The 144,179-nt window shown below is 40.6% G+C and overlaps 2 protein-coding genes across 2 annotated transcripts; both read left to right on the top strand.

Moving 5' to 3' along the window:
- The first annotated feature begins 58,204 nt into the window (after positions 1-58,204).
- Positions 58,205-75,253, top strand: API5 (apoptosis inhibitor 5). The gene is made up of 14 exons (XM_058026765.1): positions 58,205-58,312; positions 61,817-61,978; positions 62,757-62,850; positions 63,790-63,855; positions 64,211-64,362; positions 65,705-65,911; positions 66,442-66,546; positions 67,238-67,327; positions 67,906-68,087; positions 69,232-69,325; positions 69,847-69,903; positions 70,949-71,025; positions 71,363-71,499; positions 73,103-75,253. Exons 1-14 carry the CDS (start codon positions 58,244-58,246, stop codon positions 73,180-73,182), a joined length of 1,572 nt encoding a protein of 523 aa, XP_057882748.1. The 5' UTR covers positions 58,205-58,243; the 3' UTR covers positions 73,183-75,253.
- Positions 75,254-76,955: 1,702 nt separating this feature from the next.
- On the top strand, positions 76,956-131,699 carry TTC17 (tetratricopeptide repeat domain 17). The gene is made up of 25 exons (XM_058026288.1): positions 76,956-77,171; positions 89,530-89,619; positions 90,970-91,139; positions 92,130-92,241; positions 93,353-93,484; positions 94,178-94,287; positions 94,580-94,724; positions 95,106-95,245; positions 95,471-95,631; positions 95,941-96,053; positions 96,964-97,104; positions 97,545-97,660; positions 98,729-98,903; positions 99,402-99,479; positions 101,629-101,853; positions 104,027-104,213; positions 120,462-120,632; positions 120,986-121,236; positions 121,786-121,951; positions 124,247-124,367; positions 124,689-124,848; positions 125,343-125,426; positions 126,842-126,961; positions 129,157-129,300; positions 130,628-131,699. Exons 1-25 carry the CDS (start codon positions 76,956-76,958, stop codon positions 130,757-130,759), a joined length of 3,660 nt encoding a protein of 1,219 aa, XP_057882271.1. The 3' UTR covers positions 130,760-131,699.
- Positions 131,700-144,179: the final 12,480 nt, after the last annotated feature.

The following is a 144,179-nucleotide window of genomic DNA, read 5'->3' as shown; positions in this document are numbered from 1 at the left end:
AGGAGTGCGGTGCACACTAGGGACAAGATCAAGCCATGCCATAGAGAGCATCACAGTGTAGGTAACATCTTCCTGTACCATCAAAGCACATCTCAGCTCCCTGTATTCCTCAGTCCCCCCTGGTGCATGTGCCCTTACAGAGCATCTCTTCATGATTTTTCTGTCTCTTTTCTGTCACAGTCCTCTCACTGCATGCTCAGTCCTGCAAATGCAAAACATAAGTGAGCTCTGAGGACAAGTGAGTCGCTCTGATCATCTTTTCAGCTTCACTTCTGTGAAGAATTGAACAGCTGTATTTTGTTTGCTTTGTTAGAAGATCATATTTTTACAAATATAGGAAATTTTTCATGAATGAAAACTTGTGAAAAGCTGCGGATGCATAAAAATTTGTTGTTCTTGACAATACATAGACAATAGAAACCACATCGAGTAACTCAGCTGACCAGTCAGGCAAAGGAGATTGTTAGCTCTCTGTGGTGATTACTCTAAGGAATGGTTGTTATGAGCAACCTAAGCAGTTCACCAAGTTATGTCCATCAAGACAATGCCTTCTCCAAAAAAACAGCTGAAATAAAAGCCCCAAAAGCCAATCAGTGACGAAAAAATATCTGGCTCTCTGCAATTAAAAAAAACAAAACCAAAAAATCTCACATGTACATTTCATTCTTAGGCAGGCCGATCTTCCCTGACTGGAACATTCTGCCAGCCAAGCATGTTCGAAACAGAGCAAATGGTCTTCATTCCTTGAGCCTTGACTTGCTCATTTGAGCTGCAGCTAAGAAGGCATTTCTAAAAATAATGCAAATAAACAAGCATTAGTATTTTATAATTATTGCTACTATTGTTGTTGGTGTTGCTGTTATAATCACAATCATTATCATTATTTTCACTGTATAACAGAAATATCATTGCTATTAAACAAACTGCTATTTCTTTCTATCTCCATAGTTTTTAAGAGTTACAGGCATGGATTAGCACTACACTGTACCAGATTTAGCCAGTCAAGCAAAGTGCACAGGGATAACCTCCTAGTTTATGGTCCCATTTACACCTGTGCCCAACTCTGCAGGAGAGGGATGTAGGGGGGATGTCTGACTTTCACACTTGATTCCCTGAAGAAACAATAATTTTGTATTTGACCTAAAAATCAAAGAGACGGTAAATACTAGTGAATGGATCAAGAATGATTTTCACATGAAAATCTCGCTGTAAATACCTCCCAGTGATGAAGAGACCAGTATTTCAAAATGTCTGCTCTGACAACACTTAATAAATTACAAAATGGCTGAACTACCCAAAGCTGCCAGTACCAACCTGTGTGCTTACAGCAGAAAATGTTTTATTGCCAGACAAATGCTTATGTTGTTGTATTTATGCAAGAGACCGCAGCACCTTGTGAGAAGTAAATCACCCATGTCTATACCAGTCCTTTCTCCATCTTCCCTGAAAAGAAATCAGGGCACCAGGTGCTGTGTCAGCCTCTGCTAAACTAAGTGTTTGGGGTTACCCAGCACCAAAGTTAAGCTGAATGAGTCATATGATATGAGAAAACTGTGATGATGAAGCCTTTTCCAAGAGGTCCTTCATTTTATGCCATCAGCTGTAGTCTAGGCCCAAGCACAAGTCTTTCCCTGTGGTCTGAGGTTTCACCGTGAAACAAGGGCTGTCACTCAGGTACTTCCTGGCAGATTATATTTTCACTGCAGGTGATTGCCTGTCAAACTGCTGAATTTACAAAGCTCCCAGTGAAACCTCCTTCAATTTCCTTGTGATTGCAGTGATGTTTCCTGTTGCAAATGCCACACTCTTAAAATGTGAGCTTTGTTGTCCCTATTTCCTGAATTTACCTTAGCCATTCTGCCCAATTTTACACTTAAGGACGTGAGCAAATGAAGCAATTGGCCACATGACACGTTGTGATGCAGACCTATGGTTAGTAGTACACTAAACTTCAAAGTCTCTCACACTTACTTCAGACTTAGGCATACATTTGGATAGTTTCTGAAGAATAGCTTACTAACTCCTGTAAATTGTGAATCTGTCTTAGAAATATAGACTGATATAGTAGTTCAGGTTCAAAGGGATCTCTGGAGCTCTCCAGTCCAACCAACTGCTCAGAGCAGGGTTGTGCTCAATCAGCTCTTGAAAAGCTCAAGAATTTTTCTCACATTACATATTCATATGCAATTCTGCTGCTACTATGAGGCTGAATATTGAGAGCATGTGGCAAAGATCTATAGCCAAAGAAATTGAGAGTATCAATCAATAAAGATAGAACATTATTCTTCTCATCCTGAATCCTGTCACAACATGGGATAGTTAATGAGCATAGCCAGAAACACACAGCATATTCTTGTTATCAAGATCAGGAAAATAATTAGGAATTGGGAAAATGATGACTGTCATGAAAAGAGTGGTTTAGGTCACTTAGAGAATCATCATCAAAGATATTTACAAAAGCAGGTTTAATACAAATTTAAGAAAGTGTGACAAAGTCTGATGGCAAGATTCACTCTATTGCTACAATGTGGATGAAATATACAAAGTAAAAAATATTACAGTCAATTCTGAATGGTTTACACAGAGACTATAGATGCTAAAGGGTAAGGACACAAAGAGGTAAGGGAGACCCTCCTATTGAGGCACAAGGGTCAGAGTTGGCCCCCTTACTTTCCAAACTCCTGTTCAAGATTAGGTGTGGCTAGGCCCAATCCTGGTCTCAGACTTGGACAATGGCATATATTGAAAGGATTTAGCAGCACTTTATCATTTACTTTGATGTTTATAAAATTTTTCAATAGAATTTACTACAGTTTCAACAGGGACTTAACTATAGTTTAAGACAGCAACATACAGTATATGTTGTACAGGGGGCCTAAATTAATTCACACACAAACACCCAAAGACACAAAGATGTTCATATGTAAACGTACTAAGGCATACAAGTTAAAAGTTCCCCTCAGGTTCAGAGAAGTACTCATGTTGAATGCCTTTGAATTTCTCAATATTCAAGGGTTGAGCCTCATGGAGTGGGGTATCAGCCCAGACCCCACCATCACCTTTTGGGTAGTTCTGAGTATTGCAAAATTGAGAGTTTACAAGCTCTTAGAGGCATCCCACTCAGACAGAGATGCTGGCACAGCCTGCTATGGTCCAGGAGAGCTCAATGGACCACTGTTTACAGGATCACAAGATTATTGACTTTAATCACCCATCAACCTCCATCCTGGCCATAATTCAAGATGGTAACTACTGTAGATTTTTTTTAAGTCCAGTAACAGTGATATTATTCCTCTTGTTCTACAATTCAGTCAAATAATGTTCTAAGGCTCTCTGCGGGTGACTCAATATCTCTTGTCCCCCTCCTTAGCTGGGCAATCAAAGTTCCTGGTATGGACAGTGCTGCTCCTACCTTGGTCATACAAGATTTTCTGATAAGCTTAAGGAAAACTTCAGGAACCATCACTTCATGGCCCCAAGATGTCCCTGAGTCTCACTTGCCTCTAATACATCATCATCCTGACACTTTACTACTTCGTGTTTTATGCCACAATAAATGCTTATTGTGTTCATAGCCTTAAAGTACTATGGAAATGCATTACTACTGATAAACTCTGGGGCAAAGACAGATTTCATCATAAAATAAAAACAGAGCCATAACATCAAGAAAAATCTGAAAGAAAGCATAGAGGGAAACAAATATCTTCTACCTTAGTATCCTCACCTGTCTTTATTTTCAAGTCACAGAAGTTAGGAGGTGTGTACTTGACTCCACCTTATAGAATATGCACTAGCAACAAAATAATTTCCTTATTAAATTATGAGAATTTATGCTTCTTTACAGAATGCTTCAATAATGTACACCACCAGCTCAGAGACTGTGACCAGGATACATAACACACTCCTCTTTCATCTTTACAATAACTTTAAGGCTCTTCCCTGAAGCTCTTATAATAAAGTAGAACAGGCTCATATGGCTAATTTCTTTAGCATTTGTCAGTGGATGTTTATTTATGGGAGGCAGCTGTCACACTCAAAACATACTAGGCATTTCCTCCACAAGAAAGAAACAGCCAGTGTGTACAGAAAAACCTGCCTTTCTCTTTCATCTGTGTTCAGACCCTTAAGCAAGTAGTCAGCCTGATATGCATCTTACATAACAACTGGGCAGCAGTTCGTGTTTAGCTAGCAACTAGTGATAAGGTACAGAGTAAAATCACCTACTTTACTCAAGAACGTCTGCCTATAAAAAGACATTTAATTTCATTCTTTACAGTGGTCCCGCTGGACATTTTCATGTTCAACTTTAGTTTTTATGATGTCTGTCTTACCAAAAGATCTCCAAAGACACACCCAGCTGCATAAGTAGCTTCATCTTGGTATGCAGCTCTTAAATGACATGTACAAGTTACATGACTGCTCAAGCCAGTGAGTGTTATCTTGTAATAATTACTACTAGAATTTGATCAAGCAGTTATATTTTTCTTCAAAAGTTCAGATATTCTCTTTCTGGTGTCCTCAAAAGGAGCTTTTACCTGTTGCCTGATTAGCAGAGTAACCCATCAAACTCCTTCTGACTTTAACAGGTTTGGTATAGATCCTAGAAGGACAGCAAACATGGATGTGAGTCTTCTTACTAATGTATATTTCTTTAACCCAGTAAAAGAGTTGATGGGACAAAATTGAATTGTGTTCAGTTTTTCTGAAGCCATACAGGCTTACCTTGTAGGAGAGTCCAGGTTCTGTGTAGATCTCAATTCAAGGAGCCCAGTAACTCTCCAGCCCAGTGGATCAGACAGCACAGAGTGCCCAAGGGATAGCTGCTAGGTACCTGTTTGCTACATTAACTGGGTCTCCGATCCTATTATTTGTCTGGTTGATTCCTGTGTGTTCAAATTTATATTACTGCTTGTGATGTAGCATCTTGTCCTCGTAACACAGTACCCAAGCATTTTACCCATGTAATATCTTCTGATTGCAAGTACCTATGTATTTTATGTGTTGTCTAAAACCATATAGATAAGATTGAGCTGTTTCTAAAAATCACAGCTAGTCCTGTACAGATTTATTTGAGTAAACACTGGATACCAGCACAGTGAGATATCAAAAATAGAAAGGATTTGAGTGTTGCTAAAACTTATTCCATGTTGCATTTTTTAGACTTGAATTTTTATACTGATGGCATTTTCCAACATTATTTAAATGCCATGATGAATATTCATTGTACACAAATCAAGTTGCCCATCATTTCCATTTGGTTTCTAACGTCAATATGTAGCATTTTGCTGATTCTGCAGACTGAAATCATTTATTTCTCTTTATTTTTGATAATCATGCAGGACTTAGATGTTTGTGAGGAAGCTAGCACATAGATCATTAATAATACTGCTTTACTCAAAAAGTTGAGTTTTTCTGGTTAGTAGCATGCAGGCAGCCTTGAAGATTTAGGACTTAGTTTTAAACCAAAACATTTCTTGTATTTGTCAGATGAGCAGATTTAATTTAGAAATACAGAAAGGCAATACATCTAGACCTCTAGGACATTTTATCACATTTTTTCAGAAATGTATGGTGAAAGATAATATTTTACAAGCATCTGATGTGTCATAATATTTCTCATTTTACTGACATAAACAAATGGCAAATATTTTACTGTTTTGAAAAGTATTAGACCTGAGAATCCCTAGAAACTTTTTCTTCATTCAATTTAAGCAGATTTCCTACACTCAGAATATCATTCACAGGTTCTGAGTTGCAATTCCCAAAACAGTAAGAAATACAGTGCCAGAAATACCAAATGTTTCACTGTGAACCCACAGGTCACTGGTTTGCACTCAAGAGACTCAAAAGTCTAATTTTTTCTATTCTGTTAGGGAGTATGAGGAAAAGCAGTCAGTCTGCAACAGGAGCCACAAGACTTTGCAATATGGTCCCCAAAACATGGATGATTGTGTTAGGAACATAATTATTTTCTTAAAGGTTATAGTAATTACATCTCTAATTTTGTTTGAACACAGATTAATTCACTCTGCTAAGATATATGAGAAGAGAGACCTCCCCAGAGTCCATTAAGAACTGTTGGAAGAATTTTAATTGCAAAAAAGGTTATGCAGAAACATTTCTTCCTACAGAATGAATAAAATAATGATAAGTTACTAGAAATTTCCATGCTCATGTAGAAGGATAACAATTGTGTGCCCCATGAGAGTCGCTTTGGTGAGCGTAAGTGCAAAAAAGATACAAGTTTTTCTAAGCAGGTTTTACTAGATTCATGGAAAGCCAAAAATAGCAGTCTCAAACAGCCTAATAAAAAAGATGGACATACTAAAAAAGATTAAAGAGTATTTTCATGAGCAGCACAACCCAAAAGCACACACTTGAGAAATTCAAATGATAATTCATATTAGGCAGTCCCATCTTTAAACTGACTATAATCCATAATTACCAGTTTTCTCCATATTTCAGTAAATCAGGTTAAATATTTCACCACAGATACAACTGTCTCTCTACACATTCATATAGGAATGAAGTCTCTAACATTTGCCCATGAAAAGTAAGAAGAATTTTTTTTTTAAACCGGTATTCTTTCAAGTGACACAGTTAACCCTTAACCCTTACTTAGAAAGTACACAGCAGTGTACTTTTTAAGCCTTTTCACAGGGACAGAAAATACTGTAAGGAGAAAAAACTAGTCAGCAAGCCTTTCATTTCTTAAATTGAATTAATGTTTTACTTTCTTAAATGAACCTAAGAAATCCCCTGAAAGAGAAACCAGACACTTTAACAGTATATTTTTTAAGACCTGAGCTATTTCATTTGAGGACCACTGTGTACACATTGAAGAGCAAAAGGATTTCCAAAAACTTGTACAGAACATTAGCTTGTCATGGGTGACATGAGAGAAATTTCATCTGTTGATTTGTTTAGTTATTTGCTTTCTCCTTGTGCTTTTTCTCTAGGTGTCCTGATAGAACAATGACCACACAAAGCTATTCTTCTTCTGGACAGGGGAAGAATGACAGGTAGATCTTTTCTATTATATGAAGAAATAAGGTTTCCCTCTGCAGGGACAAATACCTTCCTTCCCCCTTTTAAAAAAGAGTTGACTGGGATAGAATCCCTCCCTGCACAAGGTTGTATAAAAAGAAATCGTTATTTCTAAAGTATTTCTACTGTGTTTCAAGTAGTTCTGCAGGTGTCCAAGAAACAAAAAAGATGCTCAGTCTTTTAATATCCATATTCTAATTGGATACCTAATTTGCAACACTGGATTTGCATAAAACATGTATAAACAAAACAGCAATTAACCTTTAGTTCTCGGCATTTTTTCTTCTATCCAACATGGGTCAGTTACCATAGAGATTATACCTACAAGATCTGCAGATGTGACTCAAAACCAGCTAGAGTATTCATCTCAGCCACATCTCAGTATGGCACCAGGATAATTAAAAATCTTCTAAAAGAGAAATGAAAGTGCATCCGAAACACTAAGGGGAAAAAAAAAAATTAAAAGGAAAACTGCATGGGGGAGAAAAGGACTTTGAAACACTGGCCAGAAAAAGTGTCCTTTCATCAAGATAAGATGTCCTGGCCAGACCACAGAGTCTCTTCTTGAAGTCAATGCACTGTGAACTATTAGTGCCTCAAGTGATTCAGAGCTCAGCACAGAGCAGGGCCTGGACTATCCACCAGCTCAACTCAAAATGTTTGGTTCCTTAAAGCTGAACCACACACCAAGGCCAAAAACTTATTCCATGCAGCAATTATTTTCAACTGCCCATGTGCAGAGCTCTCTGTAATGGTACAGGGTACAGGTACAGGTACACTGAAACCCTAAATTAATTGTTCTAGTCAATGCCTTATGAAGAAAACATTAAAATTGGCAGGAATCAGCATCTTGTTCTGATGGGACTTTCTCAAGGGCATTCCTGCAGTTTCCATAAAAGCCGGAAAAAGAGCAAAACCATTGTTTAAGGAATGAAAGAGAAAAAACACCTCAGGTTTTGATTAGCCTCCTAGCTTTATGTAGGATTGCATTTTGGTTACCCTTCCAAAATTACCTATAGAAGCATTCATATGATACACTTGCCAGAGAATTTGTATAACACCTTCAAATAGAATAGCTTTTTACACAGTTTCCTCTAGGCATCATCTGAGAGGCTTTGTTAAATTCCTTTCTGCAATGTATTCAAAAGGAAATTTGTCTGCACAGTGTTCACCATTATGGCATGGATATTTCACCGAGATAAGAAACATGGGCCTCAGAAAGAGAGAAAAGTGCACAAAGTGCTTGGAAAACACACATGGTCTTTTCCTCTGCATCAGAAAGGAAATTAAAAGTAGTGTCTGTGTCCCACAGGCTGGATCATGTAGTGCATTTCCACAATTTTATTAGAATCATCATCATGAAGTTCATGCAGCATCATTCAGGTTAATGCATCACAAAAGGCTTTACAGACTGAAGAACATCTAGAGAATCAAACAAATCCTGCTAACAGAAGAAAATCAAATATAGAGAGAGCCATATAGGGGAACTGTATGAGTGCCTACAGCAGCACTCTGTATGTACACAGTGTCTTTTAGCTGACAATTGCAACTTTCAGTGATCTAGGACTCTGAATTAGGGACACCTTATTTCTTTCTTTCATCTCAAAATAACTCAGTCAGAAATACAATCCACATTACCTGTTACAGCCAGTGCTTCAAACCAATGTACTGCATTACCTTGAAGTTAAAGCAGAAGAGATGAGAAAAAAAGACCTGGAGAGATAAAAGCATAGAGAAAGCAGGGGATTTTTACCTGAAATATGAGCAAAGTTATTGATTAGGTAGAAGTGCAAAGCAGAATCTTGGAGAAAAAGCCTGATGTATTTTGCTTTCTTGGGGAGAAGATGAGACAAGAGTGCACCACAATCCCAGAACTCCAGAAATGTTAATTGGTATCTAGAGAAGTAGGAGTCAGTGGGGTACCCCAGCAACAACATGGAACTCAGATGATTTGCTTTAAACAAGTAGTTGCAGCCACCCAGAAAGCAGAATGGAAAGACTGGTTACTGGAGCCTAATGCATCCTTCCTGGCTCTTATTTCTGAGATTATGGCTATACAAATTATTATGCATTACTGTTTGTACAATACTCTGGACATGTAAATCTCTGTTTCTTTGTAAGTCATATGTATTATTAATGGCATAATTCTCATGAAACCAAACATCTTTATTCTACTGGGCAAAGCATGTAGAAGTTAACAACCAAAACAGTGGAGCATTTCTGTAACAGAACAATGCCATTCTTCTCTTTGAAATGAGGCCAGGTAGTAATCCCAGATGAAGCTGAAGTACATGACATGGGAGGTTGAATATCACTCACGCTACCATGTCTGTGTGCAAGAGAGACAGAAAGTGCCATTACGTCCACTTGTGCATGAAATCCTATTCAGAATGTTTCAGTGATATGGATGGGAAGGGTAAACCTGCCACCTGGGATTGCTTAATGAACATTGTAATTAGCAGCACCAATTAACTAATTGTTAACCTGACAGAAGACAGTGCAGAAACAGCCAGTCTGCCCGCCTATGTTGTCCTGAATGCTGTTTTAAATCCAGGAGTCTTGCAGCATTTCAGGACTTTTATTTGTGGTTGGAACATGGTGGCTAGATGCATTTTTCCTAATGCATCTATCTTAAGTGGAGTACCACCACTGCCTTAACAAAACAACAGAGCAATCAAAAATTAGTAGTTTGCCAGCAACTTGTGGCAAAAATTAGTTTGACAACACTTCTGATCAAAGGTAGATTTTTTTTTTCTCCCTATCTCCTACTTCCTCCAGGGGAAAAATTTTTTAAAAAATTAAAAATTCTAAAAAACCCCAAGGCATATAAATAAATAGAAAAATAAAACACAACAACCTAAAGAATATTGAGATCCTATGGTTCAAAGCTTTAGATGAAGAGGAAATTTTAGAAAGACCAGACCAAGCAGAGATCCAGTATCCTAAAAGTGACTATGGCTTTTAAGAGCACCAGAATGGAAGATAGTTCTGGACCATAAAAATAGTGGTATGAAATTATATTCCTCCACTAGGTGCACAGAAGGAAGTGTTGATCCACAGGTCACCATGGAAAAGCCTGACCCTGCACTAATTGCATAATGGCACTGAGCCCCTCCCACTGCCCCATCATCGAGCCCAGCCTGCTGCTGGGACCTGCTGTAGGATTTCCAAGGCCCTCTGATCTTTGATGCTTCTTAAACCAAGGTCCAGATTTTACAAATCCATTGTAAATGTAGATGCTTGTCAGCATACTTGAAACAAATGGTTTTACTTTAACTACAGCTAACCACAAGCAAATTTCACAGTAGCTACTGCCATAGTATGTAGTAATCAGGACCTCTGCCATGAAGGAATTAAAGGATCCAGCACTTTATGAGAAAGTCATTTGGGCTTCCACCTAACTTGCTCCAGATTTTTAGCAAAACACAGATATATTTCTGAATTAAGAAATTATAAAATGCTGGCTGAAATAAGTAGACACAGCAACGTTAGCCGTTAGATGTTAGCAAGAAATAAATAGTTTTTCATTTTTCTGCAGTTCCTAAGTCTTTCTTCCTTAAATTTTACTCAGACACACACTAGTCAATCGATTAGCAGGTCTGTGCTCCTCCACAACTTGGCTTTTTAGTCCACAGCCACCCCCCGCTGTTCTACTCATCTCTTCACAGCTGCTTCCCATGCTCCAGGCACCCCATCCCTCTCAGAGTGCTGCCAGCTTTAGCAGTCAGGATGTCTGGGTCCAAAAGTGTTGTGCTTCTTTATAAGCCAATAGACCTTCAGTGCTTCTGTGAGGTATTCCAGTGGGTTTGGAGTCCCTGTATGAATGGCACACACAGAAAAAAAATGCAACTTCTCTCTGAAAACACTTACAAGCAGAGCAGGAAGATGTACAACATTGAGAAGGAAAGAAAATTTAAAATTCAGTCTACATAATGTTAATTACAGTCTCTTACCCAGTTTATTTAGATTATTTCTGACTTTGTTAACACTATGTAATGGAATGGTCTAACATTAAATTTGGCAGACATTCAGTGGTACAAAGGACTAAAATCACCATCCCAGAATGTTCAATGCATTCTGATATTCCAAATCTAGTTCTAATTATATGGCAGGTATATTTGCACTCTGCTGAATTCAATGTAGCATACAAAACCTTAGCTGTCTGAAAAAAAAACTACATTGGTTACCAAAAATATTTTAGCTATAGCAACAGAGGTGTCAATTTCAGTTAATTTGCACTTTACCCAGGCAGTCTTTGCTGCACAAGGATCACTCTTTCTGAAGCATCACTTACAGAGAAAATGTCGTCCCAGGAAATTGGTCCAAGGAGAGCTAGAACAAAACACACATGGAAGAGTCCTGACTAGGCAAGATTTTGCATCTAAACTGATAGACCCACAGACTATTGATGGGGAATCATTCACTCTTATCCTCTACAGCAGCCACCACCTACAGCCCAGCTCCTACTCTCTGGGCCTCTCTGCCTTTGCAAAGTCAGGCAATAATGGGATGTGGCCTATGCCATGGCCCCTCTTGTTCTGATTCCTGATCCACCTTCTGCATCTATCTAAAACCCTTCCCAGTTCTTCATGTTACACCACAATCTGACCATCATGTAGTCTTCTCTGAGGTTCAACTTCTGGTTCATTCAGCAGCAGACATTCCTGTTCTTACTGTTAACAAGCCTCAGTCTGAACACATATATTTTCACTGAATCATGACAGCAAGCTGACACTAGACAATTCCTCTGGTGGCTCTTACATTGGAGACTTCTGAAGGAGGAAGGTGGTGCAAATAGCCCATATCCTTCAGGAGGCACCTTAGCAGGCTACTTCCTCTGACTGCTTCAAGCTCCACTGTACCTGAAGTGACAAACTGAGAGTTTGAATCTTCAAGGATATCAAGAAAAGCTAGCACCTTCAACCGGCATCAAATTTTCTCAAAGTGCTATAAATAGATGCCTTTTGTTTGACTTGTTCTTAGGGGTAAGATGACATCAATGAGTTTTACAGAGGTTAGAATTCTCTTATCTACCCTTCAGTATCACTATATGTCCTATATTAGAAATTTCTATTAGGGAATGCACATCATCATGTTATCTGATTTTACCCACAGTAACAATAAAACAAAAGTCCGGACCACCTAACTATGTGCCAAGAGCACATCACTACTTATCTTTTCTATTTTACCGTGTAAGCCTGAGATTCTTTCATTGCCTAAAGTACTTTTTACAGCTTATCTAGCTTCAAATGTGCTTTGAAATACAAACCTATGGCTTTGCAATAATGACACTTTCACATCTTCTGATCACTTTTGGGAAATCAAAACTGAAAAGCACATTTGAATGGCAACTTTGGGTCATGTGCCTATGCAGTGGAATTCTTAGCTGAGGCTTCAGGATGTTGAAAGGCACAACAAAGACAGAGGAGGTGTTCCATTTTGTAAGATGTACTTGGAGGACAAGAAAGTTGGAAATGGCATAACACAGTTATTCGAGGATAAACTTTTACATAAGAAAGAGGTTTAGCAAGGAGAAGCAGCAAAATTTAATGCAAAAGTCTAAGAAGGGATAGAAACTTTTGAAGTTTTTCTCTGCATTCTGAGCATCTCAGGTCAACAGATCACAAGGTATTGTGGACAATGGAGATTTTCATTCTTCATTCCTACTCAGAAAAGGCAAGGAGACACATTTAATTTGTCCAGATTTACACAGCTATTGACAAAGGGAGAAGAAGACTCTAACAAAGAATCCACAGCATGATGAGAGAGCTACAGGCAGATTTTCTTGACTCCAGATATGGTGGTGTACTTCACTAGGTATCCCTCAATTTTTTTCCAAAATTTCCATTTCCTGAAAACATCAACTGCTTGCTGCGAAGCAGCAAAAATTAAACTTGAAATGATTGAGATATGTTTCAGAGAACTTTTTTAAGGATCCGTACAATTAAAGTCTTCTGAAAGTATTTCAAGATGAACTTCCACTCATGTCTTGAATGCAAAGCAATAAGAGTTTGCATTTTTAAGTGGAAAAATGAATGGCATCTTTTGTAACTAACCTCCTCATTAAGTGTTTCTCCTTCTTCCTTTGGCCTTCCAATTCACTAGTTTACACTAAGTTAGGCTTACAGTACAGCACAGTTGAACAATCTGTATTTTCATCATCTTCCATTGGAACTCTCAAGGTCAATCTACTAATCAGTTCATTTTTCTCAGAGATCTACAAGGGTTGATTACCCCAAGGGCATCACTAATTAATATTCAGGTTTGAAATAGAAGACAGTTAAGTTTGATGCTAATTAAAGCTGGAGAGTTTCATCCCCAGAAGCCCACAATGAAATCAGTTTTAGTGTTAGAATGTGTTTTGCACCACCTATTTTTTTCACTTTTACTATTTCAGAAATTCTTTCTGGAATCAAATTGCCAGACCTCTCTTCTGTCCAGTTTAATGGCCTGAGACATATTTGTTTAGTTTTAAAAATCTCTGCTGTTATTTCAGAGGTCATCAGACACCTTACACATCTTCATGCAATCTAGAGGGACATTTGTGAACATCCAGCAATTTCTGCACTTTAGATCACTTGCAGAACATAGAGTCTGCTTCATCATGCAGCCTTGCCCTTCACAGGAGATCTTAGTGAGCATGAAGGTGTTTGGAGGATGATAGAACTTTTCTTTGACCTCACTCAAGCAAAATTTGTTATGATGTCCCTGATACACATCCAAAGTTCACTGAAGACCTCTTCTAAATCCTGTCAAATCGGTGGGAAGACTACCACCTATTTAAAGTGACTTCTGCTCACATTTTACAAAGACACGAGAAAATGAAGCTTTATATATTGCTAATGCATATTCATATTTTTAGATATCTTTACCTTATGGAGTTCCTGCCATTTCTCATTTACCCCCAGATACACAGAATAATTAGTCTCGATACACTTCAGGAACTATCAATAGCCTATTAACTTGTCATTTTCAGATTCATACACAGGACACTGCATCACCCTCACTGTCACTGACATTTGATGTCCTGCTATTTTCTTTTCTTGATAGGGCCAGGGTCTCTGAGGGACAAAGGATTGGAAGTAATGTGCTGCACCCATTAAAGTTAATTGCATGCAAACATTAGAAGCCAGACACCCATTTCAATCATGAAATATGGATTAGAATTTGCTGAAAGCCATTTATATTAAATTACATTTATGATAATATTTAACTTTTTGGTATTAAATATTTAGTGCCCTTCTGCTTCCCCAATATGATGCACCTTAAAACTCTCATATTTTTGACAGAATGGCAGAAAATTGAACATGCTGATTATTACCTTCAATGCTCAACTTTGAACCAGAGATGGACAAATAAGTCAGAGCTATGAGCACCTGCATGATGCAGCACTGGACTAGGTGCCAACAACTTGTGGCCAAATGCAGAACATAAAATTTCAGAGACAGATCCAGACTCGTTTTCATGTTACAGCCAAGAAACCAAGATAAAGCTTGGTACCACAACAGTAGCACCATTTATCTCGACTGGGAGCTCTTACCATGGTAGAGTCAGGATTGCCCCCTGCCCTGCCTCTTACAGAAAAAAACCCTTTCCTTCATTGGTTTTTTCCTTTGTATTCCACAGTAATTCATAGGGAAAAAACCCAACAAAATATCAAAGGCAATTGTGCATTTTGGCTCCTATTCTCTTTCCGATTTAGGTAAACTTGATATTGACTTCAGCTTCCTGGGTAGATAATGTGGGTGCTCTCTGTGTACCAGCTGCTTCTGCTCCTAATGATCAAAACCAATAGTTCAGATTATGTTTCAAAAAGCAGCAAAAGAGATGCTTCAGCTGCTTATAAGGGATAGACTAGAGTGGGATCAGCAGTTATGGCCTTGAAATACTGGCCTCTGAACAGCCTGGAGTGACAATATGATACACAGGGAAGCACCCAGCTGCTGGTTGTGATCAAAATCTCAAGTGAAACACCATGGAAATAAAACCCATCTTATCACTGTCAGTACCAAAGAAGGCACATTCACTACTCTACACAGAGGTGCTTAGCTCTTGGGATGAAGAGAAATTAACCACAGAAATATTAACTGTCCAGGGACATGGATGGTACTTGCCCTCTTGCTAAAGAAGTGTATTTGACTAGATGGCTGAAAAGTTGGCCAGAGCAGCTTAAACATGCCTGTGGCAAATATTCCATGTAATTCATAAACATCTATGCATAATGCACATTTAATTTCACTTAAATGCAAAAATACTGTATATGATTGAGATTAGTTCCTCCCCCATTCACTCACACTAAAATGGGCTGTCAGGTTTCTTCTTCTCTCCAAAGACAAAGAAAAGCTGGATATAGCTCTAAAGAGCAGTGCAGTACATTTTTGGAAGTATCCATCAGGCTTCTTCATTTGCTCAAGGAGAGTTTAGACTACACACTCAGTCATTGTCAGGGATAATCAGAGGAGCAGCTCTGTTTCTTTTCTCGGCATTCAGCCAAAGCTCATGGATGAAAAACAGGTGCTTGAAGTAGAATTCAAGGAAGTTAGGCCAACTGGCAGAGTGCACAGCCCATAGAGCTGGCAGTTCTGGTGCAGGCACCCAAGGCTGCTGATATAAAAGCCCATTTGGTCAATGCTGTGCATGAGTTGGGTTCCTCAGTTTTCAATGGCAAGCTCTCACAGTGCTTCGTAGGAAAACCCAGCTAGTGAAGAAAGCTACAGCACATTAGTTCAGCTACAGGGGTTATGGCAAATGCACCTACCAGTCTTCAGCTCTGTACATGAGCTTCCCAGAGGATGTGAAATTAAGTTCTTAGTCTTGGTCTCTATCCTCAACATGTTCAATGGCTTGAGGCGAAAATAAGCTAGAAGCTAGGCACCCAGAAAATGAGAAACACACACATGCTGTGTTTTAAAAAAAGCTTTAAATGACTTGCCAACTTCCTAATAGAAATCTCCTACAAAGATTTTTTTTCACAATAGATAAAGAAATGGAGAAGCAAGCATAACATACAGTCTGTAGTATGTCAGGCAGCTGCCAAGTGACAAGAATTTGCTTTTCTTCCTGACAGTCCTTGTCTTATTGGCTGCAATTGCTAAACATCTCCAACACGCAACAAAGGCATCTCACATGAAATGATTTCACGTCCTGTGTAAGCCAGACTCAGTGCACAAGCATGGCCCATGCTGTGCTGTGAATGAGGCTCCATACAGAAAGGTACTGCTGCTGCATCATGAAAGCACACACTGTGAGACATAAAAGGACAGCTAAGATTTCAAGGGCAAGTTTGGTCACATCTACATTTCTTGTGCAGGTTAAGACCCCGTTATCCAAGCTGTCCTACTTATATTGCCCAGATAGTGCAATGACCTAGAGTGAAAAGGTGAGCAAACACAACACAGTGTGCAAATCCACTAGTTTGGGCCTGAGTGCTACCTCGGCCCCTGAGCTAGTATAAAAACATAACCTTTATTAATACAACATTTACTGGTTTTTGGTTAGGAGAATTCACAGTCTTAATGTTATTCCTGTTTTGTGTGAAGTTTTCTCAAAAGATGCTACCCAAGAGTGTGAGCTGAAAAGCAAGTTCTCACTGATTTCTGTGGAGGCAAGGAAAGGATAGATCTCCTGTGAGAATGACAATCCCTCAAGCATGTCAATCTGCTCCGTAGGACCTAGACCCAATCCATGAAATCATTACTCTCTTGTCCTGCTTGAAGAGGTGCCTCTTCAAGCACAGGATAATGTTGATAAAACCTTGTTTGACTGAAATTTAGCTTGGAGGCTACACACTCTGAATGTTACTGCTGGGTAGGATTGGAACTTCCTGGAACAGCATGTGTCTCTGAGATTTTCCTTTGTACCATCTCTGTAGTGTATCATTGTGTTCATAGAGCAGCAGGCAGAAAATGGCCTGGCATCTTAGGAGTCTACAAATTCTTACCACAGAAATAGCAGGTAATAATTATGCCTCTGCATGTCCTGGGGCAACTGAGTCCTTTTTCATAGAGGAAAAAAGGTAGTACATTGTCTGGCCGTGTAAAGAGTTTTGTGTTGTACTGACAGCATGTTAAAAATAATAAGAGGTTGTCTGTTCAAAATTGGAATTTATTATAAGCATCTTCTTTCCATCCAGTAGTGTGGGCCTAGATGTTGAGCTGCCTTTCAGCCTGCTGCAGGTCAGAGATAGAAATCCTCATGCCCTTGGCCTCATCCTTAGAACCATCGTGTTATGTCCAACTCTTCTGACCAGGCTCTGCCAGATTCTAGCAGCCTTGTAACTCTGCTACTGCATATTATTTTCTCACTGGGTGAGTGCAAGAGTGCTGTAATTCCCCAGTCCTAGGCTGCTAGTGTCCAAGATCAGGCTGAGAGCAAATGATCAGCTGTAGGCTCAGCATTTGCAAAAGCACAACCTGAGCTTGTCAGGTAGCAAGCTATTTTGGCTGAGAGTGGCTCATCCTGGCAGAAGGAATGCCAGTCATTGGAGGCTGGTGACATTTTGCCTGCCGCTATCTACAGATGCTCACTTGTTACGAGTACATGTTGCACTTGTCTCACGCTTTGTAGCAATCAGCCATTTTCTTGGATTTAGGTGAAATGGTGTGAAAAGGGACAAAGGTTCATGGTGTGGGAGCAGCAGCTTAAGAAGCAGTTTTGATGCCTGCCCAAACAGCCATTAAAGACAATAGAAGTGCCAATTCAGAGCTGGCAGAGTATTTCAAGCACTTTGAGTGCACTAAACTATGATGGAAGTGACAATCAGATGATGCCCCAATCATCTTTTCTCATTGGAAAAAGCTTAAATGCACAGTCATTTTCAAGAAGATAAAACTGGCTTAAGGAAAAAAAGTTTTTGTTTGAGGGCTTAAATGGTGTACTGAAAAAGTCAAAACATATTTTAAAGCAATTGTTCATAGCCAGTGCTTGTATTAGAAATTTCCAGGGGAAAATGAAGCATATCAGGAAGGCGGAAAGCATTAAAAGCATAGACATGACCTTAAACCTCTGTCAAGAAGCTAAAGCAAACTTTTAAGTGTCATACTTGACATAATGCCATCCTTTCATGAAAACTAACCCCTAAATAATTTTGGTTTCCCCAGTCTCCAAAACTGGATGAGAAAGAAAAAAGGAAATTTTTTAATTCTCAAAATAAAATTATGCTTTCTAATCAGCCTACAAAGGTTTCAGACCCAAATGTTTTTATACTATCACTTTAGTGTTTCTAAAACACCTCATAATTTGACTTGATTATCCTGAAAGCCTATTTCTTCAGACAGCCTCATCAAGCAGGGCCTTCTGAAACTATTCCTATTCTTCTGTTGACTCTGGCAAGGTATTCCTGAAACTGCTGCCATCTCCACTGAGCTTGTCCAGTTGTCACTGTGGGGCCCTGGCCAGTGAATGGTGAAGGAATAGATGCCCCCACACATCCTTTGTCTACGTTGCTACAGGCACAGCTGTGGATGAAGCACACAGCAGGGATAGGCAAGCTCTCACTTGATTTAATACAGCATTTTTATGGGCAGAAAAATATTCTCATGTAAAAATGCCTTTGGCAGCACCTCACCCTGCAATGCCAGTCCTCTTTTCCATCCCCTCACATCTCAAACAGCTGTGGTGCTTGCTCTAGTGTTACCCGAATGCCAAAAATGTTTGCTCATATCAGAGAGATTTTAGGGATAAAAGCAAGTGTGCATGTGTTCATATAATTATTTTGAAATATCTTCCCACTATCTGTGGAAAGGGACCCAGAAGAAAAGATTCAGAATGTCTGCAACAACTGGTTGTATTACTCAACTTTCAGGAAAAACTAAGTGCCAGAAATTCTCTTCTTCAACACTCCACAGATCTCTCCTTCCCATCCTGTGTCACCAAAATATGCTTAAAGGATCACACTGAAATTTTGCAGGATAGTAGGTGCTCATTTTACAGATTTAATAAATTAAAAGTCAGGTCCAATGGACTGTGGGTCCGCTAATGTCAGATGTGAATTGCTGCAAATACACATGATAGATCTGGCTGTTCTGTGATCATTGTTTTCCCAGAACACAGGCCAAGAACTGAAGTTAAATGGCCAACCATGGCAGTAGTGAAATAAGAGTTTCACTTCATAAGTAGAGATTGAGCTGAGCTCAATAAAATACATTTTATGGCTTCAAGCAATAGCCCAGGTTAGAAAAAAAAAAAAAAAAGGTCTGCATTTATTCAACAAAGGACTTGTATTGCTAGTGGATATGGAGAAAATAAGCAGTACAGAACTGCAGAACTGCCTGAGTCTCTGGTTCTCCACTGTTGAACTGGATTCTTAGTCATTTAACTCAAGGTGAAGTATTAATGACCTTGATCCAAGGAAGCACTCAATCACATTCCTAACTTTTGGTTTTATAACTAGTCATATTGGAATCTATTGTACAGATCCCATACTTAAAGGTACACATAAGTCTAAGTATTTTCCTGCCTAAATCTTTCAAATGAGGAGCTAATATTTATAAACAGGAGACAAGATGAATAAAAGCATAAAGTGATTCAGACCAGGCAAAAATGGAGATCAATAAGTGCAATTGCAAAAATTTTTTAATTATGAGAGGAAGCACAGAGGCACTAAAGTAACTCAACTCAAAATTCTTGATACAAACTTAGATATTGTACATGAACTGTGATACTGACTAACAATGTAGCCAAAGGACAGCATTCCCCAAAAGCTTGGACACAGTATTGCCACAGAGGAAATTAATTTAATTAGATTATAAGAGTATGAAAGTCCCCTTGCAAATATGACTATTCAAATATACACAAATGCAATTATTTTTTGTTTAACTGACAGGGGAAATTTGTGTGTGAAACTAGCAAGGAGAAGAACTATTGCAAAACAAACAACATGGGAAAGAGCTAACTGCACAGTCAATGCAGCAAAGATCCTGTGTTCTATCTGTGACTCAAGGAATGAAATAGAAAAGTTAAGAGCTCACACCGTGAGCTCTCAGCAGTGTGACTGTTTATGTGCAACAAAAGGACTAAATAAATACAAGGAAATGGGGAGAAAAAGGTTCCATCAGCAATTTCTAACCATACGTTTTTTAAAGAAATAACCTCTCATGGAGCTTTAGCTCCACTTACTGGCTGTAAATTAAAAAGTCCTTATATATACTCAAAGGCCAGCTCCCCAAAGGCCAGCTCCCAAAAAAATAATTTTTACTGCCTTCAGTCTGATCTTTTTCTTCCATCTGAGCTCCCCTGACTGACCTTGGTGCAGCTTAAATCTGAGACACAGCAGTCAGAAGCAGTCGGTGAACTCTGCATTCATCACATTCCTGGTGCTCTGAACTCCCCTAGGCTGCCCAGCTTCTACCGAGTGGGTCTGCTCCTGGCAAGGCTAAAAGGAATACCAGGATCTGGAACACAGCAGAGGCATGGCAGAGTGAATGTAATTGTGATTCTTGGAGGAGAGAGATCATGTACAAGCCTTTGTAGAGTTGCAAGATATGAGTATTTATCTGCATGAAGCTGTGGCCCTACCTCACTGCCACTGTCTTTTCAAACCTACTACAAAGGGTGTCTGCTTTATATCACAGAGCCATGGAGACTGCTATGCTTATCTGGCTCGGCTATTCCTCGGCATCACAACTGGATTTGCAGATTGAGTTACTTTAATCCTCCTCAGTCTTATCACTGAGTGCCTGTGGAGCATGTGAGCACATACACTTAGGCAGAACAAGAAATGCCAAACATAAGATGAGCTGCAGTGTCCAAATGTGGGAATGGAAATAGCTGGAATTCACTGAGTTACCCATGTGCACTAAGGCAAATGGCAAATGGCAGACTCTGTAGGAACAAGTACAACAGTACCTATAGATAGCTAATCAGAGAAGAGCAGGGCAGCCTGAACTTATACCAGCAATATTCAGGGGATCTCAGCAGTTTCCCATTCAGGCATGGGGAAGCACACATAATCCATAGAGTTACAGAGGACCTCAGTAACAGAAGGAAGAAAAATTCCTTCAGACTCGGGAGAACAAGACATGCTGTGAGTGGTCCATTTAAGGGCATTGCATCACCCTAATTAAATCCAAACAGCAAATGTCAAAAATTTCTTACAGAGACAGAAGGCAATCAAAGGTGGACTCAGAAAGGCATCAGGCAACTGTCTGCCAAAAATATATTAATTCTACCCATAATATCAGATCATCATCAAGAAGGGAAATAATGCTCTCAGCCAGTCCCCTGTTCTTCAGTACTGTAGATTTTGGACATATTAATAGCTTCACAGCTGCCAATGTTCACAAACTTTTTGAGCATCAGCAGGGTGAAACAGACTGGGGGTTTCCCTACATATTTCCTAGCCATGCCCCAATTCTTCTGGGAAGAATCTCAGGAGTGTGAATTAACCACCTGCTGTTGTTCTTGCTCACAGCCATGTACTTCACCCAAGTGCCTGATGCCTGTTGCAATGGACAGATTGCAGTGGTATGCCAGGCAGTGGGTAAGGCAGAAGCACAGGTGGTAGAAAACTGTTTCTGTCCTCTGAGTCTGCAGGGAGTCAAGGCTACCCCTTGACCTGCTCATTTGAGACATAAAACGTTGTAGCACAACTATACTAGCAAAGCAGTCATCTTTAGGTCAGAGTTAACTGAACCCAACATGACCTTACTTCAGCTTATTTTTCTAGTGTAGAAAAGCCCAAAGGCATAATGCATAACATACATTAACTTAGAAAGGTTACCTCTTCATTTAATCATACATTTCATTTATTGCTCAATTAACATACCTCATGCATTTTCATCCTTCTATTACAGCTGCAGTATCTCAGACCCAGACCTGTACAGCTCAGCTCTCTGTGAGGCAGTTACTGTTATCTACTCAGGTAAATCATTTTCTTTACTACAGGCTGTCAGCATCTATCCTTTCAAAGGAGATGATAATTTATGTGGTATTTTATGTATGCCAGGTATGTACCACAGCAAAAGCACCCTTTTTTATCCCTTAGCTCCCTACCTGCACTAGGGTTGAAGATCTGCCAGGCTGTGTGCAGGTTCAGAACCCAAGATGACAGCACAGATCCCCATCTCAAGTCTCCTGCTCATCATGGTCTTTGGTCTCTATGCACCAGATAGCACCTAACTTATCATATCCATGAGTAAGAACTACAACATAGCAGTTTAGAAATTCAGAAGGAATGATCAGGAACACCACAAGCGGACTGTGTCTCTAATAGATCAAATTTTCTCTGAGCACAGGGTGAAAGATTTTGTTCATTCCTACAACAGCTTTCCATCATGACTGTATTACACAATAAATCAGAGACACTCATGCAAAGAGCTCCCCAGGCACTTCAGTCCAGTCCAGATACAGAGAAATTACCTACATCTTATACAGTGCTTCTGGCTAAGATGATCACACTGCTTTCAGGACAAAAATCAGTATCTCCAGGTAGAGTTACTGCCCTTCCTATGTGTAAAAAACTACTTAGTGGGCATGCAGAGACCTTAGTCGGGTGCTCCAGTGTCATGTAGGTGAGATTTCTGTTGCTAAGGTTCTCCATGAAAAGTATTTGTAAGGCAAGTGAGTCACAGCTTTTGTGCAAAGTGAACTCTGTAAACATAGACTGGCTTTAGTGCAGCTCTCTTTTGCCTTGCCAGATGATGCCCATCCAACACTTCACATTCTTTACTAGTTCATACACAGCACAACTGGTGCCTTCACTGTTTGTCACTGTAAGTATCTGAATCTTAAAAGCAGTGCTGCAGAAAAGATAAATTCGTTTCGAAACACAAACACTGTGTGTCCATCCTTTTGGAACACGACTTTCCATGTCTATGAATATTCCACATCTGTCTTCTGTTGTAACTAGGCATCCCCATAGGGGCAATAATTAGCATTGACTTTATGCTTTTCAGAAAGCTGATCAATCACTTTTTTGGACTATATTTATCAAGAAACTTATCACTCTTACAGATAGTCACAATACAGGTGGACTTAATTTGTCCTTGAATGTAAACACTATCACCATTGGCTAATTAAGAAACTACCCCTTGGTAAACAAATCTCTATAACACATTCCACATGCTCACAATAACAGGTGTAGCAAGTGAAGATAAGAATTGTTTATCATTCTTTTTTCTGATCTTCTCACAGCCTTCCCCAGGACAATGCCTGGGAAAGTTGTGTGTTGCTCTCTGTGGCCAGAGAGCTGCTGCCACAGTCTTCCATATCTAAGAAACCACATATTAGGCAATGAATGCACACTGGTGCAAAGCTACTTTGCATAAGCAACTGCAATGTTCAGTTGACTCTGTTGAAAAAGTTGAGATGTTTCTGGTTTTGTGAATGGGACAGCAAGTTTAAGATCCCCTGCCTCCATACATGGAGCCCAAGGTCTTATGTCCTTTTTCCTTTTCCAGTATGGGGCAGAGAGAATTTGTGCTGCTACCGCCCAGGAAAAATCATTCACAACAAAAGCCAGGAGGAAAAAAAAAAAAAAAACGGAGTCATTAGAAATATTTTAATTGAAATACATTGCTATAAAGAACAAGGAGAAAAAACATTGGAACTGGAGATGAGTTTGCTTGCCCAGAAATGTTTATCCATTTAATATAAATCCTGAAGAAGGAAATACAATAATCTACAATATTATCACAAACTGCTGAATTATCTAAAATATACATTAAAAAGTCACCCTGCCACATGAAAAAATGTCTTTAGTTTCCTGATCTTTAGACCAGCCAATTCCTTTAAGGGATGTCTAATATTAAAGCATACCATACTTTCTTTCAGCTAAAATGCCCCTGTACAAAACTTTAAAAATTAAAAAAAAAAAAACAAAAAACAAAAAACAAAAAAAAAAAAAAAAAAAAAAAAAAAAAAAAAAAACACAAAAAAACCCTACCCAGGTCCTTCATTAATCATGAAAGCTGAACACTACAAGTGAAATGTATTATATTCCCATACTTCTGAAATTGAATAATTTCATAGAAAGATAACAACTTCATCAAGAAATTGTCAGTTTTAAGGTAGAATGGGACTTTTTTCCCTCCTCCTTTCCTGTACATCCATTCTGGTGTTTCAGATAAAGTTAACAGTCATGAAAGAGAACTAGACAGAGAACCCTCAGGAGCAAATGGATACCCGCATCCATTTATCACTAGGTGAAAATGAGTGGAATAGATTGAAGGATACATAGTTCACAATTTCTGTGTAATTATTTAGAAGGTTTCTTCTTGTTTGGAAATTGAACTCAATGTCTCTTTATTGCTTAAGTCCTAAAAAGAGTATCCAAAGGCTGGAGCTGTATTAAAATAGTATTAAAAGAGGCCTTGAGCTTACCAAGTGTACAGTTGTTCATTCCAAGTAGTGAGCCTTGTCTAAGACCAAATGATCCATTTGATTTATGGCAAATTCAGATGAGATTGGTAAAGACTAGAGGATTAAAAATCAATTTAATACTTAATTGTAGATTTGAAAATCATTCTTACTAGGTCCTGAGTTTGACATATTTGAAAGACAGTGGGGGCATAGGAGATAGACTGTCAAGGATCACAATCCATTTCTACTTGCTGAGTAAAGAAAGAAAAATGCCTCCATCAAAATGGTGGCAGCAGTATTGGAATATCTCTTCAAGAACAGGTAAAGATCAAAAGATCATGGAAAAAGACCTACATTTCATCTTTTGTCCAAAAGATGCATTATCCTGCGGTGAGAGGATAGATTTTTGATTCTACCTTCTTTTCATGGGATTTATTGCCTGTTCCCCTACTCCAGCATCATAGACAGCACCACTGCTTTCCCAGCACACCCATTTCTTCCATTAAACAAGGTACCTTACACAAATACAAGGGAGGAGAAAGACCTTAGTATGAATTAGGGGTCACTGTTCCAGGAAGATTGATCAAAGGCATAATGACTTGAAAGGATGCTGGATTTGTTTTTATTATTGCTAATGTAGAAAAGAAAGTGGGATGTGAGAAAATAATCAAGAATAGGGAAAGAAATCTGGGCGTGTATCTTCACTATTCCTTGAAAAAAGGTCTTTAAAAATGCTAACTGTATAGATTATTTAAACTTCTGAAAAATTAAATGCCAGTATAGGGTGCTGTTCTACACTGGCCCATTTTAAGCTCTAGTTACCTGTAAATATCTCCTTGTTTAGGAAGTTTAACTAACACAATATTTAGACACCTAAGAAGTCTATAAATCCCAAGCACATAAAATAATACAATAGCATGGATGCCAGATGGCCCATATTATGAACTGACTGAAACTTTAGATCAAATTTGCAAACATACTGTTTTCTTGGAGTTCTCCTCCCCAGCATGACATGAGGTGATACTCATTAAAACTGGTGATGCAGTTGAAGTAAAGGGAATAATGCAGAGGTGGCTCAAAAGGAGGTTTCAAATAGCTCAGAAGTTGGCAGCAAGCACGAAGAGACCATCCTCGTATCCCGCCTGACAATGCACTTTGCAGCAGTCTTGTCACAGCCATGCTGCAGCACCAGAAGTGCTGTCAACTACATGTGAAAGCTCTTTTCTTTCCCACTTCTTAGTCATACTTAGGAGTTACTGTAGCTCTCCCTCCTCCAGGCTGAGATCTGACAGCCAAAGTAGGGCTATTGAATGAATCTCGTTTTCTCTCTGCTTAAGTCTCAGCAAGTTCTTCTGCCATGACAATGGGACCTAAGTGGTACCTAAAGCCTGCAGTGGCTCTATGCAAGAGAATAAATTTCACTCTTTGATACTGTACACTTTTAAAGTGACTGATTTTGCCATTCATTGAAGAAATCTGTTACAGAATTATTAACATTGGAAACATTTATGTTGTTATAAATGACATGTGAATAGAAATGTGGGCATATAAAAGCACCAGAAAAAGAATGTCAGAGCAAGTGCCAAAGAACTGGTGAGCATTAATTGCCCCAGAATGTTGTATCTGTGATTTCATGCAAATGACCAAAGAAAGGAAGAAAAAACTGAAACATAAGATGGAGTTGGAGAACACTGCTGGAACCATAAAATAGTCAGATAAGGTAAAAGTGAAATTCACAAATTTTATCTAAAACATATGTGGGGACAAGAAAAATATAAGGAAACAGGTACAAATACCTGGAACTCTACACAGAGGCATGTGTATTTCTCACATTCCTTATTTTTAACTACAATAAGTTACTACTGCAGAAAGATTCCAGAATGACTCTGTTTATCTTTCCTCCCTTTTTCATAATAAGTCATTTTGTTCATCCCTTTATTATCTGATCTCATTCTAGCTTACTGGCATCGTTTCTTTCTGGGATGTCAAACAGAAAGGGTAGTATTTCCAGAGATCCTTCTGTGCAAACCCTCTTCAAAAACAACCTTCTGATTGACTTGCATAGTTGCTGTTTGTTGCATGAGTCATATAACAAGTATATAAGCAGTTTGCAGCGTACAGAGCAGACTTTGTTTGCTGGTTGTAGCAGGACACTGGAATGGGGTCAAACAACTCAGACAACACCCTATTTGCAAGGCTACCAGTGGTGGACTGACAGGGGGTGTCACATTGGGTTTGGTGTTGAATTCTACTAAAACCAATGTGATGCATCAACTCCCAATTAAAAAAAAAAAAAAAAACAAAGAAAAAACAAAAAAAAAAAAACAACAAAAAAAAAAAAAAACCCAGTTTATTTTTTATTGCATAGTGAAACAAAGATTTGGCAGATAAACTACCAGGCTGACTTGGAGATAAACTGTCACCAAAACTGCAGGATAACAAAATCCATATGACTGGCAGTCATATCACTTTACATCATAAAAGCCCAGTCCACTTTTATATGATAGGTTATTCCAACATACTCCTTCCTGGAGAGTGTGTATGAAGTTTTCTCCCTTAAAGTGAGGACAGCCCTTCAAGGATACTCCTCGAGGCTGAGTGAAAGAGATCTGCACACGAGCATTGGTATAGTGAGGTACATCAATCTCTGCTTAATAATTGTTTCTTTTTGATAGCTTTAATATTATCGCTTTGATATAGTGCATTATACTATACTGTACTATACTATACTATACACTACAAGTAGTCCTAGTTTTTACACTGTGCAGTAATTAATTTAGATCAATATTTTGGCCTAATAATTTGTCATAATAAAAAATTCATTTTATATAAATATTTCTGATTTACCGTATTTAATCCTGAAGAACAAGGTTGACACTCTGGGGCTAAGACTGGGTTCAGCTATCACCAGACTCCTCTGAGAAGGAGTTTACAGTGCAGGGAGTCCTCTCTGCATCTCATGGCTCAGCAACAGGGCTTCTCTAATAAGCTTTGTCTGAAGCTCCCACTATCACCCATGACACAGGTCTGACGTTTCTTTCCTAAAACAGTGTCAAAAGAGTGAACAGGTCCTCGAAGTTGCTTAAAGCATACTGTATGGCCTCTGGAGTGATGGGCATTTCTTCACTAGGAATACTTCAACACCTGAGACAGATCTAGGGCCACTACAGCTCTTTGCAGCATTGCTGGAATAGCAGCAGCAGAAGACTTTGCCTCCTGTTCTGGGAGCATTTATGGATCCGTCCCCAGCCATGCCACAACTCATTGTGAGCTTTTAGGTGAGATGTTGACACAATCATAGCATGGAATAGACACCTGTCCTGAGAATTGACTCTGATAACCAGACTGCACTGCCTGCAATAACCTTGCCAGAATAAAATGTGCAATGTACAACTTCCACCTGAGGCAAGTTTGGAATAACTATTGTTGGTCCAAGAAGAGTGAGTCTTTCTTTCATCCACACAGCAGAACATACGGCCCAAATTCAAGTTACAGCTGAGTGAAAGACAAAAAACTACACACAATAGATGGGTGATGCTGAGTAGCTTGTAGGGACAGTTTGTTATCATGCCCCTTGTGCCACTAGTACCAACAAACAAGTCATTCCAGCTTCAGTCTCATCTTGCTGGAAATTACACAAAGTTTAAAATTTTTTTTATAGCTTTTGCCAGGGGTTCCGTCTGCCTTTGCCCAGGGGTAAAGGAATTGAAGTTTCTTTTTAAAGGAACATTTCACCACTCAAGGCCTGATAAGCTTAACCTCTCATCAGGCTAGGAGTAGCACAGAAGATACACAAAAGATAACAACCATTAACAAACATCAACTCCAAACATTAGCCCTGCATGGAGACACCTGGGAAATATAGGAGAGAGAAAATAAGAGAATGAAGAATGAGAACCTAATCAACATCAAAGGGGAAGGACTCAACAATTAATAGGAAAACAAGTACTAACACCTGTGTAACTTGGGACCAAAGAACATTGAACCAATTAATTTCTTTGGGTTTTGACTGAAGAAGTATGTGAAAAATCTAGTAAAGACCATGTGTGATGGAATTACTTTCTCTGCACAACTCAGGCAATGTGAAGATGAAGTGATTTCTATTGAACATTCTGGCCAAAACATCCTAGCCAGAATAATGTCTTAATTCTCTAACACTAAAAAATGTTGGGGAGTTTTTCTTTTTGTGCAGTTTTGGGGACAATGCCATCAACAGACAAAGCTGCCAGCAGCCAAGAATGTGGAGGCAGGAGAAACATAGTCCCCCACTTTGTTTGGCAAGTGGCTGAGCTGCAGGAGGCAGTGAGAGAGCTGCTTAGCATCAGGAAGGCTGAGAAGGAAGTGGATGGTGGCTTCCAAGCACAGTCTGCAGTGGACTCACAGCCCACCACCAAAAACTCCTTCACAGGCATACACAGAATGCCCGTGAATGGAAGCTTGTAACAGCAAGGACCTGCAGGAGGAAAAGACTTCTCCTGAAGCCCAAGGTGCCTTTGCAGAATAATTTGATGGCTCTGCAGACAGAGGAGGAAAGATCCATCACATCAGAAGAGACTGGCGCTGAGTAAGGCAGCATGATCTTCTCCCCATGTAACAACCAGCACAACTAAGAAAAGGCAATGGGTGGAAGAAGTGGGGCACTATCATCTGAGACCTAGGTAGGCACTCATTTGCTAACCTGACACACTCTCTAGAAACGTGTGATGCAGAGGCTCCTGTCACAGTTCTCACTGAGAAACTACTGAGCCTTTTACAGTCCAGACTATTACCCACTGCTTTTGCTTCTTGTGGGTGCCAGTGATACAGCCAGAAGCAGTCTGAGGTGTGTCAAGGATTACAGAGCTCTGAGAGTGATGGTAAGGAACTCTGGAGCACAGGCAGTTTTTTCATCAATCCTGCCAATCAAAGGAAAGGAATTTGAAAGGGTCATTCAGGTCTGGAAATTCGACAAAGTGTTACAGGACTGATGCAACAGCCTACTGAGATGTGTGCCTACTGAGACCATGGGAATTTCTCTGGAAAACCTGGTCCACTGAGGGGACTGATGGGGTCCACCTGGCACAGAAAGAGAAGAGCATCTTGCCAAGATGGTGAAGAGGGCTTTTAAAGAGTTCATGTGAGACAAGAATCTCAATTAATCTCTCTCCTACCAGCCTGGAGAGGGTAGACAGGTCAGTGGTAGAGCACCTGAAGAGCAGCACTGGGCCATTTCACTATCTGCATCTACTGCAGATTATCATGTTTAAACACCATGGTGTTTTTTCCTTTTTGTTCTGCCCCAGACTAAGCCAATACAGAGACAGGATGTTCCTGGAGAGCAGCAGGGGCCATAGAAGCAGATGGGGACAGGCCTGTTTCCTGCGATCCTGGTACACTCTTCACAACTACATTTCCTGTGCTTTGCCTTGTGCTGTGAAAGTTCCTGCAGGCAAAGGAGAGAAGATTGTTTGTAACATAAGCACAGCATGTGAGTTGTGACTTCTGTCTTTATTTCTAGTCCAGGTCTTTGAGTCATAGAATATATGTTGATTCCCAAGGCAAAAGATATTTCTCAACTGCTTCAACATTCACCCTTTTAAAAAATTAATCTTCTCTTTCCCCCACCAGCTCACAAAACCATTCTTTCTTTAGATTATTATATATTATTCTTATTATTGCTCAAATCAAGCCAGCAGATTTACTGGCACCATAAACTGGAACACTGACAGAGAGACTCTCACAATGTATTTATTTCTTATGTCCTGCCACACCTGGGCTAGTCTGACAGCATCCTCCCAGAAGTAAGGGCTATTTTCCTTGCTTTTGTCAGACCTTTTTCAATTCAAGGTTATACAGGTATACCACCATCCCAGAGAAGCAGCTCTCATGAGGAAAGTCCATACTGAGTACCATGGTATGCTTTCTGCAGGATTGTCCAGCCAGTGCTGTTTCCACATTTCTGCAGATTTTTATTGACATAGCAGAATGGTAAATCTATCAGAACTCCTCTCATTTCTTATGCATCAGGAACATGGGCATTGTGCAGCCTAAGTTCCCTCTTTTTCATACACTTGAAGACAGCCCCTTCAACTTTATTCCGAGAAATGCAACAGCAGGGAGAGCACCAGATGAATTGCCAAATGGAGAGGAATCAACTATGCCAAGTGCTAACTGGAGTTTACTCACAGACACACACACCCATATCACAAACTGCCTTGCTGCAATATTTTTCTACTAGAACTAAAAGTGGTGCAAGGTACATTATTGTGCATCTCTTAATAGATCACAAGTTTCCTATCTACTCCAATGTGCCCAGCGTCTTCCTGAAGCACTTTGGTACATCCCAGCCTGTCTGCTCTCTGTCAGCAGTGCAAGTGTTAATGCATCAGACACAATAAAGCTTCATAGAAAATAGTATCCCACCGACTAAGATTTATTCCTTGAGAGGCAGATAACACTTTTCTTACTGTTTTGACTAAAATCCTCTGAGTTCTTTTAAAGTGCTGGTGATTTTTTACACTGCACCAGCACCAGCCATTCACATGTAATGGACATCCTTGTGTCCTGCAAGTGAATAGCATTTGCAGGTCTGTAAGTGTATTAGAAATAGCTGGACTTTCAAAGCTGGCCTTGTTGGAATACATAGTCCATCTTGTAATTGACTGTCAGCTTGATTTACAATGGCAGTTGTGATGTGCTTGGAGATTTCAATCCAAAAGACTCTCTGAAATAAATGAGGACAAAAGTCAATCCACTGAGGCAGCTCGATTTGTTAATATCATCAAAGAACAGGGAATGGTTTAGGCAACACAGCAAGCCAGAACAAAATGAACTCAAGACAGAAGCAGCCCAGACAAAGGCAGTTCAGAAAACAAATCACAACTCCTGTAAAAATTATAGAAGCAGATAGAGAAATGAAGGTCAGCAAAAGGAAATTTAAAAATCATTCTATTCAGAAGAAAAGCAAGAATTTTTAAGTTTTGAAGATTCTGACCCATCAGACGCTTTATGTAATTTGTTGAAAAAAGCTTCATAAGAATCTAAATTTTATGTTTTGGGCCTGAATTTGTGGCACTATGAATCTTCCAGTCAGTTTGCTTCAGAAACTGATTGCAATAGAATATTAGGAACTAATAATCAGGCTTGATTATTAATTTTTTTTTTTAATCATGAAATTCTGGTTAAACATTAGGAAGACAGGTAAAGGGTAAGGGAAGAAAATACTCATAGAGACCTCCATGTTCCTGGGTTTCTCTGTGGAACAACAGGCCTTAGCTTCAATCCCCAGGCTCTGAACACCTTGGGTTTTGCAGATATTGCCTCTCCATTTTTAAAATGAATAGAGACACTCCAGACAAACTGAGGTTAATCAGAACTGAGGGGACTTAGGTAAAATCTATTTTTCACCTATGGCAAGAGCTTGTCAGCAGGTAGACAATGTTAACACCTTGTTTTCTAGCCACAGTTGTGTAAGTTCTACTCCTGTGTTTAGGCTGAATGTCTTTGTTTAGGCTGACACACCTGAGCTTTTTACTGAACTAGAATCAGAAATATATTGTTCAGATATAATAAACGGCAATGAAAAGCAAAGCAAAGCTGACTTCAAAATGTATAATGTATTTCATACAGAAACTTATATCTTAAAATAGAGCAGTTTTTGAAGGAGACACAACAAATTAAAATATGATTTATGATCTTGATTCTTCATGTAGACCCAAGTGACTGATTTGGATAAATTATTACTTTGCCACTGGGATCCTTCCATCTCTTACTTCTGATTTCTGTGCTTTGCTGTTAGCAAACAATTTGTTACTCAGACAATTAGCCACATCAGCAAGCAGCTGCCTGGTAATAATATTTTATGCATGCCAGTATTGAACTTGACATTGCAAACCATAAGTGCTGTGGTCTGTCCTGAGGTGTATCAATCCACTGGTCAGGCAGATTAACCCCTTTGTAATTGAAGAATCCCCAGACAGGCTTTTGGTTCAAAACCAAAAGCTTCTCCCAAGTGAACTACAGATAAGTCTCCAGTTATTAGCAATGTAACAAAGTCACCTCTGTCCTCTTACTGCAGAAGAACAAGGACTTTTGAATGCTTGGCTGCAGACAGCAAGAAGACCATATGCCTATCGCCAACATCCAGACCAAGGTCCTACTCCTAGTGCTCCAATTTCTTTCTTCCCTTTTATAGCTAAGTCACTCTTCTTCACTCCTTGAGAAGGTTTAATTATTTCTGGATTTCAAACCATTTTTTTCTGCTGGGAAATTATATCCATACTGTTTTGTTTTTAGTGACAATATTTACAGAAACTTTCTCCCTTTTTTCAGCTAAAAAGGAGTATAATTTTTAAAAATATAATTCTGTTCCAATTTCTGTTGAAAAATACTTTACCTTGGAAAAACTGAGGAAAACATAAATCAATATAGAAGTGAAAATATGTGTTTCAAATAAACCAACATACAAAAGGACAGATGGTGCTTTTCATCAACCTTAATTCTGCTTCCAATACTTAACATCTTCTTGATCTCACCATTGGAAAATCTCTTACCTTTCCATTCAGATGCATCTCCTAAATTCAACTTGATACCTTTTCCTGTTTCCCTACTACTGTCAGAGTGGCTTTCAGTCCTGCACAAAGCAGTGTTCTATCTTTAAGTCTCTTTTACGGTTTCTTGACATATAACATATAGCTTCCCTGTTACATAAAATCAGATCCATTAACCAGACATTTTCTTAAGATTCCCTTGACTTAATCTGGTGAATTTTGTCTCTGGATATTATCACTTGCCCAGAAAAGAACCTATGGGAGCTCACTAAAATTGTGCTTTTTTGCCCTTCTCTCAGAAGAGAATGTAGGACAACGATATTAATTAAAATACAGATATATCCCAAAATCTCAAAAACATTCCCTACAAGTATTGTGCTCACAAAATTCCATCCATTCACATTCCACAGAATGTGGATTTATATTTTGGCTGTCAGAGGCCTGTAGCCCTCTTGGGATTGTTGGTTTAAGACTCTGTCTGGAGAAAAAGAGGAAGTGCTGCAGCTGTACAATTCTCCTGAGATAAATCATTTAGCACATTTTAATATTTGGATGGCTTTATTAAAGTCATTTAATTAGGGCCAGAAATGTTGAAGTTCAAAATCTCCAGAGAGTTTAAAAATAAACTGAAAATGAATATGGGATTTGACAACAGCAGTTGTCAGGGCACTATTAGAGAAAGGGACAATGCAAAAGAGATTTAAATATGGCATTTTGGTATGATGGAGAACCAATGGAAATAAGGTATGAAGAAAAAGGATTGGGAAGAAGATATGGCTGAAACAGAAGATCCACAAAATATTGGAAGTCTTTGAAAACAACCTGAAATGAGCATACACTAAATATTGTATCATTGATATGTTGTGATCAAGGAACTGACTTAAACAAGATTAAAACATAAAGAAGCAAGTGCTTCCTCCAAAGTAGCTGTTCACTGAAATGACAAAAAAAAAAAATCAATTTAATAAAACAGGATAAAACACTGAATAGCTGGAGTTCCCTGGAGGATGAGATGCAGCAAGATAAAGTCTCTCTTTCTTTCCAGATTTCGGAAGAGTCATTGCTTTTCAATACATAATTCTGCTCCACGGGAAACTTCACTCCTCAGGACTGTCAGACCCACAGTCTGGGTAGCAAATGCAGCTGCTTGGAAATTAAGTTTCACTCTGGTACCAACAAAGAAGCTGCAGTTATTTCTACTTTGTCTGTGCTCTGTTCAAAGATGCAAAGACAATGTCTTAGACTGAGAAAAGCTCCTGTGAAACAGTGAAGTATTTCAAAGGATCACAATGGAATACAATGTAAGAAGGAAGGGATGACCAAAGCCAGCTTCCCTCAGAGTAGTGGAAGCCTTTGAAATAAACCTGGAAAAGATATTCACCAAGTTCACTAACACTTGTATGCTGAGATCTGTATAGACAAAATCATCCTTTGAGTTCTACATCTTCTTTGGATCCATCTGTTTCTTGACTACTACTTCCAAATTCTACTTTGAGTCTGGGATTTTACATGCTGAAAGAAAGATGAAAAGAGAGGTACAAACTAATGCATACTCTCAGTAGAAATTTCCTGTGAACATAAAGGAAGGAAGACTGAGGGCTGGAGATTTGCTCAGTGTTCAGGAAAAAATCCAAAATTATGTCACTGGCATCAGAACTCCTATTCAGTTTTTGCTGCTGTAACTGTGAGCAGAATCCAACTTTATTTAGCTCTGGCCAAAATTCCTTCATTATAAATGTGTGTGCCTGTTTTGTGTGGTCTAGCAACCTCAGAGAGAGACTCTACCTGTGCTGTGGGGTTCCTGTCTGTGAGATGGAAAACTAAAAATAATCTGAGGCTTCTGTAGCATCAACATTCATATGCTGTCCTGCATTGTTCTTTGGCTGAGGTCAGACTCCTTTTCATGAATAAATGTGAGCCAGCATCCTGTTTTCTCACCTTCTGCTCAATCCTCTCTCTGTTAATCTGTGTAAAGTACAGCAGAAAATCCAAAATGCTAGAAACATACCAACAAAGCAAAGTTCTCTTGTGGAGGCTTTGAAAGTGAGCACCAGGAAACTGAGCAAGTAATAAATGTTACAATGTTCTGTCTCTAACATCAGAAGAAACACAGCCACAATGCACTGGATTCCTCGCTGCAGAGCCTAATTGTCTCTTAACTGCCTGTGAGAATTTGCAGTTGCACAGCAGCCAAATGTCCTGTAGCACAGCCTTTCCTTGGTCAGTGTGTGCATGCTGTTCTGCCACCCCATTGCTTACCAGGGGAGCATTCTTGTAATATTTGCGAGCTGCACACCTTGAGCATCCTTGGGATGAAGCTGTTGGAGAGAGCAGGGGAAAGACACTTGTATCTGTCACTTGGAAACAATATACCACATGTGATCTTGATTTCAGACCTATCATATAATTTTTTTTCCTAGCTGCTGAAAACATTCTTATTCTTCTTACAAAAGAGAGTAGAATTTATTCAGCTCTTGTGAAAATCCATTTACTCATGTTAGAGATAAATTTGCCCCTCAGGACTATAAAAAAAGCAGTCAGAGTATTCTGGAATGCAAAGAATCACTCCTGCTCCTGAAATCCATCCTGAGGCATAATGTATTCTCACCCACGCAATGAGCAAACTCTACTGGCTGGTACTGAGTAGGAAGCAGAAAAATATCTCTGCAGCTTCTCCCTTTCATTTTGCCCTTTTCCAATCACCATCCCACCTGACTGTAGGGGAGCTGCCTGTCAAGTGCTGCTCAGCCCTTACCAGACATGAAATGGAAGAAGATAATCTCCTGGCTTTTTCCCCAATGCTACTCTTGCCTGAACAATACCAGACTCAAGCTTACCACCAGACTGAAAAACTGCAAAGGTTCTCTCAGCTGACAGAGTCTGTGGAAACATAGCATCAATCTTAATGGCCTCCTATTGGCAGTGTCTGGGATCATCCCTGCTTGCCTGCAAGCATTTATTGAGGTCAGTAAAACCACTCTGACATTTATGTGTTGTTTGCAAAAGGAAAGGAGTGGCTAAAGACTTACATTGGAGGTTGAATCTTCATTTTATCAGGAGCTATTTGAAGAGTCAAACTAGATTTAGTGAGACAGTTCAGGAAGGATCAATGGAGCTTTATTTCATATAGTTCTAACTTGAGAGCCAGGATTCCTTTGCCTGAAATTGCTGTCAAGCTGCTTCTCAGTAGAAATGTGGGGTTTATGCAGCTTGCCACCATCTTCTCTCCTTAAAATCTTTTATCTGAAATATCAAAATTTCAGCCTTTGAGGACTCATTATTTGATTTTTACATAGCAACCTCTTTGATTCATCAGGATGCACAGAGAAGCCTGATAGTTACACAAAAGCCCAAAGCAATAGTATGAAGTAAACTCAAAAGACAGGATTTCCTTTGATATATCAATAAAGTCCACAAAATTTCCAAGCAGAAATTCCCATCTTTATTTACCTCCCAAGCAACCCCGGCAATGACAGCCTTTATCAAGTTGTCAATACAAAGAATAGCACTCTGTCATTTTGGGCCATCACTGCAGAGTAGCACAATCAGGTCAGCAGACAAGAGCATCTGGTCCCATCATGGCAGAAGCAGCCCAGCCAGGCTGCTCTGCAGCTCACTGAGGCCCAAGCACTTTGCAGAGTAAGCCCCCTCCAGACTTTTTTGTTTGTCCTTTTGAACACCTCAGAGTGGCTATGCCAGGCCAGCCCAGCCTTCTCACTGCGTTGGTGCAGTTTAGTAGCTTTTCTTTGCCCAAAACAAGGAATAGGAGACAAACTGGATCATCACATATAAATAAAATTTTCTTCACCCTTCCTCCCCAAAGTCTCAGAGTGCAGGAACTGGGATCTAAGAGCACTCCTCTGGCTCACTATCTCTGAAAATAACAGCTGGGTTTTTATCAAGGAGCTGTAAAAGTCCTTTAACTAACATGAGGCCTAAAATATTAACTCATTGCTGAGACCAGACTGGGATTCTCCTGATTCAGCAGTACTCACTCAATGTGTCTGCAAATGCTTATAAATTTAATCACTAAGAGCCTGTGTGGATGACAGATGGAGATAGACAAAGTGGTGATGACAGGGGTGGAGGGTTGAGTATTTCCTTTTCCTATTTGTTGCTTAGTCAGATAAATAGCAGCCAAATAACACTCTCCAAACTCCCCCATCTCTGCAAGGTAAGGGCAGCTACAGGACGTAACAATGGTATGTAACTCAAGGCTCAGCTGGTATTTTCATGTGGAATGAAGAACAAAAATATAATTGGAGAGTTTATTGGCTGCATGATGCCTATTTCTTATTTATCTGATTGCACTTGAGAGTTAATTGTGAAATTTTGCACTTGAAAAACATGTATGTATGTTATATTTTAAAAAAAAAATTACCTGACTATAGAACTTTTGAATAGAAGGCAATCAACCTTTAGTACTCACCTGTAGGAGTACTTCAAGTAGTCCTTTTATCTAGCTATTATTCTTGGCCATTTTTTCCAATAATTTTAATTTTACACCAGAACAAGAACCTTGGAATCCCAAGTCCCCTAAACAAAGAATAACTGTAGCATGTGAAGCAGCAACACAATCTCTCAATGTTTCATTAATATTGCCAACCTCTTTCTCTTGTAGCCAAAGAAGCAGCAAAGCAGCCTACATTCTTTTGGGCTATATATATCTTCATCCAGATCTTTTGGTGTGGAACTAGAATTGCCAAGTTTATTCCTAGGTTAGCATTCTTTAAAGCACCAGTTTTAATCCATGGTTCCAGCTTTGCTGGTCTGTTGTCTATATCCTCTTTATTCTCTGTGTCCAAAACACTTGCTGCAGGAGCCCAAAATAGCTCCATATGCTTTTTCCTATTCTTCTTTGTTGTTACATTCTTCCAGCTTCTCCCTCTGTATCTACACATTTATTATTATTGACCCTGTCATCTTCTACATTTCATTCACCGTGAACACATCAATCATACAGTTATGGCAATTGTGTCTCTTCATAACCAACAGCTGCATGTCACCCCAGCAATGGCTGCATTGTACAATCTGTGCCTATGAAAATTCAGTAGTCATGGACTATAGTAAAAATTCTGTGGCTGCCCATAGTGGTCCTCATTTTCTGTCCCTCAACTGGTTTTCTGCTCCTGAGGAAATTATTTTCTTTGCCAAGCTGGAAGCTAAAACTTTGCTGGTTTTTACAGTGTTTTTTTGCTTAGCTCAGAAATGGTGTGTTGTTATTGTCCAGACGGGAGCCCCAGGTGGGAGCCAGGCCTGAGACATCAGCTGTTTAAACAAGTGGAATGGCTGTCATTAATCTCTGCTTCTGGAACTCATAACAGGAAAATGGAGCAAGCAGGGAATTGGTTCTCAATAAAAGAAGCGTCCTTCAGCCTTGCACAGCTTCATGTCCAGCCACCAGTCAATATCTATTGTTCCCATAGATCACAGCAGCGGCAGGTGAGAAATTGCTTGGACTAGAGGCTTGTGTAGAGTGGACATGTGAGGATTTCCCATGCACACTACAGACAAATCAATCTTCTAGAATAAGACTTGAAAGAAGGATCAAGAAAAGGCAAGAAATGATACCAAGGATTTTTGGGAACACATCCTTTGTGGGAAATATTTAAGACAGGAAAAAAGCCTGGCTCTTGTCAAAAGGGTTTTCTTGTACTTCAAAGATCAATACAAACATGTTAGAGGTATGTCTTTGCAAAAATACTGATAGCTGAGAGCTAACTGCAGTGTTACCTGCCTGCACACCAGGCTTTAACTTGCTTTCCAGTACCAAAAGGAAGCCTAAAAAAAGCCAGAGGCACTTTTGGAGTGCCACTACAAGGTCATAGGGCTAGGGGCGATGGCTTTAAACTAAAAGACAGCAGGTTTAGATTGTTTCTAAGGAAGAAATTCTTTACTGTGAGGCTGATGAGACATTGGAACAGGTTGTCCAGAGCAGCTGCAAATGCCCCATCCCTCAAAGTGTTCAAAGGTAGGCTGGATAGGGCCCTGACAAACCTGATCTAGTAGAAGGTGTCCCTTATAATGTCCAGGAGGTTGGAACTAGGTAATCTTTAAGATCCCATCCCAATTCAAACCTTTCTGTAGTTCTATGTTTCTAATGCCTCATTCTCATTATCTGCATCAAAAATCTACAGCTTCAGAATGGCATTTCTTATTAAAGGCTTTGGCTACAAGCAAATCAGTTTTTCTTCAGAAACAGAGTAAAACATCAGCTATATTTAAGTACTGTGGTCTTCAAACCCTGTGTAAAGGCTACTATTTCATGGTCTATCACAATCTTCTCTTTTCACTGCTGGACAGTAGGGCATGCACTTGACTGGGATCTCTGAAGGAATGCTTTATTGAGCCCAACAGCTGTCTCTTCTGTTCAGAACAGAGAGTACCTGAAAGTGGGCCACAATGGAGAATAGAAAGGTTTTAATGGCTTGGACTTTGCTCGGTAGGTAATAGAGCCCCAATGTTTTCAGATGCCAGGCAGGTTAGAGCAAGAGGCATTTCAATTCCCAGAAGGAAGAAAACACTTCTGGTTATATTACCAAGACAAATAGTGCAGTGAAATCGGTTTTGAGAGAAAAAAATTGGCCCCAAAAGATTGACTGAGTAAATTTTCAGTACAATTCAATTCATATGCTCCTCTGTTACTTTCTATTTTTTTCCTCATAAGCAGGTGGTAGGCAGTGCAGAATGTGGCAAGCTCTTTTATATGATTGATGGTTTAAACTTTTCAATTAAAAGCATGTTTGCTGGTTTGAGGAAATCTTTGGGAAGAAGGAGAAGGGAAAGCTCCATGTGAAGAAGTAAGCCTTATTTTCTCTGCCTATTAGGATCTCCCTTCCTGTTTAAGTTCACTCACTTTTTGGACCAAGGGGACAAGACATCACAGCACATTGTTGCTGGGTAGAGGTGTGACACCCAGCTCCTCTCCAGAACAGTGTCCACAGCACCCTGCCAAGGACATGGGGAAATGGAGCATGTATTGGAAGTTTTGCCATTTTTGAGTTGTTCTTGGTCCTTTCTGACACCCATCTCATCAATCTCTAAGGGTCTGCCTAGAGAGGAATAAACTCAGGGAAGCTGTATGTCACTGAAGGTCTAAGCATTTTTTAAAAGTGTAAAAAAATATTTATGCTCTGGAATATTATCATCCAGTTCCCTATTCCTCTTTGAGAACACTGGAAATGCCACTACTGGTGTACCTCCTCTTTCAAGCTGAGGAATGCCCTGCTTTGGTTTGGCAGTTCAGGGATCACAATCCCCTCACTGTATCCCTGCTGACTGCCAGGGCTGTGCACGGACTGAGGAGATGCTGATGGGCTGCTTCTGTGTGCTCCCACACACTGGCTTATGCATTTCTAATAAACACTGAGACCAGACACCTCGGATTGCTCTGCTGCCTGGCTCCTGACTGGTGTTTTCAAAAAGACATTTCACCTTTTTTTTGCTGAATTAAAATGATTCAGTGAGGATGATATGCAATGAATATTCAGATTGCCCGTGATTCTTGAGATAATTAAACTTTCTTATTCTTGTAAGTGGTAGTCTGTAACATGTCCATAGCACATGGTTTTTTGTGGGATTTAGTATCCTTGATACGCAGACATTTATTTTGCCATCTAAAAAATGAGATTTTGATTGACTTGTCTTATAAAAGACATTTTATTATGGTCACAATTGCTGAGAGTCATAATAAGCAAGTTTTTTCTTTTGTTTTCACTAATTCATTGCAAATTACATGACAGAGCACCCCATCAAATGGTTGATACCTTCACTGTCTAAACAATCCTGGGATGAAAAATGCCTGTTGTCTGCTAGCAGAGACAAAAGCAGACTTTTGTAGCCATGTTGCCATTAGCTGTATTTTGAGCTGGGAGTTCACTGACAGTTATTTGTAAGGTACTGAAACAACATTGTAAACCGGCTTGGCTCCAGCTGTACTTTGGAAGAAGTACATGAACAGTACACATAATTCAAACCCACCACATTTCAGAGATGTGCTTTTGTTGTAAATTTGGGATACAGAGCAACTATAAGGCAACTATAAGGCTTCCAGGTGTTACTTCAGTTAGTTGTCATGTTCTGTTAATCTAAGGGATGTTGCTACAAAACAACCTCTCACTAGCTATACCTGAGTAATCATCTGGAGGTGCATCACTTTCTTTCCCTTGATTACAGATATCTTTATACCTTGATCCCCAGTGAAGTGCTTGACTTAAATATACCAGAGTAGATGGAATGAAGCCAGTCTGTGTGTCCCCACTGAAAGCCATAGAAATTTATATAATCTTGATGTCAGAAATATAAAGACTGCGAGATTTTTAGCACGATTACTAAAGCAGGCAGCGTGCATTAGGCTGGATCTACAATTTGTGATGCTGAAAATATTCCCATTGGAATAAGCATTGCAGCCAGGTACAAGTGGCATGGCCTGCCTATGTTAACTGTAAAGATCTATAAAGAGCCAATTGGGTGAGAAGTCCTTTGCATGGGCTTCTGTGGTACTTGGAGCATGAAGTTGTTTTAATCAACAGAAGCTATCAAGGAGTATAAGACATTATTCTACCATGTCCACCAACTCCCAGCCCCTTGCAGCTTGCCATTCTTCTCAGAAAGGTTTCTTTTGACCACAGACCGTGTTGTGGGATAACAAGCCCGGCCTTTCCCCCTTCTACTGTCTGCACTGACTTAGGTCTGAAACGTATATGCCGAAGCCTTACCTGAGTTTCCCTCTACAGCAGCAAAGATAAAGCCTAAGACGTGCAGCAAGGACATAGCATTAAATTATTTTGACAGAGCTAGGATTATGTTCCCAGAGAGAGTCAGAAGAAAGCAGGAAGGCAGCATGAGAAGTACACTTATAAAGCAGCCGAGACTGGAGTCCAGAGAAGAGTCTTTTGAGGTGAAAAGTCAGTAGACTGGGCTTAGAGCATGATAGAAGAGGCAGACCTGGTAGCAGCTGCAACACTATGCCTTGCATCCTGCAAGTCTCGGAAAGCCCCTGTCATTTGAATGGCTATGGCTGTTGAAGATAAGCCATGCACGAGCAATGGTAATTAGCATCTGCCTATCTTTTGTGTGCAGTAACTCAGTTCCCAGTGCCATGGTACAAACACCTGAAAACATTGCTGTTTAAGAATGACTAAATCAATTTTTATCTGAATTTCCATATGTTTCTTATAAATATTCATGTATTTATTTTTGCAACACACTTATTGCCCTGTCAAAGCAGGGATTTAAACACCTGAACAACATAAACTGCCAGCAAAAAGGGGACAGGCTCTGACCCTCTGAAGGTATAGGCTAATGCCCCAAAAACTTGCTCTACATGAAGGTCTACATTAACTCAGAAATGTGCAGTACAGAAAAGGGGGCTTTCACGATCTTCACTTTTTGTAATGATTTTTATCCCAAAAACCATCCTTTCTTTGTATTATCCTAATGTAAACTATGAGACTGTATCTTACTTTGTTTAAATTAAAAAAAAAAATCTTAGAGGACTGTAGTAAAGCAGCAAGTGTAAAAGTTCTACCTGCGCATGGCTTGAGCTCTACCTGATAAATGCATTAAATCTTCTCCAGAAAAGGGTACATGGGACAGATATTTGGGGTTTCAAATAACCTCACTAAGGAGACAATCTTTACTGCAGCCTGTGAAATTATCAGCTGCTTACAAAACTCATCATAACTTCAAGCACAGCATCTTAGCCATGACTTTGCCTGTTCACTTGTAAAATCTATGTTAAGCCTTCAGTGCCTTCGTAATCCAGTTTCTTTGTCCTTCTCTGGATGGATGAGGATGTGAAACTAAGGGACTATGAATATTTCTCACCTATTCCTAAAGTTAGAATTCCAGTTCATAGCATTGCCACTAGAATAATTACTTATTCTTTTTCTCATTAATTCTACTTATTTTTAACGCATTAGCATAGAGTCTGTAAGAACCATGGGAACAGAAACATTGGAAGCTACTTCTCACACATCAGTGAAATAATAAAACACTATGAACTCAAAGTGGAACATGATCTTAAAAGAACAAAATTTCATTTGGAAAATTTATTTATGTATCAAAACTAATTATTGCAAGTTCCACCTCAGTAGTACTTGAGGATTTCATTACAAGATCTAATTGGACTTATATGTGCTGTAAAATTTTTTTTATCTTTTAATTGGTAGCAGAGATCAAAGTAAATAGAATGAAAGACAGACTTGGTATTTGTTTCATAAACTCATCTTCTGACTTCATTTGTATTTGCATGGTTCCTTGGAGCTGCTCATAGCAGAGGCTTGTATTAGCATGCCAAAAGAGAATCTGCTCCTGTTTTTTCAGTTCAATGCTTCAGAGATTCGTCAAAGTCATTCAGCCAGTCAGATCTTAATTACCAAAGGATGCTACTTCAAGTCAGTCCTGTGTATCCAGCCTCTCCTTATGCCTTTCTAGAACAGGTTTGGAAGAAAAGACAAGTAGGAGCTGTTGTGCCATTTTAGGCAACTTTCCACGGTGTAGCCACTAGCCTATTTTCCCAAGGGTGAGTGATTCCTTGTAATAGCTCACCTGAATTAAATTTGTGGGGCTGGACCTTTTAAAATTCACCCTACTTGGTAACATTAGCATTTTTGGTGGATTCTGTTTTAAATGCAGCCACACTGAATCAACTCCTTCAGAGCTCATGGATATAAGAATGAGAATGAGTGAATTCTGTCTGCACTGCCCAATGCTGTCTTGTTCATTGACCCCCACTAATGCCAACCTGTCTGGCACCAAATCCAGAAGTAGTATAGTTGTTCTGTTGAAATGGCATCATTAAAAAATGAAACATATACAAAAATTAAACACCACTTTTTGCAGTACCCTCCAACAGTTACTGGAGCTGAACCACTGTAAATGATGATAAGCAAAACATCTCTTGAGCCAAGGGGGATACCTTCTGGAGTCAGTGATGAAGAAGAGACCTTAACACACTTTAGAGGTGTGCTTAGGCAAATGTCATGAAGTTCAACAAAGTGCAAGGAACTAGATAGCAGTAATCCCAGAAACATCTACAGGCTGAGTGGAGGAGTGCTTGAGAGTAGCCCTGCAAAGCACTGGAGGGCAATGGTTGATAAAAAACCCACCATGAGCCACTCACAGCCCAGAAAGCCAAACCAATCCTGGGCTGCATCCAGAGGAGCATGATCAGCAGGTTGAAGGAGAGGATTGTCCCCCTACCACGCTCTTGTGAGACTCCACCTGGAATGCTTCATCCAGTTCTAATGTCCCCAGCATGATAAGGAAATGGAACTGTTGAAGCAATTCCAGAGGACACCATGAAGTTGTTAAGAGGACTGGAGCACCTCCCCTATGAAGACAGGCTGAGAAAGTCAGAGCTACGCAGCCTGGAAAAGAAAAGGTTGTGTGGAGACCTCATGGCAATCTTCCAGTATCTGAAGTGAGCCTACAGGGAAGCTGAGGAGGGACTATTCATCAGGAAGTCTAATGCTAGGACAAGAAGTGATGGCTATAAATTTAATATAGGGGCCTGAGTAAATATATGTATTGCAGTAAAAGATCTCTGTATTGTATAAGTGACCCAGCCCCGATTCTGGTTATTGTAAATGGGCTGCGGCTGTGATGTCCTTAATTGGGTGGCAGCTGTAGCCCATGGAGGTAGCTGGGATAAAAGGGGGTGAGGCAGTCAGGGAGAGCCTTGGAGGAGCCCTGATGAAGAAGCAGGAGCAACACTGCTGTGAAGACTGCAGCCATAAGAAAACACTGAGAGAAGGTATGACAACAATTGAAAGAGGGGAAATTAGGCTAGGTGTTAGGATGGAATTCTTACTGTGAGACTGGTGAGGCACTGGAACTGGTTAACCAGGGAGGTTGTGGATGGCTCAACCCTGGCCGTGTTCAAAGCCAGGTTGGATAAGGCCTTGAGCAAACTGGTCTGGCGGGAGATGTCCCTGCCCATGGTGGCAAGGGTGGAAATAGGTGATCGTTAACGTCCCTTCCAACCCTTAACATTCTATGATTCTAAGTGGATTCTTCCAGTCTAGTAAAAAAATGGGCCTCTTAAATATTAAATATTTAAGCTAGCAAGTTTAAGCTTGCAAGTTAGGAGGCAGAATGAGAAAGAGCTGCCAAAGAGACTGTAGAGTTCATTTTGTACTTACTGCTCACATGTTCTTGACATTCTTTCAAGAATACAACATGATTTGTTGTATTTTGCCAGACATTCTTTCAAGAATACAACATGATTTGTTGTATTTTGCCAAAGACTGGCTTTGTTCTTTCTTTTGTTACACTTTTATTTTACATGCAAATTCAATATTTACAAGAGATGTATTGGCTGTCAAAGTTTCCATTGGGAGGCATTTAATCTTCTCAATTTTTTGTGTGTTTGAGCTGTGTGGGTTACATCTGTAACACATTCCAGTCCTGGCCACCCAGCCTGGGAGAATGGTTTTATGTGTTGGCACTCCCTCCCAGTGTCTTTGCTTGAAACTGTGAAAGTTGCTAGTCCAAACTTCTGGTTGTCCAGCAAGAAAAAGGCAGGTTTTTTCCTAAATTTGAAAATACAAATAACTGACAAAATTACACACACACCACAGACAGAAGGGGATAGAGGAATGCTGCTTTCAAAGGCTCTTGACCTCCTTGCTGTGTACCTTGCTCTGTCATTTTCCATTGCTGCACTTTGCCAGGTAGAAAAAGGAAACCACAACCTTTACACATAGATTTCCAGATGGCAGAAGGCCAAACTGTCATTTCTCAGTTGTTTTTGGAACCTTCAGATAAAGTGACTCAGGAAAGATAAAATGTGATGCTGACCCAAATGACACCATGATTTGCTCTCAGTGATGATCCTGGAGTGTTTCCTCTAGTTAATAAACATCCTGTTTCCCATGGTACTTGGACATAAAGTGAGAATCAAGGAGGATTCTTTTCAGAAAGCTGCTTTATTTCTTTTTCTCCAGCTAATTCTAACTCTTGCCCTCTCCTTGAGCTGGCCCAAGGGCTTCAGTAGTAGATTCTTCTCTTTCTTTACCAGATATTAATTAAAGAGCTCAATCCTCAGTGCATTTATTATAATAAAAGAGCTATGCAGCGCAAAGCAATCTAATTTTCCCTGCCTCACAGAGGCCAACAAAATGCCCATTCTGGGGCCTTAATAAAATAAGAGCTGCAGAGTTATTTAGAGCCAAGTTGAAGATTCACGTGTTTGAGTGGGTCACGGGTGCTTTATTATATGCTTGTCATTACCAAAAAAAATGCTTATTCTGTAATGAGTTCCAGGGTGACAGAAAGCAGGCAGAGGCTCTTGTAGGATCTCACAGAAAGTATGTGCAGCCCTGCCTCTGAATTATTAGCCTCTCACAGCTAAACAGCTGCAGAACTGGATGTGGCCTGTGACAGAGACAGGCTGCAGAGCAGCACATTTCTTCCTGAATCTACCAGTAGTGCACTGTACCACGTCATATAAATGGACAGAAAATGGGAGGAAAGGCACCAGCTTCTTTGGCTACAGTGCCCTAGTGACAATGCTGTGAAGTAAGACTTGCTCTTACCTGATATTTTTTATGTCTGAGAAATTGAAGATTTTTGAGATGTGATCATCTTCACTCAGCATTAGAGTTCTGATGAAGAAACTTGTCTGAAGTGCCTCACCTGCAGTGTGTACCTTACAGGATACTGGGAAATCCAACCACAATATAAAAACCCATAGGAAATCAGAGTTCATTTGGTCTCAGAAGTACATATTTATATATGATGGTAGTTCTCTTGAAAAGAAGACTTTCATTGCATGGAAGTTCTCCTGTGTTCATAATCCTCTGCCTGGAACATCCTAATCCTGTGTTTGCACAGGCACGTCTATACTTTGAAGTGTTAAATCATTGAGAAAAGTTCACAGACCAACAGTACAAGAATGGCTTTGGAGTTTTGGTATATCAAAATATATGTGGGAGATTGATCTCCCCCTGCATAGGTAATCATTTTACATCTGTGTAAAATAAACTTCAAACCTTTCCAGTCTGATTCAGATGAGTTCTGACATCCTTTATGGGTTAGTTTACATGACAGCATAAGCAGCAAGACAACAGAAAATCAAGCACTGTGATTTGGATATGCTAGCTCAAAATGGATAAAGCAATAATAAAAAAGATTAGCATTGTGGCTTTCATGCCAGCAGCTCTAATATCATTTACGTCGTCTACAGGAAAATAGGGACATAGGATTGGCAGAGTCTGCCTGGGTCATTAAGTCTGGCCCTCTGCTATCACAGGCAACAATATCATCTAATCCCTTTCATAATTCCTGTGACTTGCCAATAAAACACAGGAAACACATGGGAGAATACTGCAGCTGTTCAGAAGAGCACAGAAAAACCCACAGCCTGTCTACAACTAAAAATGTGATTGAAGTTACGTAGGCTTTTAATAGGGATGAATCAAAAAGTTTGGATTAGTTCAGCTCTACTCCAACATTTTCTGGTGTCCAAGTGGGAAAGGGTCATATGTGAACATGTCATTCAAGAGATTCACATACCTCTTTCATATATAAAGAGGTACTTTGAGATCTGAGTTTTGATTTGAGCACCAACATCATCAAAAAGTGCTCATAGATCTTGAATAATCATGACTGGTTCAAAATTCCCCTTTATCTATCACTTGACATATATTCAAGATGACATTTGAGTGGGTTGCCTGTTGATTCCAGGAATGGCTAAATAAATCCAGAAGAGACAACAGCCCAACCTAATTCCTCTTTTGCATAGAATATCAGAGTCACACATCTATGACATGGAGAGTTCTGAGAAAACAACTGGTGTTTCCAAGAAACTTGTCTCTGTTCCATTTGTGATTCAGACATTTAATTTTGTCTTGCTCCTTGTTAAGGTTCATATAAATAATCAATTGCTAGTTGAGTTGGCTGCCCAAAGGGACAAGTTCAATGGCAAGAGAAAGGGAGTAGATGGAATGCCTCACTGGGACCAATAAGGCCAATGAGGCAACAGTTCATATTGTAAACTTCTAAAGAGTGCATGTCCTGAAGTTTGACCTTTTGTTGTTTCCTTGACAGTAGCTGATATTTCTGTCTGTATCTTTAGAGGGGAATCATAGGTCTCTCTTTCAGAGCTCTTAATGTTGCAGATTGTATTACTAGCCAAACTATAAGCAGTAAATAATCAAGGAATTTAAACCCATGCCAGAAGAAAAGGTCCAGACTGTCTCTTAAGCTAAAGAGAAACAGGCTGTTCCCTGCTTGTCCCCTACAGGAGACAGTTGTCAGTGCAGCATCAAACAAAGCAGAATGCAATATATAGCTGCAGAGGATCTTCTTACCAAGTTTGCTCAGTTTGTACTGAAAAATAGATGGTTTGGGCAATACTAGGTCAAAGCTGAAAAGGTGTTTCAGTGGTCTCCTGTTGTCACAAATTCAGAATGGAAAGAGGAGTGAGTTGGTAAGGGAGAAAGCGTAGCCAGTCCACAAACTGCCACAAACTCTGCTACCCTCACACGTCTTCACTAGTCACTGTTTCACACCATTTTAGAAAATACAAATTGAGGCCAAGCTTATGCCTCTTCCAAACTAACGTGAGATTATATGATGTCTGCAACATCATTCTAGAGTGAATTTGTTTTTCACTCTTACTACGTATTATACTCAGTTTTCCATAGTATGTGTAAGATTGTATTGCAACTGCAGATTGCCATCATGAAAAGATATAATTATACAAGATAACCCTTTGCTTGGGTTTGTCTAAACAATGCAGAGTTGGACCTCGTTCAGAATATATTACAGATGAGATGTTGGGACAGAGGAAAATGTCCAGTTTGTAGAGTTGAAGGACAATTTGTCAGAGAATAACAAGAAGATGTACATAATAAACACCTCTGGCTTCAGAGTCTGGGAAAAGAGAGAACCACAGAGAGAATTTCTGTGGTTTAACCACAGCTAGCAACCAAGCCCCACACACCTGCTCACTCACTGCCCACCATGGGATGGGGAACAGAATCAGAAGGGTAAAAGTGAGAAAACCCATTGGTTGAGATAAAGACAATTTAAAAGGTAAAGCAAGGGCCATGCACGTAAGCAGAAAACAGCAATGAATTCATTCACTGCTTCCCATGGGCAGGCAGGTGTTCAGCCATCCCCAGGAGAGCAGGGTGCCATCATACCCAGGTTACTTGGGTAAAAAAACATCATCACTCTGAACATCCCTCTCCTTCCTTCATCTTCTTCCCCCAGGTTTACAAGCTGAGCATGTTGCCAGAAGGTATGGAATGTCCCTTTGGTTACTTGGGGCCAGGTGTGTTGTCTGTATCCCTGCCCAACTCCTTGTACCCCCAGCTTCCCCATGGCAGGGAGGAGCAAAGGCCCTGAGCACTGCTCAGCAGAGCACTGTTGATAACTCCTCATTATCAACACTTCCCAGCACAATCCCAAAACACAACCACATGCTAGCTTTAGTTCTAAAATGTTAAAAGTACTTTCTTAGAAGTTTTTTCATTGTAAGGTTTTTTTGTTCTCACTGCTACTATTAGAAATTAAGACATCCTCTTGTCTTCACTGAAGTGTATTCATCACATGTCCCCAAAAAAGTACTTTCACTCCCTGAAAACATGATATGCATATTCTTTGTCACTTTCTTATGTGCATATTTTAATTAATTCTTTCTCTTTGAAAAAGCAGGGAAACTCACCTAGGTACAGCATTCATAACAGTGTGACAAAATCTTCATACTTTCAGCACAGCAGGTGCAACTAGTGCAATGAGTGTCCTAGAACTTCCATGTCTTGACAGAAAACCCCTGAAAATACCAGATGCTACTGGCCTTCACTTTGATAAAGGAATTTTTAGACTCCTCTTTCCAGTAGGTGCTGTGCTGATTCTCCTGACCATTACAAATACCATCAGTCTCTGCTGCCAAAACAGAAAATGAAGGTGAGGAAATAAGTGCTGTGGACCTGGGGCAGCACTGCTCATTCCAGGGTCTGCTCTGAGCAGGTGATGAGCTGAGAGGCACTGGTCTGAGGAGTTCCTGTGGTCCCAGAGATACACAGACAGATGTGAAAGAGCATCTCTAGCATAGGGCTTGAAATGCTAGAGAAAGGCAGGTAACCTACACAGCACATACAAAGGAACACAGGGATGGGCCACTCCATATATTGGGCAAAATAACATGGCATAGCCATGCCAAGATATGGCAGGGCTGATATTTCCTGAGATCAGAGGAAGAAAATTATAATTCCAACAATAGCAAAAACATGAAACAAAAGAAAGTGAGAATGGACAAAAAAAAATAAATAAGGTGAGGAGGTCATCTAAAGAAGGTCCAAGCCAATGTAAGTAAACCAAAGTAGGAAGAAAAGGACTAGGTACACTGACCCTTATGCAAAAAACAAGGAAAAATGGTCGATGCTGCCACATGCTGGAGGGTACGGAGAATAAATTAATGAATTAATAAAGGGCAAAAGAAACAGTAGCTAATTATGGTGTATTTCATGCCTCTCTTCTAGTAGTTAGCAACTGCAGCAGCAAATAACTTTCTGCTCTTTCTCTGTTAGGAGAGAGAAATACTGCCAAAATGCACTTAGGTAGTGAAGGGTGTCCAGTGCATTTCCTGCAGACTAGCACTCTCTATCCATGTAAAAACACCTCCCACATCAGTGCTACCAAAGACACATTGAGTTGCTCCTGAGGGAATGAGATGTAACTTTGGTCTCTGGCCGATCAGTTATTCACCTCCCTGTTCAGGGCTCTCCTATATGAACTGGGGGGTAGTAATAGGTAGGGACAGAGGAGAGAAAATACTTGTTCTCTTCCCCAACTTTGAGCCTGTGCAGCAACACTCAGCTCTCCACATGATGCATAAACACAGCAGGCCGGTGGTTGTCTCAAGTCTACCGCCTGCTGGGCAGAGTTCATTTCTATCTGTAGTACAAGAGCAGAGAGACTATGGAAATGTCACCAAATTACAGCAACGTATTCACAAGGGGAAAAAAAGACATGCTAGCCAGCAAGTGTTTTCAAGGCATGTTAACAAATCCAGTTTATCTCACATGCCAGCTCTCCCCCACCTCATTCCCATTCCCACTGAATAGGTACTAATTGAAAATTATGTTTTCAATGTGAAGGCTTTTTCTAATTTGGTCTTGTTTAAAAGCATTTAGGGATCTTATTGTTTGTTGTATTTCAAAGTGATTTGCATGAACTCCCCAGGGAAGCCAACAAAGGGCACTACCAACATTTTGCTGGCAGACAGCAAGGGTTTCTACTCAGCACAGAATATTCATGTGCTTCAAGAAACACAGATTCTTGATGTAGAGGAGACAGTTGAAGAGCTCCAATGCAAAATATCTAGGAAACTGTTGTAAAATATATTCCTGTTCAGCATTTTTAGCAATCCTGGTAGACACAAAGCTCAATTGAAAATATGAATAATTTTTAAATATTTTTCATGGGAAAGGTAGAATTGCCTATGCAATATAAACATGCTCAAAAAGATACTTTCCAGGCTTTAAGTCTCATGTATACATCACACTGTACACTCTAAAATCTCTTCACTGAATTCTATAGACTCCCACATATTTATGACAAATGAGCATACAAAGTGTAAAACATTTTGTATTTATCCAACAAAATATGTAATCATGCACTGCACACACGCCTATATATTTGACACATGCAGGATGCCAGACATTGTGCATATGCACATATTTGTGCATTATATTACATGAGTGTCTTTGTAGATCATACAAAGCACAGGAACAGCCTGCACCTTACAACACACCTGCAGGACCTGCACACAGCCAGATTTGCCAGTAAAGTTCAGATTACTTATATCTATGTGCATTAACAAAACCTGTGTTTACGATATCTTCCAATCTGTATGTATGCAATACATGTCCATCCATTCATTTACTTAATGAAGTATGATATTGAGGAGGAAAAAAAAACATTAAGGCTTACAGTAAAGTCTTCAGAAGAGACTTTGTTATACAGAAAGCCCATTTCCTATTATTATGAGTTTTCAGATTGGTGCAAGACCTGGTCTGCATGCGAAAGCTTAGTTAAGAACAGGCACAGCTAGGTTAAGAACATAAAAAACAACCCCATTAATTGACATCCCCATGACAACAGAAGTCTTAGAGCTAAGCCAGAAAAAAACTCTTTGGCAATCTAATTTCTCTGGTTTAAAAAATGGGAGAAGGAAAAAGAATATTTTGCTTCTTTTTTCAGAGTAATTAGAGATTCAACTCGCCATCAATTTCTTTCCATTATAACAAAGGCCTGCATCTATTTAGGATGATTTTTCACATTAGAGTGGCTCAAAGTGCCAGAGGAATACTATTTCATTCTAATCTAGTCAAGTTCCAAGTTGAAAAGAATCATCTATTTAGAGATCCTATTTCAACTATGACTTGGACCACAGCAAGTGCTGCAGACTGTGGTTTCCATAGCCATGTTTACACAGCTTGCTACAGCCCACAGTGTGTCATCCAGGTGGCAGGGACCATAATTAAGTGCTGCTTGAGCATATATTCCAAGTATTCCAAGTATTTCATCCACACTGCTGGGATTTTTCTGAAGTATGTCTGGATAACATTGCCAGAACCAACTAAAAACAAATCACAGTCCTCAAAATTCTTCTGTCTCTTTTGTCACCATCTAGCTCCTTCTGTGTAGCCACTGTCATTTTCATACTCTTATCAGCCAGCACAGATGAAAACAGTGCTCCATGCCATTCCAAATGCCACTGCAAATACACAGAAGCTGTGGGAAAGTTTTCACAGCCTGCTGCCATGTGGCTTTAGCACTTCCAATCTGTCACTGTGCTGCAGAGCAGCTCTCATGTGTTTTCAGAAGCAGTGGCAACAGCTGTCTCACCAGCAGCAGCCTCAGGAACAGTGGAAGGTACAGGATGTCAAGCTGCTCAGTGTGGGAGCTGGGTCAACATCCATGGCTGAATTCATCAAGCAAGAAGCAAGTGGTAGGGAATTTCATAGAGTCATAGAAGGGGTTGGGTGACCTTGAAGATCATCCAGTTCTAACCCCCCTGCCATGGGCAGGGACACCTTTAAGCAAATGAGGTTGCTCAGAGCCCCATCCAACCTGGCCTTGAACACTGCCAGGGATGGGGGATCAACATCCCTGAGCAACCTGTTCCAGTACCTGACCACCTTCAGTTAAGGATGTTTTCCTAACATCTAAACTTAGACTCTTTAAATTTGAACTCTGTTCATCCTTGTCTTGTCATTACACACTCTTGTAAACTCTTTCCCCATCTTTCCTGTAAGTTCCCTTCAAGTACTCTAAGGCTGCAATTATCTCACCCCAAAGCCTTTTCTTTTCCATGCTGAACAATCACAGCTCTCTCAGTCTTCCCTCACAAGAGAAAAAACTGACCAAAGTGGTAACTCTCCTCTGGACTCACTCCAATAGGTCAATGTTGTTCCTGTGTTGAGGACCCCAGAATTCCAGGTAAGGTCTCACCAGAGCAGAGCAGAGGAGCAGAATCCCCTCCCTTTCCCTGCTGACTGTACTGCTTTGGATGCAGCCCAGCACACGTTTGCCTTTCTGGGCTGCAAGTGCACATGGGTGGGTCATGTCCACCTTCCTATCCCCCAGGAGCCCCAAGGCCTTCTCAGCAGGGCTGCTCTCGATCTGTTCATCCCCCAGCCTGTATTGATACTGTGGATCACCCCAGCCTAGGTGCAGCACCTTGCACTTGGTCTTATTAAACCTCATGATATTCCCCTGAGCCCACATCTCAGGTTTTTCCAGCTCCCTTTGGATGGCATCCTGCCCTTCATGTGTGTCAACTGCACCACTTGGCATGATGTTATCTGCTGAGGGTGCTCTTGATCCCACCTTATATGTTATTAATGATGATAATAAGTAACACTCATCCTAATACAGACCCCCGAGGAACACCACTCATCACTGATGCCCATTGGGACTCTGAGCCATTGACCACTACCTTCTGGAGGCGATCATCCAAGCAACTCCTAATCCACCTAACAGTCCACCCATCAAATCCATCACTCTCCAGTTTGAAGAGATCCTTCTGTGTTGTGGGGGACTGTGAACTGGCAGCGTGAAAATGCAAAAACTTGGAGGCAAAATACAGAGATGAAACCTGTTCTGAGCGAGCCCAGAGAGGCAACAGACTCATACTGAAATGTTCCAGGAGAAAGGAATCATGGCATGGCAAGTCAATGATGGCCATCATAGCAAAGAGGCACAATGCATCCAAACTTCAGCCTGTATAAAAGTAACATCCAAATCATTTTATGTCTTTTTAATGAAGGATGGAGTATCCATTATCTGTCCTATTAATTTGACCTAGCCAGCATTGTACACATTGTGGAAATTTTCAACAAAAGTAGCATAAACTCAGTATAAACTAGTTATCTGTCCCTCTTTCCCAGATGCTCTTTGAGCTAAACAATCTGTGCATGCTATGTCTGCTTTTAAGTCTTTTTGCCAAATATCATATTTAACAGTCTCATTTTCTTATTCTTCAAGATTTTTTGTCTCTAATATGGCTGTATGAATATTCCACACAAACAAGACAATCAAAGTCTCTGAAGAGGGCTGGGTTTTCAATCTTTAGCCAGCCTTGCCCATGTGGAAAGACACGCAGCATTTTGGTCTGCAAATGAGAGCGCTGATTGAGCACGGTTAATGCGCACGGCACACACTTTGTGGGGGTTGTGGGAGCTTCTGGATTGTAGAAGAGAGGAGCATTACTAACACATTCACAAACCATTTAAAAGGATGTTCTACATTTCTTACACACTGTGGCAGGGTAAGCAGTAAGAGGAGTACAAGCAGATTGTGTAAAAAAGGCGGCAACCTGGAAAAAAAAAATACAGGGAGAAAGAAAAAGCCGGCTCTATTCCTCTAATCCCTTTTCTCGGCTGAATTTGGAGATGTGGCTTGGAACAGACTAGGCGTTTTTCCCGAGGGCCATGCGGGGCGCAGGGAACAGCGGCACAAGCGCCGGCGCCGTCCCGCGGCCGGGAGCGGCTCCTCCGCGGGGGCCGAGCGCCGCCTGCTGGCTCCGCCTGGGAGCGCGGCCCTGCAGCAGGCGCCGGGATTGCCGCTCCCACAGGAAAAATTTCTCACCGTGCCAGGGAGAAATCTTGCAGGAAAACCCGAGCACACTAGAAGGAATTCGTGGAAAATATGCGCTTGTCTGAAGACAGCAGCTAGGTGCTTATAGCCACGCAGGATACCTTTCGTGTGTGCAAATAAAAGGCTTTACATCTGCGAACATAGTAATGCACTCGTATTCCTCTGTGATATCTGGACATCCTTTTCTGAAAAGATCTCCACAGATTTTTAAGATGGATGGAGGGTAATTGCTGTACCCTTTCACATGTAAAACCTCTGTTACTAGCTCAAGCCCAATTCTAAAATGTGAGTTTAGAAGAATTCAGGAGCAATTGCTTATCTAGCATAAGTTAACAAATGGACTCTCAGTCACTTTATTATTCACAGAAATCTTTCAGGTTTGGTTCATGGTTTTAAACCACTGTTCCAGTGTGAAGTCTTCATTAATCATGTCTTCTTCTGTCATAAGAAAAGTCTTTTCTTGCCCCATCTGTGGTTTTGTCTAAGGCTGGTCCTCCACCAAAAACCAGAGAATTTGTGGGATAGGAATAATAAGTTTTTTCCTCTGAGGAAAACAGAAAACTTCATTAATTTTACAAATAAATTATTTTTCCTCTGGAGAACCTGCAATGATTCCAGAGTACTTGATTTATGGGCATTGCACAGGAATGGGAGTCAAATGTATAATGACACCACTTCATTATCAAATTTACCACAGGGTTATCTCCACAAGCTTGGGTTTGCAGAGATTGAGAAGAAAAATCCTGACTGATGGCCAGATTAACCCTGTTTTGTGAAACTATGAGACTTGCACTGCAGAGTCTGAAAAAGCTGTGTGTCATTCTCAAATGTGCATTTCAAGCTTCAGAGTTCCTAAAAATGCATTTTCAAAAATATCACAACTCTATTAAAGAGATCCATTACTAGCTTTGAAAAATAATTTCAAACTATTTCTTCAAAATGTGTAACACCATCAGCTCTTCATTTATTTTCTTTTAATGCAAAAGCTAAAGACTAACGGTGATTAATTTTAAAGAGGTTTGTTATAAAAAATGCTATATATATTTCATAAATAGGAAAAAACTAAAAAGACTAGAGAATTAAAATTGTTGTCAGGAGAGAAAAAATTAAATTAATGATGTAAAGAAACAAGGAAGTAATTGAGGAAATAAAATTCCAGGATCAAAGGATGGAAACAGAACAAACCTCAAAGAAAATAATTTTTTAATGTGACTGAATACCCCTTTTCATTTGTGTGTTCTCTGTTAGAAAGACAATGAGAACAGCTGAATATATCACTGCCACAGAAGGTAGAAAAGTATAATTCCAAGGCCTATAATAGATGCTATAAAAATGTGATTAAAATAGTTAGTTTTAACAAAATACATAATGCTTACCATCCCACCCTACCAGTTAATCTCCCTGCCATGCAGCCAAAGTCCATTGGAGTTCATGTCCCATCACTCTGCAGTGTCTGAAGTGCGCCTTCTGCTCTCCTACAGAATGCAGAGCCAGTCTTTTCCCAGAAGGGACACAGCCCCTCTCACAGCCATCTTCATTCATGCTTACTTCTTTTTTTCTCCACAACTGTCAGACCTACAGCAATGCATAAATGCTACATATTTATTCATGCTTGCTATGGAATGTAATCACAGTTTGATAGAGCGTTCTTGACAGAAAAAAACCCAAGAAAATGAGATAACAAGGCAGCTCCATCTATATAAACACTTCAGCAGGGGAGAGTAAAAGGCAGTTTAATGAGATGTTCATCTTTCCTCCTTTGTGGCCAAGTTGTATAAGTTTGCCATGGTAGTGCTGATAAAGATGGTTATAGTGAATTTTAAAATCTGCATTCAGATGCAATGCTGCCTGGAAACTGCTGGAGGACAAGAGACTGACATCTCTTAATATCCGCCAGGCTGCCCGAGGAAGCTCTCCCTTCCTAGAAAATGAAAGGTTCTCCTAAGCATGCAGCTCATTTGTCATCACAAAAATATTTCTTCTCTCATGTTACATTTTGTTCCCACTACTAAGATTACCCACCATATTCTTTTTGCATTACTTTGGGTAAATGTGATGGCCACAAGCACACCGAGGGGCAGGATGTGGTCAGAGCTCTCTGGGATCTGACAGCAGCCACAAGCTTCCACACTGTCAGACCCATCAGAGTGTGCAGGAATGACATGCATCCCCTGGTGGAGGAACGCTCAGGTAAAGGCACTGAGCCTCAATTCAAGGAAGGGGAGAAAGGTGACAGATGCCTCCCACAGCATCCTTCATGCTGTTGGGAAGGATATTCAAGAAAGGTCCAGTGCTTTGTGTGGCTCAGCCTCAGATTCACATAAGGGGAATCCTCTTCCATTTAAGTGCCTGTGAAATTTGCAGGAGACTAAAGCATATTGATATACAAGGCGAAGAGACTGCTACAGCCTTAAAACCTTTGCCACAATTTCTATTTGGCAATTGGAGCCCAATGAACACATGCTGCCTTCATTGGCATGAGCTGCAGATACTTCAGTTTCTGGAATTAGGGAGCATTTTCCTCTGCAGGAAAAGATGCAAGTCACCAAATCATAGGAAAGCAGTCTTCGTCTCGTACTAGGAGCTCAGCGTGCAAAAGGCACCTCTCGAGCATCTTCCAATGCACTTGTTAGGACAGACAAAAAGGGATACAGAAACGAGGCGCTGGGGAAAAGCGTCAGTCAAGGGAAGGAGAAGGAATGCGAACAAAGACCCGGGGTAGGTAGGGGAGGGTGGGGGGAGATAGGAGGGAACAAAAAAACCTGCAAGAGGTGAAGGCCGTGGCGCATCTGTGAGCACAAGAATGCACCCCGTAGCGCGGCCCCTGCCTGAGCCTGCAGCGGGGCGGATAACGCAGGGCCCGGGGAGCAGCCGCTAGGGCCAGGCAGATAACGCAGGCTCGGTGAGCAGCCGCTAGGGCCGGGCACGTAATGCAGGGTCCGGGGAGCAGCCGCTAGGGCCAGGCGTTGCGGAAGCGCGGCCCGTCGGGGGCGGCCCCGGCCCCGGCCCCGGCCCCGGCCCCGGCCCCGGTCCCGCCCCGCTCCGCCTTTGGCTCCCGCGGCTCCCGGCCCTGCAGTGCCACCTCCCAGCGCCAGGGGGCGGCGCGCAGGCGGCGGCGCACGGCCGCTCCGGGACTGGCGCCTCGCTGGTGCTGACGACGCGGCCCGAGCGGGAGCGGCGGTCGGAGCGGCGGCGGCGTCGTCAGTGGCGGGTTCGGTGTTTCGGTGGCTCTGCTCCTTCCCCGCCGCGCCATGCCCACCGTGGAGGAGCTCTACCGCAACTACGGCATCCTGGCGGACGCCACGGAGACGGCGGGCCAGGTGCGGTGTGGCTGCGGCCTGCAAGGCCTTGCTAGGCCTCGGGCTTGCGTAGCGCCACGGCGGGGAGTTCCGGGCCGAGGTGGGGCTGGCGGGCCAGGGTGCCGTCAGAGGGGCTCCTCGCCTCGCCGCACAGCCGGGAGCCCCGGGGCTGTGCTCGGGTGGGTTTCCTCAGGCCGGCGGCGCAGGGCGGGTAAAAATGAACAGCGCGCCCGCGGATCTTCCAGACCGCATTAGCTCCCGTCGCTTTTGCAGCATCCGCGTCCTGTCGGCAGCTTTCCTGTTAATGCGGCGTCTCGGATGTTAGCCGGTTCTTAGCTAGAGTCAAATACGTCTTTTCCAAGGGGGCGGGGAGTTTCGCCTGGCGAATTTGGGCCTTGAAGTCTTCGACACCGCACTTGCAGATGCAGCGCACTTGCAGGTCTGGAGGGCGTCTGGCAGGCTGTCTTGCTAAAATGCTTGCTGAGGGAAGGTGAAGTCTGGTATGGTTTGAAAGCTGCCTGTAGCCCTTTACCTTCTTCCTTGAGGCAAGAACGTAAGGTCGACCCTCAAGACTGAGAAATATTTTTTCTGTAAAATTTTGGTAAGATCTGCCATTTGTTTACACCATTACTGAATTATTCAAGAAAAGAGAATGACTTAGAATATTACCAGTAGAAAATATTATGGTTAGTTACAACTAGTTTTGGAATTGCATTAGTCCCTTATTTTCCAAAGGCCCCCTGAAAAAGCAGAAGATACTTTTTTTTCCTTTTGGTCGTAATGTCAATAAGTAGGAAAGTAGTTTTGCCCTATCTGTATCTAACCGTGGATTTTAAACTAAATGAGAACACTGCTGTACAATGTCACTTAAAAAGTTCTTTAAGAGAAGAAATATTTTGGTGGTTGGGGGCAGGGGGTGTTGAAGTTTTTTTTTGTTTTAATTCAGGTCCCATTCACTTTGCTTGTGTGGTTATGCCCTAGTGAAACAAAGCATCCTTGCAGACAGCCCAACAAAAACATAACCTCAGAACCGAAACCAAAGTGCAAATAAAATGTAGGGAACTGCAGGGAGAGGTGCAGAGTAAAACATGCTGTTACCTTGCCACTTTAGAAAAGCACAGTTCATCTCACTTTGATTTTTGTGAGGAAGGAATGGGTAGAGCAGTCTTAGGCAGAGCAAACTCCAGCATGGTTAAGAAATGCAGCCTATGACAGGGTAGGTGTGTAAGAACCTCTGAGGGTAAGTATAGAATGGGGATTCCTAAAACTCTGCCAGCTTTGCCCCTCTCCAGCTTTTGGGTTCCCAGAGCCAGAGGAAGTGTCTCTGTAACAAGCATAGCTTGTGAGGTTATTCTTCAGTGAACTTTTCTGGTGCTCTGTTGAACTGACTGTGCTTGTGGCATATAAAGGTTCTGTGTTAAAACATCTCATTGTTTTGTTAACCTTTGTGGTGGAGTTACCTCTTTGAATTTGTCATTTCATAATCTTGCCTGGTGGCTCCAGTTCCTGCGTTCTGAGAAGCCATGAGTTCCTTGTTCATCAGTTTTATCCCACTTAATGCTTTATTATCTCTTAACAACATCATGAATGTGATCTCTTACTGCAAAACGTCGTGGTCACCCTGTTTCAAACAAGAAAACATTGAGCATGAGCATGGGCACTACCAGAAGTTATGGCATCAAGAGAAGTACTGAGCTTGTCCAAGAGTGTTTCAGTTGAGAAAGGTGCTCAGGTGTGAGGTGTTCACAAGTGGAATGAAGGTGAGAAGTTGAAAAAAACTGTTAGGAAGCTGGCTGAAAATTAAGAGGAAGACAAGCATTTCTTCATAAGGCATTGTGGACCTTGGCACAGGGCACTGCAGGGCATGAATTGACTCAAGAACTAACCTAGAGAAGTTAATGGATGATTGGTCAATTAACAGTAATTTAAAGCAAAGGTCTGGACACTCTCTCCAGCTTAGGACATTCCTTTGTTACAGATGGGAAGGGAATGCACAAAACAGAAGGATCACACTGCTGCTGTAGTTGCCTGTGGTTTTTCTAGATCATTCCGTGCTGCCAGATACAGATAAAAAAACTCCTGCCTGAACTGCATTTTCCTACATGGTAGGAGTAATTAGCATACAGGAACACAAATGCAGGGAACACAGGCTGCTCTGTTCCAGTGCTGTGTGAATGCTTTTTCATATGTATTGAGTTTTATGTTACATGTTCTACAACAGAACTTGTTCTTAACATGCAGCCTCAGAACCCGTGTCTGTACTGATGTGTTTTCATTGCTGGTTTGTGCTGGCTCATTCCTGCCTTTGCTGCTCACTGCACTGACCCAGCTGCAGAGGGAACTGGGTGGTGATGTGGTTCAGCTGCAAGGCAACTGATTCTTTCACTGCTTATTTTTCATCCAGATCTGTATCCCACTCCAGATTCTGACAACACAGCTATCAACAAGCTGTAGGGAGTGCTTCAGGAGCATGGGCACTACATTTTAAAATGCAACTTTCTTTAGAGGACATTAAGGCAGTGTACTGCTTTGTAAATTAATATCTGTATTTGCTACAGGACAACTTTCATGGGGAGTAGTGGTGATGACATATGTGCCTCTGGGAAATTTAATGTAAGTAAAGCAAAGAAAGTGTCCTGTGCTGTCAGGGTTGCTGTTCAAAGTAGAATAAGCTGCTTTAAGCATTCTTTTTCACAACCATGAAGAAAATTAATCTTAGAAGGTCCTGATTTCCACTAGTACCTAATAATGCTGACCTCTATTTCACAAAAACACAGCTAACCACAAAGACTTCAATTAATTTAAAGTTTTGGTCCTGCAGGCACAGAACCAGAAGCACCTGTGTGAATCTAGTTGGAGCAGCTAGAGAAAATTTTACTGTTGTTGAAGTGTTTATTCCTGTATTTGGAATAGATATTTCTGTATTTAAAATTGGAGGTTTCTGGTCTTTTTTTAAAGTCTAGTTTCCCTTAATAGTTCTTCCAAGCACTGTATTTCATCCCAGATTAGCTACCTGAATACATAGCAGAGATTCCAGGTGGAGTTAACTACCTGAATAGATGCCAAAGATACTTTAGCACCATATATGTTAATAAGAATTCATGATCTACTGCAGTGGCACAGTTTCTGTAATCTCTACTTCAAAGACATGAAGTAGAGAATCCATGAGCATACAAAAAGCAGAAACTTGTTGAAAAACTGCCCAAGTTCAGTGGCAGGGATCATAGAATTTCTTGCACTAATCTAATCCCAGTGTGCAGGAGGTGCTACCCTTAGGGCCGGCAGCTGGAGCCATACATGCTTGAACAGACAGGAGCCAGAATAACAGTGAAAGCCAACAGAGGCAAATATTACCAAACTGGCATGGTTATATCAGTCTAGGAGAAAAATATATTCCTTTGTAAGAAGCTTGTGTAGTATGGTTCACTTAAATAGTTTCAGAGACTAGGAGAAAAAAGTCCTTCCTTGTCTTGAGAAGAAGCCAGGATTTTTCTTCTATTTATGTATTCTGGTTTTGTTTTTTAGCATAAGGATGCCTACCAGGTGATTTTGGATGGTGTGAAAGGAGGTGCCAAGGAGAAGAGACTTGCAGCCCAGTTCATTCCTAAGTTCTTCAAGCATTTTCCTGAACTAGCTGACTCAGCTATCAACGCCCAGTTGGACCTCTGCGAGGATGAAGATGTTTCTGTAAGAATAAGAACCTTATAGCAAGTTGATACTTCCAATTTGTATTTTGCTGGTTTTTTCTCTTTTTGTTTAATGGGCTGTGTCTTTTGGGAGGGCAAGGTTGGTCTTTGGAAAACATAAATTTAATTGTATTCTGGCATTTAATTCATTGTGTGATGGTTTGGGAAGATGCATCAGTTTTCATTTATCTTCTTTAGCTCCCACCACTAATCAAAGGAATAGCTCTGTAGGAAGAAACTTACAGTTTATTTGAATAGCATTTACATGGCTTCCTATTAAAATGCCCTTTGTTGTAATTGATTCTGATAAATACTGCTGGGAGACAGAATCTTGTTTGCACCTGAGAACCACGGGGATGTGATTCTGACTACTGTGCTTCTTGAGATGCTTCATGCTGCTTCTGTGCTGGTAGAAGCTGTACCTTTGAAGCATTTCTGTTCATCAGGTCTTAAGGGATTCAAGATCATTCAAGGATTTTTCAGTGCTGGGAACAAACTCTAGAGTTTATCCCTGCCGTATGTACTGTAGAACTGTCCTTCCTGTCAGCAAATAAAACTCCTTAATAACACACATTCTAGCCTTTATTTTGTTTGATCATATGAATGATTTTGTGAACAGAAGTACTGTTTGAATTTGATTTTTCTTCAGTGCTGCCTAGCTCTAAGAAAAATACGTTATTTACTTCATAAATATGCCAAAATAGGGGGATTTGGGGTGTTATGTAATTCCTGAAAGTTTAAACATTTTTTAATTTCCACATTATTGACAATTTTAACAGATCCGTCGACAAGCAATCAAGGAACTGCCTCAGTTTGCCACTGGAGATAACCTTCCTCGGGTAGCAGACATACTGACCCAGCTTCTGCAGTCAGGTAGGAGACACGTGCTGGCTTCTCTCATGGCACACCTAGTTATGTATACAGTTTTGCTTCTGTAGAACATTTTTCATTGATTCATAATTTATCCCAGTGCTGTTCATGTCCTTCTTGTGTTTTCTTCTGCTTTATATTTGCTGTACAGTTAGGCTGAAAGGGCACTAATTATTCTAATCAAAACCAAAAATCTTTCTTTTAGATGTAACAATTTTTTTTTCATTCAAGTTCTCTGAAAGAAACATCTGTAGAAAAAGGCATGGTGGAGGAAACCTTCCAGTTATAGACTGCAGCAAATTGCTTTCTGAAAAAGATTTACTGAATTTGTGATCCAGTTTCTAGAACCTGAAAAGGCCTGAGGGCATTTTGTCCCATACAGTTGCATTTTTGGTGCAAAGTAAATATTTTCGGGGTAAATTCAGAATTTAATATACATTTAATCTCAGTAAGTTATAAAGTACTAAATATTAGGTGTTTAAACTTCTGTTAAGAAGTTAAGACTCTGGGCTTCTCAAGAAGATAGGTTTTGGTTTGGGTTTTTTGAGATTTATGCATTCCTTCATTTAGTTTAAGAGAGAAATACTGTAGATTAATAATGAGTTTAAAAATAAATAACTATGTATTTTACATTAATTAAATGAAAGCTTGTTTATTAAAATAACTAAGTATATAGATTAATAACTTCCTTTCAAGTTTTCAGTCCTATCAAGTTTTAAGTTTTAGTTTTGGTAGGGAGACTAAAATGACAAATAGCTTTTCTTTTGCTTCCAACTTCCATAATAATGGCTTTGAACTTCCTCAGTCTAATAGTTTTTAAAAATACAGGTTATGTTGTTTATAGGTAAATGCTGAGGACAGAATTCTTGTGCAGTATTAGCCTTTTTGGTTTTCTGCCTTTCCATTTCAAGTGTATGTATATGAATTTTTTTCTCTCTCCAGATGATTCTGCAGAATTCAATTTGGTGAACAATGCCTTGCTCAGTATATTTAAGATGGATGCTAAAGGTAAAGGACAGGTTTTTCTATACATGGCTTTCATTAATACTTTGCAATCTGTAGTAGGATTAGAACAGGACTCAATTTTGTATCTTGTTAGTACAGTGTGAAAGTGAGATGCACACTAATTGTTTGGTTTTGCAAGCAGTACTGAACTTTATAACTGGATCTGAATTATGCAGATTAATAAAAGAGTGTGAATTTTTATGTGAAGATATATGAAAACTAATTTTTTAAGTTAGTATAGCATTTATTTTAAAATGTTTCATGGAATATTAAAAGAGGAAATTTCTTCTTTCTGTGTAAATGGTCCAGGTCATAACTTCTGAAATAATTTATGTTACCCAATTTATTCTTCATTCAGGGACTTTGGGAGGTTTATTCAGTCAGATTCTTCAGGGAGAGGATATTGTGAGGGAGAGAGCCATTAAGTTCCTTTCTACAAAACTGAAAACCTTACCAGAGGAAGTGATGACAAAGGAGGTGGAGGAGTTCATATTGACTGAAGCAAAGAAGGTGAGAGTTTGATTTCGGTTCAAATTCAAGTATTGTTCAACCATCCCTTGTCATTGGTGTTGCTTTGGAGGTCTGTTCGAGCATTGTACAAATGTGATCTTGTACTTATCTATTCTGATACTCCAAAGTTTGCAGCATTTTTTTTGTGGTAATGTTAAAATCATGGCTCTTCTAATTTTGTAGGAGTGACTTTGATTAGAAATTGACCTAATCATTCGCATTAGGAAGGGTCTTTGAGAGATTGTTCAGCTCAGGGAATCATGCTCAGCTGAATTCTCATCAGACTTCCTGGTGCTTTTTCTAGTTGGTTTTTGAAAACCTCCTATGAAGGAGAGATCCTGTCCTCTCTGGGCAACCAGCTTCAATGTTCAGTTGTCCTCAAGAGATGTTTTTTTTCCCTCTATCCAGTTGAAACCTCCCATTTTAGTTTTGTGTCATTGTTTCATTTTGACCATGTCCATCTCATCAAAGAACCTGGCTGCTATGGGCAGTGTCTTGCTCTGAAGTGTTGGAAAATTAGTTAGTTAGTTTGCTCCACCCACATACAGGTCTCTTCCTTTAGGCTGGAAAAACCTGATTGCCTTAGGTTCCCTTCATAGCTCACGTGCTCTATACACAGATCACCTTGTTGATTTACCTTCCTAAAGCTTATCAAGCACTTCCTCATGCAGGAGAGCCCAGCACCAGGTGCAGTGCTCCAGATTTGGTCAGATGAGGGCCCAGCCAAGGACCTGTCAGTCTTCTATCCCTTTGTTTCCCTTGGTCTGCTCTTGTCCTTAGCCCAGAGCACTGCTTGTCAGGCAGGGTATGGTGCTGTCACTGGTGTTCAGCCTGCTGTCCCCCAGAACCCTCAGTCTTCTCAGCAGAGCAGTTCCCCAGCCAGTCAGTCCCCTGCATGTGCTGATGCAGGGAAGTTGCTTCATCACAGGTGCAGGACTTGGCATTGGTCTTTGTAGAATCTTAGGAGATTTCCATGCATTCCCTAAGTTGAGAAAGATGCAAAAAGTTTTAAACCAGTAATGAGTAGATACTTGTTTAACATTTTTTTCTGCCTGAAGCATTTGATTTTTGTTAGATAGAAGTTTGTTTGTTCTCAACAAATATTTGTTTTAGAGTTAAAAAACCTGTTTCCTATGCACAACTTGACAGCTGCTTTGATTTGTAGGTGCATTCAATTATACTGAATGTTTTCATGTGTTCCTTCAAACTTGTTTTTTAAATTACTAAGTGTTAAATTTAAATGCTAAATATTTGCATACTTTACCTTTTCAAATCCGGTAGGTTTGACTTGGAGGCTTGCAAATTGCCACCACAAAAATACGTTTTCTGATTTTCTCTTAAGGTTCTGGAAGATGTGACAGGCGAGGAATTTGTTCTGTTCATGAAAATATTGTCTGGATTGAAAAGCTTGCAGACAGTCAGTGGGAGACAGCAGCTGGTGGAGCTGGTGGCTGAGCAGGCTGACCTGGAGCAGACGTTCAATCCCTCAGATACGGACTGCGTGGACAGACTGCTGCAGTGCACTCGGCAGGCAGTGCCCCTGTTCTCAGTATGTGTTTGTGTGCTGTGCATGAGTTAATGGCTGGAGCTTGGCTTTAGTGTTCCCAGTGGTTATGTTTGAAAGACCACAAATCAGTACTTACCCACCTTTAACCTCTAATGTATGCAAATGCTGGAAAACATCCTTAAAGCCTCCAAACACAAAGATACTTCGTGTTTTTCTCTTCTCTTTTCAAATTTAAGCTGTTACAGTGAATTATGACAAGATTTTCACATTATTTTGTATTCATTTGATTATTTCAAGTCTAGTGCCAGGCAATTGCAGAGCTTAAGGGCCTATTCTTGAGTTGCAAGCAATCTTTTCAGCTGCTTTGTGGTCATCCTCTGAATTTAGGCTACCTGCAAGGTCTGTGTCTTGGGAATAAGAGGAAAGTTTCATAAAGCTTTAAGGTACAACTGTGAGGCAGGCATTTATAAGGGTGGAGGGGTGATGGGAGAAAAACATTTAGCCCCTTCAGACTCAAGACTAACATGAGTTAAGTGTGATTGTTTGTTTGTGGGTTTGTTTTTATTTTTCAGAAAAATGTTCATTCCACAAAATTTGTTACTTATTTCTGTGAGCATGTTCTGCCAAACCTCAGCTCTTTGACTACTCTGGTGGAGGGTCTTGATATCCAGTTAGAGGTAAGCCAAAGCTAAAATGTCTTTCAAATAGTGAAAAATAACCATCCTAGATAAAGACCCCTATTTTAAAAATCACAGGCTCTTTCCTCAAGTAGTTTTCATTTTTTGGCTTGTAGGAAAAGTAGCTGCACTAGAAAAAACATTTGCTCTTTTGAGGCATGACTGGGCATTGCCTTTTAAAGCATGCGTCATCTGTCCCAAGCTTTTGAAGCAAGGTAGAATAAGTAGATGAGTGTAATCATTTTTATATTACTCTCAATTTTTGCTTAAGCACATAGCATTTACTGAAATGATGGCTGCACAGTTTGGGCTAATTTAGCCTCCTAAGGGAGTGGCTCAATGTCTGTAATTTTGTTTACATTAATCAGTGCTACAGCTTCAGTTAGATCTCTGTGGCTCTCACTTGAAGGTGAGCTGTGCTGCAGATGTGGGAGATTAAGTTTTGTTTACTTGTTGACTAATGCTTGTTGGGATTAGACATTCAAACCCGTGTTTCTCTTTACAGACAGGAAAAACAAATTAGGCATGTTCTTCCTTGAATTGCTTCCTGCTGTTTTGGGAGGGGTTTAGTTGTAATAGCTGGCCTCTACTGTGACAGCCATCACTGTGATGTGATAATTGATTTCAGTTTGAATGTTAAGCTTATCTACTTTCAGTTAACACACAAAAACCTGGCTATCCTTATGTGTAGGTCTTGAAGCTTCTTGCTGAAATGAGTTCATTTTGTGGTGATATGGAAAAGCTTGAATCAAATTTGAAGAAGCTATTTGATAAATTGCTGGTAAGACTAATTCAGTTTTTATTAATGTAAAACACTAAGAAATTAAATTTTCATCAAAACAAAGTTATTTTTATGTATTCATCTCTTTATCCTCTTTCTGAAGTGGCTATTTTAGAGATGGTCCTGTGCACTGATAGAATGTTGAACATAATTTTGCCATTTAAAGCCTTTGTAGGTAGAGAGCTGTTACCTGAATAATGTTTTTAGTCATGTAAATTCATGTGTGTTTCTTCTTTTTAAATTTCATAGTCATGAGAGACTCGTGTTGATGTCATTAAACACTGTATCTGCACTGACAATTCTAAGCAAATTCAACACTATTTCAGAAGCATTGGTGCAGTACATTATTGCTTCCTGTGGTAGTTGTGCCACCATAGTATTTCCTCTGAGTCAAGTCACAGAAGTGTAGGTAAACCACCTACACCAGGACTTTATTCAGTACTTCATCCATTAGTATAGAGATGGTGGATACTTCTTAAATTGTCAGCACAGATAAACCATGCAATTCAAACACTGTGAAAGAGCAGTCATTCAGCATAAATGTGTCTCATGCATTTGTTTTCCTTTCTGTTCTTCAGGAGTATATGCCACTCCCACCAGAGGAAGCAGAAAATGGGGAAAATGCTGGCAATGAAGAGCCCAAGTTGCAATTCAGTTATGTGGAGTGTTTATTGTATAGCTTCCATCAGCTAGGTCGCAAACTTCCAGACTTCCTCACAGCCAAGCTGAATGCAGAGAAATTGAAAGACTTCAAAATCAGGTAATGGTTTAGAGGCAAGTGTTAATGTTCTGTTACAAGGTATTTATTAAAAAATGTTAGTGGAGTTCCTCGGGGCTCAGTACTGGGGCCCGTCCTATTCAACATCTTTATCAATTACTTGACTGAGGAGATTGGCTGCATCCTTAGTAAGTTTGTGGGCAACACCAAGTTGAGTGGGAGTGTTGATCAGCTGAAAGGTAGGAAGGCTCTGCAGAGGGTTTTGGACAGGCTGAATCGATGGGCTAAGGACAGCTGCATAAGATTTAGTAAGGTGGCGTGCTGGGTCACAACAACCCCATGTAGCACTGCAGCCTTGGGCCAGAGTGCCTTGAGAGCTGATCAGCAGAAAGGGGCTTGGAGGTGCTGCTTGGCAGCCAGCTGGGTGTGAGCCAGCAGTGTGCCCAGGTGGCTGAGAGGCCAATGACATCTAGACCGGTATCAAGAGGCCAGCAGGACCAGGGCAGTGATTGTCCCCCTGTACTCGACACTGGTGATGCCTCACCTCACTTCAGAAAGGACATTGAGGTGCTGGAGTGCATCCAAAGAAGGGCAGTGGAGTTGGGGAAGGGTCGGGAGCACAAGTCTCATGAGGAGTGGCTGAGGGAGTAGGGGCTGTTTAGTCTGGAGAAAAGGAGGCTCAGAGAGGACCTCATTGCCCTCTACAGCTGCCTGACTGGAGGTTGTAGTGAGGTAGGAGTCAGTCTCTTCTGCCATGTCTCAACTGAAAGGATGAGGAAATGGTCTTATGTTGCACCAGGAGAAGGGTCAGATTAGATACCAGAGAAAAAAAATTTACTGGAGGAGTGGTTGGGCACTGGAATAAGTTGCCCTGGGAGGTAGTGGAATCACTGTCTCAGGAAGTGTTCAAGAGGCATCTGGATGTGGCACTTAGGGGTATGGTGTAGGTGTGACAGTTGGATTCGTTTGATCCTGAAGGTCTCTTCCAACCTTTGTAATTCTCTGACTCTACAGAGGTGTGAATTATTGTCTGGATGCTAAAGAAGCACAAATCGGATTGATGGAAGTCTTACTTGAACATTTTTCCTGAAGGGGAAGAAACAATATTACAGCTTCCCTTTGCTTATGCTTTTATTTCTACAGGACTGGGTAAATTTTACTAAGGGATTGCTTTTAAATGTTTTAGGCTACAGTATTTTGCTCGAGGACTGCAGGTGTATATCCGACAGCTTCGTCTGGCACTTCAAGGAAAAACAGGAGAAGCTTTGAAAACAGAGGAGGTAAGAATTGTTCAGGAATTCGGATTTTTCTAATTGAGCTTACTGAAAGAACTGTTGGCACACATTAATAGGCTACAGTCAGTTTTAAGTATGCAAATACATTAAGGGAATAATAGTGCTAACATTATTGCCAAGTGCATGTTACCTTATGCTACATTTTGCTAGTGAAGATGATCTAGTTTTGACTTTTAGCTGCTTTCTGCACCAAATGTATTTGGTTTAATTGTGCTCTGTGCTTTGTTTTGAAGGGGAGATTTTCATATGTTGAACAAAAAAAAATACACAGTGGAAACTACACTGGAATATTAAAAGCAACTAGTTAGTGTGAAACTACAAGAATCTTAAAAGCAGCTGTGATAAAAACTTGGAAGTGTACACACCTTTCACTATCACTGTTACTATAGCAATTCACTAGGAAGAGCAATGAGTTTAATGTTATGGCTTCGTGTAATGAGGTTGGCATAAAGCTACTAGATGCTCATTGGTGTCTGAATGCTCATTGGTGTCTGTTTTTTTTACAGAACAAGATTAAAGTGGTTGCCTTGAAAATAACCAATAACATTAATGTTTTAATCAAGGTAAGTCCTCACATTATGAAGGACTAAATTCCCACTGCAGAGTAACCTATGCAGAAGAAAGGAATAGATTTGAACCAAGTTGTTTTGTAGTATTGTGTTAATTGGTGGCAGCCAGCTCAGAGTTGGTGCTGCTTTACTTTTTCTGAAGAGATGTGGATCTTGCTGATTGTGCTAGCAGCTTAGCTTTTGCTGCTAATTTTCTTGGGATAGGGTGTGGACACACTTTCTTACAGTACTAGTTGTCCCCAGGAAAGGACCACCTTGCTTCTTTAGGGGTCTCTGGATTTTCTTGTCATTTCCCTTTCCTGCAGTGTCAGTGAGGAGTATGCAATAGTTCAGAGACATGCAAGGAGATCTAAAGGAGGGAGGAGGCAAAGCAAGCTTCTGCATAGAACCTGTTTCTCCAAAACACCTAGAAGAGATGGGCTTCAAGAAATAGACTTTCATCTGGAGCCCATGAAACCATTCTGATTTCTTCTAACCCCCTTTTCCTCTCTTTCTTCACTCTCACTTCCCACAATGAACCAAAAACTTGGCCCACCATATTGAGAAGCCCTGTCTTGTACCATCATAGGGATATCAGATGTCTTCCAGCAGGAGCCACTGTAGTTCATTGTAAGGTGCTTGATGTGCACAGGGAAGGACAGAAGTCCTGGGCTTTCTCTGCAGATGCCCCATTCCTTGGAACATTCAAGGCTGGATTAGATAGGTGTCTGAGCAACCTGATCTAGTGGAAGATGTCCCAGCTCATTGCAGGGTCATTGAAGTAGATGGCATTTAAACATCCTTCCAACCCAACCTAGTGTATGATTCTCTGTTTGGTCAGTGTAAGACACTACACTGCTAAGATAAATCCTACTTGAATTTCCTAGTAAAGGCAGCCAGATAAGGCAGTGTTCTACTGCCTACTCTCTCTGCCATGGGACTAAAGGGTTTAAAATTATTGGAAAGTAGTGGTTATTCTGGAGTCTAGTAAGTAAGTAGCTGAAATTTTGAAGTACATAAATTTAACTGTAGAATAAACTGTCCTTTTCTGCATCCATAGGATCTCTTCCACATTCCTCCTTCTTACAAAAGTACAGTTACATTGTCCTGGAAACCAGTACAGAAGGCAGATGCAAGGTAAGAGTTCTTCATACAGTAAAAGAAAAACTGGGGGGTTTATTTTGTAAACAGTAAAAATTAACCTTCCAAGCTGTGCCTGTACAATATAGACAGCAGGTGAGCTAAAAGTTTCACATCAGAAATAACACCCATCCTGTGGCAGTGGAGAGATGCTCTTAGTCTTGGTTTAGAGATACTAAAGACAATCAACTGGAGGCTCTTCTGAGACACTGTTATTCAGGGCATCATCATTGGCTGCTGCTGGCTTCCAGTGATTTATCTTTGTGGCTGAGCTACTATTACTGTACTTGTCACCATAGGGGTGTAATGATATGTTTTTGTCTTCTTCTGTCAGTCAAAAAAGAGCAAGTGAAGATACAACTTCAAGTTCACCCCCAAAGAAAGCTTCAGCAGGACCAAAAAGAGATGCCAGGCAAATATACAATCCTCCCAGTGGAAAATACAGCAGTAACCTGGGTAGTTTTTCTTACGGTAAGTTATGCAGCTTGGAAAAACTTTGTCTAGTGACAGTTGTGTCTTGGGCTGGGGTGAATAAATATCACTTTCATGGAAGATCAAATTGTACTGCCATGAATTTTTGTTTGTGCTGGTCTCTTCCTAGCTGTTGATGTATTGCAGTGTTTGAATGTTACCAGCCTATGACTTAAGTCATTTGCAAGTTAGTTTTAGTAGTGTTTTAATACCTAGAGTTAGTAATTGAACTGTTGTGTTCTCTGTTATGACACACAGTGCACCAGTTTCCCATTGAACAGGCCAGTTGCAGGAGATGGCAGAGCTGGGTCACCTCCTGTCATACGACTGGGCCTGTGCTGCATTCCTGTTACAGCCACTGCTGATGTTGCAGACCTGATCCAGAAGTTCTGGGAGTTGCCAGTTCACTGTGCCTGCACACAGTTATATCCTCGTGCTCCCAGTCACTCTGAATCTGCCTTTCTGCGAGTCATGTTTTCGGGTGAAGCACAAGAGCAGTTGCAGACTGAATGAGTAGGATCAGCAATGGCAGAAGCCCGTTCCTGTCTTTCCTATAGGCCCATTGGTCCTACCTCTGGCAAGTAAAGAGCCTGCTGTGACAACTTGTCACCCACAGCCGGTTGAAAAACTATTATAAAGCTTTGGCAGATACATAAAGCTAAGAGAAGAGATAACACCATCTGAAAATTTCTTATTCTAGACATCAGGTGACACACCTGTGTCTTTTAAGATAAGCTTGTAATCCTGCAGGTCTAAAGATTGGGAAACATTCAACCAGAAATGTTTTATTACTTGCTACTGTTTCTTGTTAGTGAGATGCTTTAGCCTAGTCAGTCAGCTCCTGATTTCTGTAGTCTTTAAAACCAGCATGAAGTTCTCTCTGTAGATTGATATAAACTGTATTTTAAGACTATTCATGAAGAGAAATCATGAAGGGGGAATGAGGGTTTGGTACGCCTTCAAACAAATCCAAAGAAACTATATAAACTTATTAAGTTTTGTGTTATTGGGTAATTTTTTGCTGTGATCAGATATGTTCTTAACAAAGAGAAAGGAAAAACTTTCTACAGTATCAAATAGTTTGTGTGGTATCCATGTCTAGCTAGGATTTGTGACTGAATGATGATATCAGCCCCAGAAAAAAAGAATAGTATGCTGGTGGTAACTTAAGGATAGGAAAGGACAGAGAGAAAGACAAAGTTCTGGTTTTCCATAGTTTTATAAAATCACTAGTAGCAAGTCAGAGCAACACCTCAAGGTTAATATTGTGTTATTGAACAGAAGGAAGAGCTAGGCAGCCAGCTTTCCATCTGTGGTGATAGATTGGCCCAAATATAGTCCTAAATTACAGGGACAGTTATGTATCACAGTATTAGTATGCAGAAAGGCTCCACTTTATTTGGATGGGCTCGTTCTCCTGACCTCCTTTTAAAAGTCAGCGGGGTCCATTTTCCATCAGAAAATAACTCAGCAGTCTCATGGCCCATAAGGAGGCATAGCCTCAGAGACTGAAGTTACCCTCCAGAACCTCCAGATCTTGCTGTTCAGTTTGGATCTGTACACAGCATAAAACTTTCCTGAAAAGTTGTGACTTTTATTTCAGAGCAAAGAGGTGGTTTCCGGGGTGGACGAGGAAGAGGCTGGGGAGGACGTGGCAATCGCAGCCGAGGAAGAATCTACTGAGAAGACTGCTAAATCTTGCATGCCCCTGAAGGGCTGAAGTGAAAGTGCTACTCAGCAAGTTTGCTTGGAGCATTGTTTTCTTCAAAGACTGCCTTCCATTGAGACTGACTTAAATGTTCTTTATACCTTTGTATGTATGATCTACTTTTCTAACGGACTACAACTTGTCCATAGTGAAACTACAACTGTATTTTTGGATGCTTACAGTCAGCAGTTTTGGGTTCTTACTTTTGAAGTGTCTTCAAGATTCAAAATTGGAAAAGAGCATAGATGTTTCATCAAAAGCTGCATCTTGACAGTTTGTATATTAACCTAAAAGTCAGCTACTGCATAACTGAAATATATAATTGAGTTTATGTATTAAGTAATGGACAGGAAAGGCATGACAACCGAGATATGTGTTAGATAAGCTTAGCAGCTGAAGTAATCCTTTCCTCATCTGTAACCATATTTTGCAATATGTGGAGAAGAGTACCATTGTTAAATTTGCTTTGATTTACTTTCTTTAATCGAATTGAATTAAATACATGCTGGTTTTTTAAAGTTTGCAACATGGCTGGAAATCTGTTCTGCTTGTAGCATGAAGCATTCTTACTTAGAGATGTGGAGAATGTGGCATTTTTTGGTTTGCACATCTTACTCTTCTCCGTGCATTGTAATACAAAAGTGATGTTTTGAAAACTAATTTTTAATGTTTAATATGAATATGTGCATATAGTTATGCCGTGAAATCTCAGTAAATGAATAGCATAAAAAACCAAAACAATAAATGACGAATTATTTCAGGAATGGGTAAAGACTGATGCAGTGATTAAGCTTCATAGACTGGAGCTGAACCATAGGTGTTTCTGGCTCTTTTCTGTTTTATGCAGATTTCTGGATTAGTTGGCACTTGAGGGTGGGCTGGTTGGTTGGTTTTTCTTGTTTTGTGATTTTTGTGTGTGTGTGTTTTGGTTCTTTTTTTTAACCAATAGTTGCATTTAAAAATATATAAATAAAACTGTATTTTGGGTAACATTGAAAAATTCCAGCTACGTAGTTCAATTCAGGTGGAAAAGTTAACAATTCCATGCTATTTTTTCCATAGCAACTTGAGATTTTTATTTACTGATGTGCACCTGGAAAATACAATGTAAGAGCACAATGTTGTTTTGTTTTTTTTATTCTCACCGCTCAAAATTTTAACTTCTCAGGTCATTCAACATTGTAAAGGAATTAGTATATAGGAAAAAGAAGTCAAAACAGGAAAAGAATTTTAATTAAGTGTTCCAGAGCATGTTGATGTAAAATACCTTAGGCTTTAGAAGAGTGAATACTTCTTATCTTCCTTTTTTTTGCCCAGTGATATCCACAAAAGGTGATGTTTCCCCACCCTAGTTGCTTTTGTATTTGCTTGTGAATCTCATTCAGGTGTTTTCATTAACACTCTTTAATATTTATCACTACAATCAGAAGGCCAGAATACCAAAATTATGTCAAAGTTAGAAACATTGTTGAGGATGCTAAATTCAAAGTCTGTTTTTGCTGAACTCTGCAGCAGTAGGTAGGAAACTGGACATTCCAGGACATGTGAGCTGACTGTATTTCTTGTTACATGCCAGCTGCTAAACTCTGATTTGTCATTAAAACCATGAAACTTGGCTAAAAGCTTTGAAGAAATTTGTCAGGTCAAAATGTCACACTGAAAATAGGCACTAGATATGTAATAAGCTTCTACTGGGAGGAAAAAAAAGGAAAAAGAAAAGACATTTTGCACTTGTGGCTATAATTGGTATTTTGAGGGGATTTAATAATGTAATCCCAAAGCCTAAACACAGTTTGTATTTAGACTAGTAACTAGGTACTAGCAGCTGCTTTTCTCACTGAATTTTGGGTGAGTTTTCTTTGTGTGACTCCTGTACTTCAGAGGTGATGTGCAAAGCTCCTGTGGCCTCAGAAGTAGTTAGATCATTTTTCCTCAGTTTCCTATCTAATTTTAACATAGTGAGTTCTTGTGGAAACACCTGTTTACCATCTTGTTGAATTGTAAATGTTCCCTTACAGCTTTGGAATAAATTCATTTTGTAATTTTGTTTGGCTCATTGTTTCACAGTTACTCTGCAGTATTGTGGCACCTTAGTAAAAGAAGTTCTGTGGTACCTTTTCGTCGTTGTAGTTCAGTTACTCCTTAAGTTGCTGTAGATGCAGAACGTTGTTTACCACTAAGGAATCATAATTAGACTGCATTAACTGTTTCAAGTTTTAAGTAATTTAACTTTCAAATGTGGAATTTTGAGGGGGAATTTAAATATTTGGCAAAAGCTGCACATTTACATCTTATTTGGAAATTCGGTGAAAAGGAGTCCGTCATTGTCTTATTCAAGCTCCTCGATGTTGACACTGTGATACAGTTTTTTAGTAACTTATGAGAGGAAAGCTAATGTTTACAAACAATTTGATGGATGAAGGTGTGGGTGTTAACATCTCTGAAATGGGTCCCAGTGTCTCTGCTAACTTTAGGCAGCAGGTTTGTTGCGGAGCCCAGGCAGCTTGGTTCCTGAAACAGACAAGGGTATGCACAAACCTTAGTTTCTGAACTTCGCTGTAGAATGGTAGGTTCAAGGGAGGGATATATGGAAGGCAGTTCAGGAAGGCTGTACCTTCCAGGTACCTCAGCCAGTGGGGAAAGGAAGAGGGCAACATGCAGCCAGTTTGGGATAAACCCCTAGAGAGAAAACCCCACGGCTGTGTGCCTCAGTGGACTCTCCTTTTCCTGGAATAAAGTTGCAGGACTCCTTTTTCCTTTTTAGACATAACCTCGGGTGTTTGTGGATTTTCCTGACATTTTTAATAAGCAAGAGCCACTTGGAAGGGCAGCCTAGGGGTTTTTGTGGAATCTAATGTGCCTGATTTGAAAACTCTGGCAGCAGTAAGGAACTATCATACTTGTGTTGTATTTTCTTTAGGCTGATAGAAACCAAATCCGTTGAGCCACTGACACGCCATTTTGTAACCTTGTTCTTGTTTCTACTTAATGAGTTTGAGTTGCAAACAAATATTACTGTTTAATAGGCGCTGGGAAGTTTGATGTTCCCAAGAAGCTGGACTGCAGAAAGATTGAACAGATCAACATTTGATCGTGGCAGCTTTTAGATTTCTCTCGGTACTGGGGAAACAGGCTCCCGCTGCTGGGTTGGTATTTACTGTTAACTAGAACAGGAAAAGGAAAGTTCAGGTTTTGCTGTGTAACTGGAAAGCATTAGAAGGGATGTGGCCTTCAGAGCTCTCTTCACCCAGCTCCCGGGAAGGCTGGCATTAACCGTGTGTGCATGGCTGCAGGTACGCCTTGGTTTGAGCTGGCCACAAAGTCGTTCCCTCGACCCGTCGTGGCAAATGTTTCAGTGCCCCGGACAAAAATCACCTCTTTTAAATCGAAATTCCGCGTGTCGCCACACGGCGCTGGTTGGCATTTAACGCCGGCCTTGTGCTCGGGGCAGCAGCTCGGCCGTTACCGGCGGCTGCGGGAAGGCGCCGTTGGCCGGGCCCGGTTCCCCGCGCGGGGCAGTCGGTGCGCGGTGCTCTAACGGTGCTCCAGAGCCGCGCTCCCGCTGCTGGCCGCCCCGCAGCCCGGGGCTGCTCCAGGACTGAGAGCGCTCCAGCCGGGGGCTCCCAGCGCCGCCTCAGGCACCGACCCGGGCCCGCCCCCGCCTCCGCCCCCGCCTCCGCCCCCGCCCCGCTCCGCCCCTCCGGCTCTGCCACACCGGGCCGAGCGCGCGGCACCGCCCGCTCCCAAAATGGCGGCGGCGGCCGTTCCGCTTCCGGGGGGTGCGAGCAGGCCGGGATTGGGGAAGATGGCGGCGGCTGGAGCGTCCGGGCGGGGCGGGCTGGGGCGAGTATGGGTCTTCTCCGGCTGGGCGCTGGGCCTGTGCACGCTGCTGGCCTCGGGGACGCGGCCTGCCGCTGCCACCACCCACTGGGTGGTCACCGAGGACGGGAAGATCCAGCAGCAGGTGAGCGGCCCGAGGGACGTGGGGCGCTGCCCACCCGGCTGCGGAGGCACGAAGAGCCCCTGTCCGCGCCGTCGCTCACCCATAGCCCCGGTCTGTCCCGAGCTGCGCGGCGCGGGGCACGGGGCGCTCGGCCCGGGGCGAAGCCCTGCCTGTTCCCACAGCCGCTGCAGCAGTCGGGCGCTGGTGCCGGTCGCTCCCGCGGCCCCGGCACAGCGGTCTCCCGCAGCGAGCTGGCGTCGCTCGTGAAACGTGTCTTGAATCCGCCGGAGCCCCGGGGCGAGGCATCGGGGAGGGGCGGTTGGTGCGTTGGGGCGAACCGAGGATGGATTTCGGCTGGAGCTCTGGAGCAGCAGCGGTTCCCGCCTGGGGCAGCTCCCGGGAGCCTCGGGCACGAGGCCGGTCCCGCCGTGGTGGCGAAAGCAGCGGGAGCGCGGCCCCGGCTCGCAGCCGGGACCCAGCGGGGCCGGCCCCGGGCAGCCCGGGCTCCTCGCCGCGGGGAGGGGATGTCAGTGAGTTTGCGATTTTTCACATCCAGCCGCACCCGACCCGGCCGCTTTTCCTTCCTGCTGGAAGTAGGAAAGAGAAACGGCGGCGTGTGTGCTCGGTGCCGGAGCACACGCACGCCTTGTGAGTTTAGTCAAAATGTCTTATTTTAGTGGGCTGCGCCGCATGTTCGCTAAGCTGCTTGAAAGAGTCGATCTGTATCTCATATTTAGGCTTTTTCTTAGTTGCTTGCCTTCCTCTTTGTTGTTGAGGGAGCAGTACTAGAAATTTACTTTGTGTCAGATCTGTCCGTTTTCCTCTGGAGTGAAAGAGTTGATCGCTGTAGCAAGCAATGTGGCCTTCCCCCTGAACAGTAGAGTGGAGACATGAATGTCCATTATCAATTTCCATTTGTGAGGCTTTTTAATCGGATTTTCCTGTTAAAATGCATTGAGGTCCTCAGACAGGTGGAGCAGACTTTTCTCTGCATGAAACTCCTCCTGTCTTTATGGTTCTCGGGCACTTTGGCTGTCTGGGTGGATCTAGGCACTCTAACACCATCCTTAATAATAAATTAATTAATGACACCACTTCCAGTACTCTCTCATCTCTTTTTGCCACTTAACATAATGGGGAGGTGGTGCAAGTATATGATAATGGTCTGGAAGCATCTGTGTGTGTATACTGAGTGTATATTATAAAATTTGGGTCAGGTGTTGATTTTGATTATTGCAAGAAAAGCAGCTGTGACTTGGAAAAAATCCAATTAGATAAAAAGGCTTGAAAATCTTATTAGCTAAATTCATTACTTACTTTAAAGAATGGTTTTTCATTATGTCTTTTAACTGATGGTACAGGTAGAAGCTTCCATTATACCATTGTGGTGCATTAGTCTTTTCTGTTACACTTCCTAAGGCTTTGTAAGCAGGGTCATTCGCATGTTCCCTCTGTCAATTTCTCAAAGCCTGTAGGTGAGGTGAAAAAACAGTATCTGTGGAATAGTTTCTCTTACTTGCATGGTCAAAATTAATTCACCCATTTCCAGCCAGGAAATTCCAATTATAAGTGTGCTTTTACTCAGACTATGAGAAGCTAGATTCTTCAGTACCTGGAATGTAGTACTGCAAATTGTCCAGTGAGTTTTTTGTAATTTGATTCATTTTGGCATCTGTTACTGTCATGTCCCTGGCTCTCGTGAAAACTGTATTTAGATTTGTGGTTATTGCTGTTGAAAACTCTGCATGGCCTCTGAATTTCCTTTTTTCCACTTACTCGTGTTTTGGGGAATCACTGGATAAGTTTTTTTGTGAACTTCAGTGTTGTTTTAAGTGCCAAAATGTAGCAGTAGTTCAGTAGTTAGCAGCAAAAGTGATGGTCTCCACCTGTCCAGCAGCAGGCAGGAATTGTTGTTGTCCCACTCTTCAGTGCACAGGTGCAGTCACACCCTGAGTGCTGCATGCAGTTTTGGTGCCTCTGGATAAGGACATTACACTCTTGGTCTGTGAGCCCTCCCAGAGGAGAGCAAGCAGGAGTGGGGAAGTTCTCAAGGGTAAGACTTACAAGAAGCAGCTGAGGTCACTCAGCTCATTCAGCCTAGTTCTGAGGAGGCCTCATCCAAGCCTACAACTTGCTCAAGCAAGGCAGCGGAGGGGCGGGTGCTGATCTCCTCTCTGGTGACTGGTGAGAGGACACGAGGAAATGGAATGAAGCTGTGCCAGGGCAAGTTCAGACTGGACGTTAGGAGAAGGTTCTTCACAGACAGGGTGGTCAGTGACTGGAGCAGGCTCCCCAGGGAAGTGGTCACAGCACCAATATTGTGCCCAAGTTGAAGCAGCATCTCAGCAGCACTTGGAGGATTCATAAAGGATTTATCAATTAATTGGCAGAACCACAATATTTCAAAATATTTAAGCTCTCTTCCTAATACCAACCACTTATTAACAGGACAAAGGCCTCCAAATTCACTGCAGAGGGAATTTGCTTTAATTTTGCTTTAATTTTTCAGAGTATTTTTCATTAGGTTGTTATGTATCATGAGAACTCAGGGGTCCATTCCACCTGAGATACTCTGTGATTCCTTGGCACTGCAAACCTCTGCACGGTACCTGCTCCAGGGGATGTTGCTGGTGGTCAGCTGCTGTTGGACCTTGCACTGCCCATTGCAGGGCTTCCAGCACAGCAGTCTCCAACTGGAAGTGGCTGCTGGTGGCAAAGAGTGGTGATATTAATCAGCATTTATATTATTTAATTTTGGAAATACTAGCATTCTTAAAGTCTGAAACACATCTTCAAAGATTACCAGCTTTTTTAGAGAGGCACAGGCTTGATCTTCACTTGGGCTACTTCAGTTTATCTGAATGAAGCCTATATAATTAAGAGGTAAGCAGAACTTAATTGACAGTAAGACCCAGACATTCCCACTGCTAAATGAGCCACTATCAGTGGAAAAGCAGATGGGCACCAGTGACAAGTGACTTCCTTGTAGTTTTGAGTTTGCTGCTGTGAGCTTTGTTTTCCTTCATAGAAAAAGTGCAGAACCTGTGGGTGAGGAGCTGACAGCAGGAGTCACGGATCCTGACCTAAATACAAAAGATAGTTGCTGGAATGTGTTTGAGGGAAGAAAGATGAGATTATAATAAATTATTGACCTAAAGTCTCTTTTAGCTGTTTCTCCTTACGGTGCAGCAAGGGTGCAAGCATTTAATATGGGACTGTATTCAAGCATTGCAGTGAGATTGACTTTTCTGTGACCCAAGACCACAGGAGTACCCTGGCTCAGCCTTGATTTCCTAGTGGTACAAAAACCTGGCAGCAGTGGCAAAATTAACACAGACCAAACAATTTTCTAGATATCGTTAAGATTTCATCTAGTAAACAAGAGTACTTGCTAAGTAGGCACTGTTCAAGTTTCTAGTGAGCATTTCTAAATGACAAAACAAATTGCTAGCAGTGCATATAATATTTCAGAGTCTCAGCCATCAAGACAAAAGCCATCAAGCTGTATCTGTTGCTATAGTACCTGGTTTTCAGATCAAAGACATCATTCTCTGGATCAGTTCATGTTCTTTTTGAGTCTGAGTCTACCTTCAAATGTGTGCTCTTGCAAGGCCAGAGACTGACTAATCTTCTCTCTTTAATGAGATTGTATCTTCTCAGTGCACATGTTTATAAGCCATTTCACAACTCACAGTATAAAGTTCAGGCTAATATATAACTGAGTTTTGACAGTGCTTGTCTGCCAGTAGGGAAGCTAGTCACTCTACAGAAATGCTAGTGTGCTTCCAGAGAAGAGAGAAACTCAGGGTAAACAGAGGACAGACAATTGTCAGATGAAATGCAATGCAGAATAGTCATTCATGACTTTAATGGTGGGCACCAGCTGCTACCATGGCTCAGAGACCTGACATATGAGAGCAGAGGTGGGGTCTTTCTAGAGATACCTTGATGGAGGTGATTAAAACTGAGCAAGCTAGTGGGGACTCAAAGGGCTGCCTTTTTGTGGAGTGCTGTAAACTCTGAAGAAGTTAGGTCAGAATAATTAAACAAAGTACAGAAACTTCCCAGGCAGATGATCCAATGCAGGATTGGGAAAGTGTTGTCAGGAGCAAAGAGCCCCTGGCAAGAAATCTGACTTGGCAAAAAGTTGTTTTAGTTTTAATGTGTTGTCATGTGTTTTGAAGAGATGATCTGGAGAGGAGAGTCAAAGAGCAATGCTGCCTAACTTATTTGGAACTAAGACAACCTGCTGCTCAATGAATGTGACATCTGAATTTCCTGCAGTGCTGTAGTGTGCTTCACTCTGGCTTAGTCCAGTAGAGAGGAGAGACAGTACCTGCCACTTGTTCATATGGTTGCAGATTTGAGTGCAAGTGCACCTCAAGCAGCAGCAAGGCAAGTTGATTCATGGATGGCTTTAGAGTTAGTTAATGCATTACTCTGGCATCTGAGTGCACATGTATGCTAACAGGTTGGGATGATAGCAGTGGTCCATATGCTCAAGAATACAGGAGAAGCAGGAATCCAAACCCAAGGAAAGCTGAGATTCTAGTGCAGCCAAATAAAAAGCTATTTGCTGCTTAGAAGAGCATCTTCTGTGATGCATTAAGTAGTCACTCAGTCCTATCTTGAAAATGGCAGGTGAATGTTTGCTTTGCTCTTACTCTAAAGGTTAGTTTGCTTGGTTGTATGAAATCCTACTTGACTGAATTTCTGATTGTTCCAAGTCTGTTGTGTGCTAAACAACAAAAAACATAAACAAAAAACAAGGAAACAAAACCCCACACACACACATACACAAAAAATTTGTTCATTTTTACTGAAGTGTGTAAGGTGGAGCTGTGCCTTCCCCAAAACAGTTGACAGTCCCTCCTTATGAGGTTGTGCAAAGACACCTGGGCTGGTTGGTTTAAATGTTCTGTAGTTTATTAGGTGTTACCCTATCCCTAGGATGAGCTGAAGCAGAATGGTTCTGAGGTGAGGTTTTCTTTAAGAAGAGGAAAACTTGTTCTGGTTTAGAACTTCTCTCTTGATCACCAGAGGGCCATAGGCCTTCATGTGCTATGAAAAATAGTTGTTTAAAAATATATATATCTTGAAATTTTCTGCCTTTACATAAGTGTAGAAGAAGTTTTTTAGTCTGAATGTTATGTGAATGGCTGAGTTGCTTAATGTCCTTGTCCCAGGTAGGCATTTAGAACTGCACTTCACAAGCCCTGCCTGCTCCCGGGGGAGCACAGCCTATGTCTGTCTGTGTCACTGTGAACATCACAACTAGATCCAAATTTATAAAAATAGCCCTTGTGGTAGCCTGTATGTGCATCAGAACTGCAAATGTTTCATTCAGTGGAGCCATGGTAGAGAAGTGGCTTCCCTTGCTCCCAACAGCAGTCAGAGATTTGCATGTGAGGTGGACGAGCTGAGAGGCAGGTCCCAAGGGCTGCTGAGCTGCAGCTGCCACAGTCCAGCAGGTGATCTTATGGCAGGTTTTGACTGCTGACAGAAAAGCTTCAGTGCAGAGGTGTCTGGGTTAGCTGAGCATGGTAATGCACACCAAGGCAGTTCAGGCTGTAAGTCCAGAGTGCTGCAGCAGTGGCTTGACCGTGTGTAGGCAGCTCCTGCTCATTCCTCAGCTCCTGGTTTTCATACAGCCTTTGTCCTCTGGACACTGTGTTCCCAGGTCCTGTTTATCTTAGGATTCTCACACTGTATTTCCTGTTTCTGTCACCTTTAAAATAAGGGTTGAACAATCTGAGAAGATGATATGAATCAACTGTTTCAAAGTGGCTGTTCTGTGGTGAGAGTTGTGCTTGGTGCCTGGAGTGCCTTCCCTGTATTGTGAGCTTCACAGCTGAAGGGTGGCCTTGGAATTGGCCCAGGCACAAGTTTGCATGAAGACCCCACCAAAGCCCAAAAGAGCAGAGTCAGCAAGACTGATATCCACTGTTATTGCTTGTACCTGCTTTAAAAATACACTGCTGGATAAAGTAATTTCCCTCAAAGTTTAACAGAAAAAATGAATGGGTTTTCTCTTATTCGTTTGCTGAAGAAGTTACTACTCAGGGTTAATCTTTTTTAGATCTCTTGTAGCTCTAATTATTAGTCTTCCTGTCTGTACTTTCAGTATTAGAACACTTGAAAGTTTTAGGATTTGGCAGTGAGCAGACATCAAGAACCAGTCTGCTTTTATGAAAAAAAGTACTTGCTCATTACAGATGTAGTCTGAATGATCTCTCCATCTCTTGTTTTGATTCAGCTGAGCATATGGCTACTGAAAAATAAAAGCCTTACCTAGAATATACAGGTTAGAAATTTGTACCCTTAAATATGACTAGTGACACATTGGACACATGGTGTTCCAAGTAAAGTCTTGTTTCCCTTTGATGTATTTAGATCCTAGGATATTCATAGCTTGTGTGATGTCAGTTGAGCAGAGCTATTCAGTAATACTGCAACTTTGTTAGGTTTTATTTCTGAAGTGCTACAAGTGTTTAAAATTTGTGTTTTCCCTGTAGCACAGCTAGTATTAATAATATCAAAATATCTAGTGCTGTTTGTTAAGAGGTTCTGCAGCAGTAAGCTTTTAAATGGCTCAATACTTATAAAAACTCATTTCAACGTCATTTTTCTGTGTGAATTTTTCAGTGATAATCTTGGAACAAGTACCTTATGACACTGCCTACTCATCATTTGGATGAGTCAATTTATTTTCCAGTTTTGTAGATTGTCTTGCACTGAAACCTGATTTTTTGTGGCTTCCTCAGAAATGCCATGTAGCATCATGTTGGAGTGTAAAGTATCTCGAGACAGCAAGAATATTCCAAAAGACAAGCGCTAGTTTTCAGATCCTTGGCTCCCCCTCAAGACTGCAAGAAGTTCCAGCCCGTTGGAGGGAGAATTGCCTTTATTTTGTACAGAGACAAAACATCCACTGCCTATAAAACAAATATGGGGAGCCCATATTTCTGTATGCCATCATTTGATACAGTGTGTTTTCAGCTTCTTTCTCCAATAATCTGCCTTCTGCATGTAGTATAATGCTTTTAGGATGTGCAGAGGCACTAACAGCAGTTCTGATTTTGATGTGCCTGTGCCTCAGTTAACAATGGGGTTTCCACAGTACTTTGAAAAAAAGCCTTACTTAAAAATAGTTGACTGAGGCCTTCATTGACCCTCATTTTAAAATAATTACTTCCTAGTGCAGTGTAACTGGATTGCTGGGAAAAATATGCTGGAAGGTTTGGCAGAACTTGCAAGTCTAATTGCTGAGAGACTTTGATATATGGAGGTAACATAGGAGACTCTGAAACTTCAGGGTTTGATTCAACTCAATGTCTTTTTTCATTACACAAGTTCTGTGTGTTTCTTGCTGAATCAGGTTCTTGGTGTACTTTGTGACAGTGAATAAATTTGAACTGTGCTTTATAAAGAAACTTTCACCTTTGGGCAAAGTTGAACAGAAAACACTTATTCTAAAAGTGTTTTACTGGCAGGCTTTCTGCAGTGTAACTACAGTAGCTGTCAAAGGTTCAAAGAAAGCTTTTCAGCACAACTTTTTTTTTCCTGTTTACTGTGTTGGAATTGAAGTCAAATTCTTGCATTTCAAGCACTTCATCTTGCATATCACAGTTTCAGCACTTTAGAGGAAGAGTAAATGAATGTGGTGCTTTGCTGTTAGCCACACACTTGGAGTTAAAAATGAGTAAGTTGGACAAAGCATCTGTTCTCATGCAGGAGTCTCCACTCTCCACACCACGAGGCTGTGCTTGCTGTGCAGGTTGACGTATGTTCTGTTTCATCCCAGAGGACCCTTATGGAGAATTGCTTACATCTTGAAAAACATGATCCAATTCACAATATCTGTGTATTTTTCACTGGTCTGGCTCCCAAATCAGGTGACAAGGCACAGCAGTGTTTGTAAGAGCACAAGCATGACATGAGTCTGAGTGAAACCAGTATCCTCTGAAATCTACCTGGAGTCTTGTTGTGGGAAGGAAGGGCATAATCCAGTCTCTAGGTATCCATCAAATATCTGTTATTTGTACTATTGTATTTCTGACTAAGTGAGTGAAGCTCTAAGGGCTTTTCCAAGTCTTTGGGCTATGTTGCCTTCTCTTTGAATTTTAATAAGCAGCAGCTCACAAGAAAGTTCTGATTATTTTGTAGTTTTATTCAGGGTGTAATTTTCCTGCTTTGGGGATGTGGCTGCACAGGAAAGCAGGAAGATGCCAGGTGGAACTTGAGCACAAGCAGCATGAGGGAAGTGTGAGCATCCATGTAACAAGCCCTGCAGGGCTTCAAGTGTGTCTTCCTGATTTCAGCACATCCTGCTTCCTACTTATCTTTATCACTGCTGCTACTCATATCTGTGCTGTGCAAGTTATGCAGTTGCAAACCTTTGTTTGCAACTTACTGTATTCTTCATGAGGTGTCACTACTCTCCTCAATGGCAAACACAGTATTGGTTCTCTTCACAGCTCAGTATGTCAGCTTTGTCTTTTTCCTACTGTACAAATGGCTGGCACTGTGAAGAAAATGTGTTTGATGTAGAGATGGGTGTTGTAAAAAGCTGGATAATGAACTGTAAGTCTTCACAGTGTTGCTGACTGGATCTGAGATTAATAAGTTTCAGTTCAAAAGCCATCTGTCTGTCACTGCAGAGAAGGGGGTCATGAAGAGCTTACCAGTGCCCACCAAAGCTGCTTTATCACTCCTCACCTGCACAGGGGAGAGAAAATAAAAGAGAAAGCTCAAGAGTTCGGATAAGGACAGGGAGGGATCACTCACCAGTTACCACCACAGGCAGCACAGACTCAGCTTAAGGAAATGAGGTCATTTATTGCAAATCAGAGCAGAGCGGTGTAATGAGAAATACAGGCAAACCTTAAAAATACCTTCCCCCAACCCATCTTTTTTTTCTGAACTTAATTCCTGATTCCCTACCTCCTCCCTCCTGGGTGGTACAGGGGGATGAAGAATAGGCATTGTGGTCAGTTCATCACAGAGTGGTTTTACCACAGATTTTTCTGAGAAGAACTTCTCCTCCAAGGAAGAACTCTTTCCTGTACTCCAATGTCATGTCCCTTCCACAGGAGAAAGTCCTGCATGAACGCCTCCAGTGTGGTTCCTTCTCACGCGCTGTCACAAACTATTGCAGCTCAGGGTCTCTCCCACAAGATCCCATCTTTCAGGAACAGGCTGCTCCAGTGTGGGTCCCCTTGAGGGTCACAGGTCCTGCCAAAAATCCTGCCCTAGGATGGGCTTCCCACAGGCTCTCAACCTCCTTTGGGTATCCACCTGCTGTGGTGTGAGGTCCCCCCTAGGCTGCGCGTGGATCTCTGCTCCCTGATGGGCTGCAGGGGACAGCCTGAGTCATCGTGGACTTCCCAACAGGCTGCTGGGAATCTCTGCTCTGGCACCTGGAGCACCTTCTCCTCTCCTTCTCCACTCACCTTGGTATCTACAGAGCTGTTTCTCTTGCATATTCTTGCTCTTTTTGGCCACAGTAACTTATTTTCCCTTCTTAAATGTGTTATCACAGCAGCACTGCCACAGTCACTGATGGGCTCGGCCTTGGCCAGTCTGTCTCGGAGCCAGCTGAAGGCTTCCCTGTCAGACTTGGGAGAAGCTTCTGGCAGCTTCTCACAGAAGGCACCCCTTGCCATGCAATCCCAATGCAACTACTAAAATTCTGTGTTAGGAACTTCGTGTTTACACACTGGTAAGGTTAACTTTCTAGTAGGCTGAAGGATTCTGCTGTTATTAAAAAGCACTTCTTTGCTGGTGACCAACTGGGTCAGGTGTGGAATGGAAAATCTGAAGACTAAAGAGAAATATCCTTAACTGGGATGATTTCCTGGTGGATCACCATAACTTTATGAATAAATTCAGTGATATTGCTGTTTGGTTGTTGAAACTTTGGTTTCTGCTGCCAAGTAATAGTTGATGTGAGTGTAGTACTTATTGCATTGCTTTCCTGTCAACCCACACACACTGGGTTGGTAACATACTGCTCTAAATTCTCCAATACTAATTTCAGACTTCTCATGAGACTGTCTTACCAAAAGTTAAAAACAGAAGGCGACCCTGAATATGATTCTGTTTCTGAATAAATGAGAAGCCAAGGTCCTTCGTCTTTCAGAAAGAGATTTCTGATTGGTGACGCCCGCATAACTTTCTCCAAAAATGCCCAGATGCTGTTTGTCACTGAAAGTAGAGCTGATAGTTGACTTTTCCCTCAGTGACTGTGTAGAATCATGCAAGCAGCCTTTAGATGTCAGATGAGCAGTGCTATTTTGGAATGGGTAATGAAGTGCTTTAAACACAGTGAAACTTATTTTCTTTGCAAATTAATCTCTCATTCATTTGCACATACCGTGGTAGTTTCTTTAGCAAGTGAGGCATAAACCACAGTGCCACATTCAGTGCATAACTCTGTCTTTGTGTGCAACCAGTTCAGAGTGAGGTGGGGCCCACGGGAGGAAATAGGAAATATGACCATGAATAAAATGCTGTAGACTTTAATACTTCAACTAACAAAATTATTAGATTTTTTTGAAATGACATTTTCTGTGCTTCTCTGCATCATGGTGGATACTTGGTCATCCTTTATTTGCAACAGTTGAATTCAGAATCTCCAAATTCACAGTGTAAAAATGGATTAGCGTCAGTAGCACCCATCATTTTCTATTTGTGTGGTGATATAAGAGAATTAATCTGCTAAGGAAGAAACTGAGTTTTTTATATAACTAGGTAGCCACCCATCAAAATGGCTTCATACTAAAAGAAGCCCTGCAGCTTTTGCTTTGGAAAGGAATACTTAGCCAAATTTAGCCAAAACCACCCTTAGAGTTTTAGTAAAAGGAACAAGTGTTTATGTCTCAGAGGACAAGGTCCTTCCTCAGTCAAGAATCTTGTAACAAATGTAGATTTCACAGTCAGTAGTCCAGAGAAAGTAGATTTGAGCTTCTTCTCTGACTCACCAAGAGAGTACAGCCTAAGGTATAACCTGTTGACAGGACACGTTCAGATGACCAGAAAATATGCTGGAGATGCAGCTCTCTGCAGTAAGAGAGTGTAACAGAAATTTGTCCAAGCTGCTTGGAAAGGTGACAGAAAAGAAAGAACTGTGGTTTAGGAGGCAAACTTTTCCATTAAATTGTAATGTCAGGTTTGCACATTTGTCATGGGGGTGGACAGCCCATTTAGAGGTATCTGTGCTAACAAACAGGTAAGTGCTCACATCTTCATGCAGCAGCTGGTTCTGTGTCCTGGAAACTTGAACGGAACCTGGGCAGAACCAGGAAAAACATCTTGATGTAGACCATCTAAGAGTCATGTTAAAAGTGTGAGATGCTGCTGTCCTTGTCACCTTGTCTCTTCATTCTGTCATCACATACTCCTATTTCCTTGTTTCTGTTCTCATGCTCATTGAATCCTTCATGAACTAATTTAGTTTCTAGTTCAGACAAAACAACCAGGAGGGAGTTGCATTCTGTTCAGCTCCTGAGTTTGGGTTAGCTTCCAGGAGATCCTGGTGGCTACCACAGCTGGTGTGCAGCCATGTGTACTGCTCTGACACTGACACAGGGGTGGAAATGGGGCTGCGAGCTGGACGGGAGCCTTTGCATCAGCTCAGCTGCTGCTACACCACCTTCTCTGCTGTAGGGACTTTCCCCACCCAGTGAGGCAGCAGAGTTTGGCATGAGGACAAGGCTGGGGTGTTTCAGCCATGGGTGAAGTGCTGTTAACTGAGCCCAGCCAGGGGCTGATGTGGAACTGCTCCATCTGTGACTGGCTTCTAATGTCCCTCTTCATGGAGCTGGGCACTCCTGTGCGTAGCTATGGAACCTGTAGCATGGTCTCTGTAACAGAGTTTTCAGTCTTCCCCTGCTTCCCTCTTGATTTTGTTCCTTTACTTATTAATCCTGAAGACAGTACATCCTAATGGTGGGCCAGTGTGTTAAATTAGTTGCAGAGAGGAGTTGAATCTGAACTCCTTTATGCCTTTTGTGGTGGAGGAATTTTCAAGGTGCAAAACAAAATAAGTTTCTGTGATTGCAGTTTAAGATATCTAATATTTCAGCAGTAAGTACTCTGACTAATGTTTGTTGTGGAAATTTATTTGCCTCTTATGCTTAGAACTTGTGTGCCTGATTTAATTAAAATAGGTTTAAAGTTAAAGTTTGGGTTGAATTGGATTCTCAAATGACAATGTTGTTTGAAGTAAGGATTTTCATAATGGACATGTTATGAATGTTCACTGGACAGAAAACCTCTGAACAGACAATCTGTGATTGAATGAACAAAATTGCCTTCTTTTAAAATCACTGTAATTAGGTGAATATCTTACATGATGGACTGTTAAAATGTCTTGCAGGTGGATTCACCAATGAACTTGAGAAACCCACATGATTTGGTAATACTAATGAGACAAGAAACAACAGTTAACTACCTCAAAGAACTGGAGGTAAAGCATAACATTTAAGTACTAATTCTGAAAATACAGAATTTTTTTCCATAGACTTTATAGTGATAGTTTTAAATCACGAAAATAATTTATTATTGGCAAAGTTCTTCTTCAATGAAAGGATGAAAAATTTTTCAGATCTCAAGAATTTTTTGCCTCAAGTTTGCCTAACTGGTCTCCAGTTGTATCATTCCCTGTTGTTAGCCATCAATCTTAACATTTTTGGATAAAATCACTAGATTCTGTTGTACTGTATTTTGGAAGAACACAGAGCAAATCATCTCTGTTTTTCTTCAAGCCTTTTTATTATTGAAAAGGGGTCTGGGACCACCCTTTTGGAAAGTGTTTAATGAACTTCGAACTGATAAACTGAAGTTTAAATATAATAGGGGTTAGGTAAGCAAACAGCTCACAGCCCTTCTGGCCATGCACCCCTTTCTTGTGCCAGCTTTGGTTTTATCAGATTGGGATAACTATGTTAAGCTAGATGAACACCAGAGAAAAGAAAGCTAGGTGAACCCCAGAGGTAGCTTTAGATGAATGGGTGAAGTAGGAGAAAGGAGAATAAGTGGGACTGCCCCTGGTGTGACTGTGTTCAGCCAGTCTTTCTCATCAGAGTACAGTCTTTTTTGTGGTGATGGACATTTGAGCTGTGGCTAGAATAATACTTGCAAGCTTTTTTGGGACATGGGTTGTGGGTGTGGAAATCGCTGATGTCCAACTTCTAGTAAACAAATGATTTTCAGCAGCAGTTACCTATTGTAACTTGTACAATTCTTGTACAAATTGCTACTAGCATATGTATCTCTGTTGTTTCACAGTAGCATGTAATCAAATGTATAGGGCTTTAATTAAAAATACAGGTGTTCTCATTCCACAGATACTCATGTGCAGTACTATTCACGTGTACTCATGTTCAGTTGTACTTAGCACACTGACTGATGATGATTTATTGCAATTTCTTGTATTATTTCCACAAGGTCTTACAGTAGAAAAAAGTGGGCCAAATGTGAAAAAATTTTATGTACTTGTAGCAATAATTTCTTCTTTTCTTTAATGGTGTATCATGGTTTTGGAGCACTACTAGCCCACTTTTTAGGCAAACAGGAGAAATAAGGACTCATTCAAGTTGTATTATCTCTAAAGAAAGCATTTATATGCCATCCAAATCTTAAAAAGTCCTACAGATGTTATAAAAGATAAGGAAGTATTCCCAAAATTTAATCAGAATTTTTTAGATTTTTTGAAATGAACTTTGTTTTAAGGAAAAAGTGGAACTGTAGAATTGTAACAACTATAGCATTTGCTTTCATTGGTGTCATATGCTTCTGTTTCCTTTTTTTCCTACAGAAACAGTTAGTTGCTCAAAAGATTCATATAGAGGAAAATGAGGACAGAGACACAGGGCTGGAACAAAGGCATAATAAAGAAGATCCAGACTGCATTAAAGCAAAGGTGCCCCTGGGGGACCTAGATCTGTATGATGGCACATACATCACCTTAGAGAGCAAAGATATCCGGTAATAAGACGCTTTAATAACACACTTTATATTCTGAGATTTTTACTGAATGAAAATAAAATTAACAGTACCTCTAAACACAAGTGAAAAATGACCAGCACTGACTTTCTTTAGATGGCAGTTATTGTTTTGTGTTACTGTGGAATAAAATTGAAACATCTTCCACTAGCTGTGAGCAGGTACAACGTACAAAAGCTGTTTCCCCCAAACCATCTATGCTAGCCCTGCCCTGAAACTTTTCCTTTCTTCCAGTTCTTTCTTCCAGTTACTTTGTACTGATACAACCAGATGTGTGAATTAAAATGAAATATGTAATGTCAAAGGGGGTTGAATTTGCTTGAGTGTGCTTTCAGTGTTTTGAGCTAGATATTTATTTTAGTGGAAACTGTCTTGACTCAAATTTGAATGAAATTCCATTGATTACCAAGCTGTTGAACTTTCTGGTCATATTTTGTCCCGTGTTTACAAAGTGAAGGATGAGCAGCCAGTGTACTTGACATTCAGCTTCATTGGTAATTCATCTTCAGGAATGACTGTTTTGTTTTAGTTGGATTTTTTATCATAATCACATGAGTACTTGAAGTGGGAAAAGATCAATTTTTTCATCATACACCTTCATTTGGACTTCTCATCCCCCGTATTTGGGATTGGTTTGTTTGTTTCAGCTGAAGAGCCTGCATGCATTGCCATTTGCCTGACAGATACATCATTAATCATAGCAGTGATACACTAGGTTGACCCTGATATGTTTTGGAGGCTCTCCAAATGATGATATTTTCTGTAAACCAGACAAATTTATTTATCCTATAGTCATGACATCCCAATACAACTGAAATCTGGGAATACAACAGAAATGGGCTAATGAGCCCGAACAGGGGATTTCTGTAATGATTAAATCAGAGTACTCTGTATCAGCTACCATACTGCCTCTTAGGAGCTTCAGCAGTATTTTAATCTGCAGTCTGCTGTGTTATGTTATTATGTTCTCAGCCCTGAAGACTACATAGACACAAAGTCCCCAGTGCCTCCAGACCTACAGCAGCCAGACTGTACAAAAGTTCTAGATCTTCCATACAGTATTCATGCTTTTCAGCACTTACGGGTGAGTGAGCAAATGCAAGTAAGTATTTTTCCCCATTAGGAAGAGGAATAGAAAACTGCTACTGGCAGTTCTCACTCCAGGTTGAAAGGTATTGTAATTCTCCAAGACTACTTCACACTTTTTAAAACTACAGTTGGGCCCTCATTAAAGTACATGCGTATCAGAGGTTATGCCTGTTCCATCAGGTATAACATTTTCTCTTGTTATTTTTTCCTTTATTTTAGAGGGCATTTTTAGGAAAATTGAGTCTTTTGTTTTCATAACACATTTCATTAGCAAATCAGTAGCTTTCATTGGGACTACAACTAGCTTGTGAGTTGTCTCAGTTGAAATTTGGAGAATGCTGAACAGGGTTGTTAAAATGTGTAAAGATTCAGAATAAAAATATTGTTTGCAGTTTTGTTGGTAGCTCCTAACAGACATGAATGTCTGTTTGGTATCTGAAGGCCAAGCCCCAACCCAGAGGATGAGATAATTGTTCCCTACTAGTACACAGTTTAGATGCTCTAGGAAGGTTAGAGCACAAGACTGGTGGGAAAACTGGTTGTGTCAACAGCGTTATGTGAGCAGATTTTCTAATGCAGATGCAACTTCAGTGCTTTTATCTTGATATTTATTTTATTGCAAGTCTTTCATCAACAAATAAGGATTTTCTTACAGCTAAACACAAAGTGGAGTTTTTTTAGCTCTGTTCCTGGATCTGGATGTATTTTTGAAAGAAGTGTGTTTATGCCTGGGGAAAGAAGAAAGGAGAAGAGGTGTAGGGATACTTCCACCATGTGAATGTAACCTTACAACACTGACTTCAGTGCTTCAGTGGTCATTAGTGAAATCAGTAGCTTCCAGATACACAGTGCCTCACAAACTGAATATTTCCCCTGTAGAATTCACAAGTAGAGGCTGCTTTTGACTGCTTCTGCTGTTTTCCCATTTGCAGTAATATATATTATTATCTGTCAGAGGTGAAGTTGTTCTATCAATTCCCAAAGATCTTGAAAGGAAGATAAGATTGTAAAATAACCAAGCCGCATGTTTTCCTGGAGTCATGCTTTTGTTTGTATTTCTCTACTCTTAAGTGTCAGCAAATACCTGTATTCAATTTTTATTTCAGGGTGTCCAAGAAAGGGTAAATCTTTCTGCACCCCTGTTACCTAAAGAAGATCCAATCTTCACATACTTATCACGGAGACTGGGAAGAAGTATAGAGGAAATAGGTCACCGTATTTATGACGGACTTATGAAGGTATGAAACTGGAATCTTGCTGGGTGCACTAAAAAGAGTGCTGGAGAGGTCTCACAAGTTTAGATACACCTCTTACAAGCAGTTGGATCCAGTTTTGCCCATGTATTTTTGGTTTACAGTTCAGTTTCAAAAGGCAAACTGAGACCACTTTCTGATAGGCAAGTAGAAGCAGGAGAAGGCATCAGCAAAGCCAGTAAATAGATAGTTTCTGTCATCTTTAAGGATTTATGTAGTTATGTTGTCTAGCAAGCCATATTCATTGCTTTGTCAAGGTAATTAGAGTTTTAAAACAAAAAATACAGGTACTTGAAGAGCAAAGAAGAAACAATAGTACTGAACTGTGTATGTTTTTGTTAAATGTCTTCCTGCAAAATCTCGGAACCTTCACTGAACTCCAGCTAAGATGCTGATGCTTAAACTACTGTCACCTCTTATTTCACCTCATTTTGTATTTTTACCTTCCTAAAATGCAGAAATTCTGTTTCTTTAATACATGAGTATGCTAGTTCACTGTTCCTAAACATTGACAGCTGTTGCCAAATGGCAGCTTTCCAGTGCAGGAGGATAGCTTAGAGCAGCTGAGTGCCAACTTTGGTGCTCAGCTTTTCATCCTATAGTAATTAAAGCCCTGATTAACCTTTTAAGTTCATGTGTTGGTAGTTAGTACAGTTCATGTGTTTCTCGTTACTGCAGAACTCTTCCTCCTGGGTACTCTATAACATGGCTTCTTTTTACTGGCGAATAAAGAATGAGCCATACCAAGTAGTAGAATGTGCCATGCGTGCCCTTCACTTTTCTTCAAGGTAAGAATTGCTAATAAGGATTTCTTCTCAGATTGCTTTTCTAGTTATCCTGGTTAGTAAACAGGTTTTAGTTCCTAAGACAGTATGCTAAGGAGTAATCTCTGTTACTTGTTCTCGGTCTCTGTGTACTATACTAGACATATAAGTAGTTGAGACCTTTTTCTAGCAAGTGATATATTTTAATGTGTGACTGGCAAATTAATATGTCCTTGTGCATGATTTTTGCACAGTCTTAACTTCCTTTAATGTTAGTTTTTAATTTTTTTCCTATTTTTTTCTTTTATTCTTTTAGGCAAAATAAAGACATTGCACTGGTAAATTTGGCAAATATTTTGCACCGGGCTCACTTCTCAGCAGATGCAGCTATTGTGGTTCATGCAGCTCTGGATTACAGTGACTTCTTTACCAGCTATTACACTTTAGGAAATATATACGCAGTAAATACAATCTTTATTTTCCAATACTTGAAGAAAATTAAATATTACTTGATCTTTTGGGGTTGACTTGTAATGGTTTACTCTTTTACAGTGTGTCTTGTGCTCCATGTGTATCTCATGCTTAATGCTTAAGATTCTGTAAGGATACTTTTATTCACAAGTCTGTCTATTAGCAAAGGGTTTTATCTGCACCTGGAAATAAATTCCAGTAAAATTCTTTTGTAGCCTTTTTTTAATAGATGTAGTGGCTTGAGTGTCAGAAATGACAGGCTGCTTGTTATCATGAATTAAAATTTCAATTAATGGCTTCTTTAAAAACTGAGTATTGTTTATTAAATATTACTACGCAATGGCTAATTCTCTCTCTTGGTCATTCTTCAGATGCTTGGAGAGTACAACCACTCAGTCCTGTGTTATGATCATGCTCTGCAGGCCAAACCAGGGTTTGAGCAAGCTGTAAAAAGGAAACATGCTGTCCTGTGTCAGCAAAAACTTGAGCAAAAATTGGAAGCCCAGCATAGGTAACTAAAATATCCCAGTGGCAATTTAATGTCTGTAGTTCTGTTGCAGCAGTTATTCACACTTCAAGAAGAATTGTTTTTAAATTTCTGTATTTCTTTGATTATGCAATAGAATTAAGGATAAGAATACTTCAGGAAACCTAGAGTTAAAAATATGCAAGAGTGTAGGAAAAGATGGTATTCTTGAAAGCATTCAAAGTAAATCTTCTCTGTTTAATTTCCAAGATCACTTCAGCGAACATTAAATGAATTAAAGGAATATCAAAAGCAGCATGACCATTACCTTAGGCAGCAAGATGTTTTAGACAAGTACAAGCTCATCCAGGAGGAACAAATCTTGAGGAACATCATTCATGAGACACAGATGGCAAAAGAAGCTCAATTAGGTACAGCTTTTTCATGTTCATGCTCATTAAAGCAATGAAATATGGCACATATTCAGATAAGTGTCAGGAAATAACTTCTTCATATATTAAGATGGCCCTGAGTGGCTCTTGGGTTTTGCTTATTAAAACAGGAGATTGCAGTATGTTCTTGAACAGGGAATTCTTTTTGAGTCTTTTGAGTCCTCTGGGCTGATAGAGTAAATAAAAAGGATTGACCATACTGGGGGCAGAGAGGTTGACTGTGTGCTGTCTTTTGTCTTCTCAGAAACCACACTTTTCTAGTATAAAAAAATATTTTCTGCTCTGCAGGGAACCACCAGATTTGCAGATTGGGCAACCAGCAGCATAGCTTGCACTGTCAGTGGGATCAGCCTGTTCGTTATCACCGCGGAGACATTTTTGAAAATGTGGAATATGTTCAGGTTTGTGAATTGATACCACTGCCTCAAGTTACATCCCATTTGCTTTATTAGTAAAATAATTTCAGCTTTTTCAGGGTTGACAAAAGGGTTACATTTTGGATGTAGTAATTATAGTGAGAAATCTTAGTCTTTCTTTTCCAGAGTGCACAGTATTTTAATGCATGTTTCTTTTGATACTAGTGCAAGCGGAGAGACTGTGAACTATAGAAATAGAGAGGGTTTCTTGTAAAAGGCTTTGTTTAACTTAGAAAAGAGAATTACTTGAAATCAAAAACTTCATTTTAGTCCAAAGCCTTAGTTCCCTATGATTGCACCAAGAAAATTTTGTACAAGAGTATTACGAAGTTCTGGAAGGAGGGTGTGTACTGATACTGAAAATCCAGAATGACAGGCACCTAAGCAACACCTCTGCTGTGTTAGAACTGCAGATAAGGATTATGATTTCAGTTATTTTGCAATGTGGAGTATGTTCTGAAGTTTCCCCTTAACTAGTTTAAAAAATAGGAATAATTATTTTTAATTTTGCTGTTGTCTTCTTGTCTTTGATTGTTTTTCCTATTATAGTAATTATAAATTCAGAATATTGAGATAATTCTGAAAGCCATGAGTCTTAGCAATTCTGACTTGATTTCAAGCCGTGCAATCTAGATAAGTAGATTTTTGGTACCTTTTAGCATTTTGCCCTTGATTTGCACTTGTGTTTTCATTGTTGGCTTATTTACAGTATGAATATTACTCTTTCATGGTCTGAGTGGATCAAGAGGCTTAAATTCCTTTTTTTTTCTGCTACCCACAGTTCAGCTTATCAGTGAGGCTTAACTACATGAGCGGGGAGGGGAAATAACATGGAGAAATTCAACAAGCAATGTGCCATCTCCTTTATTAAAATTTGTCTTTCTGTTGTTTCTAGTTTGGTGAAGACTCTTCAACTTCTAGTATGACATCCATGAATTTGGACCTTCATGCAAACCAAAGTGTTCACAGCCAGTCCTTGCAGTCTTCCCCTGTGGCTCGTTCTGTTGTTTCAGTGTGGAATGTGGAACCCAGCAGAGTGAGTGTAGAGGATGAGCTTTGCTCTTTCACAGAGGAGGGGTGAAAGTGACTCCTCTCCTTGTTTGTGTAAAACTTTCTAGCATCTGGGCCACAGTTTTGATGTGTGACAGCGCTGGAGAATGTAGCATTCCAAATTTCTTCAACATACAAGTACCTGTCTAGTTTCTCTGTGCTGGTTTCCCAACCTTTGAAACTACTGGAGCACTGAGGGAGTTGTTCTGTAAACATCTGCTGCAAGTAAAGTGGTACAGCTAAAGATAGAAATTTCAGCTGCTGATATTTAAAAAAGATGGAAAAATAATAGCTGTAAAGATCTCAGTTTTGTTTTGCTTTGGTTTTTTTCTTAAGACTATCCTTTAATATCTCTTTTATTACTTTGTTCATTAGAATATTTAAAATATTGAGAAAATATTAAAAAATAATTCCTTTCCCCCTTAGGACAAACAGCATATTCTTTGGCCTCAGCGGTCAGATTGCATGAAATCTTTCCCCAGAATTCCTGTCCCAGAAGAACTGCCAACTTATTTCTTGCCTCCAGAAAACAGGGGATTCAGGCAAGTGTTGATTTTAAAAGCTGTATTTGTAAATCTTTGTGTTATGAGTGAACAGTATTTTCTTTCTTGAGAGGATGGATGCAATTAGTAAGCAACAGCACAGAGGTGTTCAAACCTCTTTATCTGGCCTTTCCACAGAAGGAAGGCATTTTCCTTGATTGTTGTCTTTGCTGTAAGTAAGGGTGAGCACACTAAACACAGACAAAATGGGGATTTAAGCACAAGTCTGAATGTCTTGTGAACTATATTAATAAAAAAACAACTTGAAAGAGAGAACGAGGTAAGCATCTATTTAATAACTACAGTTAACTCTTGTACATTACATACATCCTATTAGCTTTAGTTATGATGACACAAAACAATGAAGACCAGAAAACAGTAAAAAAGGATTAGGAGTGGAAAACTCCAGCTCATTCCTTTGGGACAGAGGTAGAAAATCAGCTTAGTCATGGAAGAGTGAGTTATACTTGTTATTATATAGGATAAAATAAATGTGTCTGTACTGCAGTAGCTAACTTACATAGATCAATACAGTGTTGTAATACCCTAGTCACTTAAATTATGACAGTGGTAGTAAAAAGACTGTTTTGTTCTACCTAGTCATTACAATACTAGTATTGAGCTTGAGTTAAAGGTTTCCATCTAAAAACATCCAGCAACTTCTTTTGGAGAAAAGCAGTTTTCATCTTAGAATGTTATTTATACATAATTTGGCTATGTCTTGGTGTTTTTGAAATCAAGTTCTAGTGTAAAAAATTCTACATTTTTTATCACATATCTGTTTAGTCCTAAACTTCATAGAATTCTTATTAGCATAATATGAGAACCTTCTGTTATCTCTACTGCACTGTTCATTGTTCTTGTTATAAACACATTATTCTGTGCTTAAAAATAGAAAGTAAAGACCTTGTAAATTGCTTTTCAAGGGAAGGGTGGTCCTTGAGTTCTTCATGTTTGCAGCTCGTGTCTCATAGGAGTCTGCAGCACGAGGCTTAGCAGATTCGTGTATTTCTACATGATGGCATGCAGCACATGCTGTTTATTTGTCTTGGTTCTCCTTATTGCTAGAATCCAGCCAATACTGAATATTCCAGGAGATACTGTTGAGCATGGAGAAGCACAGGCACCAGATTGTTCTTCCATTACTGATGCTCGTAATAATGAATCTCTAAACATTCTGGTCAAGGAACTAGACACTAATCTAGATTTGAAATTCAGGATGCCTGACAATCAAGCAAGACAGGTAAGAGATGTTTTCTTGTTGGTTCTCTTCTGGTTTAAAATCCTCCTTTTTATTGCCTTAAAAATGTTATTCAGATCATAAAAGATTTTGATATTTCAAGGCAATCAGTACTTCTGAAAAAGGTGGGCAAATTCTTTCTAATAGTATTGGAGGTAGGGTTAACTTGTCTGGCTTCTTTCAGATGCTGACCAAAAGCACACAAAATGGGAAATCTAATTTACTCTTTGAAATCACATCTTTCTTTTAAATCTAACGGTCACTTGATACGATTAATTTCCAAGAGCTGCTGCATTCTACCAAGCTGGCAACTTTCATAGGCCATTCTGGAGATTGGTTGCTTTAAGTGCTAAGTGTTCACATCCTCTTCTTAGTGCAATGTATTTTATCTTGCCTTTGCTAAAGAGAAGATTTAAGGAAGCAAGTGTTGAATGGCCCTTGCAGATCTTGGTTGTAAAATTTATTCAGTAGTTTGGGGAAAAACAAATCTTTGTCTTTCAGGTTTTGCATTCTCGTATCAACAATGAAACTCTTACACTGGCAAAGATAGGAGTGTTTCTAGATCATGCCATGAAAAAGGTATGTCCATCTGTCACATGAGATGAATTCAGAATTCTTACTTGAGATTTGTTTTTATACTTCTAAAGTAGTCAGTGACACACTAGAAAGGAGTATTTGCTGCCTGTAACTGAAATGAAAGTAACTTTAAAAGCCATGTTTACAAAGCAGAAATACATAGAGAAGTATCTAACTTAGCTTAATGTGGACCAAACAGCCCTGTAGTTGCTTGTTGTTGTTGTTGTAAGGATATGAAGCAGCAATATATTAGCTAATTCTGGCAGCCATTTGCTTAACTGGGAGAAGTAGCTTGAAGCTACTCCTCCGTCTGCCACCCCTTCCTGCATGCCTGCCTTGTGCTCTTCCTCCTCCTTCCCACTACCCTGCTTTTCCCCCTACTCTCCCTCCAAGGAAACCAACCCTCTGTCAATCTTCTGTCAGGATAATTAGCACTCTGGGGCAAAGAATGTACCTCTGTATAGAAGCCTGTGGAATGCCACCTCCATCTTGCGTGGGGCCTTTGAGAGTCAAGTGACAGGAAGCATTGAGAGAGACGTTGACTCTTTTTGACATGTCAAGCTGATATTTCTCAGTTTAACTTTCTTGTAGAAGTTGTGTCAAGGTATTATACGTAGATACTTTTCTAGTCTAAAATCAGTACCATTTACTATGTGCATCTGTCTTAACCAGGAGAAGAAATGAGCAGTAGGAGTTGATTCCTATGATTGTGTTGTTCAAAAGAGTCCTATACATATCTAATGTCTTACTGTGCAGTGCATGAGTATTTTGGTTTTCACTGTAGTATTCTGTTGCTGTCATGCTAAAAGCCTGAATTTTTCTGCCTGCTGATGTAGGAGCAGTCTAGTGTTTTACCTGTTCTGCTAATGATAAACTACTTAGAGCAGGAATTAGCAGGAATTAGCCAGAGTTAGTATCTTTGTATTGGGAAAGACAAAATGCTAATAACTTGCTGAGAATTTAGTTAAGGGAGGTCATTGAGACCTGTGAATGAAGAGTAATTCAATGAGGAGTTTGGAATGAAGAACATATGAGGAGTTTGGAATGAAGAACAATGTGCATTGCAAAACAGGGATCATTAATAATCTTGAAATCACAGGTTATGTAAGGTACTCCAAACGTTGAATATTGTATCATATTGCTTTCTTTCAGTTCATCTAGAATCATAGTTAGAACCCTTCTGTGGGAGGGGTTTTTGAAAACCTGGAGCAAAAATGTTCTTACTAACTCAACATAGTATCACTGTTTTGCTTCCTTAATCCTTGCTGCATGTTTCCTACTCAGGCATGCATTTGGGCTTCAGACATGTAGGTAGAACTGAACATCCATTTCAGGCATTGGTTTTATGCTATAAATGTTTTGTAGAATTGGGTGATAGGAAATGATGAAAATATTAGAAACTAGAACATGCTTCTAAATAATTTCAAAGTGCATCTGAAAGTGGATGTTTTGCCTACCTCTGTCAACCTGTCAGAATTTTTGAATTTGATATTTCTCCTCTAGGTTGAGTGCTTCTTTTTGCTGTTACAGGTTAAACAGGAGGAAGGAACATTCAAGGTGTATTTGACACTTCCTCCATTCTTCCATCTGCTCTCACTTACTGCTTACTATTTTACAGTCTTTAAACAGTATCTAATGCATGCCAGTTGTCAGCTTTAATAAGACAAATAGATAACTAAATCTAAGAAAAAGCAACTCTGAAACCTTAAATTGACAGGGAAAAGGTAATGTTAGGGGACCTGGAAGCACATCTGCCTGATTTTCCAGTTCTAGCATTTTACACTGATCTCTGTCTGTATAATTTTAAGACTCTGCAATGGCCCTCAAGCGTTGCTTGCTGTAGTGAACTAACCATTATCACTTGTACATTTTGAGGGATTTTTTGGTCATCATACAAAGCATTCATATGAGTAGAGTGTGAGCAGCAGCTGCTACTAAATTGTAGTTCAGCCTGTAAATCATGTCCATTTGAGTAGAATGGAGCAAATTGAATAATCTACTAATAGTTACAGCAAAGCCTAATTTGTATCCATTTAACAATGTAGTATGCAAGAGTGAGTTCTGTTTGCTTATTATTAAAGAGTAGGCATTTCTGTCTTCCTGAGACACCTCTTTGTGGGTGTTTTTATCCTTTTCCGTGACTCTTCTATAGCCTGAAGATCCTCTGTGGCTTGTGCTTAATGAAGCTGGATTGTACTGGCGTGCAGTTGGAAATAGCACCTTTGCTATCACCTGTTTGCAAAAAGCATATAATTTGGCTCCACATGAGTATCAGGACATCCCTCTGGTCAACCTTGCTAACCTCTTGTTTCATTATGGTCTTCATTCGGATGCCAGCAGGCTCCTCCTGAAGGCTTTGGCCATCAATGCCTCTGAGGTAAGATGATGGGGTTTTGTGTTTGCCCAGCAGTGAATGTGTTTTCCCTCATTATTTTCTAAGTACATGTTACTTGTGTTTACCTGCACATGCAGTTCATCTTCCAGCTGGTGATTTGCAATGGATGTTAATTTCCATATAAATTCCTGACTGCACCAGGGGAGATGATGATTGTTGAAAGTACAAACATCTAGAGAAGTTCTAGCAAATCAGTGACAGGCTTCTAGCCTCCCAAAACCTGTATTATGAGCAGTCCCTCCAAAGAATTTAATCTTGGTGTTTGCCAAGATTTTAACCTAAAACAGTGATCTGTCAAGTTGTCAGCATTGTATCTTGATTCTTAAAACCCTTAAAGTAGTGTGTATGCCACCAAGATCTTTATAGACATGTTTCTGTGACACTTGATTTTTATCTGTCCCTAGTTTTATTTGTCCCTAGCTTTTGTCTGTCTACATAGAGGAAAATGTGTTCTAGGTGTTTGGTCGCTTTACTTCCAACCATAGATTCAAGCCAGCTTTTTGTATTTCTGAACAGTAACATGATACATATTCTGTAGGTTGTCACCTGTCTCATATAGGCAGTTTCTGTATCATTCAGAAACTGTTTGAACTACTGGACTGGCCAGAACATTTGTGAAAAGAAAGGGGGAGGGAATTGCATAGCAGGGAACATCTTTTTTTTCTAGCAGGTAATTTTGGTCTTGCATCACAGACACTTCAGTAAGAAGTTCAAGTGACTTCCTTCCTGTGCTTCTAGCTCTCTAGTCAGATTAACAGCATTTAAACCTGCTAGGCTATCAATTACCTAGCATATAAAAAAGCTAAAAACAGAGTAAGTTTGTTCAGTGCAACATTCAGAAACAAATTTTCAAGTGTTGGAAAGGAATGTAGTCCATTTGGGTGGCAGGTAAGAGTGCAAAAAGAAACTACAGAAAGAACTATGCTTGATTGATGTGCCTTAAGAAGAACATATGAAAACACAGGCTTGGAGGGGAGGAACCTAGGAACCCTCAGGACCATGCTGTGTGAGTAGGGCTTTTCTTGAAAAATACTTGTAATTGCTGCCTTGTTACAGTAATGCCTGCTCGTGTTTTTTTCAGGTGTACTCAGTCTGTAATACCTATTGTACCAGAAAAACTAGCAGGAGGCATTGTACTTGAATGGTGTTTCCTGGAATATAATGGAAAGTAAATACAAGTTAAAATTAATTACAGCTACTGGGAATAAAAGATGTGCTCCATCAACAAAAGCTCTTAAAAAGAAAAAAAATCCTATTGCTCAGCTTGCACACTTTACTGAATACTGTTTAGTCATGCAAGCTGAGTTGGAAAAATCTTCAGCTACTGCTCAGTCTTCACATTTTTAGATAATGAATGTAAAAACTGTTTCAGTGGGAAAAATGACTGCTTAAATTATAATACTGTAGTCTTTATTCTAGCAGCGTATTGGTAACTGCAGCAAATTACTTTGCCCAAGTGAAAGACTTTTCAGTCAACCCATAAATGTAATGCTTTACTCTGTGCCTGTAACAAAGTGTTGACTTCTACCCAGTGAAAAAGGTGTTTATAATCTTTACTTTTCAAAAAAATACATATTTTAGAGATAGTAGCCAAAAGCAGTAGACAAAAATAATGTTTTACAAAGAATTGAAAGGCATAAATGTGTACCCCTAGGCTAGTGTGACATTGGTGTTTTCACTAACCTAGCTTTTCTGAGGTAAATCTGAACACTCTTGGCAAATGCAATGCATCTGTGCCCTGCTAGAACACTAGTGATATTTTAATTTTTTGTGGACTTTTAATGATTCTAAATTGCCTTTGCACATTTCAGTTTAGTCCTGTGGCATTCTCTGCAGTAAGCATTATGTTTCTGATGGTTAGTAAGTAAGTACTTCAAGCTTCATTTCAATCTATGTGTACTTAACAGCTGTTTTTTGTTGTGGAAGGATGAAACTCTTGACACAACCCTGTGGCAAAACAGCTTTTGGTTACCACCAATGCATCAGTCTGTTAGTTTTCCATTGTAAGAATAGGCAGTGCCTGTTTAGGAAGTTTTCTAAATTCTTTCCCACCAAATTTATGAGGGTGTGACTTGACAAGGGTATTTCCTAGTTGGCTTCAATCTTAAAACAGTGAGCATACTTATGCTGCAGTGTGTTGCTTTTGTATTCACAGCCCCTGACTTTTCTGAGCCTAGGAAATGCATACCTGGCTCAGAACAACATCAGTGGAGCACTGCAGGCCTTCAGACATGCACTGGATTTGACAGCCAAGTGCTTGGAGTGTGAAAGCAGCCTGAAGATGATCCGCTGTCTGCAGTTTTATCCTTTCCTCTACAACATCACCTCTTCTGTGTGCAGTGGTAAGCAAGTGCTGAAAGGTGGACCACAAGTGAAATAATGTCTGTTTGCCTTGGGTGTTGGAGGTTTTATTTTTCCCCAAGTTTCCACCCTTCTGCTTCACAGCGCTTTCTACCTTTAAGGATCAAGGTTGAGATGTAGCTTTTAATGGAAAAGTTACAGTCCATTAAATAATTGCTTGAGGATGACTTCTTGAATATCTAGAGGGCTTCCCCTGAGTGCAAATTACTTCCTGACTGTCAGTAATACCTTATTATTGGTAATAAGCACCACCAATATCTCTTATTGGTTAACAAGGAATGCTGGATTCAGTTTTTATGAAAGGGCACACTTACTTCTAGGCTACTCAACAGCCCCTTTGTACATCCCTTCAGGTTTTACAGTCAGCTGGATTTGTTTCCTTAAAGCTGAAGAATTTGATGAAGAGCAGTTTAGTTTGAATTCATATCCTTTCAGTGTGTTCAGTACTTTGGTTGTCATTTTCTAGAGTTCAGTCTTCAAGGAATAGACTGTCTTGTTGTCAGCATTATATTATTTCTATGAGACCAAGATCATTGCTCTTAACACTCCAAAACTCTGTAAGAATGAACTAGAATCCAATCTCTCCCCCCAAAAAATTTGTAAATATTTTCAACTGAATTATTTTTGTCATTAATGACTACTTATATTTTTTAAAAATAATAGTTTTTGGAGGTGGATTCTTTCATTTTATTCAGTCCTACTGAATATATTCAGTACTTTGTCTGTACTTGAATATGGCCGATGTGACACTCATGAGCATCCTTGAAGACTATTTATTAATATATTTTCTAATCCCTTTTGTCTCAAATTGTTACTAAGGTAATTTCCATCTAATATTTTCTTTATTTTCCGTGTAAACCTCACTAGAGAAATGCTTGTGATTTTTAGCATTCCTAGGACTTCCCCCTGAGAGTTTTCTAAAATTCCCTCTCCCTCTCTAAAATTTAAAAGTGTAGAGGCATGGAGAAACCTCCTCTGATTTAGCATCTAGAGCTGTGCTGTCTAAACACAGACTAGAGGCCATCCTGTCTCCTGGTACAATATGGATGACAGTACAAATTCCAGGACTGTGCCATTAAAATAATAGCAGTTTATGGCCCTGTGCACTTTGCTGTGATTGAGAGCCCATCAGCTGTGCAGAGAATTGAGTGCTGTTTGGCTGTGTGGGCTGCAGTGAATGGTGTAGCAGCCCAGCTGATGGATCTCATGCTGATATCCACAATGTCAACTCCTGTGCTGGCACCTGACAATGAATCTCTTAACTTCAGATTGCCCTTAAAAAAATCCTAGGAGATACTGTAAGCAGTAATGGAACTTGCACATTTCATCACAAGAGACACATTCTTCTAAAAAGAAAAACAAAACAGTGTTTGTTTACTGCTAATTAAGGTCTTTTAAAAACTCAGAATGTTAAAGTTACTCCAGTCAAACTTTAGTCATAGCTACTCTGTTTTGAAGTTAAGCAGAAAGCAATTTAAAAGTATATTCACAGAACTTAAACAGAAACGTGCAGTGGTTGTATCTGATCTCCAAAGTTATCTTTGACATCCTTTGTTTTAAATGCTTTTCTTCCTTCAACTTGGCATAATGTAGTTTGCTTGATTTTTGGCTTCTGCTTGCATTGGTTCCTGATCCAGGGTGTTCATTCTGAGGTCAGCTGTTACAACATATACTGTTTAGGACATTTGTGTTTCTTGAATGTGAGGGAAAACCCATCTCAAAAGTGCTTAATGGAACAGTGTTATCTTGCCTTTTTTTGCCAGCTTGGCCACTGGTTAGCAAAGTGAGCCTGAATATATTCATCTGGTACATTGGAGCTGAGATCTGGTCTATAAGGAATTTGTGAAGCTGCTAAATCAACAAGGAGCAGAATATGCCTTAGCATGTTAATGTAGTCATTAAATTTCACTATTCCATTATTTAAGTATTTTACTCTGTATTTATATTAGTTGCCTTTTTCTAGGACTTTTCTTAATATTTATTTTTTATTATTATTTATTAGATCTTTGGTTTAGTGCAAGAAACCTGAAAATATAAAGCTGACAAATAGTGTAAATTTCTTTGTGCATTCTTGAGCGAATGTAAGATAAACATATTGGTTAATTTAGCCTTGATGATGATTTGTGGTTTAAGTCCAAACTCAAAATTTAAAAATTGAAAAGTAGATTTACCTATCTTATTTGCATACGGCTTGAGTAAATATTTCCCCCCCCCCCTGTAAACTTCAACTGACTCAAGAGAAACCTTGACAGGCTATATGAAAGTGAGGTAAAATCTCCAAAACCAGAATGATTTCAAGAATGTGTACTCAGAAATCATATTTTGCTCTTAAAAGTATCCTGAAACTTTGAGAGTCTTCTATTGCTCCTTCAGTCCAAGGAAAACAGTTGAAAAGAGGTTGTTATTATTCACTTGATGGCATGTCATAAATTATTTGTATCCTTTGAGATCGATATACTGAAAAATGTACCAAGAATTTGGAATGTGAGTTGTTTCTCTGGTTTGATATCTTGTTTTGATGAGCATTCTTTCAGTATTTCTGAAAGTAACAGCAGTAGGCTTCCTGTGCTTTGGGTTGTAGGCCCATGTGATAACTGTGTTTTTGCTTCGCCTGTCAAAAGCCTCTGTTCATGAAAACTGAATTGAGTAGCGAGACACGGAATTCCTTGCTCTGCTGCCCTGAGCCATTGGCAGAATCCAGCAAATGGTCAGTGGGAATTATATGCTAGCATGAGATGGAATATGGGATCAAAAATCTGAATTCATGGCCTGATTTTTGATTACAGTATGTGCTTGGTGTTTATTTCAAATAAGTGAAATAGGCATTTTCTCAAGCATGTTGGGATGTTTGCTATTAGCACAGGACATTGGAAGTGTGACAGACTAACGCTGAGTTTTTGGATGCTTGCTTATATTTTCCTGTCTGTACTGCTGCCTGGTACTGTTTTTTAGTAACTTACTTCTGATAGAGATAATTTATATTTCAAACCCAAGTCTCGTCATGCACATGAGAATGAGAATTTAAAATCTCAGACCAACACTTTTCTATTTAACTTTTGCCTCCTGTATTCACGTTTATATAAATGTTTTTTTCATTGTAGAAGAATTTCCAAAACCGCAGAGGTTTTTGGTGGGGTTTTTTATGTAGGACATGTGTGAAGTGTCCAGTATTATTCAAACCCTGTTACCTGTGACATGTATTTTAGACAGCTGCAGGAGTTCAAGCAATTGTATCTAACATAGATGATATATACAGCAAGAACCCACACAGTGCCTTATTCCCAAATAACTGCGAAAACAGTTGGAAGACTTCATTTTTCCAGCATTATCCTGTGGTGATCCTTCTAGAGGTGACTTGGCAGTGTTAAGGATGCTGCCACATCAGCTGTTAGGTCACTGGTGAGTCAGTTCCTGAAGCAGGTTAAGAAACTTCGTGTTGCTTGACAGATAACTTCAGCACCCACGTCTGACACACAGGTAACAGGACCAAGAGATGTGTGTTAACAAGTGTAAAAAGCTTAATGTGAAAAACAGGGACACTCTCAAAGGTGCAGAAATGAAATATTTGGGCTGCTTATTAAGCCAGCAGAGAAAGCCAGTGTCATTTTTGTCTGGTGCTAAGTGGCACATTGCTGAGATTTGTCTTGCACACTTATGGCTAAAAATATTGCAAGTAGCTTTTATCAGGTATTAAGGTGCGTAGATGACTATCCAGCTGTGGGATTGTTCCTGTGGCAGTTCACTAGCTGATGTAAACATTCAGATGTTGCCAAGCCTTATTACAAAGATTACAGAATATGATAACCATATTTTTAGTGTGATGGTCAGCTGGCCATTGAAACATACTGATTTGTTAGTTGCTGTTGGATAAGACTTTTCTTTCTGTGTGTAAACAGAATTGTTGCCTGAGCAAACAGAAGTCATTTGTACTCAAAATATTTTTATCAGACTAAGCATCTATCTCTGTCTCACAGTTCCATTTGTTTGTGAGCTCATGCACTTCACATTTTTCCAGACAAGACCAAAATTCAAAATCTTATTAACAGACTGATGCTATTCAAAACACGAAACATAACTTGTTTCAAGCTTCAAGTTCAAGTCTTACTGTCTTTCATCCTTGGCAGGATAGTGCTTTTACAAAAGGCTTTGTGCTGCTCTTTGCAAAGTCGAAGGAGTGTGAGTTCATAGTGAATGTAAGTGTATGCCACCGAGAAACCTGAATCCCTGTGTGTAGAGGGAGCGCGTGTGTGTGAGAGCAGTTCATCCTCCTTAGAGCGAGTTCTGTAATGGGGATCCGCTTTACGCGTGCCTTTAGTGCCCTCTTGTGGTACCAATACTCTGTGCCACATGAAAATCAAAACTCCTGCTTTATTCTGTCTATTTCCCCATAAAATAAAACATGGAAAAGGTGCTTCAGCTTGTATGTATGTGGATTTCCCTTTATCCTTCAGCACTTAGGTTCTTACAAGTTAGTTAAAGTTAATAAGCTTATACCTTTAAGCAAATTGACCCGAAGGGGAGAGGTTGACCTGAAAGGAGAATCTCTACTTGAAACTCTCATAGTCAGCTTATGACAGATTAAATAACTTCCTTAAATCAACATCCCAGTTTAAGCAGGCATCTGACACTAGTTTGACAGCTGCAATCAACTCAGGTCCCTTTAGTCATTGGGGATACACAAACATTAAGCAAAAGTATAACGTCATTTTCTTTTCAGTAGTATGTTGAGACACAGGAATGTGAAATACTTTGCATTTTAAAAAGCACCTTTCACTTAGTTATTCCCTACTAGTTATGACTGATTTGATAGTCCCAGCAACAGCTACATTTTTGTTCCATTTCCTATAGAATGAGGTCCCATTAGACATTTTTATTGTAAAAGTAGTTTCCTCCTTGTCCAGGTGCTGTATCTTGTTTGTCCAAGGAATGCTTATCACATTAACACTTATCACACAGTGTTAATGGTGTTACATTAATGTTAATGGAATAAGCATCCCCTGAGGTGTTCACTCTTGGAGCTTTTCTGTATGTTTAAAATTCAGCTTTTTCTCACCTTCATTTGCATATTAGAAGACAAAATTCATGAGTGCTCCTGAACCTTATTGAGAATATTGCATGTACTCTTACTTATCTTAGAGTTTGCAAAAGGGGTGGGATCTTTGGGTGAACATTTGTTTCTCTGTTGCTGTCTCTCTTGCCTTATGATAAAGTTCATCTGTATGAACAGAAGAGTCAACATCAGTAGGGTATTTAAACAACAAGCAGAATTCTATGAAGCACATGAACAGCTTGTCAGAGCTCTCAGAAACACATCAGGGCAATAATTTGCCTTGGTCATGTAGCAGTAGGATGGAGAAAGTGGGTTCTGTGTGAAACGGGGGCTGTTCTAAGATCATTGTTATCCTTTGAAGTTGTTCATTGGTGGCCCATAATGCACAGGAGTGCACCCATGTGCCTGTTGTTCACCTTGCAAGTTTCACCTGGAATCTGAAAATCAAGCTGGATTCTTGTTCCCTCTGGCAGCCGAGCATCTCTGTCATTGAGGATTGTACAGTGACTGTCCATCTGAAAGATCTGGTGGGTGGCACACAGGTGTGCTCTAGATCACCATATTTGGGCTCTTTAGTGATAAAGGAGTAAGAGGAGGTTAAATTGTACGTGTGTAGAGTGAAAACTTGCAGAATACAGGCAGGTGGGTGATATGGAGAACGATGTCTGCTCTTTGTCCTGGTGGAATCCAACATCCCTGGGGAGCGAGGTTGTTGGGAAATGTCAGATGTGCTTCTGAGTGGAAGATCTTGGAGAAATCCATGTGAGAATGTGCTGTGTGTGAATAATGTGACTCAGTTATTTTGGGTTTGTGCTACTGTTTCTGCGCCGCTAGCCCAATAAGGGAAGAAGCAGTTCCCACAGTCCACTTTTGCAGCAGTATTAGAATATTGAGAATATTGACATGATCTTGAAGATAATTGACCAGATGCAGGCTTCTTGGTACTTTTCACTCCTTGGAGCCTGATTTAAAAATCATACTTTTCCCTGAAAAGTCTTCATTTAGTGTCTCTTGAGTGGCTGAAGGAAGTTGAAGGTAAATGACCTCGCCCTAATACTGCTGTGCCAAGCTCATCGAAACCTGTCTTCTCTTTCCATGTATTTTTCTTGTCAAAACTATGGAAAGGATGTATAGAAGAGATTCTTAAATTGAAAAATGAAAGAATGTGTTACTATGTTAAACATGGTATTTTTAGCTACGCCAGTACCCCTAGGCTGTGCACCCACTGCTTGTGCACATTGCTTCCAAGCTGCTGCTTGCTGGAAAGCCATTGAGAATCTTAAAGGTTTCTGTAAACAATGCATGATTCCTTCAGTATATCCATGTTGTTCAAATGTCATTCTCTTTTGCATGTGTTAAATACACTAATGATTGAGTTTGTTCTGCAGCTTCTTTCATCCTGCAGAATATGCCTTGCTGTCCTACACACATGGCCTGCTTCTTTCCTGCATGGCAGCGTACCTGACAGCTTCTCCCAGCAGCCATCAGTCTCAGTATCATGCTCTTTTAAGAATGGTACACCTGCAATATTTAGTGTTCTGCATCCATTCTGTCTTTTCCCAAGATCTGAAGGCCATTGGCTAGCAGAGGAGAGAGAAGAAAATTATGGCCTCAGCTGCTGTGGTAACTGAGAGAATGAGAATTGCACTGTAGAAGGGAATTTAGAGCTGTAGGAGAATTCAGTGAGAGTTTACTGATGCAAAACCATTAAGTATGAAGAAAAAGCAGTACAGTATTTAATTAAATATAATATGACATTTCCCATTTATATCTGCCTTTACAGTGCAAAAGACTTTTCTTCATATGTTACCTGGATCTTTCCTTTACTTGAGCAATAGCTACATGTTCATGTAGGAGGAGGAGAAACATCAGACATTGCTCAAAGGGAAAAGGTTCCCTCTCCAACTAAGTTTTCAAAAGCTGATACCTTCAGTTATCAGATATATTACCATTTCTATGCAGTGTGTGTGGTGCTTTTCTATGACAAGAATGTAGAGAAAATGAGAAATTTGTGACTTTGTCTTCCTCTCTGAGAGGCTTTCTTTGCCAGTGGCAGTTACTTATGTGTAGCTGCTAAAATTTCTTACTGAACCTTAACTGGATGCACCACCTAGAGCTGGACCTATTTAAAGAGTTCCAACAACTGCATATGTTCAGCAGCCTTTTTAGGAGGAATAGTAATTCCCCAGCTACATCTGCAGGGAGATGTGATTTCATAAACATGTTTATAGTTGAGCTGTATGCGCTGAATTAGTGAGTTGGTTAAAGCATGTTTAGAAGAGAAAAGAACCACATATGGGAAAGTGACAATGTGTAGTTTAGTGTCATTAGCAGCTGGCCGAGACCTTGAAGGCTTTATTCACTTGGCCTAAATCTGAGAACTTGTAAAGTGGTGATGTGTGGCCTCAGCCTGTAATGAGTCATGTGGAGGTTGTCTGGAAGCAGCATGCAATGCCATGTGCTCAGATTAAAATGAGCACTGCACGCTGAGCCACGGAGTGCCAGGCACTTAACTACCCCTGATCTGTCTGCTTTATTGATTTGTTTTTTCCTTTTAAGGTTGGTTGCCTGGTTCATGTGAGTTTGTGTTGTGCTCTGACTGTCCTCAAAGCTTTAAATCTATCATCTGTTCTGGCTACTAGAGACTGAAACTAGGACAGTTCAGCATTTCCCTAGAGGAAGAAATTGAAGCTTCTTGAATGTTTAACTATTTTGGGGAGAAAGGACATTCTTGCAAAAATTTTTAGTCTTTCTGCAGTAACTGTTCTATGGCTTTGTACTGTTCTGGCAGTGTGAGGAGAGTGTTTTCTTGTTGAATTCTAATCTCATCCAGCATAACCTTCTGCAGGTATTCCTTACTTAAGGCTAATCTTGATCAACAGAACCATCAAACCAGGTGTGGTGGTTTGACCAGAAATGGGATTTCTGGGATGCTGTAGTCAAACCAGAATTTTTTTATCCTGTTTACAGAACAGTTCTGCTTTTTAATGGATTTGTGTAGAATGTGCCCTGACAGGCAAACTGCCAAGCACTTGAAAGCTCTCTTAGATTAGTAAGGGACAGACCTACCTGGCAGTTAACACTGGTGTGCTCTTTGGGTGTGTCAGTAGCTCTGCTTTGGTGTCCAGTTAGGAGGAGCAGTTGCATGAATATCTATTCCAAACAAGTCTATAAATTATCACGGATCAAGTCTGACTATGAATCTGTTCTTGCTGAACAGTATAACCTAGTGAAGAGATATACAGATAAACATAAATACAGCCTATCAAAATAGCTTCTCTGAATAAAAAACATGTAATCAGGTCCCTGTGGTATGTTGTTTAAAAGTGGTTATCAAGACATATGCATTCAGAGAAGTGGGAAGCTAACAGTAACCCATGGTGGAGTTACTAACTCTCGTAGAGTTCAAATGTATGATGGCATTTCTCAGTAGAATGTTATCATTGTACCTAAAGTCCTTTTTAAACTTGAGTTCATAGATACTTAGGATCTAACAAGATCTACAAAATATGTGATACCTAGTATAACAAATATGTGGAAAAGAAGAAAGATTAGAAAGCTCAAAAAAAGGCCACTGTAGGCTTTGCTTATGCTAGTGATACTTAAACTAAGAATTGTCTTTTGCTTAATCATAAACTGATTTCAAAATTGTGTTTTGTACAGGGATGCAAATAGTAATAATTTAATATTCACAGCAAGCCTTATATTGGAAATACTGGGTGAGTATTTATTGTTAAGAAATTAATATGTAACTATTCTCTTACCTACAGTAAAAAAATCTGGCCCAGGGAGAAGTCACTGAGGACAAGCCCTTGTCTTCAGAGCTTTTATGTGCTTATTTCTCTTGGCTTTTTTTCTCTCTTTCCCCAAAACAAACAAGCAGAAAAAATCTTTATCCTTGAGGCACAGACTGAAATTCAGACTGGAAGGCTACTTACTTTTCTGCTGTATACATAGAAACAGAGTCCTCTGAAAGAGACATTTTCCAGTCTTCTTTTATTCACTGACTGGATTGGGGAGAGGGGTGGGTGGGGGACAGTCTACATATAGATATTTAGATGTTTTTATGTTTTATGCCCTATTCCTGGCATCATAGAGTAAGTTTCTGCTTATACATGTGCATCATGAAAAAAATAAGTTCCTATTTTAGTAGGTGGAAAGAGAAGGCTGTAGGTAATCAGTCTTTTTGATTTTCCCCTCTGTGATACTGGGAGGAAAATTGATATTTTCTACTCTGCTATAGAGTAGCCTACTGAATTCTTCAGGATGTTTTGCAAGCACGTCCCTTATTAAACTGCATTATGTTCTATTTTAAATAGGTTTGTCTTTCTCTTTAATTTTTTCCCATGTTTTATTTATCACTTTTTTTATATTTCATGAGGAAAATTTTTGTATCTGTTCATCAGGGACTGGTCTGTTACACAGTGGTGAGATATTTCTCTCAATATGATCAAGAAATCTGGTTATGTATTGTTGGATATTTGTATGTTTTGAAAGGTTTAATCAGAACTGCTGTGCTGAAACAAATAGATAACCAATTTAGAAGCGGCTATTTTGCTACAAATCAGATTTTAAAACTTCCCGCAAGTGAGAACAGTTTTACCATGTAAACCTCTTAACTGGAAAACTGTTGTTGGAATAAATAATAAAAAAGAAAGAACTTCTCTATGCTTCATTTTGTGTGCTTTGGTCTGAATTTTGATGGCATAAATTATCATCCTGTTTTTTGCTATGCATCAAATGAAAGCTTTTTTATGTAGTGTTTTCTTTGGCTATTCCTTTATGAACATACCTCTCATCATCTTTGAAGAAGGACCACTGGCTATCAAAGGGAGGAATTTGTGAAAGTCAACTTAATTTTGCTTTTCATTATTTGTTTTCAATACTTCACTTTTTCAATCGGCAGTTTGTCCTGTCCTTTGAAAATGTTTGTTTTTGTCCTGTAAATTCTGATTTTTCAAAGGAGGATTTATATTAAAGGAAAAAGCTAAAAATTAACAAATGGTGTTTTTGCGTAGGGAGAAAACACATTAAAAGCTTAGTTCAGAATTTGGGCATTACACTCCTCCTTCTTTTCCAGTACCCATATGGATACTGAACTTCATCAGAGTAGGAACTTACTGCCATCTGTCTTTTGTTATCCAGAATAGAATCTATGATGATGTGTGGGTAGTAGAGACATCTTTTTAGTGATTTATCCAGTGTGTTACAACTGTAAAAGGCACTGGAGTTCCACTGGTGTTACTGTTCTGGAGCTGAGTCGTGCGTGGCTGAAATCACAGTGATTATGTGGTAGATCTGGGGTATTTCTCTTGAACTAAATACAGACCTAGCAAACATTCACAGGTCAGTATTCCACAACCAGCTAATTCTAATTGAAACTTCTAGTTTTCTTCTTTTACTCACCTGCTGTTATCATTTGGTGATCATTTTTCACTAAAAATTAAGTGATTAAGTGGACATTCTTGTAGGGGTTTTTTTTATGCTTGTGTGTGTGGAAAGCAACAAATTCCATTGGTATTGCTTCTGGAGTTTTATTGCAGCACTGTTGTGCAGTTCAGCAGTTATGGCCTGTGACCTTTGTGTAACATTTCTAATGGCAATCCTCTCTAGTCCTAAGTGTTCTGCAGTTTCTGCTTTCAGAGCTCAATCATGGGATTCATTTTGAAGTACAAACGTGTGGTGTTTTTTTCATTAAAACAGTAAGAAAAGGACTGCATTAATTTTAGAGCAAAATCTAAATAAAACCATGTTAATTTATTATTAAGGTGAGCAGAGCAGCAAGAACTGCTAAAGATAGATCTCTCCTGTAGTTACTGCTCATCCTACTGCTTTTAAAACTCATGTCAAAATAAGTGGCTTGAATTTTTTTCCCTTAGCAAATGTGTTGCAATCAAATATATGTTTCTATGTGATTGGAATAATATGGTTGCTGTTAATGTCTCAGAAGATCTTTAGGAAATTACCACGTTCACCTTGAAGGATCAGGGTAATTAGAGTATGCAGTGTGTTAATCGCTAGTGTTAACGTTGCCAGGAAAGTCAAAGTTCATGTTTTTGTGTTGTCTAGAGAATGGTCTCCCAAACAGCACTTCCCTGTGACACTGCCTGGCTTGTTGATCAACAGAGTCACTGTGGTACAGAAAGTAAGACAGTTCTTAGGGTGCTCTTAGGGTGCTCATCCCAGGTGTTGATGAATGAGATCCCTGTAGTTCTAGATCCACAAAAGGTTCTGGTAGGTGAATTCTCTCATTCTAGATTATTTTTGTAAACCTTGGGAAATGATATTGCCTGTGACACAAAGCACTGGACAAGACTGGTTCTATAAAAGTGGTGGGTGACAATGTGCTGACTTTCAGTTTAATTTCTATAATGAATATATTTTAGCGTAATTGTAAATATATGTCACTCAGGTAGTGAGCACACCCAGATTTTTCACATGACCTCTAAGCAGCATCATTGCCCATTCTCATATGTAAAGTGGTAATACACCACCCCCCTTTACTTATGTGTCTCTGCATCTGTGTGAGCAGTGCAAAAGTAAAGAGAAGACTCCTTATTGATGCTGAGATGTCTGTAGATGAGTCTGTTCATCTGCATGTAGGGATTGAAACTTTTTTCCATTGAGTTCAGTGATATGTCATTCCTGCTGTAGAAAGAAAAAAAAATATCTTTACTGAATTTCACTGTGGGGAATATTAGTTTTAAGCATTCATAAAAAATAAGTATGGAGTTAATAACTTGTGTTAGCAGCTTGGTTTCAGTTTGTTCTCTGCTCTGACAACTCAGGTATTAGGCTGACTTACATCTGTATTACGTGCAATTCTCTCTTGGCTGTGTTTACCCATAAAGAGGCAAATTATTTAAGTGACACATAGCTCCAGATAACATGCATGTTTGCCTAACCTAATGCAAGTCACTGACTACAGCAACAGTCCTTGACTCTTGTAATAATTCAGGTGATAATGTAGCTCTGTTTATTGCAAACAGTAGGAAAAGAAAAAACAGTACCTAAATTTAAAATTACTTGAGTTTTAGTTCTGAGGCATTATTCTGCCACTGTAATTTCTAAATATGTACCAAAAAAAATTAAGGGAACTAGTCTGTATAACATTAGAAGTTAGGACCCAATAATTTTCATAAACCTAGGATGTTGGAACATAGGTGGTGGAGTTAGGAATACCTTTTTTTTTTGCAGGTTCTACCCTGACAAAGAGCTAAATGTCAGTAAAAATTTTGTGCTGACCTAAGACACTTGGAGATAATTTTACTTTTTATTTCTAATGCTATTGATAACACCAAATCACGTATCTTTAGTTGCTATATAAGAATCAAACAGTGAAAATATTTAATGAGACCTCATTCTCTCTACCAGATATACCTCAAGAAACAAACAACTACAGTGGCAGTTAATTTACGTTTTTAGAACAAACAGTGCCTAATTTAATGGTGAGGTTTGATTACTTTGAAGAACTTACTCAAGGTGCACCACTTCTGTGTGATACTCTGGGGGTGTTGTTTGTTCATCTCCACGTTTCTTTCCTTCCCTTACGTGAGTGGCTTTCAGTCTGAGCATATGGGATCACCTAAACTGACAGAAATTTGCTCTTAGACAAAAAAAACCCAGCACGTAGCACCAGAAAAGTTCATATGTAATGAGGAGAGTTCCTAATGGTTTCCAGGCGTGACTTTTCTGAGAAATGGAAAGCATTAAATATGGAATATGGTTCAGAATAAGTATTTGTTGCCCATTCATAGATGGAGCAGCTCTTAACCTCCAGTTACTGCATTGCTTCTCCCTCCTAATATTTCTCCTTCCCTATGACAGATGACAACACTCTGGGTGCTTCCTTCCTTATGCTAGGTGGAGTTCAGCTTAAGAGTTCGCTCCATTCCTAAAGAACTCAAGTCTAACTTTTTCTCTGTGTTTTTTCTGCCCTACCAACTGCAGTAGTTGCCACAGCTTCAGTGGACATTTGAGAGGAGTCCTGAAAATCATGGAGGTGGTTGATATTAAATGGGATGGATAATCCAGCAAATCTTTCCTATATTTAAAGTTTGGTTTGTGCTAAGTTTGGTTTGTGCTGCACAAGTGTGTTCACATTGGCCGAAAAAATTACAAGTTATAACAGTATGGGAGTAGAGTCCTTTAATATTAAACAATGCTGTGTTCTGCTTTTAATCTCCGAGGTCTCAAGGCTTCAGTCTCAAATACAGAGTTTGTATTTGCTTTTTCTCCAGAAGATTTCCTTTGTAAATTAGGAACTACTGTGTGGGTTTTTCCGCCAGTTCCTACATGAACCTGGTACAGACTGTTTGTGTTATTTGCATCACTTAAACAAAGGCCCAGACATTTGTTTGTATCATCAGTTTGATTTTTGTTTCACTGTCTGGAATTTAGTAGCTGGGTCTCATAATACATAAGGTAAGGCAGAACTCTGATCCTCTTCCCTCTGAACTTTCTTGGCTCTACAGAAGCAATGGGAAGAGTGACAACAGCTGCTCTCAGAAAATAAATGAGCAAGAAAGTGATCCTTCTCTAGTAAATTTTCAAGGTGAAGTAAGCTGAACTTACCAAGTACAATGTAGAAATTTTAGACTTCCAAGTTTTGTAATATTACTGTGTCAGGAATTTATACCTAAAACACATGTGCAGACTAAGACAGCCAGAATATGTGTGAAATAGTAATAATAAATATCTGGGCATTTTTAGGTTTTTTAGGTCAGTGGTCACTTTTGTCCTTCACATAACAGAGGTGCTGTAAGTATTGCAGTGATATGGCCAAAGTTCTACAGACAGAGACTGTGCCTGGAGTTTGGGGCTGTGTTGTTCCCTTGCTGGTCTCACACTCTTCCCCACTGGACTTCCTGGTGGGTTTCAACCTTCTGGCTGACAGAAACTGTGAAGTTCTGACTTGCAGTGTTTCAGTACCACCAGCTTCATGGTTCACTCACTAGAGATTTTCAACTTCCATTGGTTTTTCAACTAGTGTTTTTGTCTCCAGCAATATCAGATAACTGAAAGCAGCAATTTGAAAAAATTAGGTCACTCAGGTTTCTATATATAGCAGCTCTCAGATCCCAAGAAAGCCAGCACAGTCATCTAGCCTGTTTTTAGCTGTCAGTGTTTGTAAATTAATGTTAACAGAGTTGGTGTTAAGTAGAATTTTAAGTACCATCATTTTTTTTCCTTCTGCTTGTGCTTTCCAGCTTTTTTAATCCTTTTTGGCATTTTTATTTCAATTAAAAATAGTTATCTATGTTTGAGCCCCTCTGCTTCTTTCTTTATACTAATGATGAGTGGATCTTCAGCCAAGGGAATTGTGGCCATCACATTTCTAAGCACCTGACTTGCATTGAAATCAGGCTGGGTTGATGTCATGTGGGGACAGCTCAAGTGTTCTGTGTGCACCATTTGTCATGACTAAACGTGAGGCTCTCCATATATTGAAGTGCTTGTTTTATCTTTTTCTTCTTTTTTTTTTTTTTAATATGAAACCGATTAGTTTTTCTTAGCAGAATGGGAGAAGTGAGCAGGGGACTGAAGAAAGAATCAATGACTGATAGAGTAGGAAAGGTTGAGTATAAGTGGATGGTAGATATTAGAAGAGTTTATGAAGTTAACTACTTCTGGTTTATATACTTACTCATAACATTGTTTGTTTTCTTACATACAGCAGAAGAGGTAGGACAAGAAATAGTTTTCCCAAAAGATTTATAAATCTAGTTTGATTTTGGTCACTCACACAGAGAAAATATTGGTTTGTTTCTCCTCCAAAGGTGACACCTGAGTGTTCCCAGGTGGAGAAGCAGAGAGCTAAAAGCTGTAGTTTGACTTTGCAGAGAAGCACTGGAACCAAGTTACCCTTATGTGAGAGTTAGAGCCATCCTCTCATCCCACTGGCCTGATGATGGTGTAAAACCTAGAATTTTCCTTTGTACCATAGGATCATTGTGTGAAGTAGAAAGGGCTCACTGATCTACTTTGTTCACATTCTTGTTATTTTATGCTTCTGGTTGAAAAAAATAATGCTTTCCATATGCATAGAGAAATACAATTTGCACTCAGAGAGGGCAGAATGGAGAATGTACTTGAGAATCTCTTAATGCTTTTATTCAGCTGTGGGCTTCTTAATTCATTTCTCCACGTACACTGTTTTCACTCACAAGTGACTGAAATAAAGGAAGGAAAGGTTCTAAAGCAGTAGCTGTGTACATGTCTGTGTCTCAGCCCCATAGCTGCGCCTTGGGGTTCAGGGCAGTTCCCAGCCTCTCACACATGTGGAGAATGGCATCATTAGCTGTATTCCCTAAGCACCTCTGGCTGTGGAAAGTAATTAGTATTAAAAAATTGGAGATTTGTAGTTAAAATGTACTTATTATCAAAAGTGTTGTTACAAAGATGCAGGTGGTCACCCTTAAAAGTGTCCAAATGCTTATGTGGCACTAAAGGATGCTCAAAGGCTACTGTTGCAAGTGTACCCTTTTTTATTTCTGCTTATTACTGACTCTGCATTTGGATTCTTTCCAGTGTTATTCCTGGATCTTTGCATTTGGTGCAATGTGAACTTGTAACCTGAGCACAAAATTATAGATGTTTAATTTTAAGCTGTATAAACTTCTGATTTTTTGCACAGATTAGTGCTCTTAACTTTTGTCTTTCTATTTCGTGAGCTGGTTGTGCCAACATGCTGTCTGTTGCTGGCATAGAAGGTCAGCCTGGCATTTCCAGATCAGTCTGCCTTGTCTCTTTTCTCAAGCATGGTGACCACTGTGGTCTCTTAAGTGAAAATTCATGTGGCAGGCAAACACCTCATATGGTGTATTGTCACTAAAACGTGTCTTGGGAGTGTTCATTGGAGTGGGTACCATCACACAGTAATTTCTCACCTCCTGTGCAACCTTCCTTTGAAAAGTAGCTGGTCTTTCTTGCATTAGTAGTTCACAGCATTTACCTAATAGCCTGTAACTGTTATACATTATCTCCCTTGTCAGTGGGCAGATTAGTTTTTAATCACTGAATGAAGTCTTTCATACTTTGTAGAATTATTGTTTTAATCCATAGGTTAAAAACATAGAAAATCCACACTAGAAGATGGTAGCTTCCACAATACAGCTTCTGCACTTGTATCCAGGAGGAGCTTTCTCTCATGGTATATCATTAAATTTCTCTCTTTCAGGCCACTGTCATGAGAAAAATCCAGATGGCAATTATGGCAAGGAGAAATACTTTGATGACCACTATGAGTCAGCTACAGCAGTGACAGAAGGACACTCTGAAGGAGGTACAGAAGATCCAGAAGTCCTTACTCAGAGTTCAGCAAGGGATCCCTCCTTCTTGAGACTGGAAAGTAAGTGAGCCTTACAAAATCAGTTCTGGCCAATAAAATTGTTTCTAGATTTTTCAGAAGGGCTGTCTGTTTTCCACTGAGAAGCTGTGTTTTCCCCTCTCTGTCCATAAAGTAGTAAGTAACCATAAACTAGTTTCATTCTTTTAACCATTCTTCTGCAAGCACAACAGGGCTGCTTATTTGTGATGGGGAGATGTTCATTGTCTAGTTCTCTCTTTGTGTAGTGACTAGTCAGTGATACTTGGCTTGTGCAAGGGGAAAAGTTAGATCACAGAAAAAAAGATTCTTTTTCTACAATTTGTGAAAGCACAGGGAAAATAATTTTTGAAGTTTTTTATGGTTTTCCCTCTTAGACACAGTCACTGCAGAAAGCAATGGTTCAGAAGGAGTGGAGGGTTTAGAAGATGATCAGATGTCTGAAGAGATGCTGGCTTTGGTGGATGAGTTTGAAAATTCTTGGCCTCAGGAAGCTTTTGAAGGGGCACTGGAGGTAAAAGGTCGTCGGATGGACTTGCAGGGAATCCGGGTCCTGAAGAAGGGATCTCAGGATGGACGAGCTAGCTCCTGTTTTGGGGACTGTGGTGATGATGATGAAGCTGAATGGGTAAGTTTGAGTTAGTTTACCTAAGTCTTGTACTAAATGTTGTGGACAAGGGAAAGATGAAGACAGTCCAAGGGATTTAGTACTGGGAGATACAGATCTATGAACTTCTCCTATGAGCCTAAAAGAGTCATCGATGGCCAATGTGAAATGAACAAGTAGTTTCAATCCATCACCAACTTCTTGATCACAGTTAAAAATAAAAAAATATTTTAACCAAAAGTTCTAGTTAGCATGAAAACACAGGAATCCCTCTTGTCATTGTGTTGCCAATAAAATATATTATGAAAAATGCTTTCAGTTCTTCAGCAATTAAATTGATTTTCTCTTGTGTTGGAGGTCAGAAGTTGCATACTTGGTTTGCATGGTGTGATGCAGTGAAAGGGAGCAGGCTTTGAGAATTAGTTGAGATGGGGAGGAAAAGAGAGAGACAAAGATCTCATCTGTAACATCTTTGGGCTAAAACAAGTACTTCATTGGGCTAAAACAAGTAGTGCAAAACAGTCATGGTGTTTCCTACTGTTAACCTTGCTAATATTGTTCTTTTGGTAGATCACTTTTCAGGTCAAACGTTTAAAGAAACCAAAAGTTGAAAGCTTGGATCTTCAGGAACCAGTTGGAAGAAATGTGGAAGAAGGGACTAATGCAGAAAATGAACACTTTTACCAAACTGCTCTAGAGATCAGTGGACCAAAGATACCTTCTCCTGGACCAATAGGTAACCTGCAACTTCTAGAGATAGTTAATCATTTACAGCTTTTGTATTACTATGATTTATTTCCTTTGCAGCCTTTATGTTACACTGGTTTATTACTGAAAATAAGCATCACAAAAATTACATAGTATAATGTCCCTTCTAGATGAGTACCTGGAAAACCAAGAAATCTCTTCCATCAGCACCTTCTTGATGAAGTGAAGCCTAACTTTATGTGTTGAATGAAAACTTTCTGGTTAATTTCCAAAATTTCTGGGGGATGAGGTGGTGAGAGTGAAGAATGAAAGAGGTAGATATTGTAAGTAGAAGTTGTAAAAGAGAGAGGGGACTTTGGTGATCTCTTTTGATAAACTTAATGAGCAGAGAGAAGTTAGTTTATCAGGATGCAGAATAAGACTTCTGATTTCTGGCTAAGCAGAAGACATACAACTCAAAGAGAAAGAGCTGAAAGCTTAGTCTAATAAAAATTAAGTAAATAAAAATCAAGTGTTCTGCTATAATTGTTCAGTGATGTTATAAGAGAAAACTTAGAACTGTCTTCCAAAACAGTGTGGCCATGGAAGAGAAGGGTTTTGCACCAATACAGGTGAGATTTTGAGAGATAGATGGAGTTTTTGCTAGTTGAATAAGAGGAATTGGAGGATAATCTGTTAATATAGTGCCAGAGAATAAAACCCAAGTAATTGACCCCTTTACTACTTGTCTTAACATTTCAATGGAGCTAAAATCTTAATATTGTGGGGCTGATGTGTAAGCCAAGTTCTACAGTGCATCTTAGTTCTTGACAATTTGATGACCTGGAAAATGATTTCACATTTTGAAGGCTTTTACATTAAATCTTTAACAACCTCCTTTTTTAGCAACTGACAAATGTAGGTTATTGAATTAAATATTTAAATGGGGGGGAAGGAATACATGCAAACAGACTGTCATTTGTGAGTAGTACACACCTGTCCTTTCCTCAATGTATATCTTCTTTCCCTCTGGTTACTTCTGTGGCTTTATTACATAGCATCCCTCAACTGTAAAGTAATCTTCCCAACATTCCTGTGAGGCAGGGTCTGCTGGCATCCTCTTTGCAAGAGCTAAATCATCAAAATTTAAGTAACAAATTGAAGATCACTCCTTCCCAGACTACTGAACTGTGTCTGTAGCATTTCCATATCTCTTTATGTCCTTTCCCATTCGCGCCACTAGGAACATGCATTCGATAGTTCACAGTGGTGGTGATGGGAGCTGAAAATTTTCCTTTGAAATTTTTCTTTGTATCTCGAAATTAATTTCTTTTTTATCACAATATTTTCTAAAATTCATGGTATTGCAGACTTCTTCATTATTTGCAAAATATGCTAAAGTGGTTTACTGTAACTTGGATGAGAAATAGGCGTTGCATCCAAATGGGCAAAATTTCACGTAACTAGAAATAAATACTGAAATATTCTCTATGTAGCTGATTCGATAGACTGGCATGTTGTTAAACTTGGCTTCCCACTGTGCAAATCTACTGCTATAGTGAATTTTTCTTACATTCCAAATAGTTTGTATGTTTCTGATGCCAGAGGAAAATGTTTCCTAACATTTAACACAGGCCAGTTTCCTAGGACTTGATATAGTATCTACCAAATTTGGGGGAAAGATTTCAGTAGGCTTTAGTTCAGATGTGAAGATCAGGTTCATGTTTCTCTCAGGAATCTGTTAGTTAACATAAAGCAAGTTATTTAACCTTTCCCTGCCTTGCTTTGCTCCTCTGCAAAGTGGGAGAGCTAAAGTGTAATTGTTAAATAGTCTCAGGAAGGTTTCCATCTTGAGTGTAAGAACATGGTAAAAGCCACTGACTGTCTTAAACAATACTCATTGAACAGTATTGGCAGGTTTTTTTGCCTGGAATTGTCAACAGATAAACAAGTCAACTTTTACTAGTTTTTAACTGTAGCTGTAGAACATTAATGATGACTCACACATTTGGTTTAAGGACATTTAGGTAGCAACGTTACCTGTAAACAAGATTGGCAATTGTTCTTAATCTGTAGTTTTGGAAAAAGTGTAATGAAACAGGTTTGAAACTTCATCTCTTCATCTGTCTTGTGCACAGTCTGGTTCTGTCTGTGCATGCCAGCAGTCCCATTCAGTCCATGTAGATTCAGGAACGTTCTTAAAGAAATGTCTCTGCAAGACAGTAACTTTTATAATGTAGGGGATGTATCCACTGGCATAGAGTATTTTAAGAGTCATTGTACTGAAGTAGAATGTCTTTCTCCTTCCAGAAAGTTTCTTCTATTTTTGTTTTATTTTCTCAAGGAAAAAGGCATGACTACCGTAGCCTTGGCTGGCCAAGTCCTGATGAATGCCTGAAACTCCGCAGGGTAGAGCTTACAACTGTAGCCAGCACGTGGCTTGCTGTTTCTGCTAAAAACATTGAGTGAGTATCTTGGATATGAGCCCTAAGTAAGTTACTTACACAAAGCAGGACAGTTACTTGGTCTTCAGTGTGTGTAAACTGAAGATTTTATGTTAGTAAGAAAAAACTTCCAGGATTTCTAAGAAGTTTGAAAGCATTATGTGGAATTTCATTAATTAGTCTTGAAAAGTGCAAGTGCAGATGAAAGATCCCATTTCTCTTGTTTCTTGAGCTACTCAGATGAGATTCTGCCAGGTTCTGGGCAGTTTACTTTCACTAAATAGCTTTCTAATGACTATTCTGTTCTTTTAACTAATTTGACTTGTTTTATGACATTTGTAGCATTACAGAACACATTGATTTTGCCACACAGCTGCAGGAACCAGCCATGGAGCCCCTTTGTAACCCAAACCTCCCAGCCAGTATGCATACTTTGGACCACCTGCAAGGTGTCTCTAGTCGGGCCAGCTTGCATTACACTGGAGAAAGTCAGCTGAAAGAGGTATGCCAGAGCTGAAGACTGTCACACAAAAGTGGCCATACTGTGGCAGATTGAAGGTGCATTTAGCTCAGTGCCTTGTCTCCAGAGGTGACTTTCAGTGAGTGAATGCCTGGATAAAACTCTAAGAACAGTGCAGCATTTTACCAGAATTTTACCAGAAATTTTACCAGAATGCCTTCCCAGCCATCTACAGTCTGCCCTGAGGGAAATCCTAAAACACCATTAGTGTCTCTGTATTTGTAGCTCTTTGTGAATGTTAGTGAAGGTAAAGTCCAACTCAGCATATTCAGAATTTCTCGTGTTCTTAGTATTCAGTGCCGTGGAGTTATAGCACTGTGTTATATAGATGGTATCAGCTCAAGATAGACAGTTGTGTTTAGGTTGAAGCAGGTTACAGCATTTGTAAAAATGCCAGGCAAAAAAGCAACCAATGAGCAAGGCGACATCTCTTACCAGGTTCCAGCATCTAAGTACTTGTATTTCCTATTCCACAGGTCCTACAGAATCTTGGCAAAGACCACTACTCACCACAGTCACTAGAACAAGTTGGTACTCGAATAGCCAAAGCTCTGGAAAAGGTATGTGTAAAGGAGAAGATGAGAAGTCTGGGCTTACTGCTCATGAGTGGCATAGTGGTCAATCCGGTCTCCAATCGTTTGTCTGAAATCCTGCTCAAGGAATGTATTAGTACTTGGACTAGGGATTTGTGTCTATTTAGCATCTGTAATGCCCTCACAGGTATTTTGTGGAGGTATATCTTATGCTTATACCATCAAGTGTCTTCTGCATCTCTCTGCTGAAACCTAAGCTTGTCAAATGTCCCAGTGTTTCCTGTGCCCTGTAGTGAGCAGCATTGCTGATTATTGATTTATTAAACTATTTCAACAGTTCTCAGCTCTCTTCTTTCTCTTTATGCTATATTGATTTGGAGCTTATGGAGAGTGGAGTTAAGCCATGTCTCCCCTCTCCAGTAGCACTCCTGGCATGCTGCTGTCAGACAGCTCAAAGGGGCTTCCTCTTTCAGCCTGCTGCTTCTGCCTGGTGCAGTGTTGGCCTGAAGTGTCAGATGTGTTCAGGCAGAGGTGTGGTACCATGTGCAAGCCTGCACTTCTGGTTCTCCTCAGAGAAACCCAAGCTTCCTAGCTGAAGGACCTCAGCTGTGAGCCCTAGGATGTCAGGGATTGCTATTCTATATTTACAACTAGTAGGGACAATATCCCAAACTACTATGGAAAAGAGAGCTCAATGAAAAGTTTGGTGCCCCTAGCCTGTTGGACCTAAAGCTGTCAGAGATACTTGCTGTGCTTTGAAATTATTACCAATATAGTTTTGTCCGTCCCCTGAAAGTAAAGACATTACTCTTATACTCATGTTACAAGAGTTAGGTTTTTGTTCACTTTAGATGTATACTAGTTTTTTTGCTTAGATGCTAGTTTCCAAGATTTATCCAAATAAGCTGAATATTTAGTGCAGAGATTAGAAACAGAATTCTCAGTATTTTCCTTTGTAATGCAGGGCATGGGAGTCAGCCAGATAGAGACTGGGCTTTGGCAGGCTTCTGGACTGAGCCGCATCCCAGGGCATCCTTTCTCTTTCCAGTGACTGCAGGGAGCCTACAGGTCCAATCAGCTAATTTAGCTAAGTTTTTTCCTTCATGTTGGGTAATGTGTGTGCACATAGATGCTCAGCATCAGAGAGCTGTTAGAAGCTGCTGTGGCTGCTGAAACTGTTGCTGTTGAAAGCTATTGAACTGCTGTTCTGTTCCTATGGAAGTGATGTTGAACTTGGAATTTGTTTCATTTGGCAGTCTCATTTACCTTGCTGTTGCATATATGTTGTCAGAAACTTTTTGCTGCTTTAAAATAGTTTAATGCTCTTTTAAAGTGTAACATCCTCTGTCTCAGTATATCAAATAAATTGGAAGAGTGAAAGGTAGGAAGAGTATTCGCTACCAGTGTTTACATTACAGTTTTTTGTGTTTTTCTTTTGCCAGAATCAGACTTCATGGGTCCTCTCTAGCATGGCAGCTCTTTACTGGAGGGTGAAAGGCCAAGGAAAGAAGGCAATAGACTGTTTACGGCAAGCATTGCACTATGCACCCCATCACATGAAGGTGTGTACACGTGTGTGCCCACTCCTCAGGTGAAAGAATGTTTTCCTTGTCCCAGCAGAGCTTTCACAGACTATTGTGAAGGCCAACACTATATCAGGTGTCTGTAATGTATTAGATACTAGCTAGTTGAGGTGAAACAAAGATTTTCACCATTTGTTTAGTATGGACTTAAAAAAAAGATAACTGCAGAAAGGGTTCAGTGGAATTGCCTGCAGTTCAGTGGATGTGACATCTGCTCTGGGCATCCCAGACTTGAACTTCCTCCTGTTAGTTGGGCTTTGAGTCTTCATCAGCCGTTGTCTGGACAAGTCTAACCCAAGATGTGGGTGTATGTTTTCTGGTTGTGCTTTTAGAGAAGGGAGTATGTCTTCTGGTTGTGCTTTTAGGGAGGGTGGGAGGTGATTATCTAAAGGAATTACTTAAGTGCTTGAATCTTAAGCATTTGGGCTGTGAATCTCAGTTGTACACTTGTCCTTGATTTTGTGCAGCAGTTCCTTGCTCCCAAATAAAGGCAGTACTTTGGACACAGTACTTTGGACTCTTCAGTGTTTCAGTTGGCTGAAGTGCTCTGTACCCTTCACCTTGGCAAGTGCTGTGCTGAGCATTGTAATGTCTGATCTTAAACACCAAGCTCCCTCTTGCAAACTGATAAATGTAATATAGGCTCCTTACTCAACATAGCAGATTTTTCTTTTTGACCTGGGCAACAAATTGTACAGCCTGGAAAAATGTAAATTCCACTGGAATCTTGGTCTTCAGCCTTTTTCTGAAAATTGCCAGACGAAGTAGTTCATGCTTTCAGGATATTATTAGGAAGATTTAGCCATTAACAGCAAAGATGCCTCAACTAAGAAATGCACATCCCCATTGCATATCCTTTGTATATTTCCTATAATGTTACTTATTTGCATTATCCATTTAAAACAAGGTTGGAACCAAGACCTAACACATCCAGCCTTTGCTTATTTTCCTGTCTTTCCATGTAATTGGTTCCTCAGGAAAGGAGTCCTTAGCTGTGTGATTTGTCAGGGTCAGACTATGGATTGGAAACTACAGTTTTTCAAAATTATGGTGAAGTAGTGCTTTTTTCTAGAAGTATGATATAATGTTGATTGAGACAGTATGAGACTCTGTCTTTGTGCCTTGGTTTTGTCCTCCATATTGAAGCTGCCCCCAGAGAAAACTCTGGATCTTGTTTGTAAAGATAGAGCTGAGACTTTTAATTCAGTGCTAACTCTGAGTAAAAGCTATTTTGTGTATTTTGGTTTATCCCCCTCTTTGTTTTTATGCACTTTGGCTACTTTCTCTTGACTTTTCTCATGAAAATAAAAGGTAATTAATTTTCCTGTGAACTTCTCTTGTGATCCTGACTTTCATAATATCTGCTTTTCAAACATGAGTAACTTGTCCAGCACAGGTATTCCTTGACACGTGAAGGTCAAGGAAATGGGGATCACATACATCCAGAACTTTTTATTGTTGTGATTTTACCCTATTTTTTTATTGAAGGCACTTAAGCCTTGGTACTAAGCGGTATTTTGGAGATTTGAGGCCCAGCTCCCAGAGAGTTTGTTCTATCTGCCAGGGCTCTACAGTTTTTTCAGTCAGACAAGGTCACAGTCTGGAAATCCAGGAAATAAAGAAGATACCATCCGTGTCTAGCTGAGAAAATTTTATTTATAGCTATTACTCAGCATCAGAATAACAATTCTTATGGCAGAGGCAGGACAAAAAATGATGCATCTGTTGCACTAATGGTTAGACCATGTTTTCTTCCCTGCTGTCCCCTTTGTTCATATTCCCTTTCCTTTTATGCAAGAGCTGAAGGAGAGTATTCAAACAAAACAGCTTCTCTTGTCTCTACAGAGTGCACCTCATCTTTGGAGAGAAAAATAGTCTAAGAGCTTCTAAAAAGTAAATGTACTTTCACTTAAGTGAGTTAATTGTTGACTTTTTTCTGCCCAAGAGTAATAATGGTCACTATTGTGAGTGGATGTGAGGTTTTTTTGTATGTAACTCAGGCTCAAATGTAGTTTTGTATTAAAATAGGTCTGGATCATTATTCTCAACATCAAAAGAGAGGGAAGTGGGTAGGAACCAGATGAGTGTGGTTTGGTGGTGGATTCTTCTGTTTGTCTTGCTGTTCCTGAGACAATTGCAATGGAAAGAAACTGTTTCTTGCTCTTCTCTTACAGGATGTACCACTAATAAGCCTAGCAAACATCTTCCACAATGCCAGACTCTGGAATGATGCCATCATTGTGGCTACCATGGCAGTGGAAATAGCGCCGCACTTTGTGGTGAATCATTTCACTCTGGCCAATGTCTATGTAGCAATGGTGAGTGTGCTGTTGCCCAGGTATGGCTGTCTTTGGGACACTATTTACATGTATGTAAAGTCTTATTCTCACAAATCATTTTGAAGGAGCAATGTTCAAGAAATTTGGTATGATCATCAAGAATTAGTATCTTTAGAAAGACAAAACTTTTACTACTTACTTTACCCCTATTTGTCATTTAATACTTTAAGGCCAACATTTTTATAAGCTGGCTTAAGAATGCTGTGTGCCAAGCTTTGTAAAGACAGTAGCAAACAATTGGTAATTTGGGTTGTCCATTCATCTAAATACAGGATATTTTTATCATACTGGAAAATTAGTGATGAATTTGGTTTCTGTCTTGAAGAGCTAAGCTTGGAATAAGTAAAACCCAACACTCAGTTGTGGTGAACAAACACAAGGGAAGTTCATTTTCAATATCTGGATTCTTAATGCCCAATATAATTTTCAGATTGAACTCAAATTTCTTTATACTGTCTATATATACTATTAAAATACACCTTTTAAAAAAATCAAGATTTAAAACTCACCTTGATCGAGTTAGTCTTTATGATATGGCCAGAAATTCATATTATCTCTACTTCATAGCTAAAGTTACTGAGAAAAGGAACTTAAAAAAAAAAATAAGTGATGAAACTGACTGAAAGCCCCAGAATGGTTTGGGTCTTTTCTCCTCTCATTTTCCTCTAATACACTATTGGATGTTGGCATGCTTTCCTAGTTAATAAAAAAGCAGGGTGGCATAGGTAATGAGATTTCAGCTATACAAAAATAGATGCTATTTCCACATGAATGCTTCTAGCTACCAGCCTGGAGTCCAGTTTATCAAGTGAAATTGTTTAGCTATTGTATGCACTCTAGGTTTTGGGGGGGTTTTGTTCAGGTTTACTCTTTTTATTGAGTAATCTTTTAAAAATAATTTCAAGTTATTTCTAAAAATGTTAGCTTTTCAGAAAATGTGATGGTTTTGTATTGTCCATGATTTTAAAGCTTTGATCTACTCAAATTCTGACTGAAATCTGGTTTTAGAAGTTACTTTCACAGCAAGAATACAGAGGTGTAATATTAAAAAGAAAATGCGAGAACATTGGTCAATAATTCTCAGCAATAACTTGACTCCTTTCCATGGATTATGCAGAATTGAGTCATTAGCCCAAGAAAATATCAGTTATTTGTGGGAGAAGGAAAAAATCCTAAATCACAAGGATTGGTTTTGTTACTTCTGTGCATATCATGCTGCACAACTGGTTGGGATGGGAAAGGCATAGAAAATGTGTTCACTGTTTTTAGAATCTGACTCTTTGCACTCTGGTTTCTTTCTCCACAGGAGGAGTTTGAAAAGGCCATGAAATGGTATGAGTCAACATTAAAGCTTCAGCCGGAGTTTGCCCCAGCCAAGAACCGAATCCGCACCATTCAGTGTCATTTACTTCTGAAAAAAGAGCGACGGTCTCCTTAGAGATCAGCATCTTTCTCTTTTTTAAAAATGTCATTATTCTCTATTCTGCTCTTAAGTGTGCTGAGATAAATTGATGAATTGAAATTTTTAACAAGACTGTTAAAAAGAGATGGGATTTGGATCAAGGGTTCTTTTATTATTTTTTTGTCAAATAGAGGAGCATCTTTGGAAAATATATTTCACAGACCGTAATTTTAAAACATCCGTGTAAATATTAAACCAAGAAACTTCCATGAGTCCATGACCACCTGTAACAGGACCTAGGCACTGTTAGTTTTTCCGTAATGCTCAGATTGGCATCAGCATCCAAAATAACTTGCTTCATGTCTTATAATCTAAGCCACTGGAAATGCAAAGCACACAACCGTACCAAATAGTAAGAAGAGATAATCAGCAATTCATCCATGTGAAACTCATGCTTTGTCCAGTCTTGTTCACTCCATACCACATTACCTGCTTTTTTTGGAAGGAGAGGAACAGACTTTTAAATATTGATTAAAAAACATGAGAAACATGAAGCATTTTTGGAATTCTTCGTTTCTGTTGGGGAATGAGGAGGAGGTAACAGCAGGACCCTAAAGTCAAAGTAGTTTTTAATCATACTAGCAGGAGAAAAAAAACAATTGGTAAAAACCCCAATAAGATGTTTTTATATTTGTCTGTATATTCATAGCCCTCTGCCTCCCTGAGTGGTTGATTTACTAATTCTTTGTTCACTGTATTTCTAGCCATTTTGGAATGAGGTGCAAGTTTATGCTCACCCTGAGCCATACTTTCAGCTGCCAAGGAGGAGGAGGGACATGGTGTCAAGGTATCAACAGCAAAACAGTCAGGTGGAAGATTTCCAAATCATTCTGTCTTTGGTTGGTGGAGGACATGATTCTCCAGAATCAAAAAGGGCACATACTTGAAATAAAATAAATTGTTTATGAACAACTCACATCTTCTCCTGTACTGTGTATGTGATGCGCCACTCACAAGAGTGCGGGTTAGTCTGGAGGTGCTACAGCCTTTCCTTGGGAGCAGACTGAGCTGGGAGCCAGGAAAGCCTTGGGCAGTCCTGAACAGACAAGATTTCCTGCATACCCTTGGAAAATTCCTTGCACTGCTGTGTCTCACTCTGTTTGTGGCAGAAGGAAATAAGGAAAAGTTCACTAACTCAGCTGTCATGTAAGCCACTCTGCAGCTTTTAGTGTTAAACATGCTTCTTTGTGGTTCTTTTTAAAGAACTAACAGTGCTTTTGAACTTACTGGGTGTTTTTTCTCCCCCAATATTTTTCCTGTCTCATTGATGCAAAGTAAGAGTAAGTATGGCAGTGGTAGAAACTGTGACATCAATGTAATTTTGATTATAGTGGAACTTAGTACTTCATAAAAGGATCCTTGAATATTTTCATATATGACTGAAGATCAGCAGTTCTAATGCAAATTTTACCTCTGTTTTATTGCAAGTAATTTCCATTTATCTAGGAATCCTGACAGAAGTATGAGCAAGTGCTACTGTTGGGTGGATTTTTATTAAAAGTGTGTGAACCTGTCAAATTTTTGTCAAGAGAGTCAACAGCATGTCAGATTTTATGTTCTTCCCAAGGCTGCTGGAAGGCTGAATGTTGTTGGCTGGAGACAGGCATAACTGTATCTCTGTATAAACTCCAAGAGGAAGATCACTTTGTGAAAGGTCTAATACCACCACTGATCATGAACTGGGATAATGAATTACAAGATTTCTGACATAGAGCTGTGAAAGGGGAAAATAGCAAGGCAGGTACAAGTAAATGGAAAGAATTTCCATTTGATGTAGGAAGAAAGAACAAAGGCTTTTCCTTGAATTAATGTGCAGAGCGGGTGCTTTTATTCAGTTTTGTTAACCAGTCTGCTTCACTTTTATAGTGGTTAATAAGTATTGGGAGTTACTTAAATACATTTGGTAAATCTTCCATTTCATCTACTAGTTTTAAAATGCAGTGTGCAAAAACCTAGCTCGGTACAGACCATGTACCTTACAACATGGTTTCCTAATGTATCACATGGTTAAATCAAGTGGTTGCCATGTGCTGGGCTCTTATCTACTGCATATGTCTCACTGCTGCTGGGAGATGCTGATTTAAGTCTAGAGTAAGGCTGGTCCTTAAGAACCTAAAGCACCAATATATGGAGCACTGGTGGTCATGCCTTTGACAAAAGATTTTTAATTAAAATAGACCTTTTCTGGATCAGCAAGGATTATGCTCATAGAGAATGTTGCTGGGCACTTGAAATTGGTAATTAATACTCACACCAGCTTACATCTTGCTTACTGCAGTGTTTACTGATTTATTTAAGGAATCCTGCAAGATGCACTGTACACAGACATCAAGCAAAAATGTAGGAAGACTGAGTTTGTGTGTGGTCCTACTTTAAACTGGCAGCAAGGAGGTAGCAGGACATTGCTGTTCTTGCTTTGTTTTGCATTTTCAGAGAATTTGCCCATTAGAAATGGTTCTTGAAAACTGCAGTAGTCTGATGATGGGTTTTTCTTCTGAATCTTGGGTAAGTACTTAAATGTATACTGCCTTAGGCCCATAAAATTTGTATGTACAGATGTTCATTTCCTACTTGGCTACTGTGTGCTCTCTCTGCCATACAGCCAATTTTAAAATAGCCTGTACTTCTCTCTTAAATGTATTTCCTGAAATTTTAGGTAATTCCTAGATGTGTAGTGCACAAGCAGTACATCCCAACTGAAGCAGGGAAGTAAAAATACCTACTTGGGAGCATAATCTTGGCCTAATGCTAGCGACAGTGTGTGTCTTAAAGATTTCACTCACTGGTGATCTGCTGGGGAATGCTGCCTTCTGCCCTTGGAGAAGGCTAATGGAACAGTCTCATCTCCATGCCTTCAACCCTGCTGTGTAAATGCCAAGAAGTGGTGGGCTTCAGTGCTTTGACTGTGTTCAAATGTTAGTCAATTAAAATTAATTATGCTGATCCTGTGAACAGAAAACAAGTTGGGCAGCATGCTGAAATGGAGGCCACTGTATTTTTAAGAGCAAAAGTATGATTCTCTGCAGGGTAAGACACCTATTCAGAGAATACATGCATCTTCTTCCATTTAACTTATTTCAAAATAAGCTAAGGTGGTTGTCTAGGCTCTGTCTTTTTCATGAATGGGAAAGATTGTTACCTTGAGAGGATGATTTACCCTCCCTGTTGTAGAGCATGACAAATTGCCTGTTCCTTTCCATGGACTTTTTGGATACCTTTGACAAACTGAACTTCAGTATGATTTCTAATAATGAGGCTTAGTAACTCATTTCACATTAACTGCTCTGCTTAACATATCACCAAAGTAGTCTGATTTAGGGATGACATAACCATAGGTAAATGGCAAAATCCTCTCTTCTCCAAAAAGATGGGGTTTTCTCAGTTATTTTCAGAGCATATCCAGGAATGAAGTACAAATGGGGAAAAGTATCCATTTGTTCACAGATAGCATCCTTAAAATCCTCAGCATCCTCACTTTAGAGGCTTTAGATAGCCTCTAAAGCTCCTGACATTCAGGGGTTTTTGAGGGAAAATGGTACAGGAAAAGACTTGTATCTATAAAGTGGTTGGATTTGATTCACTGTTGATGCCTTAGTTGTACTGGTCAGGACTGCACTGATACCATACAAAAAAAGGAAACACTGAAATACTATATTGGCATCCAGTGTGACCATAGGATCATATTCAAACGAGGCTTTGAAATGCAATTGTGACTGACATCATCTGTGGACACCTTGCATCACCTATGATAGAAAATGGCCATCAGAAAAGTTTTCTGATGCAGCTCACAACCTTCTTTCCCCCTCTATAACTCTCACTCTTTTCCTCTCACAGGAAAAAGGTCAAAAACAAACAAAAACCCCACAACCTCTCCCTAAGAATAGTATGGTGTAGCTGAAGATGCTAATTAGTTCTATTGCTGTATTGTGATGCTTTTCCTTCCTACAGTTTGCAGTAGCTGCCATTAACTTGTCTGGGTACCAATTTAGGAACCCCCCACATTTGGACCCAGGTCAGTAATGTTCCTGCCCTTGTTGTTGTCCTCCTGTATGACTTTAGGGAACATGTTTCCCCTCCTTGCTGTACCTCTCCCTCCCACACATTGTCTGATGTCTTTTTAGAACATATTTGGCGGGGAGGGGTGTGCATTGGTTGGGACTGAAATTATCGCTGTTCATGAATTCAGGGGTGACAAACTGTTGTCAATCAGAGGTTATGAATAATAGCAACCCAAATGAAAAACAACCTATGCAACAGGGAGTAGGCCAAGTTTAAGTCTGTATCAGCAATGAAAGAATGAAAATGCTTTAGAAGGACTTGCCTGGGTATTCAGAAAAACACAATCTCCTCCAGAGCTACTGGATGTTGTGTGGCAGGTTCAGCTGATCCTCCCATCTCAAGCATTACTTAGATGTGTCCTCCTGGAGTGCTGCAGGTTGTCTTGATTCTTAGAGGACCAGCTGGCCATGTTTGAGTCAATGAGACTCTCTTAAAAGAAACATCCCCCAAGAGAAGGCTTTGTCAGGTGTGGGATTGGTTTTGTTGATTTTATTTTTACTCTTGATTCCTGAATGTACTCAAGTGTGCCAGTATTTATTCAAACAAAAGAATTTGACTCTGTGAACACTGAGGCCTACGAAGCTTTCCCATCACTTTGTGGTACTCTTGCTGAAGTTCACTGGCTGGTCATCTGTGAGAGCCAACAGAAAGTTGTGCAAATGACTACTACAAAAGAAAAGGCAGTAAGTTTAAAGGCAATGCGTTTTCACTACCATTTTTAGGGAATCTGCATGAGAATGGTACAACCTGTATTCCACACAAAGAAAGTTTAAAAAGTGACAATCTGAATTAAGGGAGAGGGTTCTTGTACTTTAAGCTTTTTTCATTTTTAAGTACTGAAAAGCTCAGGATTGATTAGGAGTGGTTCTTTTGATAGGGCTGACTGCTTAAAAAAGCATTCCCTCAAACTTTTGTAAGTAGCTGGTTTTTTAAACTTTTAAACCTAATGATCTATTTCTGGATTTCAGAGCAAAAATAATAGTATTCAAGTTCAGTAGTCCCAGAGGAGATGCAAGGACAGTGCCACAGAAGGAATGCTTTCGAATACAGGTGAGCAGGAGTTAGCTTTGTGGTATTTATAATCTAGGGGTATTTTCTTAATGCGGTTGTTTTGATTTGTTGAGGTTTTTTTCTTTAATCTAGTTTCAGGCTTCTCCTTCCATTTCCAGTCCTTCAGAATCGGGTTATTACTAGTCCAACAGTGTATTGCTGTGCATGTTTATATGTGCCTATGGCGTGCCAGGTACTTCACAGAAGTGCCAGTCTCTGCTCTGAAGGGTGTACAGCCCCAGACACTGGCCCACATAAGAATTTCAGTGGTTACTGGTGTCTTAGCCAGGGATCAGACAGTTGTTGAGTCAAATCTTCTGGCCACAGTCCCTCCATGATGACAGCACTGGTGGTTTTGAAATCCAACCCATCCCTATGTCTCTGAGAATAATACTCTGACAAATCAATGATCATCGTTCTACTACAATTCAATGGAAAATTGCCTGTTTTGCTTCTTGATCTAAACCTAATCATGTCCTCTCTTTTTAATAGTCTAATTCTACTGTTGGTTTGGTTTTTGTTTTTTTAAAGAAATTATTTCCCAGAGCTGCAGCTGTTACAGATTACAGTATGGTAGCATGAGCTACCACTATGTCTTAGGAGTGTGTTTTGCTGTGCCCTGTCTTGTGATTCATATGCTGAGGAGCGAAGAATTGGTATATAAAAGTTAAGGGACACCAACTTGTGGGCAGATGCAATCCAAACAAACTAAATGTATGGAGGAGCCAGTCATATTCACTGCTATGGTAGAAGCTAATGTAGGAAAATGTTTTCTCTGTGAAAACAGAAAAGAAACCAGGCTTTAGTGGTGAGACTCTTGAAGGAGAGAGAGGAAACTCCAGGTAGAAGAAGCAAGGAAGACAAGAGTCCTGCTTTTTGTACCATCAGAGACTTAGTGGTGGCAGAACCAGACAAAGTAAAAAGGACAAAGCAGTGGCCTAAGTGGATGGTTCCTTCTGGTTGTCTGGAGGCATCACAAAACAAGGAGAAGGACACCTGAGAAGCTGTGAGTCAATGTTGCAAAGCCACTGCAGGCAGCGGGGCACCTGGCATTGACGTGCATTCCTGCACGGTCAGTGTGTCCGTGGAGTTGGAGGGCCACAGCTGCTCAGCCTCCCTGGCCCAGGGACAAGCCTAAGTGCAGAAACGTCCTGGGAGCACGAGAATGAAGGCTCCCCTGATCACCTACAGCTGGGAGTCCCAGAGGTCAGTTTCCAGTGAAGTATCTGTTCTTTTTGAGCCTGCTACTTCTGTGTTAAAAAAGATCATTAACAGCTTTTGTCTCTCACTTTTTCTGTGACATGCTTATCTAAGGCATGCCTTCCTGACTAAACTGAGGCCTGAGCAGACTCAGCTTGACTTTTAACCTACTGACTTCTTTGGGAGGGTAGAATACTTGGTTGAAAGCAATTTTAAGGACTGTACAGCATCCATAATCTGCTTTTTTATTGCCTTCTCAGGCTAGATTGAAGTTACCTCTGGAAAAGAAGGGTCAGGATGTGATTCCAGTAACTGAGGTGTTAATACCAGGGAAACCAATCTAGACCTCACACACACAGGGAGGCATCTTCCCACTCACTCTTGCCCTCTTTCCTGGGGACCTGCAAATAGTGAGTTCTGTCTTGTGTGACAGGGGGACCTTCACACAGGGTGTGGGCAGTTTACTGTGCAAGTGGGTGGCATGATGGCAAGTTGTGTATGTCCCTAAGCATGGCTGGATGCACACATTTGCACAACAAAAAGTACATGATGTACCCTACCTCAGTCACTGAGCCGGTTCTATTAACTATTACACTGCCATAATGAGAACTGAGTCTAAAATCTATTTAATCTGTGTGTTATCTCTTGAATACAGTAGTGCTTTACAGTCTTTTTCAGTGATCTGAGAGAGGTGAATTGAATGATCCTCCAAAACCTACTTAATTAATTCCTGACTGTCATCATAGGGCAATTTTAATTATTTGGAGCAGCTTAGTCAGCACATCAGGTTGCAAGAGCTCTACAAGAGTTTTTATCTTGTCACTGTGGGTCTACATGGGCCTTCCTTTGAATATATATAGCAACACCCCCTATACCTGCATGCAATAACCAACTTTAGCAGGAGCATCACTAAAACCTCTTAGAAAATTGGGTGGCTGCAACCCAAATGACAGCATTTCCTCAGGAGCAGATCAGATCAGTGCAGCACTGCTTCTGGTACCCTGACAAAGAACCCTCTATCCCTTTTCATAAACAGGATATTTTGTGCCTTTAGATGCCTAGAGTGTTTCATAAGAAACACTTTCTCCTAAAATGTTTCAAAGACATTTTGACCAGAAGAACAAACAATTTGGTGTATTTTAGTATAGGCAAGGCTTGCTTTCTTCAATTGGAGGACCTGCAAGAGACAAAAATAAGGGAAAAAACCCAAATGGGTAGAAGTTTCTTTAGAAACGCTTCAGAAGAGAAGCCAAGACAAACACCTTCAATTTGCCTGTAGTTTCAACCTTCCTCAGTGCTGGGCAGAGGCTTAGAGCCTGCCCATTCCATTACCTGTGTGAATCCAGGGACAGAGCTTTTATTTTTCCTTCCATCTTTTTGTGTATTGGCTTAGCCCTGAGCTTTTTTTTTTTGTTTTTAATCCTTTTGACTGACTGCACGGCAGTTGTAGTTCTTTCAGTCTGGATAGCATGTCCTAGCATACCAGGTTACTGTGATTTCTTTGTTCAGCACACAACCCTTCAAGTGGGTGAAAAAGAAGAACAAGACCTTCTAGTATTGTCAGCATGACTCTAGGAAGTTTGAGAGGGGAATGCGAAGTGTGAATGAATTCACAATATTCATTTAAAAGTTGGTATTACTAGAACGAACAGCAAGGTCACAGCAGACAAAATGTAAATTAATTCATCCCTGTGACTCTTTCACTTCAAAGTGTCACCAGCACCCCTTGATTACCATCTCAGAGCCTTGCTTGCACACTACTCACGAGATCTCCAGCAAAATGGATCCTGGATGGCATGGCTTGGTTTTCAGGGGGAGAACCCATGAGCTTTACTTTTTTTTGTTTACATTAATCCTCCCTTACTTGCAGCAAAATGACTTCTTCCCAGGGCTTCAGTCACCAGCTTTAGTTCCCAGGCACCTACATTTCTCTGTGCCCCACTTCACCCACACCATGCAGCTCAGCCACCTCTGTGAGTGCTGCTGCCAACTTGGAGCAAAGGCAGGAGACAGTGAAGGTCGAAGGAAGATGGGGCTCTGGAAAGAAACCAGGCAGTGGCATCTGTCAGCTTGTAAGTGCTTCCCCTGTTCCTTACTGTCTCCTCCAGCCTCTTAGAGCTGCTGTGTGGGAGGAAAGAGCAGCAGCTGGAGGAAAGTGGGAGGAGTGGGAGGAAGAAGAGGGAAGAGCACCTGGGGGCTGAGAGCCAGCCTCGCTGTCTGCTCCCTCTCACAGCTCCCTCCAGCTGTGTTTCTGTTCCTCACCTAGAGGTAAGATCAGAGGGGCTGATGAGCAGGTAGTGGTGTCAGCAGTGGCTGTGGGGCAGTGCCCACCGCCTCCCTCCCCCTTGCCGTGCTTCTGTCTTTCTCCATGCCGGGAAAAGGGCTGTCACTGACACTGAAGCACGCCAGCACTGTCACGCCTTATTCTCTCTACCTCCAAGTTAATGAATGGGCAGCCGAAGCAAAGATGAGAACAAAACTAGTATTGCCTCCTCCCTGGATGTATTTGGACTTGGATGGGTGGTCTATCCTACTAGGAGAAGGTAAGATTGTCCTATCCCAGTACACCTCTCCTATCCCATCCCACGGACTGTCCCAGCATCTTCCCGGGGGGAGTCACTGTGATGTGAGGGTCTTGCAACTCTTTGCCAGTCTGGGCACACCGGGTTTGTTGAGCTGTGTGCCCTGTCACAGTCATGCTACCTGTTCTCCTCCTCTGCCACCGCAGTCTTGGTCTCCGTTGACAGAATCACTCTTGCAGGGCCCAGTTTTTGCTCTGCCTTTCTCTGTGTGCCATCTTTGGCCCTGTGACTCCCTGGTAGTGCAGTTTTGTGGCTACACAACTGCAGCGCTGGAGCTGGAGCCTCCTAGGTACACTCAGAGCCCCCTTCCTGCCCTCACTGCTGATTCATGGCAGCCCTCTATCTGTCCCCTCTATTCCTTTCTCGGCCAGGCTTTGCCAGTGCGACAAGCGCTGGCGATGGACACTGAGGAACGCGCCGAGGCTGGCGCTGTACCCCCAGCTTCAGGCTGAACTAACCGTGGGCAGGAGTTTCTCATACTGGAAGGGGAAAGGGATGTCCGTGCCGCAGATATCCCGCTCTGTCCCCGTCCGGGGGTGGGGGGCGGGGGGGAGTCCGGCCCTTTCGCCGCAGGGACAAAGCCGCTCCCGCCGCAGCTCGGCGGCCCGGCGGCGGCGGGGGGAGCCGGGGGCAGGCCGGGGGCGGCGGGCGGCGCCTCGCCCCGCTCGGCCGGCAGGTGGCAGCCGCAGCCAGGCGTGAGGCGGCCGGGCCGGGCGGGGCAGCGCCGCCGCCGCCGCGGGCCCGGGGCTCCCGTCGGGGCTCCCCCGCCGCGCTCTGCCCCCGCACGGAGCCCGGCCCCAGCCCGGTGGGATCGCCCCCATGGACACCCGGCTGCTGTCCCGCCCACACCGCAGCCGAGAGGGCGCTGCCCTCGGAGAGCGGCGCCCCGCTCCCCTCAGTGCCCGAGGTGCGGCCGCGAGGTTCCCGCCTCGGCCCGGGTTCCCCCCTTGCTGAGTGGATGGGGGGGCCTGGGGGATGATGTGTTCGGGGTTTTTGGGGACGGGAAGCCCTATGGTGGCTCCGTGGGAGCGCCAGGTTTTACGGGGGTGTTCCTGAGCCCCCTGCTTGGGGCCGCCCGCACTTCGCCCCGCAGGCCGGCAGGAACCCCCGGGTCCGGGACAGCCCTGCCTGCGGGGAAACGCCCGCCTCCCCGCCCGCCGAACGGCCCCGAGGGAGGCCCGGCTTCCCCGCGGGCACTGCAGCGCCCCGGCGGCTGGGGGGAATCTTCCCTCCCGCCCACACGGTCTGAAACTTGGGGGATGCGGCTGCCGGGGGCGGAAGGGAGGAGGCGGCGCGGTGTCGCCGGCGATCCTCTCCGGGGCAGGTGGAGTCCAGCACTGCACTTCTGAGGGGTTTACCCGCTGCAGCTCTAGATTCTGCAGAGGCAGGGTTTGCCCGTGGAAGGTTTCTGCGGGCGATCCTCCCAGCCCTCGGAATGCTCCTTTGTGCAGCCTCACGCCGATCCGCCCTTCGGGCTGCGGTGTGTGATTCCCTCGCCTTTCACTGTGGGTTGTTGTTTTGGCCAAAACTTCAGTCACAGCTGCGTTAATCTTTATCTGTTTCACGAAGCTCACGATTGTTGCTTTCCAGATGACCCTCCCCAGCTTTTTTTACCAGCTCAGTGCCTCACCTCTGCGTGCCCTCCAGCTTCTCACAGCAGCCCGTCTCCCCCGAGCCCAGGGGACAGCCCATTGGCAGGGAGTTCCCTGCTCACCTTTTCTGCCTCTGGAGCGGGCAGAGACATTATCCAGCACTGCATCTGCCCTGAAATTCAAAGCACCTCAGGCTCTGTCAGTTTCAAACCTTTCGGGCTGGATTCATCCTCAGAGAATGACACCACTTTCTTCCAAACTGTTTTAAATTCAGACAAAAATCAAATAGGAGTCATGCATCGAGCTGGACTTTATGTGGAGCCTGGGAGAAGAACATCGGGTCTTTTCACCTGATGGTCACCAATCCTGCTGGGACAGGTAGTAGCTGTCTTTTGGAGACCTAGAGGGGAGAAGTGGTGCAAGCATCCCCACCCCAAGTTGCACCACCATTTGTTAGTCCTTGCTCACCCCCTGGCAGGTAATGAGAGATAAATTGGGAACTTGCCCACGCAGGGTGTGGCACAGGCACTAAAGGCTGAAGTACAGACGACACAGCCATGGTGGGGACTTGTCCTGTCTGTGTCTATGATGTTCTTTAATATCTCAGGATATATAGGGGGTTGCAGTCTACAGGATTCTCAGACTGCCCCCCATTTTCTAGCTTGAAATGCTCTTTAAAATGTATTAAAAAAAATAAATCCAAACACTATTAAATGCAAAGAAATCATGAAAAACAACAAGGAACAAAAGCTCTCAATCCTAGCTGAGCACTGCACAGACAGGAACCTGCTCTGACGTACATGAGCACCCCATAGGGATTAACTCTCTCCTGCCCAACAAAGCCAGCCTTCTAGCTTCTACTTTGCAGCACATTTTGCGTGCTATAAATGAATTTAATCTAGCTAGATAGGAAGATTAAAATGTACAGGCTTAGTACATTTCACAGTACTATCTGCAGTTGTCCCCACCCAAAAAACCCCTCACAATCCTGGTCCAGGAGTTTTCTGCCTATATGACAGATCAAAAAAAAATTTCCCTGTGAAGCAGAAACAAGAATCAGGCAGCAGAAGTCTAAAGGAAAACAACAAGGAGAAGCTCTTTGAGTCATTTTTCCCTTCACTTTCTTGTAGTCAATATGCAGAAGGGCATCTATTGCATATTTACTACCAGCCAGTTAATATTTTCTTACCCTCACCCCTTAACTCAGGTTCCTAAAGCCCTTTGCAGCCACTGCTTCACTCAGGTACTCTCAGGAGACAGCTGGTGTCACTAGCCTGCTTGTAAAAAGAGGGGCAGTGAGCCACAATTGTCTGTGTAAAGTCACCTAATAGACAATTCCTGGAACACAAAATAGGAGGTGGGATTCTCAGTTCTGACTTTAACCTTCAAGGTAGGTTTCCTCCTTTTCCCAAACCTGCAGTGCCAAACCACTGCAGTATCAAACATGCAACAGCATCCTCCGTCATCTTGTCATCTTTGGTACCACATCAGGGTGGAGGGACAAGTAGGCTGCAAGCCTCCAGACCCTCACCTGCCTTTTGGGAAGACTGCCATTTAGAAAGCTGAACCAGGGGATTCATGCTTTTGGCTATTTGTGTTATCCTTCATTTCTATAATGGAACATCATTGCTGAGGAGGGAATGATACAGTATATCTTGCTTTAGGTGCTGCATCTGTCCCATGTTTAAGCACCATGAGAAGGTCTGATGTTTTCCCCAATGTACCACATACTTTTATTCCAATGGTTTTTTCCCTGCATCTGTGGGCAATTCAAAATGTCAGCATGAGACCACCTGTGCAGGGACACAGCCCACAGCAGGTCTCAGCTGTGGCTGCAGCAAGAACCATCGTAGAAGAATTTTTCCATAGCCATGGCAATTAAAGCATAGCATTGCCTAAATATGCTTGTCCTTCTCACCATGGTCCGCAAATTTTGAGTTCTCTCATTTTTTTTACTTTCAGGTCTGACTGGACCCAACTAGCATCTTGGGGTGCCTGTATGGGAGATGTGTAGAGATTGTCTCTCTCTCTCTCTCATTGACAACCCATTACTGTGGTACAGCACAGGACATGAGCAAGAGGCTCCAGAGCATCGCAGATGGTAGTGAAGATCCTGTGACAGAGGCAAGATCCTTTGAGACAGGTGTGTCATAACAGGTATGGTGTTTTCTCTGAGAAAGCCAAGTGTAAAATATTTGCTAGCTTACACTCTACCGCACTTTGAGGAAAATCTAAAAAAAAAAAAAAAATCTCTCTCAGAAGAAAGGGAGAAAATGGGTTCCTGGGAAGAAGGAATTTATAGAAGGGAATTCCTCATGTCTGCACATCTGTTCTAGAAATGAAAAATGTTTATGAGCTCTACCAAATCACTTACTTGGAATCTTTTCCCAAAACACCACATCTACTTTTCTTAATTCTGGGATGGTATCATTCTGAATCTATACTTTGAGTTCATCCTAAAACAAGATAAAACCCTGTTGAGGATGCCTAGTTAGCATTGCAGAGAGTGTGGTATGAGACATAACTTTTCCTACATGACATGGAAAATAGGGTGGACCAATACTGAACTCAAAAGCACGCCAACAAGTTTCTGGATGATGTTGCTAATCAGTGTGCCTGTGTTTCATGTGCTTGTGCTCTCCAGACATCAGTGCAGCATAGAAGTCTTAGGGGAAGCACCATAGGTGCCAAATTGGACTTTTCCAAGCCTCTTGTCTTCCACTTGACTGTGCTGAAGTCCCTTGCTCTCTGCAAGAATCTGTCTAGAGCAAGTGCAAAGTTTAAGTGAGATATCTCTGAGGGTATTATGGCATGAGATGGGTAAGAAAAGAGGGGGAAAGCATTCACTGATAATCAGAATGTGAAAAAATTAATTTCAGTTATTTCAGGCTTGTGTTGCTCAAAAGCCAGCAT

This window comes from Melospiza georgiana, chromosome 6, assembly GCF_028018845.1.
Source record: "Melospiza georgiana isolate bMelGeo1 chromosome 6, bMelGeo1.pri, whole genome shotgun sequence".
NCBI classification, from domain to species: Eukaryota; Metazoa; Chordata; class Aves; order Passeriformes; family Passerellidae; genus Melospiza; species Melospiza georgiana.
The sequence above is the reverse complement of the archived record's forward strand: the minus strand, read 5'-3'. Positions and strand labels throughout refer to the sequence as shown.

Coding starts and splice junctions, on each gene's coding strand:
- API5 (XM_058026765.1), top strand. CDS start 58,244: ATGCCCACCGTGGAGGAGCTCTACCGCAACTACGGCATCCTGGCGGAC. Junction 58,313..61,816: donor CCACGGAGACGGCGGGCCAG/GTGCGGTGTGGC, acceptor TTTGTTTTTTAG/CATAAGGATGCCTACCAGGT. Junction 64,363..65,704: donor TATTGACTGAAGCAAAGAAG/GTGAGAGTTTGA, acceptor TTTTCTCTTAAG/GTTCTGGAAGATGTGACAGG.
- TTC17 (XM_058026288.1), top strand. CDS start 76,956: ATGGCGGCGGCGGCCGTTCCGCTTCCGGGGGGTGCGAGCAGGCCGGGA. Junction 91,140..92,129: donor TTAGAGAGCAAAGATATCCG/GTAATAAGACGC, acceptor TTATGTTCTCAG/CCCTGAAGACTACATAGACA. Junction 129,301..130,627: donor CCAATGTCTATGTAGCAATG/GTGAGTGTGCTG, acceptor CTTTCTCCACAG/GAGGAGTTTGAAAAGGCCAT.